The sequence below is a fragment of the Pagrus major genome, chromosome 3 (genome assembly GCF_040436345.1).
Source record: "Pagrus major chromosome 3, Pma_NU_1.0".
Classification (NCBI taxonomy): Eukaryota; Metazoa; Chordata; class Actinopteri; order Spariformes; family Sparidae; genus Pagrus; species Pagrus major.
Window position 1 is genome coordinate 433,619 of NC_133217.1, and position 138,283 is coordinate 571,901.

Below are 138,283 nucleotides of genomic sequence, written 5' to 3' on the forward strand. Positions count from 1 at the left end.
AACAGTCAGCAAGTGTTCACACAGTGAAAACTCGTTGAACTGACACGTCACTGACTTCTTCCCCCAAATGTTAAACACTGCAGACTCGTCATCCTGATCTGTGGGTATTAGACAAATTGCTAACTCAAGATAAGATGTCCACATTCATTTCACACTATGAGAACAACATTTTGACTGAACAGAGTAGCTATGTAAGAAACATCACCATAATAACTCATGAGAGGTTTCTCTTCGGCTGAAAGTTTAGAGCAACATTTTTACAAAAACACCTCAATACTTCCACCTTAAATCTCAGAGCTTGACCTGAAATAAACAACTTTCCAATTCTAGTTAGTTTTTCATGACTCTGCAGAAACACACTCACTCTGAGAGGCTGATCCATGAATCAAACTCTGATAAATTATTTGAAAACGTTACAACTATCAATCTTAATAAGACACATTTAAAGGCAATTTAGTGTCTCAAAAATCAGCAGGAATGTCTAAAACAAAGTGTAAAAGTAGGATTTCTTTTCTCTGTTTTATATAAACTTTATTAGTGTTTAACTTCACGCTGTGTGTTACATTTCCAAGTGCAATTATCCACCTTGGTCACATTTGTATGAGTGTACATTCATTTTTATTAACATTTGTATTCTATACTATATTCCTATTTTTCTATTATGTATTCTATGTCTGCTTTGCTTTTATCTTCTTTCATTTTTATTATCTTTCACTCAATCTGTAAGCCGCTGTGATCAATAAAGTCTTATTTCTCTGTTTGTGAAAATGGTTGAGTGAGACTCTGCTGCCATCCAGTGGACATCAGAGAAAACAATTGTGTTTCTCATACTGTAGAAAATAAATATAGTATAGATAGATTTCTACATGTTTTATAGGTGCATATAAGCTACAATATATTATCAAGAACAAACTCTTCTCAATTATTTCAAGTAAATTACTTTGCTTCAAAGGCAACGTGGTAACTCAACAGATCAGCTGTTAAATCTGTTTCAGACCAAAATTCTATAAACTTGTGATTCGTCCAAAATGTATTTAAAAGTATTTAAAGCAAATAGTTCGAGCAGCTAACAAAGAAATCAACTGATCATGTTTTACACAGAGTAAGATGTGAATTAAAGATCAGGAGAGTCTGTTAAACTAGAAGTACATTTTATTATCAGGCGGTTAGTCGACACATTTTATTTATTAATCACACTTCAAACAATCGATGACCATAATGCTACACGAGTCATTTAAAACATTATCAGTATATTATTTATATTAATATATATCACAGTTTAAATACATTTTAGATTAACAAAATTATTCTAAAAAAGCTCAGTGCCTGGGAGAAAACAAAACCGTGTAGGACACCAATAAAAACTTAATTTAACAATCATGTCGCTTCATCGTTCATGAATTTATTTTGGATCCACGTCACAGTTTTAAACTGATCAGTGCTGAGTAAAGTCTTTCCCTCAGAGCTTCAGACCTGCTGGAAAGAAATGTCTTCAACAAGCCTCTCTGCTGCTCTCACCGACACACTTGTGTTCTTCCATATGAAGACTGCAACTAAACGGTTTCTCCCCCGTGTGGACTATCGAGTGTCGTCTCACAGATCCAAGCTGTGTGAATCTCTTACCACAAACTGAACACCTGAACGGTTTCTCCCCAGTATGGATTCTCATGTGTGTGGTCAAATTGTATCTGTGACTGAAACTTGCTTCACAAACGGAGCAGGTGAAAGGTTTTTCTCCTGTGTGAACTCTCAAGTGAGCCTTCAAAGTTGAGCTTTTGGCGAATCTTGTATCGCAGACAGAACAACTGAAGGGTTTCTCCCCTGTGTGGGTCCTCATGTGGCTCACAACATATCGTCTGCAGTGGAAGGTTTTTTTACAAACCGAGCAGCTGAAGCGTCCTCCTGAATGACTTCTCATGTGAGTATTTAAAGAGTTTTTAATGTGATAACTTTTACCGCAAACTGGGCAAATAAACGGTTTCACTCCTGCTTGGATCCCATCGTGTTCCTGCGGACGTCCCTCGTGTCCAAAGCTCGTAGCACAATCAGAGGAGTTAATTAATGTTTTTCTAGTGTAACATTTCACGTCACTGACAGATACTTCACTGTTGTGCAGACAGTTTAAACCTGGCGGAGGCTCCCTGGTTTCCTCCCAGTCACAACGGTCATTACTCTCAGCTCCAGAGACGTCGTCATCAGTCTCAGGGTCAGAGGACTGTGACATCTCATCATGAGTCGCTGACTGTAAATGAGAATCAGGATTAAAGTTCCAGGCTGGTTCTGGTCCTCCACAGTCCTCTCCATCAGCTTCTGTCTCCATCTGTTCAGTCTGTCTTTGATGAAGCTGTGAGGACTGAGGTTTCTCTTCATCATCTTCTTCACTCTTCACAGGACTGAAGGTGAACTTGGTGATATCAGCCTCCTCCAGCCCTCCAAGCTGCTCTCCCTCCTGACTGGTCCAGAGTTCCTCCTGTTCCTCTTTAATGTGTGGCAGCTCTGGTGGGTCCTCCTGGTCCAGACTGGAGCTCCTCTCCTGCTGCTCAGGAGGATCCTCTTCTTCACTCTCCTGCAGCTGCTGTGTGTCTGTGCAGAAAAGAGAAATATCCTGTTTACATTTAAACAACTGAACTCAACACTGAAATTTGGGAGAAATGCTTCACGTCTTCATTCAAACTAAAGAAGCACGTGATGCATTTTAAATTGTGATCCTCGCTCACGTTATGTGAACATATAAACAAGTTTTACTACTTAAAGTGAAAATGTTCTCATCATTAATATTTGCATTAGATATTCAGTCATAGTTACAGCGCCACCTGTTTGCTACAGGGAAGGTTTTTCTCCACCTTGTATTATCATACGTATCAGTCCATTACTAGATTCTTTAAAACATCATGGTTTTGTACAGGAGGGTTTTTAACTGCCCCATTGAATCCAAGTAACAGATATCAGGGTCAGACAGACCTCCTGAGAAAGTTCAGAAGGTCACTGTCATATTAATTAAACACAAATGGATAAAATTAGGTCCGGCTTGAGCGCAAAACATTTTTTAGGTTATTGTCAGATGACTGCAGTTCCTTGCTCTCTGGTATTAGTAGAAAATCCCTCTCATCCAAAACTGAACCAACCGATCCTGGTTTCCCTGCGCTGGTTACCTGTTGCTTTTAGAGTAAGATTTTACTGATTGAGGCTTCGCTCCAAGTTATTTAACAGATCTCTTATGTTCCCTCTCGCAGCCTGAGATCCTCAGTGAGTCTCTTCTCGTTGGAGGTATACATTAAGTCTTTGCAGGGAGCGGTCCAGCTGCAAACTCAGTGTCATCTTCTGAAAATCCATCTGTTGAAAATTGCCTGTCAGTGATTTTATCTGCTTTATTACTGCGTGTTTTGCTCTTATGTGTTTTGTTTTTATTGCTTTTAGCTTGTTTTATTCGCTTTGTATTTAATCGGTTTGTAAAGCAGTTTGTAACTGTGTTTCGAAAGGTCCTAAATTAGATAAATAAAGTTTATTATTATAATTGTTTATTTTACGCCACAAATAAGTCGAGGTATGTATGTAAAGGTAATACTGCACTTTACTTTAGCTTTATGTTATTTTTACTGCCCGTTTACATCTTTATACATTTACATCAGCAAGCTGTTTAAACATTGTAGTTTAATTTATCCACATCCTGTCAACATTAGCGAGTGACAGCGAAGCGATTCATCCATTTTTATTTTCAATCTTGTTCTGTCTGTTGTTTTAATCCTACACACACCTCATCTTTTCCAGCGTTAGGCGCCGATATTAAATCTTTTTCTGTTAGAGATTATAATGCAGACGAGGCGTGAGGGAGGATTTATAACTATTAAAAACACATCGTGATTTTTTCAGGCAGATCAGCACATGTGGCGAAGCGTCTTGTCTCTATGACAACTATGTGATGGACACTGATCCTCTCTGGTTTAATATCTGCCTGTTTTTTATTTGACATCAGGACGTCAGAGCGAGGAGGATGTGGGTGATGACATCATCCATACGGTGAATATTATCGCCTCGGCCAGGAAAAAGAAAAAGAGCCACGGTGACGTCACCAGAGTTTTCCTGAAGAGCTGACACATTTCTGACCCGATGCGCTCGGAGAAGAGAGAGAAGAGAGAGCTCAGAACAAAGACGCTGAGACTTTTCATTGGGAACAATTAAAAAAGCTTCCGGTGCTCAGAAAAAAAACACCATGTGGACACGAGCCCATATATACCTTCTCTTAAGTATTTCATAAACACATTTAAAGGCTCACGTGTGTGTGTAGATCAGCAGGTGTGTTGATATCAGAAGTTTTCACTCCCAGATGTCAGAACCAGCCCGGTCGCTGGTTCAGCAGCTGAAGCTGATTATTATCAAGTTTGTCTCTTGAGTAACTAACTTATATAATTATGAAGAAAGCCTCTGAGTTTAACAACATCTGGGAGACGAGTCATGAAAATATCAATGTGAGGACTGTGTGCTGTGACTGTTTTATATATTATCTTTCATTTTAAAAATCTTTCATTCATTCATTGTTTTCTCCTGTTTTAGTTTTGTATTCTGTCATATGTTCACTTTGAGGGAAAGTTCTGCGTTTATTTGTATGAACACATGTTGCCAGGTTTCCTCAGAGTCTCGTTAATGTTCAGGACAAATTTCAACCCAGTCCAGTGAAAAATGAGAGATTAGTGAGGTCAGAACACACAGAACCAGAACAATGAGCTTCAGCTCAGAGGGACAAACTTCAAACATTCACAACTTAAGTGAAGCTGTTGGATTTTACAAGATCTCATGAATCTAATAGAAGTTTCTGCATTAATTTCTCTGAGAAAGTCTGTGACATGAACTGGGAGAAGTTCTGAGTTCTGTGAGAGTTGGTACCGAATGACCCGGAAACACGAACTTTCTGCACAAACCTGTTCAGTCATTATGTTTCCACTGTTCACCTTCAGCAGCAGCACAGTTTCCTGGTGCTGTTTACATCAACCTGTCTGTGTCTTTATGGATCTCCTGTCACACAACTGAAGGAGGAGTTTCACTGATGAAGAACGGAACCAACCTGCTCTGTGTAACTGGACCTGAGGCTTGAAAACAGCGTCCAGTAGTTTCCGGTGCCGACCCAGTTCCTCCTCGTACTCTGCTATCGTCCTTTCAAACAGCTCAAATATCTCTTCAGCAGCCGCAGTCAGTCGCTGCTTCACAAACACTCTCAGCGTTTGGACTTTAGACATTTTTACTGACTCACACGAACTTTTCCTCCAGAAACACTCCGTTACTATCAGGAGATACTTCAGATATTCGACATGTTACAAGTAAAGTGAACAACACAGAGTCCAGTCAGACATTTTGGGTCTGTTAGAAACATCCGGAGAGCTAGCAAGCTACGCTAACGTCCTTTAGCTTAGCATTTATAGCTTTTTCTTCACTAAACTGAGGCGAGTCTGAGGAGAAACATCCTCAAAGTTCACTTAAACAAGTTCATCCACCCAGGGTCCAGTGGACCGCCCCGGTTTATCTGATGGAAACGTACAGAACCGCCGGTACAAACCGGAAGAAGCTAAAATGTTTGCCACGGTTAGAACAATCACTTCCGGGACCATTTCTTCGCTGGTTTTCAAAATAAAAGTGCTCTTTACAAGATCATCTTTTTTAAGCATTAAAAAGAAAAGAAACATCCAGATGCTTGAATTAAATAAATATAGAGATGCTACAAGTAAATTAAAACGCAAACAGTACAAAATGTGCTCATGTTATTTCAAACTGTCTGTTGTATCATTGGATTATCACATTTAACATGCAAGCAGCACTTTGATGTTGCATTTGGTCGAGGTGGAAATAAGTTTAACTACTTTATGTGCTGTTGGATTCTTCTGTTACAATAAATCTGTGGTGTAACTGAAGACTAAATGTAAAGTGAGGTGTGTTTTAGTCTTTAGGATGTGAGGAGATAAGAGGCAGGAGGTAGTTTAGAGGATGAAGAGCTGTTCATCAGTATCATCTCTCCTCCCAGTGGTTCTGCTGTCAGACAGCAGAGGAAGTGTCATGACTCAAGATATAAAGGAGGTTTTTACAGTAGTAGTTGAATATTCTGCTAAACAATGTTTCTCATGTTGTAGAGAATAAATAGTTTGTAGACACACAAAATAGAGAAATGAGAAGAGCCTTAAGAAACCGTTTGAGGAGAGAAGAAAACAGGAAATAGACGTCCTTACGTGAAGCGACGTCCGTTTCTGACGCCAGCTTTTGCTAAATTTGAGTCTGCGCACGTTCAACAAACACCTGAACGTGAATAACAAGCACACTTCTGTATTTAGGGGCACAGAAACCATTTTGACTGACAGAACGTGTTCTTGTATGATTTATTCATAAACCAGAAAGTGATTATGATTTTTTTTTCAACACTGGAAATTATGCATCAGGCTAAATGTCTCAGGGAAAATGGAAATTATATAACATATCAAACCTCACATGTGACTACACTGAAACAATGATTCTTGCTGACAGACAGACTCTCTCTCTGACTTCAATCATGTAAATAAAAACCTATCTAATAACAGAAGACACAGATCTTTAACTGAATGGTGAACAAAACAAATGAATTAACTCTGGAGTGATGCACTTGAGTTTGATCTGTTGTTTGTCGTCACTTCACGACTCCAGTGATGTTGTGATGTATCAGATCAGTCCGATCAGCTGCAGCATCCAATCAATAACTGATATCCAACAAGGAGGCGTGCTGGGTATTAAACAGACTTCTGTGAAGGCTGCTCTTATGTGTCCTTGCTCATCGCTCCTCACAGCACAAATAAGAGCTTCGGGACGGCCTGAAAGATGTCGGACCAGAGCAACTTCTGGTTCAAGCCAACATGTTTACGTTGCAATATGATGATTAAAGAGGCAAAACTTTTGTTAACAGATTGTGAACAAAAGCAAAGCAGTCGGGGTTCATGCATGAGTTCTGCAAACCGTTACACCCCTTTAAAACAGCTGATCTGATTACATATAAGTACACAATTACAGTTCTTCAACATGTCAAGTCGTTTCCTGCTCATGGCAGTACATTTGAACTGTATATTTTACTATCATGTTGTCTCTGTCTCTGCACACTTGTGGTTTTTGATCTGTGAATGCCAAGTGAATCTTTTGTCACAAACGCTGCATTTAAAAGGCTTCTCCTCGGTGTGCAGGGCCATATGTGTGGTCAAATTCGCCTTCTTTGAAAACCTTTTACCACAAACAGAGCAGCAAAATGGTTTCTCGCCGGTATGAACTCTCATGTGATTCACCAACGTGCATCGCAGGCTAAAACTTGCGTTACAAACTGAGCAGGTGAACGGCTTCTCCCCCGTATGAACTCTCAGGTGAGTTGTCAAATTTGAGCTTTTTGTAAAGTTTTTACCACAAAATTGGCAAGTAAATTTTTTCTCTTCTGTGCGACAGCTCGTTTGGATCTGCAGACGATCCTTGCTGTCAAATCTTTGACCACATTCAGAGCCGCTGGAATATTTTTTGGCCACATTACATCCTGTATCACTATTAAAACCTAACTGAGGTTCCCTCGTCTGCTTCACGCCATCATTACTGTGTGACGTTTTATCACCAGCTGCTTGTAAATGTCTTTGACCAGAGTTCCTGGCTGGTTCTGATCCTCCACAGTCCTCACCATGTCTCATCTCTACAGTCTGTCTTTGATGAAGCTGTGAGGACTGAGGTTCCTCTTTATCACACTCGTGACTTTTCACAGGGTCAGGAGTGAATGTGAACTTGGTGATATCAGCCTCCTCCGGCCCTCCAAGCTGCTCTCCCTCCTGAAGCTGCTCTCCCTCCTGAAGCTGCTCTCCCTCCTGACTGGTCCAGAGTTCCTCCTGTTCCTGTTTAATGTGTGGCTGCTCTGGTGGTTCCTCCTGGTCCAGACTGGAGCTCCTCTCCTGCTGCTCAGGAGGATCCTCTATATTCACCAGAAACGTCTTGACATTTGCAGGAAACCCTGAAAAACACAAACACATGACATAAATCTAACATTATCACTAATTCGAGGATATTATATATACAGGTGCACGGCAAAACCTGGTTCTGAACTGGAGTTGGTTCTAAATAAAAGGGTCCAGTGTGTAGCATTGAGTGACATCTATCTGTGATGTTGCAAATTGCAACCAACTGAGCACCCCTCGTCTCATACCTGGTTTGGAGTTGAGCCTTCCCTTCTGTAACTAACGTGCGTCACTATGTAACAGCCATTATATAAATATTTATATTCATATATTATAGAATATATACAGCTGTAAGCAGCCATGATTACCAGCTGTAGCGGCGTTATTTTAGATCACACTACCTTGCTCAGCATGACCCGCCCTACTCTGCCTCTGATTGGCTACATTCTGTGCGACTCCCATCAAAGATTGAACAGAGCCCAGGTGTCTCACTCTGTAGCTTAAACAGAGCGCTAAAGACACAGTGCGAAAGGGGGAAGCTGCAGCGATGCACCATATGAGAAAAATAACGTGTTCTTTGAAAAGTAAAGTATTTAAACCTGTTCTACTGGGACCCCCAAAGAAAAGTATGACGCTGAAAATTAGCATAACATGAGCTCTTTAATAAAAAAGCCTCCACACACCTGCTTTGTTGTGGACGTCAGGTATCCCAGCGTCCTGCAGCAGTTTGCTCTGTCGCTCAATCTCCTCCTCGTACTCCGCCATCGTCCGTTCAAACAGCTCGGAAATCTCCTCAGCAGCCGCCGTCAGCCGCTGCTTCACAAACACTCTCAGCGTTTGGACTCGAGACATTTTCACACAATTAAACCACCTTTAGCAGGTGCAACACAAAGTCCTTGTCAGTTTATTTCACGCTACTCTTGTTGCAGGTTAGCAGACTGTCGGGAAATGACTCTGAGGGGTTCTGGTTCTGGTTTCCTGCTGCTGTTTCCGGGATTAACGGCGGTCATGAGCTGCTTCTGTTCGCCGCCATCTTGTACAAAACAGTGAAAAGACGACGTAAAAGTGCTTCCGGGGCCATTTTCTAAACTTCAAAATAAAATAAGAGCTGCTACACATTGAACGTTCATGTCACCACTGTAGCGCTTTTACTTTGGAAATCACCGAAAACGCTGCACCGGAAGGGATTTGCCTCAGTGTGATATGCTAACTGTACACAGCGCCATGTACCGCGGCTTTTTCGTTACAAATTACGTGCGTTTCAACAAAATACAGTCTGATTAAAACACCAGAGTCTGTATTTAAGGACACACTTGTCCAAAAAGTGAAATCCGTGTAAATGTCGGGGTGTTTCAGCGTGTTAGTGCTAAAGGACGTTAGCGTAGCTTGCTAGCAGGAAGCAGACGGAGCTGGGCCACACAGAGCTGCTCAGAGAAGATTCAATAGCTTTAGTTTACAGGCATCGAAATCGTACAAAAGTCCAGATTAGCCTGTGTGAAAAGCCTCTGTGCTGTTACTTTAAAATGTAAAAATATTTGAATAATCTCCCGGTGTCTGTCGATGTGAGGCTAACGGCTGCTAGCTTGAAATATAACATTTAGCATCAGAGCGAGCAGACGGTTTTTAACGGAGTGTTTCTGGAGGAAAAGTTCGTGTGAGTCAATAAAAATGTCTAAAGTCCAAACGCTGAGAGTGTTTGTGAAGCAGCGACTGACTGCGGCTGCTGAAGAGATATTTGAGCTGTTTGAAAGGACGATAGCAGAGTACGAGGAGGAGCTGGGTCGGCACCGGAAACTGCTGGACGCTGGAGGTCGGTCGCACAGAGCAGGTTTGACACTTCACATCCTGACATCAACTTCTTTACTGTCAGATGAGCAACAGTGTTATTACAGGATCCTTGAACACCAACACACAGAGGGAGACATCACCTTCTGTTCTCATGAGGTTCAGGAGATGTGATGATACTAAGGATTCACGATCACTGATAATTACCTGACTGTCATGGCCGATACCGATAAAATAACCGATAATAGAAACCAACACTTTAATGCTTTTTTAATGCACAACTGAGTGTGAGAAAGGCTACAATGTAGTGAGCAAAGATGGTTTATTTGATATAATATATATATGTTTTTCCCTCATGTTGTGTTCTTCGACACAGCTGCAGCAGTTTGACGTTATGAGCTACAACAGCGTGTTTTTTCTTCTGTTTTAATTGACTGCTAACAAAACAACTTTAAAGGTGCGACCCACCACCTGCTGTGTGTAGACGCAGCACTTGCTAAGCCTGCAAAAGCAATTCTTTATCTGCCGATATGGCTCCATATCTGAAAATGTGTCAGGGCCCGAAACTGTGCAAGTGTACAAAGTTTCACGCTTTTATTAAAAAGTGAACGAGTTTTGTGAGTGTGTTTCGTCTCTGCACCTGTTTAACGACTTGGATAGCCTTAGCTACTGGCTATTGGCTCATCACTGTTGGCGATATGACGTTAATAACTGCACAGTGGAGCTGTTGTGTTATTAACAAAAAAGCAGAAAATTTGTTTTCAAAAATAATTTATCAATTAATGCGGTCAACTTTACAAAATAAAATGAATGCGGCTCTTTTATCTCTTCCACCATTTATGTTTCATATCATATTTCAGATGATTAAGGACACCAGGGAATGGTTTGGCACACTGTAAACTGGAGCATATTACTGAAAATAATACCCCCTTTCCTATTCATGTAATTGAAAATCAGTTTTTAACAGGATTAAACAGTGACGTCTGTTGGTTGAACCCACACTGATCAGATAAGACACTTGCCACCAGGCTGAACAACTTTTCTGGAGAAAACCCAGATACGTGTAAAAAGTCTCAACAACTACCGATCTGTACCAGTCACTCGTTCTCCTGCACATAAGACGACATCCAAGCTAGCCTGGACCCCCGACAGTTTGCAGTCAGATCCACAGATGCCATCTCCACTGCCCTCCGCTCAGTCTTCACACACCTTGAAAACACCCATCAGAATGCTGTTTGTTTATTTCAGCTCAGCATTCAACACAATCTCCCCCATGAAACTGATGCACTCTGAGCTTGAGTACCACACTTTGTGATTAGACCTCCCTGCAAACAACTGGTTCACAGTTGAGAGGAGTGACTGCGGACCAGGCTACACAGCCTGTGTGTTCCTACTGTGAGCCTTACCATGCTGCCACTAGGGACAAGCTAGCAGGCCTGATATTATGGGCTAGGGTTAGTGGTTGACATCTTCATATCAGACATCTGGGAAACACTGTCCATCAACTGAGACTGTGTGTGAGCACCACGCATCGATGTTATAAACACAGAGTCCAGTTTACATGTGAACATAACATGAACATGAAATTGCAGCTGCCTTGCTAAAAGCAATGTATGCTAATAGTTTTAGTTTGAAGGACTGTGTAACATGTGCATGTCATTATTCTCCACAGATGTCCAGCAGCTGTCGGTGAGTAAAGATCAGGTTCCCCCTGAGCAGCAGGACCAGGAGAACCCACAACAGCTGCTACACATTAAAGAGGAAGAGGAGGAACTCTGGACCAGTCAGGAGGGAGAGCAGCTTCGAGGGCTGGAGGACGCTGATATCATCAAGTTCACCTTCACTCCTGTCCATGTGAAGAGTGAAGAAGATGATGAAGAGAAACCTCAGTCCTCACAGCTTCATCAAAGACAAACTGAAGAGATCAGAGATGGAGAACATTTGAAGCCAGATAGTCATGACAAGACGTCACACTCTTCTGATCCTGAGACTGATGACAACATCTCTGAACCTGAGACTGACGACAGTTGTGACTGGAGGGAGACCAGGGAACCTCAGCCAGATTTAAACTCTTTGCAAAACAATGACGTACCTGCAGGTAATGTGGAACGCAGTAATGAAAAACACTCAGTCAGCTCCTCTGAATGTTCTACAAGCGTTGGGAACAAGAGTCATCGGCAGAAACCCAATGAAAACCAAGCAGAAGCTTCAACAATTAGTTGCTCAGTTTGTGGTAAAAGTTACGACTCTAAGAACTCTTTGAAGTCTCACATGAGACTTCATTCAAAAGAAAAACGTTTCAGCTGCTCAGTTTGTAAGAAAACTTTCCAGTGGAGAAGAAACCTTGTTGCACACATGAGAATCCACACCGGGGAGAAACCCTTCAGTTGTTCTGTCTGCGGCACCAAATTCACACATCGCTCAAATTTGACTTCGCACTTAAAACTTCATACAGGAGAAAAACCTTTCACCTGCTCAGTTTGTAAGATGAGTTTCAGTCTGAGAAAGACTTTGGACGCACACATGAGCATCCACACTGGAGAGAAACCCTTTAGTTGTGAAGTTTGTGGTAAAACATTTGCACGAAAGGCACATATGAGACAACACTTAGCTCTCCACACAGAGGAGAAATCATTCAGCTGCTCAATCTGTGACAAAACCTTTTCATGGAGAGGAGATTTTGTGAGTCACATGAAAATCCACTCAGGTGAAAAGCACTTCAGTTGTTCCTTCTGTGGTAAAAGATTCGCACAAAACTCAAGTTTGACCTCTCACTTAACTCTCCACACAGGAGAAAAACCTTTCAGCTGCTCAGTTTGTAGCACGAGTTTCAGTCTCAGAAAGAACTTGACGAGACACATGAGAATCCACACTGGGGAGAAACCATTTAGTTGTTCAGTTTGTGGTCAAACGTTCACACAACATGGAACGCTGAAACGACACCTGGCTGTCCACACGGGGGAGAGACCATTTAGTTGTTCAGCTTGTGATCGGAAATTCACTCGGCTCTCACATATCAAAAATCACAAGTGTGTCGGTGAGAGCAGCGGCACCAACGAAGCTGCAGAGACGGAGGGCGACGCGTGACTCGACGCTGATCAGCTGAAAACTGTGACGCATTCTCAAAATAAGTTGTGCTAAAACTCTTCTACGATGAAACAACATGACCATTTGTTTTGTTTGTTTCTGGGAACTGTGCTTTTTTGGTTTTATGTGTATTTGTTCATTTAAAATGTATTAAACTGTCAAACAGTATTTTAGGACACCTATGCAGCACTACGGTCTACATTAGTTTGAAATGTGATTTAAATTACATTTCTTACCTCCCAAGAATGGAAGTTAGTAATTTAATGGACTGTCCTGGTCTTACGTTGATCTTTCATTATGAGTAAAGCATAAACAATTGAATCTTTGACTGCTCATACTGTATTTTTATTATTTTGGTAAAATCACGTCTGTAGACCAACTCACAATACAACAGCTGATGTGTTGGATCAGCACAGCTGCCTTTACAGCAAAGTGCATCAACTCTTGTTCTTGATAATATCATTAATAATGATTTTACTTAATTGAAAGGTTTATTTTGCTGCTTCAGTCAAGAATAAAATCATGATGTAATAGTCAGTGTAAACTGGTACAACCGAGCAAAAACAGGTTCAAACAGCAAATTCTGTATAAAAACATGTTTATTGTCATGGACAGACTGTTTATTGAAAGATGATGACACAGTTAAAGGAAAAGGCTTGTAATATTCATTTTTTAAAGTATTGGCAACGAATCTTATGCAAACCAACGATGTGTTTGTCGTCTCTAAAAACATCCAGATTTGCTCATTAGTTCCTATTGAAGGCGTGAATCTTTAACGCACAGTTACAGATAATTACAAGATAAAAAACAACCCTTCAGATTTCCTAAAACAGCAGCGCACTGTACTTTATATACACATATAATGATTATAGAAATATATACAGTAAATTGTATGTATTCTCTACAGAATGAGAAACATAATTTAGCTTAATAAACGTGACAGGTTTGATGATGCTTGCCTGACGTCCACTGGACGGCAGCAGAGTCTCACTGAGCTACGTTCAGAAACAAATTCAAGTTTTACACTTTTTTAAATGAATATTTCTGCTCATTTTTGTGTCATTTAGTTTCTACTAACCCCTTTAAATGTGCCTAAATGAAATTGATAATTTTTATTTTCTCTGACACATATTGAATTAAGGACTGCAACTTTATCCGTGGGATATTTCAGGGGTTGATTCATAGTTAAAGTTATAAACTTCTGATGATTTAAAAAAAAAAAAGTTTTATGGGTACACGGCCTGTTTCAAGTCTGTTTCTGCCCTCATGTATCTGTAAGGAAGAAAGGCTGTGTGAACTGGGATTTTCTTTTATTCTATTATTATTACCATTTTGATAATGTAGCCTGTGTGAATTCATGCTAAAATAATGTACAGTATCATAGGACAGATGAACAATAAGAAATATCTCCTGCTTCTGTTGACTTTTACTTTGAAATCCCTGCAGGAAGTGTACAGTTTTTTTGCCAGCAGAAGTTCATCATATTGTAAAAGAAGTTACTGTTGGTTTAAATCACTGTTTTCATGTTCATTTGATTGTAAGTTATTGAATTTCTACTTGCTGTATTTAAGGGTTGTTTTTGTCACTGTTGTTATTTTTACTTAGTAAAGAAACTTGTAACTGTTGTCTGAAGTGCTGTTTAAATAAAATATGTGCCAGCTGTAGTACTGAAGTGCTGTTTACTTTAACTTCACTTGTGGTTTTCTATACTGAATTAAATAGATGATGGTGTTTCTACCAGCGTTATTGCCAACTAAAGATCAATCAATTTTATTTTGAAATGCAGCAAAATGACACCGGAAGCGATTGTGCTTACCTGTGGCTTACATGCTAGCTTTTTCTGTTTTGTAGCAGCGGTTCCGTGCGTCACAATAAGTCCAGACCGGAGTGAAACACCAGAACCTGCGTGGATGAACTTGTTTAAGTGGACTCTGTGTGAACTTTTGGGATGTTTCACCTCAAACTCATCGAGCTTTTAAGTCACGAAGGAGCTAAATGCTAAGCTAAGGAGCGTTAGCGTAGCTCGCTAGCAGGAAGTAGAAGGGAGACGGAACTCGGTCAAAGTGCAGTCGGAGTGGATTCAGTGGAGACCGAGCTGTCATCCACGGACCCAAAATGTCCCGATGATTCTGCCTGAGGAGACTCGGAGCTTTAAACGTGTTTAACAGCTGAATTATCTGCTGCTGTCCTTCGGAGCTAATGAAGCTAACTTAGCTCGTTAGCCGGAAATAGACGGAGCCGAACGGACCGTGAACGCAGCGCACATCAGAGCGAGCAGACGGTTTTTAACGGAGTGTTTCTGGAGGAAAAGTTCGTGTGAGTCAGTAAAAATGTCTAAAGTCCAAACGCTGAGAGTGTTTGTGAAGCAGCGGCTGACTGCGGCTGCTGAAGAGATATTTGAGCTGTTTGAAAGGACGATAGCAGAGTACGAGGAGGAACTGGGTCGACACCGGAAACTACTGGACGCTGTTTTCAAGCCTCAGGTCCAGTTACACAGAGCAGGTTGGTTCCGTTCTTCATCAGTGAAACTCCTCCTTCAGTTGTGTGACAGGAGATCCATAAAGACACAGACAGGTTGATGTAAACAGCACCAGGAAACTGTGCTGCTGCTGAAGGTGAACAGTGGAGACATAATGACTGAACAGGTTTGTGCAGAAAGTTCGTGTTTCCGGGTCATTCGGTACCAACTCTCACAGAACTCAGAACTTCTCCCAGTTCATGTCACGGACTTTCTCAGAGAAATTAATGCAGAAACTTCTATTAGATTCATGAGATCTTGTAAAATCCAACAGCTTCACTTAAGTTGTGAATGTTTGAAGTTTGTCCCTCTGAGCTGAAGCTCATTGTTCTGGTTCTGTGTTCTGACCTCACTAATCTCTCATTTTTCACTGGACTGGGATGAAATTTGTTCTGAACATCAACGAGACCCTGAGGAAACTTGGCAACATGTGTTCATACAAATAAATGCTGCTGAATGTTTACAGTCATCAGATGACTAATAAATACATATTTAAATATGTATTTATTGTTTTTATATATTTACAGTCGACACAATGTTCGTACAGAACTTTCCCTCAAAGTGAACATATGACACAATACAAAACTATAACAGAGGAGGAAAAAAAAAAAATAATGAAAAATATAAATGAATGAAAGATAATAGATATATAAAACAATCACAGCACACGGTCCTCACAGCAGATTAATATTTTCATGACTCGTCTCCCAGATGTTGTTAAACTCGGAGGCTTTCTTCATTATTATATAAGTTAGTTACTCAAAAGCCAAACCTGATAATAATCAGCTTTAACCTGAATAATCTTTCATTTTCAAAAACTAGAATCTGCACTAGTTTTCATTTTGTTGCACCTGTATTAGTCGGTGTTCCCGGTGTGACACGGTGTTTAGGCAGAGACCGATTACACAACTTGCGTAGTATAACGGTGCTTATTTGGACGACGGATGCTACGATTACAGGAGGAAATGTTCGTTTTGCATTAGTGCTCTGCAGCACCAGCAGCACTCTCTTCTTGTAAAAAAGCTGATATAACGTGTAACACTGGTGTTGGCCTGAGCTCATAGTCAGTGAAAAATTTCAACACTGCAGCCGTTTAAATATAATTCTGTCACATCTAGAATGAGTTGCTCCTGTATACGTGTCTCTGCAGATGAAGCTTTGGAGCTGAACAACACACTTTTTAAGCTATTTTGACTGTATATTTTTATAGATGACCGTCATCTCTCCTCTGTAGAGAAGCAGCTCAAGCACCGACAGCAGGACGGCCTTTTCTGTTGGGACCACATTCCCTCAACTGTACGACAACCTCATACATACGCAAACGTGCAGCTGTGCCTGCTGCGCACTGCGTTAAGCCACAGATCAGCTGGTTGGGTCGGACTTTCAGCGGCTGTCTGACGTCAATATAAAGTGCCAAAAATGTTCAAAATATAGCATGCACTCAAACAGATATATATATTTAGGTGTGCCTTCTTTTGGGTGGCGAAAAAGCTTCCTGTCGGTGCTACGTGCTGCTTCTCCACATCAAAAGACCTGACCTGTCACTTTAATATTTATTGCAGACAACCTGTATTAACATGTAGTCAATGGGAGTGGAGTCCATGTTCGCTCAAGTGTACGCAGTCATTAAAGAAATGAAGATATTCTGAAATTCACGAACATCTTTCAAAGATTCTACTTTTTACTCAATTCGATACGCTGATATTATCCTTTTTGCTTCCCTGCAAGTATCTTGATAAGTTGTCTTGGACCCTGCTGCATGTAAAGATAAATGTTATTCTGTCCGCGTCCCTTCATGATCTTAAGCAGTAAAACATTTGAGAATCTTCAGCTGAGAGGTTCATTTGAACTCGTGGGTTGACGTGCACATTATATGAGCGTTGAGCTGCAGCTGCCTTGATATCAGTTCTGCTCTGATGAATTACGCAGCGCAGGATTTGCTTGTCGTGTCGGGAAACACTTCCTGTACGAGCAGCGTGGCTCCAGTGGCGTCTCATCTTCAGTGTAACGCGGTCGGTTCTCATTAGAAATAGACGATGAAAAAGATGTTTTGATAATCACGTCTCCATCATGTCAACATTTCACACAGTGAAGCACAAGTTAAATTTAGTTGTTTTTTTATGTTTTGTTACATTTAAAGTTGAAGGAATTCAACAGTTAAAAGACATTTAAAAAAAAAGTTAAATTAATGTTTTGTGTTTTCATAGTCAGTGAGTCGACTGAACTGGAAATATCAATAATTTGTCATAAATGAGCCCCGACGCTTGTAGTTGTTTTTGTTTTGACGTCTGAACATGTGATACAAAATGTGCAACACTTTTCTCCACAGACGTCCAGCAGCTGTTGGGGAATGGAGAAGAGGTTCCTCCTGAGCAGCAGGAGAGGAGCTCCGGTCTGGACCAGGAGGACCCACCAGAGGTGCAGCCGATTAAAGAGGAACAGGAGGAACTCGGGACCAGTCAGGAGGGAGAGCAGCTTCAACTCCCGGTGAAGAGTGAAGAAGATGATAAAGAGAAACCTCAGCCCTCACAGCTTCATCAACACCAAACCGAAGAGATCAGGGATGCAGAAGGTCTGAAAACAGAAGCTGACGGAGAGGACTGTGGAGGACCAGAACCAGCCAAGGACCCAGATCCAGATAGAGAATTAGGACCGGTTAGTCATGACGAGACGTCAGACTCATCTGAACCCGAGACTGATGACAGTTGTGATTGGACGGAGACCAGGGAACCTCAGCCAGATTTAAACCCTCTGCAAAACAATGACGTACCTGCAGGTAATATGGAACGTAGTAATGAAAACCACTCAGTCAGCTCCTCTGAATGTTCTACAAGCGTTGGTAACAACGGTCATCAGCAGAAACCCGATGAAAACCAAGCAGAGGTTTCAACAATTAGTTGCTCAGTTTGTGGTAAAAGTTACGACTCTGAGAACTCTCACATGAGACTTCATTCAAAAGAAAAACAGTTCAGTCACTCACCAGTTGTCTCCTCTGAATGTTCTACAAGCGTTGGTCACAAGGAACATCTGCAGAAACCCGATGAAATCCAAACTGAAGCGAAGACATTTAGTTGCACAATTTGTGATAAAAGTTACGGATTTAAGAGCTCCTTAAAGTCTCACATGAGAGTTCATTCAAAGGAAAAACGTTTCAGCTGCTCAGTTTGTAAAAAAACGTTTCAGTGGAAGAGAAACCTTTCGACACATGTGAGAAAGCATGCCGGGGAGAAACCCTTCAGCTGTTCTGTCTGCAGGAAAAAATTTGCACAGCGCTCAAATTTGACTTCACACTTAAAACTTCACAAGGGAAAAAAATTGTTGTCCTGCTCAGTTTGTAAGATGAGTTTCGATGATAGACGCATTTTGAACAGACACATGGGAACCCACACCCGGCAGAAACCTTTCAGCTGTTCAGTTTGTGGTAAAAGATTTGCACGAAAAACACACATGAAGCAACACTCAGTCGTCCACACAGAGGAGAATCCGTTCGATTGTTCAGTTTGTCAAAAAACTTTTCAGTGGAAATGCGACGTTGTGAGGCACATGAAGATTCACACAGAGGAGAAACCCTTCAGCTGTCCTGAATGTGGTAAAACATTCATACTAAAGTCAAGTTTGACTGCACACTTAACACTTCATACAGGAGAAAAACCTCACAAATGCTCAGTTTGTAAAGCAAGTTTCAGTCTGAGAAAGAATTTGAATGCACACATGAGAATCCACGGTGCAGAGAAACAGTTCAGCTGTTCAGTTTGTGGTAAAAGATTCACACAACATGGAACTCTGACCCGACACCAGGCTGTCCACACGGGCGAGAGGCCGTTTAGTTGCAGTGTTTGTGAAAAAAGATTCACTCAGCAGTGTCATTTTAAAAAGCACAAGTGTGTTCAGAGCAGGAGAAGTAAATGAAGCTGCAGAGATGCTTGCTGGGCCGCCTGTTGGGAAAGACTCGACTCACAACTGATCAGTTAAAAACTCGTGATACAGACGACTGTGATAAAAGGGGGAACGACTAACATGGTTGACGTCCGATATTCACGCTCGTTGTACCTCACGTGTATAAGTTAGCATTTTGTTCTGTCACTTTAAATATGAATGTGTTTGCCTTTAAAGGAACGACGCACCGCTCGGTCTAACTTACCTCTGTTAGTGGTAAGTCATGTTGACAGCACCGCAAACTGTTTAAGGCCCTGTGTCCACAAGTGCTTTTTCCTAAACGCCAGCGTCTTTTTTCAATTGTTCCCAATGTGGTGTGCGCGTCTGCAGCAGCACCCAGCGTCTCTTTTCCCGCGAGCGCTCCGACTTTTTTGTGCAGCCGCCCCGAGCACCAACAGTTGAAACTCTCTAACTTTTCAGAAAGGCTCTGGTGATGTCACCGTGCCTCTCTTGGCGATAATATTCACTGTCATATACACTGTTGTCTCCTATGGATGATGTTATCACCTACATCCTCCTCGCTCTGATGTCCCGATGTCAAATAAAAATCAAACAGATAGTAAACCTCAGAGGATCAGTGTCCATCATACAGCGGCGGCTGTAAAGATATTGTTGTTATCAAGACAAGACGTACAAACGCTTCATCTCAGCGCTCCTGAACGCATCGCCAGCACTTTACTGCCTCAAAATAAACACTGTGGACACAGACTGTAAGAGTGCTTTATTTTTCATAATTTGATTGTTCTTTCAATGCATGCACTATTAACCTTCAGGACTTCAGACACGGGCTGTGTTCCAATTTAGTATTGCATCCTTCGAGGACGCGGCCTTTGTGGCGAGAAGGCTGCAGCCCCTGAATTGGAAAACAGCTAAGGACAAAGACTTGTACATCTGCATATTCATCATATCTGTTCTGTGAACATGTAGGCTATGATGACACAAGTGTTCACTCAAACATCATCGATGCTGAAGATTTACTGTTTGTTCCAGAGGAGTTCAGTGATGCACCGTCTGTAAACCTGTGGCGTCTTTATTTCACACACACAAGATTACACCTGTTGCATAAGAACAAATTCTGACCAGTGAATGTGTAGTTGTGTAACAATAAATGATCTTTTTTATGTGATTGAAAGTAATATTAATAGTTGTTTTCATAAGTTTGTATGATTAAATTTGGACTCTTTCAAAGGTTGTGTAATAAGTTTTAAACTTCAGCATTTGCTCTGAATTTCTGAATCAGTGAATCCCTGAGTGAGTTCCTCTGAGGTGATGGGTTTATTTTGTCTTTTTTTGTGTGTCTGCATTATTTTGTCTGATATTTGTTGTTTGAAAATGTGATTTATAAATTAAAAAACTGAACTGATCTCCCAAATCATTTCATTCTGGGACTTGTGTGTTTATTGCAGTTGTTCTGTAAATGACTTTAACTTCACAAGATCCACACTTGATTTTATTCCAGCTCAGATTAAATTCTTCTGAAGTTCTGAATGCATTTTTTTTAGTACTGTGGATTTTGACTTAATCTCTTTCATTATAGTCACGTCACAAAGGGATTAAATCTATAATTAAATTGATTTTTATCATTTCTAATCAGAGATCTGTGAGGATACTTTGGTGTTTGTGCTGGATATTGTGAGTCGTAAAGTTTTCTGTTTCAATGAAAGCAGCTTTTTTTTCCTGCTTGAGTCGAGTAGAAATACGATGTGGCTGCCAGTGTGAAGACTTAAAGACACATAGCTGAAGGGTGAAGCTTGTAATATTAAAATGTTTGACTGTTGTCAACAAACCTTGGCTGTGTCCCATTTCAGGGGCTGCATTCTTCAAAGGCCGCGTCCTTCAAAGGATGCAGCCCCAGAATTGGGACACAGCCCCTGTGTGTTTTTTAAACCAACAATAAGTTCGTCCGTCTCTTAATACTGTCTGACTTCCTGTCTGTGGCTCTCAGCTCGTTGGTTCCTACAGAAGATGTAAATCTTTATAAACTAAAAGAAAAATATATAGTTTCATGTTTACAAAACGCTTCAACAGCTGCTCACTGCAGTATTTATGTACAAATAATATACGTATTAATCTACACTTTACTAATACTGGAACACCTCTTATATCTGGAGTCATGCTGTTCTCCCTGATGTCCACTGGAGGGCAGCAGAGTCTCACTGAACTACATTCAGGATGGATGTTGGACTTGAGTGTTTTCACCTGATATAAGATTCTTTAGATTTTATAAAAGTAATTAGTTTGCGGTGACTAAGTTGAAGGTCAGTTTTGTTCAGCTCAACAGACATATCAGTCATCACACTTCCTCCTCTGCTGTCTGACAGTAGATCCACTGGGAGAAGAGACGATGCTGGTGAGCAGCTCTTCATCCTCTAAACTACCTCCTGTCTCATCTCCAGTCAGCTGATGTCCCTCCACTCCCACGTCTCCTCACTCACCTAAAGACTAAAACACTACTCACTTTACTGTTTCACATCTAAATGTACCATACTAATGCACACAGATTTTTATTTTGATATGTTATTCAACGAGGTAGCTCCAACCATCATATCACAAAATCAGTTTCTGGTTGAGCAAGATCAGAGAAAAGTTTCCACATGTATGATATGAAATATACAGCTGGTTCAGAAACAAGTAAAAGAGGCAAAAATAAATCAAATTAATAAGTAAAGAATGAAAAAAAGGAAATAATCATAATAAATAAATAAAATAAAGAATAAAAGAAGCAGGGCTCATCTCAGATTTATACAGTACAGAGAATACAGAAGTTATTATTAGCTACCATGGAAGGTAATGTAATAATAAATAATAAATTATTTTACTTGTAGTATTTCTATATTTACTTAAATAGGTAAGTAATATATAATATAATAATATATAACATAGAGACATAACCTGATCACCTTTATTTTGAAAATAAGCAAAGTAGTACAGGTGTTTTTTTACTGTGCAGTCCTGTGGCCCAAGTGAAGTGGCTACGGAAAAAGAACGGTGCAGATAAAAAAAGTAACCTGATGTTTCCATAATGTGGCTGGTTGTCAACAATTGATGGAGGTAGATGCTTTACCTTGCCACTTTTATTGTTGTTGTTGTTGTTGTTGTTATCGTTGTTGCAATGTGATTTTACACCGCTTTGATCTATAAATAAAGTCATAATTCAATATCCCTGTTTCAGTGATTTTATAACGAGCATTGGGAAATCAATGCAGAAAAGGATGCAGGAGCGTTTCCACGTTACATTAGAAAGCGATCATATAACACATGCTGAGAAATGAGTAAGTGCTGTCAGAGGTGGGTAATAACGATTTACATTTACTTCATTACATTTACTTAAGTAACTTTTTGGATAACTTGTACTTTTAAGAGCATAATTATGAATACAATAATGCAGTATATATGAACTGCAGGCGAACTGTAACGGAGCCTTTACATTCTGCATCACATCCTCTGTGTTTGCAGGTGCATGTACAGTGAAAGGGCCTGCCGAAAAGAGACTGCACCCTGTAACTCTGGATTGGGAGGAGTGATATTGAACAAATTCACTGTACATGCACCCGGTTTCCTCTACTATTAATGCTGAAAAGACAGAGAATGTAACCCCTCCTAATCCAGAGTTACAGGGTGCAGACTGCACAGTGACACAGTGATATTGACCAAATTCACTGTACATGCACCTGCAAACACAGAGACTGTGATGCAGAATGTAAAGGCTCCGTTACAGTTCGCCTGCAGTTCTACATATACTGCATTATTGTATTCATAATTATGCTCTTAAAAGTACAAGTTATCCAAAAAGTCACTTAAGTAAATGTAATGAAGTAAATGTAAATCGTTATTACCCACCTCTGACAGCACTTACTCATTTCTCAGTATGTGTTATATGATCGCTTTCTAATGTGACGTGGAAACACTCCTGCACTTTTTTTCTGCCTTTATTTCCTCATCCTCGTTATAAAATCACTGAAACAGGGATATTGAATTATGACTTTATTTATAGATCAAAGCGGTGTAAAATCACATTGCAACAACGATAACAACAACAACAACAACAACAACAACAACAACAACAATAAAAGTGGCAAAGTAAAGCATCTACCTCCATCAATTGTTGACGCGCACTTCCTCTGAACTGATGCGCGTTCCCGTCGGGGGCGGTCTATTCTCGGCACTGCACCGGAAGCGATTGTACTTCCGGTGGCTAACAAGCTAGCTGGTTCCGTTGTGTGTTAGCTGGCTCCGTTGTGTGTCCGCGGTTCCGTGCGTTACTGTGAGACACAGTCAGGGTGAAACAGCAGCGTCTGGACGGATGAAGCTGTTTAAGAGGAGCCCGTGTGAACTTTTGGGATGTTTCACCTCAGACTCATCGACATTTGTAGCCAGGAAGAGAAGCTAAAGGCGAAGCTAAGTGGCGTTAGCGTAGCGTGCTAGCAGGAAATAGACGGAGACGGTGCTGGTCGGAGTCGCTTCGATAGAGAACAAACTGTGATACAGAACCAAAATGTCCAGATGAACCCGTGTGAAGAGACTCTGTGCTGCTCACGTTATTTTTAAATATTTAACATCTGAATCTAATGAAGCTAACTTAGCTGGTTTAGCTGGAAATAGACGGACCCGAACCTGCTCTGATGTAGCATTAGCATTAGCATTAGCATCGCAGGACACGTCAGAGAGCAGCAGCTGGTACCGGAGCGTTTCTGCAGGAAGAGTCTGTGAATCAGGAGAAAATGTCGCTGGACGCTGGTGTGAAGACTGAAGACGGAGCAGGTTTGTTCTCTTCACTTCTGATTCTCACTTTACACTGAAACCAGGTCATTATTGTCTTCATACACAAACACTGCAAGCAAAGAATGAATGAATGCAAATTAATAATCAATTTACTTCCAGTCCTGAACCTTTGTACGCTCCCATATAACATATACAAGGGCCAGTGCCAATGCAATTAATAGTTTTTATGAAAATATATTCACAAAGGCACATAAAGTGTAACATTTAGACTGTAAGAAACATATAAACTATTGTTGTAGGTTTACAGTGATGATAAAATGACTAGAACAGGTGATTGTAAAGTCATCTAATGTGTTTTTGGTCATTCATCATCAACTTTTCCAAGTTCATGTTCTGAAAAATTCAATGTAAAAGCTTCTGTAGCGTTCACAGGACCCTCGGCTGCACTCTGGGTCTTTATTAGTTCAGCTGTCAGAGGTCACACAGCTGCACTGTGTAGTTTTGTAGAAGAAATTCAAACTCAGAATTGTAATATTTACAATATTAATGAGGTAACAATACAAACCTAGAAATATGTATTAAACAAGCTGTTCTCAGAGGAAAATAAGGTCCCAGAACACTGTGAACATCCAGGAAACTTTAAGGATCATTTACAACATGTGTTGATTTAAATAGTTGTTGCAGAATCTTTACAATCGTCACATTAATGTGTATAAACAATAAATAATTTTATACCTGAACAAAGAATCTTTCATCTTCTAAAAATAATATCTCCTTTAGTTTTCACTTTGTTGCAACCACATTTTGATTCCTTGTAGATAAATATGTATATATATATAAATATATATCCACTTGTAAAGAACGTGTTCATCATGTCCGTCTTCAGTTCCAGTGATTTCTACCGCTTCATGTTTCTGTGATGAAATGAGTGCAACACAAAAAACATTCATGAAGTTTGGTTCAGTGATGAATTTATTAAAGGTTTTCTGACAATATGACTGAATCTGCCGGATCAAAAATATACATACAGTAATTCTGATATTTGGTTGAACTTCTCTCGGGCATTTTCACCTCAGTTAGCTGCTTTTGATATCCATCCTCAAGCTTCTGATCGTCCTCTGGATGAATTTTTAACTGCTCCTCTTGACAGAATTGTGACAGAACCTCAGTTCTGGCCTGATTGATCCGTTCCTTCACCACTTCTGATGTGTGTTTGGATCATTGTCCTACCTGCACCCAAGAGCCAATCTGCTGCTGATGATTTTAGGTTTTCGAAAAGAATTTGGAGATAATCCTCCTTCTTCATTATTCCATTTACTTTCTGTAGAGCAGCAGATCCACTGGCAGCAGAACCGCCCCACAGCATAATACTACCAGCACCATGCTTGAGAGTAGGTTTGGTGTTCTCGGGTTAAAGACCTCACCTTCTCACCTCCAAACATATTGCTGCTCATTGTGGCCAAACAACTCAGTTTTAGTGTCATCTGACCACAGAGTTTTCCTCCAGAAGGTTTTTTCTTTGTCCACGTGATCAGCAGCAAACTTCAGTCCAGCTTTAAGGAGCCGTGTCCGGATCAGGAGCTTCTTTCTTGTTCATGTTGGTGTAAAACACACTTGACTGTGGACGCTGACACCTGTCTCCTCCAGCAGCTTCTAATTCATTGCAGACTTGCTTTTTGGTGTTTTTTGTTGACTCTTGACCATCCGGACCAGTTTTCTCTCAGCAGCAGGTGATAGTCTGATGGTGGCAGTGACACAACTGTGACGTGCACTTTATACATAACAGTTGTTTGTACAGTTGATCTTGGGACCTGTAACTGCTTTAAAATGGCTCCAAGTGACTTTCCTATAATAATGGGCCCTTTCAGATCAATGCTGAGCTCCTTAGACTTTCCCATTGTAGTGTTTGTGGCTGAAAAGTCACCAGCTGTTATCAATCAGAACCACTCAGGAGAAGTTAAGAGGCCATGCTACTTTCTATAATCACCAAAATTGAATTAATGACTTCACAGTATGAGAAACAAAATGAGAAACATTTCTTCAAACCTTTAAGAAAGCAGTGATGTCAGCTGTCTAAATATTAACAGGAAACATGCTTTTCTAAAACATGTATGTATTTCTTTGTTCTCCACAGACGTCCAGCAGCTGTTGGTGATTAAAGAAGAGGTGGAGTGGAGCTCCAGTCTGGACCAGGAGGACCCACCAGAGCTGCCACACATTAAAGAGGAACAGGAGGAACTCTGGATCAGTCAGGAGGGAGAGCAGCTTGGAGGGCTGGAGGAGGCTGATATCACCAAGTTCACCTTCACTCCCGTCACTGTGAAGAGTGAAGAAGATGATGAAGAGAAACCTCAGTCCTCACAGCTTCATCAAATCAAAACTGAAGAGATCAGAGATGTAGAACATTTGAAAACAGAAGCTGATGGAGAGGACTGTGGAGGACCAGAACCAGCCTGGAACTTTAATCCAGATACTCATTTACAGCCTGCTGATGATGAAAAGACTTCACACTCCTCTGAACCCGAGTCTGATGACAGTTGGGTTTGGGAGGACACGAGGCAACCTCGGCCAGCTTTAAGGAATAAGGACATGAAATGTATCATTGGAAAAACGCCCAACAGCTCTGAATGTGCTACAAGCTTTGACAACAAGGCACTTCTGAAGAAACAAGATGTAGGACAAACAGAATTGAAACCGTTCAGTTGCTCAGTTTGTGGCAAAAAATACCAACACAAGAAGTCTTTAACAAGTCACATGAGGATTCACTCAAAGGAAAAACGTTTCAGCTGCCCGGTCTGTAAAAAATCATTTCTGTGGAGAGGAAGTGTTGTGGTGCACATGAGGACCCACACAGGGGAGAAACCCTTCAGTTGCTCTTTTTGTGGCACAAAATTCACAGACAGCTCATCTTTGACAAAACACTTGAGAGTCCACACAGGAGAAAAACCTTACAGCTGCTCAGTTTGTAAAAAGAGTACAAGCGACAGCAGTTCTCTGATCAAACACATGAGAATCCACACTGGAGAGAAACCGTTCAGTTGTTCAGTTTGTGGTAAAACATTCGCACTACAAGGAACCCTGAGACAACACCTGACTACCCACACAGGACAGAAACCATTCAGCTGCAGCGTTTGTGATAAAAAATTCACTCGGCCCATTCACCTCCGACAGCACAAGTGTGTGGGTGAGAGCGCCAAAAACAAATGAAGCTGCAGAGATTCTTGTTGAGCCATTTCTTTCCTGCAGGATTAAAGTACTGAGAGCAAAGCTTTGTTCAGCACTGATCAGGGATCAGACTCCAAAATAAGAAGTGAATCAGCCGATATTCACCTTGTTCACTGCTGTCGGTCTGTAAGGAAATAAGATAATACTCGCTGATGACAGCGGCTGATTTTTATCTGTTGTGGCACATACATTTTGCGTCAGGACATTCATGACATCCACACCGTCAATTTGTAATGCTATGGAAGAACTAAACTAGAACTATGCCTCTGCTTCAGAGAAAGTAAAGCTCCTATGAAGCTACGATATGGTACAAGGTCACTTCGAGCCCTCAATATGTAAGGTTGCAGTGACCTTTGACCTCCAAAATCTAATCAGTTCACTCTTGAGGCAAAGTGTAGATTTTTGCTGAATTTGACAAAAATCCCTCTTGAAATATTGTCCTCACAAGATTTGAGGTCACAGTTATCAGTTATTCCTTCCAAGTGGACGTCTGTACCAAATTTTAAGAAATTCCCTCAGGCGTTCTTGAGATGTCGCAGTGACCTTTGACCTCAGACCACCGAAATCTAATCAGTTCATCTTGAGTGTATATAGATAAAAATATAACAGAATTCCCTCACGGCGTTCTTGAGCTATCACGCTCACAAGAAAGGCCCAAACAGACAAATCAAAAACAAATCGCCGTCGGAGGCATAAAAATGTTATGAATGAGCAGGTGGTTGTAAAGCTGCTGAAAAGACTTTTTAAAGCAGTTAAATCTCACAACATGCTTCTATTAAAGGTTTCTTACATTTATATTATTTTTTTTCTCTTTGAAAGATGAGTGTAATGAAGGGTTTAATGACTTTATCTCCCTGGCTGTATTACTGAACAAAATAAAAACAAAATAAACATGTTATCCACTATTTATTTTAAACATCTGTGTCGGCTCAGAATTTCCCGATCGGTGCGTCCATTAAAAACTCCAACGGCACTCAGAAGAAGAGAGTAGACCGATTATCAGGGCTGATATTCAGCATTTTTCTTCCCACAACACTATCTGACCGCTGAGTAATCTGAATCTGCAAAGAAACTAAAGTAATCAAATAAATGTGGTGGCGATGAAGTATGAAGGAGCAGAAAACAAATACTCAAGTAAAGTACCTCAAGATTTTACTTAAGAACAGAACTTGAGTATATTTTTTATTTCATCTCTGGTTGACACTAAGATCTTAATTTTTACTGTAAATGAATATCGCTCGACCCCTACAATAGAGCGCATACCTTCACCAAACTCCGGCAGTCCCGTGTTATATTCGATCTTAGATACCAACCACCTTAAAATGCCTTAAAATCTGTTTTAGTCCCTGAGAAATTAACAAAATTGAAGTGAAACATCCTGCTGCAACATTAAAGAAAGTGAGAACGAAGTGTTGATCTGTAGCAGAAGTCACTGTGGTCTGTTCTGTGTACAAAGTTTAGTGGAAATCTGTTCAGCAGAAACAGACAAACAAATGGACACAAGTGGAAACAACGTACATAGTGATCATTTAAAAACTTGATTTATTTTATGTCACCTAAACAGCTTCATGGTCAACAGCTGCTGGATGTGATTGCAAAATTAAATGGCCTGACTTACCTCCAAACAACGTGATTTATTTCTGATGATTCCTAAACTGCTCATCTTGTTTGTTTGTTTTGTTTTGTTTTTTTTGTCAGGTCACAAGCAGACTTTGTATGACTCTATGTTGAGTGATGTTTTGGCTGTTGTCATTCTTTAAGTGAATATTTTCATCCTGGGAATTATGTGTTTGTTTATTACAGTTTGTAGCAGCAGCAAAACTTCCTGTTAGAAAACAGCCTGTGACAACATGAAGAAGAGTTGTTGTAATATTGGGAAAATCCACACTTGATTAAATTCCTCTGAACTTCTGACTGCACGTTTTTGAGTCCTGTGTTTTCTGACTTCATCTCTTAGATCATAGAGACTATAAATAAAAGATTGATTACTTTTACTTTGAAAATCAGCGAAGAAGCATAAGATATTTATTTTTTGTGTTTTGTTTTTTAATAATTATTATTTATTTTGTTTATTTATTCATTTACTTGCAGAATGTAACCTCAAGTACATGAAGCCCTGAGGCTACAGTGTGTAGTACTGTCACCTACAGACAGTAGGTGGCGGAACGCACCTTCACACGGTGGTTTGCGATCCGCCATTAAACTAGAGAAGAAGAAAAAGAAGTAGCCGCAGAAGAAGAAAAGACAAACGAAGAAGAAGAAGAAGAAGCGGCACTGGAGGCGACATTACTTCCTCGGTTTTGTACAACGTGTCTGGTCGATAGATACAATCAGAGAGAAATATCAGAACCTGTGGATCAACTTGTTGAAGTTGACTTTGTGGGAACGTCTGTTAACTTTATTTTAACAGCTGAATTATCTGCTGCTGTCCTTCGGAGCTAATGAAGCTAACTTAGCTCGTTAGCCGGAAATAGACGGAGCCGAACGGACCGTGAACGCAGCGCACATCAGAGCGAGCAGACGGTTTTTAACGGAGTGTTTCTGGAGGAAAAGTTCGTGTGAGTCAGTAAAAATGTCTAAAGTCCAAACGCTGAGAGTGTTTGTGAAGCAGCGACTGACTGCGGCTGCTGAAGAGATATTTGAGCTGTTTGAAAGGACGATAGCAGAGTACGAGGAGGAACTGGGTCGGCACCGGAAACTACTGGACGCTGTTTTCAAGCCTCAGGTCCAGTTACACAGAGCAGGTTGGTTCCGTTTACTTCTTCTTCTCACTTTACACTGAGACCAGCTGCGACTGAAACACTTGAACGTGTTTATTCTCATATTCACAACAGACACAGTGAAGCTGGAGCTCTCGGTTCCACCAACACTGCTCAGACAACTTGTATGAAAGAAACAGAAGTGGAAATGAGAGTTAATACATAATGTCAGGACATCACTAGTGTAGTATACATAAAAACATGTATAATACTGTGGTAGTAGTATTACATATAATGTATGTGTGTTATTAACATTAACACAGCCTCTGCTCCTGGAGCTCTGTGCAGTGGACACACTGGTAAACCAAACTCCATTCAAAAAACAGCTGTTTTAAGATCAGGCCTTATTTTTCACAGTAAAAACTGTAGTTAGAGAAGTACACATAAATTACACTGTAATATTTAAACTGCTTGCAAACAAGCAGTAACACAAACAGTATTTATACAGCACATGGATGTAAAAGTAGTCTGAAGGTAAAGTGACATCCATGTGTTGGTTCAGTGAGAGGAAAGTATCAAAGTCAGTAAATAAACAGAATAAACAGTCTCATTCTGCATGAACGATGGTAAAATCTTGCATCAGGACGCACTGCACTCAGCTAACGTGTTACACACCGTGCAAACGTCTCCACACATTTTAGAAAGTAGTGGTGCTGCTGGTTGAAATGTTAACAGCAAATCTTTCTTCTCCACAGACGTCCAGCAGCTGTTACAGAGTGAAGAAGAGGATCCTCCTGAGCAGCAGGAGTGGAGCTCCAGTCTGGACCAGGAGGACCCACCAGAGCTGCCACACATTAAGGAGGAACAGGAGGAACTCTGGACCAGTCAGGAGGGAGAGCAGCTTGGAGGGCTGGAGGAGGCTGATAACACCAAGTTCACCTTCAGTCCTGTGAAGAGTGAAGAAGATGAGGAAGAGAAACCTCAGTCCTCACAGCTTCATCAAAGACAAACTGAACAGATGGAGACAGAAGCTGATGGAGAGGACTGTGGAGGACCAGAACCAGACAGGACCTCAGATCCAGATAGATATTTACAATCAGTTACTGATGGCGGGATGTCAGACTCCTCTGAAGCCAAGACTGATGACAACGCCTCTGAACCTGAGACTGATGACAGCAGTGATTGGGAGGAGACCAGGAAGCCTCAGGTCCATTCAGAGGAACGAGGTTCCAGCTGCTCAGTTTGTAAAAAAACTTTTCCAAGCAGATGTCAGGTTGTGATGCACATGAGAACCCACACAGGGGAGAAACCATTCAGTTGCTCAGTCTGTGGTAAAAGATTTTCACAAAAGGTACATCTGAAACAACACTCGGTCGTCCACACAGGGGAGAAACCGTTCAGTTGTTCTGTCTGTGGTAAGAAATTCACACAAAAGTCGTCTTTGACTACACACTTTAGACTTCATACAGGAGAAAAACCATTCAGTTGCTCAGTTTGTAAAAAAACTTTTCCAAGCAGATCTCGTGTTGTGATGCACATGAGAACCCATACCACAGAGAAACCCTTTAGTTGTTCAGTTTGTGGTAAAAGATTTTCACAAAAGGTACATCTGAAACAACACTTGGTCGTCCACACGGGGGAAAAACTGTTCAGTTGTTCTGTCTGTGGTAAGAAATTCACACAAAAGTCGTCTTTGAGCGTACACTTTAGACTTCATGCAGGGGAGAAACCGTTCAGTTGTTCTATCTGTGGTAAGAAATTCACACAAAAGTCGTCTTTGACTACACACTTTAGACTTCATACAGGAGAAAAACCTTACACATGCTCAGTTTGTCAATCAAGTTTCAGTCTCAGACAGAGGTTGATCGTACACATGAGAATCCACAGAGCTCCTGTGCTGACGGCGTAAACACCAGCACTCTTTGGTCACCACATGCCAGCTAACCAAGCTAACTAGCTAACAGCAGCTACAGTTAGCTGTTACTATGATGATAAGCTGCTGCCTGTTTGTTTGAAGTATTCAGCAGCTTCAACGTCTGGACAGTTCTTACATACTGCACCTTTAAAGTTGATGATTATCACACTACGTATGTTTGTTCATCGATGGTGTTGAATTTTAACGTAGTTTAAAGAATATTTCAAGTTTCATGTCTGTCAGGACATTTTGTGAAATTATAATAAAGTGTTTGTTCAACCAAAAAAACCCTGTTCTCATTTTTTTTAGAGTCGTTGTAACTGATAATTATAATTGTGTTTAATATCGTGATTCTGTGAAACTGATATTTTCTGAGACTTTAATCGTACCTTGAAAATCTCCCTGTTGCAACCCGACTATGGATATTGATGAATGTAAAAGCACTCGGCTGATTTTCTATACCAAAGGTCAAAGGTTATCTTCACTGTGACATCATATTTTTCTTGCAACAACATTATTTCGCTCAATTTTCAGCTTTGGACCAGAAGGGAAGTGTGTGAACTGCAAACCTCCAAGGAACCTAAGAAAGAAGGACGGGTCATTACGTCATTACGTTTAAAATGTAAAGCAGTAGACGGACGGAACCAGCAGGAGGCAGTGATGCTACATGAAGGAAGCTAAACGCTGTTAAACACCACAGAAGAAGAAGACGCCAACAGGAAGTAGTCGGAGACGGAACTCGGTCGCACAGAGCTGGTCGGAGAAGTTTGGACAGAACAAACTGTGTTTTACGGACCTTTAATCTCAGAACAGACTCTGAGCTGTTAACTTTATTTTAACAGCTGAATTATCTGCTGCTGTCCTTCGGAGCTAATGAAGCTAACTTAGCTCGTTAGCCGGAAATAGACGGAGCCGAACGGACCGTAAACGCAGCGCACATCAGAGCGAGCAGACGGTTTTTAACGGAGTGTTTCTGGAGGAAAAGTTCGTGTGAGTCAGTAAAAATGTCTAAAGTCCAAACGCTGAGAGTGTTTGTGAAGCAGCGACTGACTGCGGCTGCTGAAGAGATATTTGAGCTGTTTGAAAGGACGATAGCAGAGTACGAGGAGGAACTGGGTCGGCACCGGAAACTACTGGACGCTGTTTTCAAGCCTCAGGTCCAGTTACACAGAGCAGGTTGGTTCCGTTTACTTCTTCTCACTTTACACTGAAACCAGCTGACATCCTCTGCCTCACTGAACCACTTCTTTATTGTCATGTGCAGAAATGTTACTCCCTCCAACAATATTCATGCAATTTATAAAAGTAAAACACAAGTAAAAAAGAGAATATAGAAATAAAGACATACACTGGTGTAATATTGTGTTTGTGTCAGATATTCCCTCATTTGTTGTTAATTAAATGGTGACATCATCTCCTCCAGGAGAAGTTCAGATACTTGATACTGGTAAAAGTAGAAGTGCTGATTCAGCTTCTTTACTCCAGTAAAAGTAATCGAGTACAGGCTCTGACATGTACTCAGAGTATCAGAGTAAAAAGTCTCCCTCTGAAGGACATTTGTGGTCAAAGCTAACTGAAGCTCACGTCATATTAATATAATTCAAAGACTATTAAAGTTAAAGGTAGAGTCAGTAGGATTTGTCCCAGCTGTTCCTGAACGCACCACAAAGATAGTTGATAGTTGAGTCTCATTCAGTGACGCACAAACGTGACAGCATGAATATGACATTAGCATATTACTTTGTGTGTGTTAGTGTGTGTTCGTAATGCATCTCAGAGATGACTCTGCAGTAAAGAGCGCCACGTAAATAAAAATAATTATTTGTCCTTTAATTGAGCCCAAACCTCCGTGTGGCGTTTAAAGGAAAAGAGAAGCCCCTGGCTGCAGCCCGCAGATCGGGGCGTGCCTCAACGTTGAGCCACGCCCACATTGAGCCGCGCCCCCGACGCTTGACTCCCCTCCGGGGGCCATCTGGTGGCGGAGACTATGAACGGCAAGTGGACGCTCTGTTTTATTTTGAAGTTCAGTGTTAGTGTTCAGTGTGTTCAACTACACGTATACGGATATTTTTTTAAGCGGATATTTTCGTCCTCGTTTAAAAAAAAAACTCTGTCCACACCACAGAAATATCTCTGTCCATACGAAGAGGCAAAACTGAAAACGATCGCCTCTGAAGCCTGCAATGCCATGCCCGGCCGATAGGTGGCGATTAGCAAAATGTAAAATACCACAGAAGAAGAACGTTATGAGCATGCGCAGTCAAACGGCGGCAGTTAGGATAAGAAGTTATGGCGAAGAAACGAGTGATGCCCTGGACATGCGAAAGTTTAATTTCCACTCCTCATCAACCACACCCCCTGCCACGAAATCCGACCCGGCCCAAAACCGGCGTTTCTGGCGGATTTTAAACCGTGGACGCTTGGGGCTATCCAGTAATATTGGGCGCAGCGGACGCCTTTGCGTACCGCTGGAGTGCAGTTGATGCAACAACGTTACGTTCATGTGTAGAGCTGAGATGAGACCTAAAAGTGCAAAGCACACAAACGCACACACAGATTGCCCGGTACATGTTGGTCATTGTTGTTGGCAACCGTTTTACTTCAATGCGCATGTGCGAACGGCTTGTTGCTAGGCGCTTGACGTCATCGCGTCAACACCAGCTCCGTTTAACATCGCTACACGGATCCACTCAATCGGATATTTTTTTATTTCTCCACTTTTTTATCCGTTTAAAAATATCTCCGTTTATGTGGGTGAAATCGCCGTGTTCGTGTGGTTGAGAGGCCCCAATTACACAGAGCGTCCACTTGCCGTTCATAGTCTCCGCCACCAGATGGCCCCTGGAAAAGAGTCAAGCGTGGGGGGCGCGGCTCAATGTGGGCGTGGCTCAACGTTGAGGCACGCCCCGATCTGCGGGCTGCAGCCAGGGGTACTTGAAGGAAAATGCAACATGATCAGTGGATTTATTGATGCTGCGATCGTCATGTCACAGTGTTTTTAATGAAGTAGCTCGTCTGATGAGGATGTCCCGTCTGTGCGATCATGTTTGTCATCATGAATTTGCTACGATGAAGACAAGTCATCGCTCTCGAACCCGGAGGAGGCTCGATGCAGACAGACGCGTTACTTTCTCATCATGCTGGCGTTTTGATGCAAAGGCTAAAATGCACCTTCAGATAATCACAATAATTTATAATAGATAATAATAATAATAATAACAATAACAGCTTTTCTTTTTTCTTCTCCTCTTTCTCTTTAAAAGTTTTCCTACATTTAGCTTTAATTGTCTACTTAACAGCCTGCACACTGGGCTGCCTCACCTCTCTGTTTCTCTCTCCTCGTATGTTTCTGCTCTGTTGACTGTCTTCAGCAGTTTTCACAAAGACATTGTTTATTCTCCACAGACGTTCAGCAGCTGTCGGTGAGTAAAGAGGATATTCTCCCTGAGCAGCTTCGACGGCCGGAGGAGGATGATATCACCAAGTTCAAATTCACTCCTGTCCCTGTGAAGAGTGAAGCCGGTGAAGAGAAACCTCAGTCCTCAAAGCTTCATCAGAGACAAACTGTCTTTGGGATCAGAGATGTCGAGCGTTGGACAACAGAAGCTGCTGGAGCGGACTGTGGAGGACTAGAACCAGCCCCGAACTTTAATTTACAAGCAGCTACTTGTGACGAGACTCCACACTTCTCTGAACCTGACACTGATGACAGTAGTGATTGGGAGGAGACCAGAGAACCTCAGCCAGGTTCAAACCCTCGATATTACACTGAAGCACCTGTAAGTGATATGGAGTATAACACTGTAAAAACTCCTGGCTCCTCTGAACGTGTCACAAACTCTGACCATAAGGAACATCTGCAGAAACTCGATAGAGTCCAAACAGGAGTGAAACCACTGAGCTGCTCGGTCTGTGGTAAAAGGTACAGGAGGACGAAATTCCTCATGAAACACATGAGACTTCACGCAGGAAGAAAAACTTTCAGCTGCTCAGTTTGTAAAGAAACCTTTCAAGAGGGGGGACATTTTGTGAGGCACATGAGAACCCACAAAGAGGAGAAACGATTCAGCTGCTCTGTTTGTGGGAGAAGTTTCGGGCAACTTCCGACTCTGACACGACACTCGATGGTCCACACGGGGGAGAAACCGTTCAGCTGCACCGTGTGTGATAAAAGATTCACTCGCCGTTACGTCTTCAGAAAACACAAGTGTAACGGAGGCAGCTGAGATGCTTGCTGAGCCGATGTTTGTCCGGCAGGACTGAGATGACTCAACACTGATCAGTCGCTCTATGATGAAGTGATGTGATTGTTTTAATTCAGTTTTTATTCGTGTCTGTTATGTTTAATAAAGCTTCACATATTTCTTAAAACTGTCCCTCCTGTGTGACCAGTATGATGAAGTTTTCCCTGACAGCAGCAGGTACATTCAGAAACAGAGAAGTTTAAATTTTACACCTTTTATGAACATTTCTGCTGATGTTTGTGTCATTTATTAGTTTCTGTGCAAAGAACAGTTACTAAAAAAATGAAGGCACTACAAGACTAAAATTTAATACTATTATTTTATTAAAGGAAAGTTTCAGGGGTTTATTCACAGTTATAATAACAACAATAATACAACAGAAACATGAAGAAACTTGTTCATAATCACAGAGGTTATAGAGTAGTTCATATTCCGACCAAAAGGGGGCGTGCCTCGGTGAAATCTCGCGAGAACGCTGCGAGATTTCCCACTGTGCAACTCGGCCGGGTGGTGTCCCATTTAGCTGGAATGCAGCTAACATGCTAACAGTGTCCGTCATAGACATGTTTACCGTAAGATACAGCCGGAGTGAAACACCGGAGCCGGTGTGGATGAAGTCGTTGAAGTGAACTTGGTGGATGTTTCAGCTCAGACTCATCGGCCTTCTGTTAGCCGAGAAGAAGCTAAAGGCTAAGCTAAAGGCTAAGCTAAGGGACGTAAGCGCAGAATGCTAGCAGGAAATAGACGGAGCCGGAAGTCGACAACGCAGTGCTGCTCGAAGGAGCTTCATTAGAGACCAAACTGCGTTTTTACGGACATAAAATCTCTGAATAGACTCTGTGCTGTTGTCTTTATTCAACATTTTAACATCTGAATCATCTCCTCGTGTCCTACGAAGCTAATGAAGTTAACTTCAGCGTGCTCGCTGGAAATAGACGGACCCGACTCAGAGTGAGCAGACAGTTTAAAATGGACGTTTACAAGCCTGAAGTCCAGTTTAACAGAGCAGGTTTGTTCACTTTACTCGATTATAAACAGTGTTGGACGAGTTACTATAAAAATGCATTATATGTTATATCACATATATACAGGACTGGTCTTTGGACAGAGTGATGAGCAGACAGATCACAGTCTGATATATTATGAGATAGGAATAAATAAAGATCTGCGTATATATTTCTTTATTCTCCACAGACGTCCAGCAGCTGTTGGTGATTAAAGAAGAGGTGGAGTGGAGCTCCAGTCTGGACCAGGAGGACCCACCAGAGCTGCCCCACATTAAAGAGGAACAGGAGGAACTCTGGACCAGTCAGGAGGGAGAGCAGCTTGGAGGGCTGGAGGAGGCTGATATCACCAAGTTCACCTTCACTCCTGTGAAGAGTGAAGAAGATGATGAAGAGAAACCTCAGTCCTCACAGCTTCACCTAATCAAAACTGAAGAGTTCAGAGATGGAGAGCATTTGAAAAGAGAAGCTGATGGAGAGGACTGTGGAGGACCAGAACCAGACAGGAACTTTAATCCAGATACTCTTTTACAACCAGCTGCTCGTGTGAAGGTTTCACACTCTGAACCCGAGTCTGATGACAGTTGGGATTGGGAGGACACCAGGGAACCTCGGTCAGGTTTAAACCCTCCGCAACACAATAAAGCGCCTGTAAGAGATGTGGAAGGTGATCCTGAAATCCAAACAGCAGTGAGACCATTTGGTTGCTCAGTTTGTGGTCAGAGATACCGCTGGAAGAGCTCTTTAACAGATCATATGAAGCTTCATGAAGAAGTAAAACATTTCAGCTGTTCAGTTTGTAAAAAAACTTTTAATTGGAGAAAAGGCCTTGTGAAACACATGAAAATCCACACAGGGAAGCCGCCGTTCAATTGTTCGGTTTGTAACAAAAAGCTTCAAAGCAGATGTCACCTTGTGAGTCACCTGACGAGCCACACAGGGGAAAAACCATTCAGTTGCTCAGTTTGTGGTAAAACATTCAGATGGAAGAACTCCTTAACAGCTCACATCAGACTCCATTCAGAAGAAAGAGTTTTAAGTTGCCCAGTTTGTAAAGAGATTTTTAAGTGGAGAAGTTGTCTTTTGACACACATGAAGATCCACGCAGGGAGAACACCTTTCAGTTGTTCTGTCTGTGGTTTGAGATTCACACAAAGCGGAAAATTGACCAAACACTTAGAAGTTCATACAGGAAAACAATGTTTCACATGCTCGATTTGTAAAATGAGTTTCGATGACGGTGGCTCTTTGTCCACACACATGAGTCTCCACACCGGGTCGAACCCATTCAGTTGTTCGGTTTGTAAAAAAACCTTTCGGGACAAATATCAACTTGTGAAGCACGTGAGAATCCACACAGGAGAGAAACCGTTTAGTTGTTCAGTTTGTGGTAAAAGATTCGCGCAAAACGATGTGCAACGACACATGAGAGTCCACACGAGGCAGAAATCTTTCAGTTGTAGAGTCTGTCATAAAAGATTCGCTCTGCCTTATTGGTTCAAAAGACATAACTGTGTTGGTGAGAGCAGCAAAAATAAATGAAGCTGCAGAGATGCTTGTCGAGCCTCATTTTTCTCACTTCTATCAGTCTGTAAGCACCTAAAAACATTTGGCAACGTCAGATACATTTTGAGCTGATAGAGACTTCACGTTAACAACAACACTATATTTTAAGACTATGGTGTTTTTAAAGGAATATTTCAGGGCTGATTCATAGTTAGATACATTTTGATGTCCTTTTTTAACATGTTTGCTGGTTGTTGGGGTGTTAATGTGAAAAGTGTATTTATTTGAGCTGCCTGGGATGATCTCTGTTAACACATGGTACCAGGGACACGGGATGTCAGTCATAGTTGGGGGTGCGACATGCATTTTTTTTAATTGATTTAAATTGTCAGTGTACTCTGTATCTAATAGTTAACAATTTGAGAATGTTTCACATGACATGTTAAAGGTCAAAACAGCCACATCAGCTACAGTCAACAGCAACGAGCTGAAGAGGGAATGATGGTCCCCAGACTCCTTTATAAAATCACTAAATTTTATGAGTTGTTGAGTGAAGAGAAACTTTATAAACTTTGTGAAGCGCTTTTTCTGAAGAATTCTTCATAATTTGGGTCTTCTTGTGAATTCAGCATTTGTTAAAGCCTCGTTTTAGTTCCTGCGTCTATGCATGGTACCACACTGAAATAAAAAAAAAGAAGATGATGGTGAAGAGAAAAGCTCAGTTGACTTAACTGTTTCTATTTCACATCTGAATGTAATGTACTGCCGACTGCAGCGAGGTGGAGAAACAGGTGTAGATGTGATTGTGGAGCTGAGGTAGGAGAGGAGCCATCAACACCATCCATCAATGCATTTTATGGGACTGAGCTGGAAAAAGGATCAACACCTTCCAGTTTGTCCACATCGTTGAGGGCTTCACCCGGACAAAACATCACTCAGCTGATCAGAGGGGCTAAAAATGTCATTACATTGATACCTTGTTTATCTCTGCAGTAAACAATAAAGACTTTAACTCTTTGAATCCTACTTGAAACAATTAATACTATTGTTGCACACCCACAGATATACTGTAACAGAGATAGTTACAGATAAAATCATTAATTGCACAGAAAGTAGTTATTATTTCCACATTAGCCGACTACAAACATCACGTGTTGCTTTTATTATCAGTAATAATGTTCCATTAATATAATAAACATTGAAATAACTTTAGTTTGTGGCATTTCTGTATTTACAACAGAGGATCTGGATGTTTCTAACCTTGTTAATTCTCAAATAAATAAAAGCATGTTCACTTTTATTTTGAAAAGTCAACGTGATACCGGAAACAGTTGAACGTACGGTGGCTAACATGCTAACTGTTTTCGTTGTGTTGTAGCTGTTAGCTCCGTTTCTATTAGATCAAACCAGAGTGAAACACCAGAGCCTGAATGGATGAACTTGTTTAAGTGAACTTTTGGACGTTTCACCTCAAACGCATCGACATTTATCAGCCGAGAAGAAGCTGAATGCGGAGGTAACAGATGCTGTAGCTTGGTAGCAGGAAGTAGACGGTGACGGTGCTAGTTGGAGTCGCTTCAATAGAAACCGAACTGTGTTTTTCACAAACACAAAATGTCCAGATAAAGCTGTCTGAAGAGACTCTGAGCTGTTCGCTTTATTTTAACAGCTGAATTATCTGCTGCTGTCCTTCGGAGCTAATGAAGCTAACTTAGCTCGTTAGCCGGAAATAGACGGAGCCGAACGGACCGTGAACGCAGCGCACATCAGAGCGAGCAGACGGTTTTTAACGGAGTGTTTCTGGAGGAAAAGTTCGTGTGAGTCAGTAAAAATGTCTAAAGTCCAAACGCTGAGAGTGTTTGTGAAGCAGCGACTGACTGCGGCTGCTGAAGAGATATTTGAGCTGTTTGAAAGGACGATAGCAGAGTACGAGGAGGAACTGGGTCGACACCGGAAACTACTGGACGCTGTTTTCAAGCCTCAGGTCCAGTTACACAGAGCAGGTTGGTTCCGTTTACTTCTGATTCTCACTTTAAACTGCGACTTCTTTACTGTCACCTTCACAACAGACACAGTGAAGAGGTCAGTGTTCAAGCTGTTTCTTGATGACAGTCTAAGAACTGAAGGCATGAAATGCATTATGTAAAATATATATCACATCGTTGTTTAACAGATATTAGTGCCTTGTAGTTCAGTTCACTGCAATTTTTATTTAAGAAGCTATTTAAGTTATGTTAAATTACTTTTAGTTTTTCAATACAGTCAAATGTTGCTGTACTGATTTAAAAGTTGGTACCAAGGTTGAGTCCTCATCAGCAGCTTTCCAGCCTTTGCTGCTCTGTATTCTCCTCTCTGTCTCTCTAAACCGTTTAATCAAAAATAAGAGCTAAAGTCCCCCAAAGCAATCTAAATCATGATTTAATCTGAAGAAAAGTTAAATAAATGTGTCAGTGGTTGTGTTGAATAATCATGATTTAAGTGCTGGTGGTTGTGGTTGTTGCCATAATCGAACAACATGTTTAGAAACACATTTAGACAGTCTTGGTGTCAGTAGTTAAATGATAGCAGGAAGGTTTTCTGAAACATGTATTCATTTCTCTTTTCTCCACAGACGTCCAGCAGCTGTTGGTGAATATAGAGGATCCTCCTGAGCAGCAGGAGTGGAGCTCCAGTCTGGACCAGGAGGACCCACCAGAGCTGCCGCACATTAAAGAGGAACAGGAGGAACTCTGGACCAGTCAGGAGGGAGAGCAGCTTGGAGGGCTGGAGGAGGCTGATATCACCAAGTTCACCTTCACTCCTGTTCCTGTGAAGAGTGAAGAAGATGATGAAGAGGAACCTCAGTCCTCACAGCTTCATCAAATCAAAACTGAAGAGATCAGAGATGGAGAGCATTTGAAAACAGAAGCTGATGGAGAGGACTGTGGAGGACCAGGACCAGACAGGAACTTTAATCCAGATACTCTTTTACAACCAGCTGCTCGTGTGAAGGTTTCACACTCTGAACCTGAGTCTGATGACAGTTGGGACTGGGAGGACACCAGGAAACATCAGTCGGGTTCGAACGCTCTGCAACACAATAAAGCGCCTGTAAGTGACGTGGAAGGTGGAACAGGAGTGAGACCATTCGGTTGCTCGGTTTGTGGTAAAAGATACCGTTGGAAGAACTCCTTAACAGATCACATGAGACTTCATTCAGAAGAAAAACGTTTCAGCTGCTCAGTTTGTGAAACAAGTTTTCATTGGAGAAGAAACCTTGTGAAACACATGAAGATCCACGCAGGGAAAAAACCCTTCAGATGTTCTGTCTGTGGTATGAAATACGCACGAAGCGTAAATTTGACAAAACACTTAGAAGTTCATACAGGAGAACAACGTTTCACATGCTCGATTTGTAAAATGAGTTTCGATGACGGTGGCTCTTTGTCCACACACATGAGTCTCCACACCGGGTCGAACCCATTCAGTTGTTCAGTTTGTAAAAAAACATTTCAAAGCAGATTTCACGTCGTGAAGCACATGAGAATCCACACAGGGGAGAAACCGTTCAGGTGTTCGCTTTGTGGTCGAAGATTTGCACAAAACACGCATCTGAAACGACACTCGATCGTCCACACGGGGGAGAAATCTTTCAGTTGTTCTGTCTGTGGTAAGAGATTCACACAAAAATCAACGTTGACTGTACATCTCGGACTTCATACAGGAGAAAAACCTCACACATGCTCAATTTGTAAAAAAAGCTTCAGTCTCAGAAAGATTCTGACGGCACACATGAGAGTCCACACGGGGGAGAAACCTTTCAGTTGTAGAGATTGTGGGAAAAGATTTGCACGAAAGGCTCATCTGAGACGACACATGACGATCCACAGGGGAGAAACTGTTTCCCTGCAGCCGTTGTGATTAAATATTCACTCAGCTTGCTTCGGTTACAAAACTCAGTGTGTTGGTGGGAACAGCAGACATAAATGAAGCTGCAGAGATGTTTGTTGAGCCTAGTTTTTGTAGCCAGATTGAAATACTGAGGACAAGACTCGTCCAAACACCGATCTGTTGAAAACTGTGACACAGACTCACTAACGATATTTGCCTTCACTGCTATCAGTCTGTAAGCAAATGCAAACATTTAGCGATGTCAGATACGTTTTGAGTTGGCACATTCATGAACTTCTGGCTGTGGAAGTACTGATTTATAGTCATCGTTGAGTACGAGCTTGTGTTGCAGCATTTAAAGGCTTAAAAATAATATTTTTCATGTGAGAGAAGGTTTCATTAATCGGTATGATGAAGTTTGTACTCGTTCAAAGATAACTGAGTAAATATCAACCAAAACAAATAAACATTGGCATCAGTGATCGGCTAAATTATTCTAAATATCGATACTGGCCTAGAATTTCCTGAACAGTGGCTCCCTAAAAATAAGTCTCCTTGTTTAAAGTGAGGTTTTGGTTTTTAAATAGTCTGAAACTATTTTATGTTCCCCAAACAGCATCGCGGTCAACATGTGTTGTTTGAAAATGTGATTAATAAATGTAATGACTCGATTTGTCTCCCAATTAAACAAGTTATTTCTGTTATAACGGACTCTCCTGGTTACTCAGACTTCTTATTGTTTAAATAAACAGTTCATTGTTAAACTGCTCGTTCAGTGTTTCTGTTATTCTAGTCAGATCATAAGTACACCATATGTACATTGTTGACAGTTGTTGGTTGATGATGGTGTTGTTCAAGTGGATATCTTCACCCTGATCAGTAAGGAAACAATCTTAAACCTGAACCTCAGAATTTATTTATTCACCCGGATGCGTCTGTCATCTAAGTCTGAATCTGGCAGACGCAGGAAAATCATAAAAATATGAATTATCAGCATTTATTTTAAGAATTCTTACTATTATCTGTCATTATTCTGAACAGGATTGAAATTAATCTGATAAATAGACTAACAGACTTTGTGTTAGAGTTTAAATGAGTGCAGGGTCTTTAGTTATACAGGTGCATTGAAAAAAATAGAATATGATGTAGAAGTTCCTTATTTATATTATTATTATTTTATTCATATTATTATTCATTATTTATGTGTAATGGATCTAGAATATATTAAACTTTCACATGATATTATAATCTTTTGAGATGCAGCTGTATTTATTTCCACATTAGCCGACTACAAACATCATGTGTTGCTTTTATTATCAGTAATAATATCCTATTAATATAATAAACATTGAAATAACTTTAGTTTGTGGCATTTCTGTATTTACAACAGAGGATCTGGATGTTTCTAACCTTGTTAATTCTCATTCACCAGAGACGCCTATTAATAAAAGCTTGTTCACTTTTATTTTGAAAAGTCAACGTGATACCGGAAACAGTTGAACGTACGGTGGCTAACATGCTAACTGTTTTCGTTGTGTTGTAGCTGTTAGCTCCGTTACTATTAGATCAAACCAGAGTGAAACACCAGAGCCTGAACGGATGAACTTGTTTAAGTGAACTTTTGGACGTTTCACCTCAAACGCATCGACATTTATCAGCCGAGAAGAAGCTGAATGCGGAGGTAACAGATGCTGTAGCTTGGTAGCAGGAAGTAGACGGTGACGGTGCTGGTTGGAGTCGCTTCAATAGAAACCGAACTGTGTTTAAACAAACACAAAATGTCCAGATAAAGCTGTCTGAAGAGACTCTGAGCTGTTCGCTTTATTTTAATATGTCAAACATCTGAATTATCCGCTGCTGTTCTACGAAGCTAATGAAGCTAACTTAGCTCGTTAGCCGGAAATAGACGGAGCCGAACGGACCGTGAACGCAGCGCACATCAGAGCGAGCAGACGGTTTTTAACGGAGTGTTTCTGGAGGAAAAGTTCGTGTGAGTCAGTAAAAATGTCTAAAGTCCAAACGCTGAGAGTGTTTGTGAAGCAGCGACTGACTGCGGCTGCTGAAGAGATATTTGAGCTGTTTGAAAGGACGATAGCAGAGTACGAGGAGGAACTGGGTCGGCACCGGAAACTACTGGACGCTGTTTTCAAGCCTCAGGTCCAGTTACACAGAGCAGGTTGGTTCCGTTTACTTCTTCTTCTCACTTTACACTGAAACTTCTCTATTGTCACAACAGACACAGTGAAGAGGTCAGTGGCAGTGAAATCCTTGTTTCTGGGCTCATAAAGTTTATTAAATCAGTGACAATGACAATATAAGAATCTTCTTCACAACTTTAACTTATTTGGCAGCAGGTTAAACACATAAAACATGAACATGAAACAAATCCAGAAGTATTGTTGACAATATAACAAAAAATCTGGAGTGTTTGCAGAAAACGGCGTCTTCACATCCTCAAACAGTTTCTGTCTTCAGCTGAGCGTTTTGTCTGAACCCAGGACTCGTGGGTTTACATGTTCACATAACATGAGCACAATTTACAACCATTTTCTTGAACTTCCGCTCTGATGAAACTCAAAGCTCGTGAAATTGTTGTGAAAACCTCTTGCTTTTCCTGTCAGCGCCCATATTAGCAGGTTACAGCAGCAACGCAGCCTGTTTACTGAGCTGTGAAGTCAACTCTGCCCCCAGAGGACCGGCCGCTGTCAGGAACCACAGCTGACGTGAGAAAACTCCTGCTGGGAGTGAATATGACTAAGGCTGCTGGTCCAGATAATTTAACTGGCTGTGTACTAAAAACATGTGCCGGGCAGCTGGTGATGTATTACTGACATTTTTAACATCTCACTCTCACAGGAGAATGTTCCCTCCTGCTTCAAGACAGCGATCATCGTTCCTCTACTTAAAACTTCTTCAGCGTCCAGTCTAAACGACTACCACCCTGTGGCGTTTGGTGATTAACCCACTTTTATTTCCATTTACGATTTCTGCTCTATGATTATGTCAAGATAATCAAGATTAAACGGTTGTTGTTCAACTCTCTGTTTCACAACGAAGCTCTGGCACAGAGCAGACCTCTTTATTTTACAGGCTGGCCACACAGGATGACGGCTGTGTTGCTGCTGCAGCACAGCTCCTGCCTCCTCTATATGTTGACATGAAGTTTGCCCTTGATAATTATCAGTAAATATGATGACGTGATTTTACTTTATCTCCGTTGAAAGAGTGAGAAGGAGGGAGAGAAAGAAAACAAACTGTCCTTCACCTGTTGAGATTTTTCTCTTCATGTCTGTGACATATTCTACAGATACAGACGTTAAAACTGTAGTGAAACGCTGATATGATGTCAATATGACTTTCTACAGGTCTATTTTTGCAGAGAATCGCGTGTCGTGACACAAATAGGTGAGGCTCTGAATCTCTAGATGAAGCGTTGCTGCAGCCTCGCTTGACACACGAGTGAGACTCACACAGACAGTGTAGCTGCTCTAACCTGTTAACATGGACACTGAAATGAAAAGCAAAGACATAACACCACAAACACAAGCTGCTCGCTCAGCAAGTGTGTCCAGCCTGTTACAGCGGTGCACTTTCAACCCTCCCTAAAAGCTTTAAGTCATCGTCAGCGAGGTTGTGCCATGTTTAATTCAACTCGAGCCAGGATGATGGACAGAGAGGCTCGGCAAAATGTTCTCCACACATTTAAGAAAGTCATGCTGTCAGTGGTTAAATTATTGCAAGACAGTTTTCTGAAACATGTATATATTTCTCTTTTCTCCACAGACGTCCAGCAGCTGTTGGGGAGTGAAGAAGAGGTTCCTCCTGAGCAGCAGGACTGGAGCTCCAGTCTGGACCAGGAGGACCCACCAGAGCTCCTAGACATTAAAGAGGAACAGGAGGAACTCTGGATAAACCAGGAGGGAGAGCAGCTTCGAGGGCTGGAGGAGGCTGATATCACCAAGTTCACATTCACCCCCGACCCTGTGAAGAGTGAAGAAGATGATGAAGAGAGACCTCAGTCCTCAAAGCTTCGTCCAAGACAAACTGTCTTTAAAATCAGAGATGCAAAGCGTTGGACAACAGAAGCTGATGGAGAGGACTGTGGAGGACCAGAACCAGCCAGGAACTTCAGTCCAGATAGACGTTTACAACCAGCCGCTCGTGATGCGACATCACACTCATTTGAACCTGACACTGATGACGTCACTGAACCAGAGATTGATCACGACGCCTCTGAAGCTGAGACGGATGACAGTTATGAATGGATGGAGACCAGGGGACCTCAGTCAGGTTTAAGCCCTCTGCAAAAGAATGAAGTACCTGGAAGTGACGATGTGGGAGAAACATCACTCAGCTCCTCTGAATGTGCTCGAAGCTTTGCCTACAAAGGACATCTGCAGAAACACGATGGAGTACAAACAGAAGCGAAACCTTTTAGTTGCTCAGTTTGTGGTAAAAGTTACCACAAGAAGAACTCTTTAAGGGCTCACATGAACCTTCATTCAGGAGCAGAACGTTTCAGCTGCCCACTCTGTGAAAAAACTTTTCAATGGAAGAGAAATGTTGAAACTCACATGACGATCCACACAGGGGAGAAACCCTTCTGTTGTTCTGTCTGCGGCACGACATTCGCTCAGAGCTCGACACTGAGGGCACACTTAAAAGTTCATACAAGAGAAAAACCATACGCCTGTTCGATTTGTAAAGCAAGCTTCGGTCTCAGTAGCAATTACTATAAACACATGAGGATGCATAATGGTGAGAAACCGTTTACTTGCTCAGTTTGCGGTAAAGGATTTGGAGAAGGGGGACATCTGAAGAAACACATGACCGTCCACACGGGGGAGAAAAAGTTCGGTTGTTCAGTTTGCGGCAAAAGTTTCGCACAACACGGAACTCTGAGGCGACACTTAATCACCCACACAGGAGAGAAACCGTTTAGTTGCAGCGTTTGTAATAAAAGATTCACTCGCCGACATATCTTGAATAAACACAAGTGTGTCGGTGAGAGCAGCAGGAATAAGTGAAGCTGTGGAGACGCTTGTTCATCAGATTTCTTGCGGCAGGACTGAAGCACTGAGGGCGATGAGTTTAAAACTGACACGTTCTCCAGAATAAGTCTTTTCATCTAAGATCAAGTCACACGGTTGTTTTAGATTTTTTCGTCTGGGAACTGTGCTTTTTTTGGTACATGTTTTCATTGATTCAAAATTAATCTAAATAGTATAAAAGTATTTTGTCCCCTATAAAGCACTACACTCGAAATGTGATTAATAAGAGCCTGAAGATTCTCTGATATGAAAAGGAAATTTAACATTGAAGATGCAACAACATCTTTTCATGTGATCTTAAAGTTACTCATCGGTTGCTTATTCTGCTCCACGTCTTCAAATCTTGTTTAAGGTCATGAATTAATTGTCATTTGTAAATTAGAAATTACAAAAAGACCTTCGCTACAAACTGATATTATTAATTTAACCATGTAGTAGCCTCAGGAAGTGTTGGACTTTGTTGGACCAGTTGTTGATTAGCGACTGAAAATGAAAATATTATTTTATGTTATTTATTTTGGTATATTTCAGATAACTTGGTGTTTATCTGTTCGTTGAACTCCTAATGTGGTTTAGCATCGAACACAGATCATGTCAGTTGTTAAAACTGTTTTCTAATAGAACGCTTTTAATATATTAATGTTAATGATTAACCAATAATCGATTGTTAAGGCAGCCGACTGTCAATTCAAGAAATGCTTAATATTTGCATCCCTAGTTAAAGGTCAAAGTGAGACTCTTCCTGAAGAGTTACATTACCAAACTATGTCCGTTGCTTGCAAGTGATAAACATTAACAAAACGTACAACAGCGCCATCAAATCTAAAACTTGGAAGACAAATCTTAACAGTCACCTCATGAAGCTGCATGTGAGACGTACGCAGGCAGTGAGCAGCGTGTTGATGTCAGCGCGGCTCGCTCAACAAGAAAAAGCAAAACAAAGACGCTGATCTCAAACACTTTCTCCTGCCACAGCTCAGCGAGGTCTGAGGTGATCAGAAGGTAATAATTAAATTAGTTAAACAACTAATTAAGCAAAGTACAACAACAAAGTAATAATCACAGTGACGTGTTACTCTGAAATGATTCATCCTTCATTTTTCCCCCAGATATAAAGTAACAGCAACAGATGGGCTTTATCTGAAGTTTCAGATAAAATATGAGGGAATCACAAGTATTGGCACTTTTAATAGAAATGGCTTCTATTAATTTTAATGGAAAATGAAGGATTACATTAAACTAATGTTAATATCTGTATCAGATCACATCGGATCGACGTGTATCTGATCGTCTTAGGGTTAGAAAATGCTCATGGCTAGTAATTTGTGAATTAAATGGTTTGACTGACCTCTCAATTTATTTCTAACTGGAAAAATAGAGTTTATGTTAAAAAAGAAATACTGCGACATAACGAGCAGAGAATCACTGAAGTCGAGACGAGACCTTGAGGTTTATAAATAATTACTCATACATGATGTTCTTGTATTCATAATGCAGAATGAGCACTTTCTCAGTGTTACTACATAAATAATACATTCTTAACATTATACTCTTATTTATATACATACAACCATTAAATCAGAGCGTGATTAACCCTCTCAGGGGCCTTTTGGCAAAAACGAGCTGTGGCCACGCAGTGACCCCGCTGCTTCTCTCACTCTGTTGACTGTATGTGATTGTTGGTCATTAATTGGTGGTATTAGCGGCTTACTGTGTTGGAGCCCGTCGGTACAAGGAGAAAATATATCAGGATATTTGTCTGACAGTAAACCTGCTCTTTGGAACGAGCCGCTGAACAGCTCGGTGCTTCCTGTTTCTCCAGCAGCTACTCCAAAGCTGACTTTTACTTTGAAATGACTGCAGGAAGTGTGTTTTTAAATACTGTAAATGTATAATTGTTGGTTTAATTCACTGTGTGTTCACGTCCATTTGATTGTAAGTTATTGCATTTATACCTGCTGTGTTTTACACTTTGTTTGGTGCTGTTGTTATTTTTTCTTTGTAAAATGACTTGTAACGTGTGTTTTAAGTGCTGCACAAATAAAATGTATGTATTATAATAATGTGTTATTATCATCTGTCTGTGATTGCTTTCAGAAAACAGGTCTATATATATATATTATTTTTCAGATGAATGTACATGTATTGGTTGTTAGAAATGAGTGTATTCACCTGATATTAAGTTATTTTGATTTTGTAACTGGCCGTTCTGCTGCCGTACATTATTCTGCATCCTGCTTTTGTAATTTTTTACTTTTACTTTACTTTGAGGCATTTCAGTAAACGATCTGTGTGTTTCTAACATTGTTGATTTCTACTGAAGTCAAGATGGGCCTGGAAATAAAAGATTGCTCACATTTATTTTGAAAATCACCAGCGAAATGCTACCGGAAGCGAGTGTACCCACTGTGGCTAACATGCTAACTTTATCCGTTTTGTACCAGCGGTTGGATGAGTTAGCATCACATAAAAGCGGAGAACCAGCGGATCCTGAACTTGTTTAAGTGAACTTGTTTCACCTCAGACTCATTTCTTGTTAGCAAAGAATGCTAAAGGATGTTAGCGTAGTGTGCTCGCAGGAAATAGACGGAGCCGCAGAGAGCTAGTCGCGGTAGCTACGATGCTGATGGAGTTAGCTTAGCTTGCTCCCAGGAAATAGACGGACCCGACAGCGCACATTAGAGGGACCGACGTTTTTTCTGGAGGAACAACTTGCCGACGAAACATGTCTAAAGTCCAAACGCTGAGAGTGTTTGTGAAGCAGCGGCTGACTGCGGCTGCTGAAGAGATATTTGAGCTGTTTGAAAGGACGATAGCAGAGTACGAGGAGGAACTGGGTCGGCACCGGAAACTACTGGACGCTGCTTTCAAGCCTCAGGTCCAGTTACACAGAGCAGGTTGGTTCCGTTTACTGACATCCTCTTCTTCACTAGACCAAAGTTAATCACAGACATGAAATAATGTTACACATGTACATATCAAAATGTGCCTGGTGTCCACATTTAGGGTGACACATCCTTAGAAGAGCATTAAAGAGCCGAAGACACGCCCCTTCCGGTCTCTCATGGGACCTTATTTTGAAAATCTTTGGTAGTGAATGAAGAGAGACCATTAATTAATTGATCCTGTTTGAATCACACACATGAAGTTTGTCAGTTTGTTGTAATTAAAGTCAAACCTCATGTAGTTTTGTGTTAAAGCGCTCAGTGAACCACATCATCTCATCAACACACGTCACCAACACCAACATGGAGCCACCTGAGCTCAGAAAAGCTCGTAAAAAAGATGAAAGTCACAATAAATCAGCTCATGTTGACAATTTTAAATTTTTAATCTCGAACAGCGGGACACCTGACACGTGTGTGTGTATTTTTTTAGTCTCCACAGACGTCCAGCAGCTGTCAGAGGGTGAAGAAGAGGATCCTCCTGAGCAGCAGGAGAGGAGCTCCAGTCTGGACCAGGAGGACCCACCAGAGCTGCCACACATTAAAGAGGAACAGGAGGAACTCTGGACCAGTCAGGAGGGAGAGCAGCTTGGAGGTCTGGAGGAGGCTGATATCACCACATTCACCCCCGACCCTGTGAAGAGTGAAGAAGATGATGAAGAGAAACCTCAGTCCTCACAGCTTCATCAAAGACAGACTGAGGAGATCAGAGATGAAGAGCTCTGGACCACCGGAGTTGATGGAGAGGACTGTGGAGGACCAGAATCAGCCAGGATCTTTAATCCAGATAGTCATTTACAACCAGCTCATGTGAAGATTTCACAGTATTCTGAACCTGAGACTGATGACAGTTATGACTGGGAGGAAACCAGGGAGCATCAATCAGGTTCAGACGCTCTGCAAAATCATGAAGTATCTGTAAGTGATGTGGAATATATGACTGGAACAACATTAACAAACTCTTATGAATGTGCTACGAGCTTTGGACACGGTGGCCTTCTGCAGAACCAAGTGTCGCCATTTATTTGCTCAATTTGTGGTAAAAGATACCCTCGGAAGAGCTCTTTAGGGGCTCACATGAGGCTTCATGTAGAAGGAAAACGTTTCAGCTGCCCAGTTTGTAAAAAAGGTTTTCAATGGAGAAGAGATGTAGTCACGCACATGAGGAGCCACACAGGAGAGAAACCATTCAGTTGTTTAGTTTGTGGTATAAGATTCGCACGAAAGGAGCATCTGAATCGACACTCGAAAGTCCACACGGGGGAGAAACCATTTAGCTGTTCAGTTTGTGGGAAAAGATTTGCAAGAAACGCACATCTGAGACGACACTCGACCATCCACAAGGGAAAAAGCATTTCCTTGAAGCCTTTGTGATAAAAGATTCACTCAGTTTGCTTTTATTAACCATTCAGTGTGTTGATGAGAGCATTGTATTTATTTATTTTGTCTAAGAGTGGTTTGTCACCTAGACCAGACCAGCTCCGTTAATCTGCGAGGCAGCAGGAGCCAGGGTTCAAGCCATTAGTCAGATAGTTGTAGGCTGTTTTGGATTTTTCTCTATTTATTTAACGGCACAAAGCGAGCCGCCTGTTCACAACAATGCTAACAGAAAAGGCAGTGATGATTCTGAATGTGTTGGAACAACTCGACAGGACACTGAACAGGAGTCCAACATCACACGCTCGGTTCTCAAAACACAGGAATGAATAATGTCTTGGTCGAAATATACGACTATCAAAGTCGCCTGATCAGCAACAGAAGGTCACTCAATCCAAATACTGAACAGCTTGTGTTCATATTCATATAGAAATTATTAACTGTTGCTTCACAAAAACAAGTTCTTGTGGATTTGTTGTACAAAAGTTTACAAATGAACTGACCTCAAACTGGCTCCTCTCCTGCCGCGTCTTTGTCGTCGCTGCAGTCAGAGTCCTGCTCAGAGCCGCTGTAAATCACCTCTGTACTGTATTCAGACGTCAAACAGGCCTCAGACGGTTTTATTATTCAGATTCCAAAGTTAATTTGTCATTATACAAACTAATGAATGAATAAATAAAAGTTGTTTTAGCAATTCGATGTGTCGTTGGACTGTTGATGTAAAGGGATTATTTATATGAACTGGTCATCTTAAACTCACTTTTGTTTCTGATTTCTTTTATCTGTAAGAAGTAATTATATTTCATTTACTTGCAGATTTACCTCAGAATTTATTGCTGATGTATTTTCTACTGTTTGCTTCTTGTTATGTTGGTCCTTTGGTGCTTTGTTGCCTCGATATAAACTTTTTTATGCCCAAATAATTAAAATTTTGCAAGAGAGTAAAACAATGTAAAACATCTACTATAATTTATTAATTAATGTACAGAAACACTGAATTTTATACTTTATATACTTACTTTATTTTTTCCTGTGGTCTCGCAATGACATGAATGAATGAGTGATATTCCAGTGTTACAGGAGCTACAGATCTTTTACTTAAGTTAAAGTGCTATTCTGAGAAATGTTTGAAAAAAACAATCCACAACAATAAACTGTTACATAAATCACCATCCTGACTTTCCTTCATCTTTATCAATATTATTTTATCACCTACGTCACATAACATACCGGAAGCCGTTACATATGGAACTGTACGTGTTTCCCCCCGGACTCATTTCCTGTTACACAAGAATGCAAAACGAAGCGCGGCTTGTTACCAGGAAATAGACGGAGACGGAACCCGGCCACAGGAAGTTCGCCAGAGCAGTTGACTGTAATGAAAACTGTTTTACACGGAGCCGAAGAGTCCAAATGTCCGAACAGACTCTGTGTCGTTCACTTTATCTGAACATGTTAAACAAGTGAATTATCTGCTGGTGTCCGACGAGGCCAAAGGAGAAGTTAAGAAACTAAGTTAGCTAGTTTGCAGCAAATAGACGGACACCTAGGCGATCAAACAGAGCGAGCAGACGGTTTTTAACGGAGTGTTTCTGGAGGAAAAGTTCGTGTGAGTCAGTAAAAATGTCTAAAGTCCAAACGCTGAGAGTGTTTGTGAAGCAGCGACTGACTGCGGCTGCTGAAGAGATATTTGAGCTGTTTGAAAGGACGATAGCAGAGTACGAGGAGGAACTGGGTCGACACCGGAAACTACTGGACGCTGTTTTCAAGCCTCAGGTCCAGTTACACAGAGCAGGTTGGTTCCGTTTACTTCTTCTTCTCACTTTACACTGAAACCAGCTGCGACTGAAACACTTGAACGTGTTTATTCTCATATTCACAACAGACACAGTGAAGCTGGAGCTCTCGGTTCCACCAACACTGCTCAGACAACTTGTATGAAAAGAACAGAAGTGGAAATGAGAGTTAATACATAATGTCAGGACATCAATAGTGTAGTATACATAAAAACATGAATAATACTGTGGTAGTAGTATTACATATAATGTATGTGTGTTATTAACATTAACACAGCCTCTGCTCCTGGAGCTCTGTGCAGTGGACACACTGGTAAACCAAACTCCATTCAAAAAACAGCTGTTTTAAGGTCAGGCCTTATTTTACATTATTTTAATGTAAAATTATTTTATTTACAGTAAAATCTGTAGTTACAACTTTACAAAGGCTCTTTTTTAATTGGGCAGGTGTACAGTGGTGATAAAGTGACTGAAGTGTAAAGAGGGTAAAGTCATCATTCTACTAAATTCATTTGACCTCGTAAAATCCTACAGCTGTACTCCAGATAAAAGTTTCAACATTAATCTTTTTCAAGAAAAGCCCTGACATGAACTGAGAAAAAGTTTTGGATTTTAGGTGAGTTTGCAGGGATAACAGCTTGCAAACAGGCAGTAGCACAAACAACAGCCTGATTCGGCACAATCGATGGTAAAATGCTGCACCAGAGCGCACTGCACTCAGCGGATACAGCGGTCTCTGAGGATTTAAATAAATTAATGCTGTGAATTAATGGTGCTGCTGGTTGAAATGTTAACAGGAAATCTTTCTTCTCCACAGACGTCCAGCAGCTGTTGCAGAGTAAAGAAGAGGATCCTCCCGAGCAGCAGGAGAGGAGCTCCAGTCTGGACCAGGAGGACCCACCAGAGCTGCCACACATTAAAGAGGAACAGGAGGAACTCTGGACCAGTCAGGAGGGAGAGCAGCTTGGAGGGCTGGAGGAGGCTGATATCACCAAGTTCACCTTCACTCCTGTCACTGTGAAGAGTGAAGAAGATGATGAAGAGAAACCTCAGTCCTCACAGCTTCATCAAAGACAGACTGAACAGATGGAGACAGAAGCTGATGGAGAGGACTGTGGAGGACCAGAACCAGACAAGAACTTTAATTCATTTAGTCATTTTCAACCAGTTACTGATGATGAGACGTCACACTGCTCTGAACCTGAGATAGATGACAGCAGTGATTGGGAGGAGACCAGGAAACCTCAGGTTCATTCAGAGGAACGAGGTTTCAGCTGCTCAGTTTGTAACAAAACTCTTTCAAGCAGATCTCAGGTTGTGAGGCACATGAGAACCCACACGAGGGAGAAACCATTCAGTTGCTCAGTTTGTGGTAGAAGATTTTCACAAAAGGTACATCTGACTCGACACTTGATTGTCCACACGGGGGAGAAAGCGTTCAGTTGTTCTCTCTGTGGTGCAAGATTCACACAAAGTGCAACTTTGGCATCACACTTACAAGTTCATGGAGGAGGTAAACCTCACACCTGCTCAGTTTGTAAATCAAGTTTCACTCTCAGAAAGAATCTGAACACACACATGAGAATCCACACTGGAGAGAAACCCTTCAGTTGTTCAGTTTGTGGTAAAAGTTTTGCAGAAAAGGGACACGTCAGAGCACATATGACTGTTCACACAGGCGAGAAACAGTTCAGTTGTTCAGTTTGTGGTAAAAAATTTGCACGACCGGGAACTCTGCGACGACACTCGACTACTCACACACGGGAGAAACGATACAGCTGCAGCGTTTGTAACAAAAGATTCACTCGGCTTTATACTATCAAAATACACAAGTGTGTTGGTGAGAGCAGCCAGAATAACTGAAGAGACAGAGATGCTTGTTGGTCCAATTTCTTCCAGCATGACTGAAGTTCTGAGGGCAAGACTTGGTTCAACACTGATCAGTTAAATCTGTGATACAGACGATAAAAGAAGACGTGCTTCTTCTTTTATCTCAGAGGAAGTTAGGTGTAGGGATGGGTACCGTAACCCGGTGTGAAACATACCCAAGGCTAGATTATTAAATACTGTAGTACTGATGACTTTCAAAGTCATCAGTCTTTTCATCTATACTTTTTAATGTTTAGCTGTGTTTTTATTATCATGTTGTTGCAGCCTCTCCTGTTGCAGAGGGAGGAAGACTGAGACTGACTGATGTCTGTGTTCCTCATTCTTACTAAACCTGATATTTTAAGTCTGTTTCCACAGAGATATTATTGTTTATTGAGTTTATTGTGGTTTTGCTGTTGAGATGTGACTGTTAATCCTCTAGAAATAATATAGTTATATTTAGGTGTTGATCAATGCAGCTTTTTCAGAGCCGATAATAATTATTAGAAATCAAGGAGACTGAAAACTGATATTTGGGGCTGATGTTCATTTGCAGTAAAAATGAAAAATCTTTGTCTCCAAATTTCAACCAACCCGTGATAAAATAAACCAAGTACAATTTACTCAAGTTCTGCTCTTAAATACAAGTTTCAGATACTTAACTTGAGTGTTTCTATTTTCTACTACTTCATACTTCCTCTCCACTACAATTATTTAATAACTTTAGTAACTTTGCAGATTCAGATTATTCAGGGTTACTGATCAGAGTGTGTTGTGGGCGGGACAATGTGTGAGAGGATGTTGCATCAGAGACAAAGTAGCTCATTTTTAAATTAGTTTATTTTGTCAGCAATCTGACTGGAACTGAGAATCGGTCTAACCCTCGTTATATTCAAAACATTAAATTTTTTCCTGTTCTGGAGTTATTCTCTTTTTTTCAAATATGTTTTCTTTAAAGCATTTTTCACATTTAGGGCTGCACATAATTATAATTTTATTATCGACTGATCTGTTGATTATGTTTTGGATTAATCTAACTATTATTTTTTCGTCACTTGATTATTATTTCAACGAATTTACCCAATATAACATTTTAAATGATGAGTACAGACAGTCACTAGCTGCTAACCACTTTCAGTAAAATGATCAGCCGGGGTTCCCAACACGTCACACACACAGACCACGGAGTGACACTCCCACACTGCTGCACCAACCTGCAGCGTTTCAGCGCACCGCCGGATCGAATGTGACTCCAGCCACTGACGGCGTAAACACCAACACTCTTCTGTTGCTATGAGCTCCCAGTCTGGACCACTTCATGCACAATTTACCAAGCTAACTAGCTAATAGCAGCTACAGTTAACAGCAGTTAGCTGTTAATATGGTGATTCACTGGCCCCTGTTTGTTTTGAGTATTCAACAGCTGGACAGTTCTTACATATTGCACCTTTAAAGTTGACGATTATCGCACCGCATGTTTGCTTAGCGATGGTGTTGAATTCGTAGTTTAAAGAATATTTCAAGTTTATATCCAGTTTCACGTCTGTCAGGCCATTTTGTGAAACTATAATAAAGTGTTTGTTCAACAAAAAACGATGTTCTCATTTTTTAAGAGTCGTTGTAACTGATAATTAGAATTGTATAATATCTGATTCTGTGACACTGATATTTTCTGAGACCGTAATCGTACCTTGTAAACCTCATACTGTTGCAACCCGACTATGGATATTGATAAATGTAAGAGCACTCAGCTGATCTAGGTGAAGAATGAAAGTGGTTAGTTTCCTCAGAACACACATTTATTTAGCAGAAACTCGAGGTCGGAGGCATCGTCTCTGATCGCTATTTGAAAAAGCCATGTTGAGATCAGCAGTAAGTTATTCTCTGTTATCACGTTGAAGGATTGTTGATTTCCTCTCGATGTGAACTCTCATCATTGTTTGTAATCTGACCAATGAATGAGGTTCTTCTGAGCCCGGAGGACACCAAACTAAAGATTACTGATTAATTTAAAGGTGACAGCGCTGTGTCTTCATCAGAGCCCGAAAAATAGCTTGTTTCACTGTCAGAATCTGAGCCATCAGGTCCAATAACATTTGGAAAGTCTAGAAGAGCTGCAAGATTTAATTTTCTTATCCCCATTCAAGTTAGCCAGTTGCTAAACTGGAAGTTAGCATGCTCAGTCGGCGAAAGTGTATAAAATATTTTGTGTATTATCATACCTGGGAAGTAGAGATTTTTTGCTTTCAAAACGCCACTGAGCAGCTTTCACAGGAATGAACAGGCTGGTTCCAGAACACAGTCTGTCTCTGTCAGCTTTAACCTATAATAATATTAGATTTGGTTTTATTCTGGAGGACTCAAAATTAGAATTTCTGCTAAACAATCTTATAATACTTGCAAAATATTTTATACACAAGTGTAAATTAATGAATGTTACCCCACACAAGTTTAAAAAAAGAAAAAGAAAAAAAAGAGCAGATTAAATGTAAAGCAGTAGACGGATGGAACCAGCAGGAGGCAGTGATGCTACATGAAGGAACATAAACGCTGTTAAACACCACAGAAGAAGAGGACGGCAACAGGAAGTGGTCGGAGACGGAACTCGGTCGCACAGAGCTGGTCGGAGAAGTTTGGACAGAACAAACTGTGTTTTACGGACCTTTAATCTCAGAACAGACTCTGAGCTGTTAACTTTATTTTAACAGCTGAATTATCTGCTGCTGTCCTTCGGAGCTAATGAAGCTAACTTAGCTCGTTAGCCGGAAATAGACGGAGCCGAACGGACCGTAAACGCAGCGCACATCAGAGCGAGCAGACGGTTTTTAACGGAGTGTTTCTGGAGGAAAAGTTCGTGTGAGTCAGTAAAAATGTCTAAAGTCCAAACGCTGAGAGTGTTTGTGAAGCAGCGACTGACTGCGGCTGCTGAAGAGATATTTGAGCTGTTTGAAAGGACGATAGCAGAGTACGAGGAGGAACTGGGTCGACACCGGAAACTACTGGACGCTGTTTTCAAGCCTCAGGTCCAGTTACACAGAGCAGGTTGGTTCCGTTTACTTCTTCTTCTCACTTTACACTGAAACCAGCTGCGACTGAAACACTTGAACGTGTTTATTCTCATATTCACAACAGATACAGTGAAGCTGGAGCTCTCGGTTCCACCAACACTGCTCAGACAACTTGTATGAAAAGAACAGAAGTGGAAATGAGAGTTAATACATAATGTCAGGACATCAATAGTGTAGTATACATAAAAACACGTATAATACTGTGGTAGTAGTATTACATATAATGTATGTGTGTCATTAACATTAACACAGCCTCTGCTCCTGGAGCTCTGTGCAGTGGACACACTGGTAAACCAAACTCCATTCAAAAAACAGCTGTTTTAAGATCAGGCCTTATTTTTCACAGTAAAAACTGTAGTTACAACTTTACAAAGGCTCTTTTTTAATTGGTGGTTAAAATGTTAACAGGAAATCTTTCTTCTCCACAGACGTCCAGCAGCTGTTGCAGAGTAAAGAAGAGGATCCTCCCGAGCAGCAGGAGAGGAGCTCCAGTCTGGACCAGGAGGACCCACCAGAGCTGCCACACATTAAAGAGGAACAGGAGGAACTCTGGACCAGTCAGGAGGGAGAGCAGCTTGGAGGGCTGGAGGAGGCTGATAACACCAAGTTCACCTTCAGTCCTGTGAAGAGTGAAGAAGATGAGGAAGAGAAACCTCAGTCCTCACAGCTTCATCAGAGACAGACTGAACAGATGGAGACAGAAGCTGATGGAGAGGACTGTGGAGGACCAGAACCAGACAAGAACTTTAATTCATTTAGTCATTTACAACCTGTTACTGATGATGAGACGTCACACTGCTCTGAACCCGAGATTGATGACAGCAGTGATTGGGAGGAGACCAGGAAGCCTCAGGTTCCTTCAGAGGAACGAGGTTTCAGCTGCTCAGTTTGTAAAAAAACATTTTCAAGCAGATCTCAGGTTGTGATGCACATGAGAACCCACACAGGGGAGAAACCATTCAGGTGCTCAGTTTGTGGTAGAAGATTTTCACAAAAGGTACATCTGACTCGACACTTGATTGTCCACACGGGGGAGAAAGCGTTCAGTTGTTCTCTCTGTGGTGCAAGATTCACACAAAGCGCAACTTTGGCATCACACTTACAAGTTCATGGAGGAGGTAAACCTCACACATGCTCAGTTTGTAAATCAAGTTTCACTCTCAGAAAGAATCTGAACACACACATGAGAATCCACACTGGAGAGAAACCCTTCAGGTGCTCAGTTTGTGGTAGAAGATTTTCACAAAAGGTACATCTGGCTCGACACTTGATTGTCCACACAGGGCAGAAACTGTTCAGTTGCTCAGTTTGTGGTAGAAGATTTTCACGAAGGGATTGTCTGAAACAGCACTCGGTCATCCACACAAGAGGAGAAACGTCCACACAAGAGGAGAAAGCGTTCAGTTGTTCTCTTTGTGGTGCAAGATTCACACAAAGCTCAACTTTGGCATCACACTTACAAATTCATGGAGGAGAAAAACCTCACACCTGCTCAGTTTGTAAATCAAGTTTCAGTCGCAGAGACGGTCTGAAGGTACACATGAGAATCCACAGTGGAGAGAAACCCTTCAGTTGTACAGTTTGTGGTAAAGGATTTGCAGAAAAGGGATACGTCAGAGCACATATGAGTAGTCACACAGGGGAGAAACGATACAGTTGTTCAGTCTGTGGTAAAAAATTTGCACGAACTGGAACTCTGAGACGACACTCGACTACTCACACACGGGAGAAACGATACAGCTGCAGTGTTTGTAACAAAAGTTTCACTCGGCCTTATACTATCAAAATACACAAGTGTGTTGGTGAGAGCAGCCAGAATAAGTGATGTGACATCTTCTGTAAAAAACAGAAAGAAGCTGAGCTGCTGAATTCTGGACGAGTTGGAGGCAGGAGAGAGTTTCAGAAGGTTTGATGATGTTTCCCTGGTGTTCACTGGACTGCATGCAGCAACAGAAAGCCAACTTTTCCACTTTATAATGAACATTTCTGCTGATTGTTGTGTTGGTTTTTAGTTTCTGTGCAAGACACGGTTTATAACAATATTTAGGCTGAGATCCTAAACGAGGGAAGTATCCATCTCATACACAGTGTGCCTAACAGCTGTTCTCAATTGTTCAATAAAAAAAAAGCTAAAGGACAACATTTATATTCAGAAATGTTTAAATAAAGTTGATTAATGGACCTTATTTTGGATCTGTGATGTCTTTGCTCCACTTTGTATTTTGATTTAGTTTAAGATATTAGCTTAACCTTTGTGTGTGTGTGTGTGTGTGTGTATGTAAGTGTATATATGTATATATATATATATATATATATATATATATATATATATATATATATATATATATATATATATATATATATATATATAACCTTATCTTCATCGAAGTTGATTATTGTCTAATCTGTTTTGTATTGATTGTACATCCTCCACAAGATATTGTATGTTTTGTATCTTCTTCTTCTGTTGATTTTTTTTTTTATTGATGAAGAAGAAGGAGAACATGTATATTTGGAACTGTTTAAATAAACACAAAAAAGAAGAAAAAGCTAAAGTTAGTTAGCATAGCTTGCTAGCAGGAACAATAATGAGCAGATAAAGTGTAAAGCAGTAGACGGATGGAACCAGCAGGAGGCAGTGATGCTACATGAACGAAGCTAAACGCCATAAAACACCAAAGAAGAAGAAGAAGACGCCAACAGGAAGTAGTCGGAGACGGAACTCGGTCGCACAGAGCTGGTCGGAGAAGTTTGGACTGAACAAACTGTGTTTCACGGACCTTTAATCTCAGAACAGACTCTGAGCTGTTAACTTTATTTTAACAGCTGAATTATCTGCTGCTGTCCTCCGGAGCTAATGAAGCTAACTTAGCTCGTTAGCCGGAAATAGACGGAGCCGAACGGACCGTGAACGCAGCGCACATCAGAGCGAGCAGACGGTTTTTAACGGAGTGTTTCTGGAGGAAAAGTTCGTGTGAGTCAGTAAAAATGTCTAAAGTCCAAACGCTGAGAGTGTTTGTGAAGCAGCGGCTGACTGCGGCTGCTGAAGAGATATTTGAGCTGTTTGAAAGGACGATAGCAGAGTACGAGGAGGAACTGGGTCGGCACCGGAAACTACTGGACGCTGTTTTCAAGCCTCAGGTCCAGTTACACAGAGCAGGTTGGTTCCGTTTACTTCTTCTTCTCACTTTACACTGAAACCAGCTGCGACTGAAACACTTGAACGTGTTTATTCTCATATTCACAACAGATACAGTGAAGCTGGAGCTCTCGGTTCCACCAACACTGCTCAGACAACTTGTATGAAAAGAACAGAAGTGGAAATGAGAGTTAATACATAATGTCAGGACATCAATAGTGTAGTATACATAAAAACATGTATAATACTGTGGTAGTAGTATTACATATAATGTATGTGTGTTATTAACATTAACACAGCCTCTGCTCCTGGAGGTCTGTGCAGTGGACACACTGGTAAACCAAACTCCATTCAAAAAACAGCTGTTTTAAGGTCAGGCCTTATTTTTCACAGTAAAATCTGTAGTTACAACTTTACAAAGACTCTTTTTTAATTGGGCAGGTGTACAGTGGTGATAAAGTGACTGAAGTGTAAAGAGGGTGTTGGAGCCATTTAATGATGACCAGGGTGGCGCTGTGTGGAATCCAGGTAGTCTACTTAAGTGTAGGACTAATTGTACAGGTGTGGCGCACAATGAGAGTCTGTGGTTTTTGACCGTGAGACGGTGAAGTTGGTGTTTATTTTGAGAGATGCTTTTTTGGTATAATGTGAAATACATGGATTGACATATCTGACCATCGTTTTTTGGCAACTTGACCATTTTTTAATCAAAACAGCTGATACAAAGAGCAGGAAGCCCACCACACCAAAACCACGCGTACATTACTGACCAAACAAACGGTGCGTCAACAGACGGTAAAACTCATCACAGTCATCCTGAACTATGATGCAGACAGACTGTAGAAATGAACTCAACTCACCTCCCAGTTCATGTCAGGGATTTACTTGAAACAACTCATGTTGAAACTTATATTAAATTAATTTGACCTTGTAAAATCCTGCAGCTGTACACCAGATACTTTTTTAATTATTATTTTTTCTGGAAATTTGCAAGTTACAGCTTGTAATGCTTTGGTTTGTTGCACATGATGAATGTTGCCAAGTTTCCTCAGTGTCTCGCAGATGTTCAGGACAAACTTCAACACAAACCAGTTAAAAATGAGCTATTGCTGAGGTCAGAATACGCTGAAATTTAGCTCAGAGGTCCAAACTTAAATAATTAATCATTTTAAAAGTATTTGGAGTACAGCTGTAGGACTTTACAAGGTCTCATGAATTTAATAGAAGTTAACATAAATGTTTTTTCAAGAGAAGCCCTGACATGAACTGGAAAAAAATCTGGATTTTAGGTGAGTTTGCAGAGATAACAACTTGCAAACACGCAGTAACACAAACAGTATTCATACAGCACATAGATGTAAAAGTAGTCTGAAGGTAAAGTGACATCCATGTGTCGGTTCAGTGAGAGGAAAGTATCAAAGTGCAGAGAGTTCAACAGTCTTAATCTAATTTGCACATTGTTGTTATTTAATATCTCAGAAATCTGCACGTTGCACATTTATTTTTCACATGTATTATATATTGCACACATCACGTACACACAAGGACAGTTACTGTATATAGTATGCTTATGCTTACCTGTGATTTTCTCCCAAGGGGGATCAATAAAGGAACATCTTATCTTAATCGTCATGAACGCTGGTAAAATGTTGCGTCAAAGCACACTGCACTCTGAGAAAAATGTGGATAAATTCAACATTTTTCTCCTGGTCTTATGTAAAAATACATAATGCAAGATGATTACTGATAATGACTGAGATTAAATATTTTAGTGTGATCCATTTTTCTAGCTGTATTGACCAGCTTACTTTCTAACATGTTACACACCGTGAACATGTCTCCACACATTTTAGAAAGAAGTGGTGCTGCTGGTTGAAATGTTAACAGGAAATCTTTCTTCTCCACAGACGTCCAGCAGCTGTCAGAGGGTGAGGAAGAGGATCCTCCTGAGCAGCAGGAGTGGAGCTCCAGTCTGGACCAGGAGGACCCACCAGAGCTGCCACACATTAAAGAGGAACAGGAGGAACTCTGGACCAGTCAGGAGGGAGAGCAGCTTGGAGGGCTGGAGGAGGCTGATATCACCAAGTTCACCTTCAGTCCTGTGAAGAGTGACGAAGATGATGAAGAGAAACCTCAGTCCTCACAGCTTCATCAAAGACAGACTGAACAGATGGAGACAGAAGCTGATGGAGAGGACTGTGGAGGACCAGAACCAGACAAGAACTTTAATTCATTTAGTCATTTTCAACCAGTTACTGATGATGAGACGTCACACTTCTTTGAACCCGAGATTGATGACAACGCCTCTGAACCTGAACCTGAGACTGATGACAGCAGTGATTGGGAGACCAGGAAACCTCAGGTTCATTCAGAGGAACAAGGTTTCAGCTGCTCAGTTTGTAAAAAAACATTTCCAAGCAGATCTCAGGTTGTGAGGCACATGAGAACCCACACGAGAGAGAAACAATTCAGTTGCTCAGTTTGCGGTAAAATGTTTTCACAAAAGGGACATCTGACTCGACACTTGGTCGTCCACACAGGGGAGAAACCGTTCAGTTGTTCTGTCTGTGGTACGAAATTCACACAAAAGTCGTCTTTGAGCGTACACTTGAGACTTCATACAGGAGAAAAACCTTACACATGCTCAGTTTGTCAGTCAGGTTTCAGTCTGAGAAAGAATCTGAAAACACACATGAGCATCCACACTGGAGAGAACCCATTCAGTTGTTCAGTTTGTGGTAAAGGATTTGCAGAAAAGGGACACGTCAGAGCACATATGAGAAGGCACACTGAGGAGAAACAGTTCAGTTGTTCAGTTTGTGGTAAAAAATTTGCACGACCGGGAACTCTGCGACGACACTTGACTACTCACACGGGAGAAACGATACAGCTGCAGTGTTTGTAACAAAAGATTCACTCGGCTTTATAGTATCAAAATACACAAGTGTGTTGGTGAGAGCAGCCAGAATAACTGAAGAGACAGAGATGCTTGTTGGTCCAATTTCTTCCAGCATGACTGAAGTACTGAGGGCAAGACTTGGTTCAACACTGATCAGTTAAATCTGTGATACAGACGATAAAAGAAGACGTCCTTCTTCTTTTAGGAAGTTAGGTGTAGGGATGGGTACTGAAACGCGGTGTTACACGTACCCGGTCTAAATTATTAAAAATTCTGTAGTATTAATGACCTTCAAAGTCAACAGTCTTTTTATCTATACTTTTTAATGTTTAGCTGTGTTTTATTATCATGTTGTTGCGGCCTCTCCTGTTGCAGACAGTGACAATTTTCATAGTGGTGGCACAGAAACTGATCCTTTTTTTTTTTTATGTGGCAAGTCGCTGTGGATCTAGTACTGTTTTTTAGTCACTCACTCATTTACTTATTAGCTTTTTAATGTATTCCTGAACTGATTTAAAAAAAGATCTGAAACAGTTGTGAAGGTGGTGTCTTTACTTGGTGATAAAGCTCACACGATAATTACAATTTACACCACATAAGAATATTACAGAAGGCACTTTTATCAAACAAACCTACAAAGTTGCATTATATATTATTATTATTATTATATTCCTTTGCAATACTTCGCATATTATCATTTGGCTGCCAACTTGTGTGTACTGAATACGAGACTCATGCTAGCGTGCATGCATGGAAAACAAATTTTAATTCCCTTTCAAGAATATGACACAGACTGACCAACACTATCAAGCTAAATCAGGACTGAAAGTTGACTTTACTTCTAACAGCCTTCTACAACACTGGGGCTTATTAAAACTGAATATTTTCTTTTAAATGACACTGACACAGTGAAACTTTCATACTGCTGAGGCAACAGCCTAAACTAACTTAGCAAACTTTACCATATCTGTTTAATTTATGGTGGCCTTGGCCACCATTGGCCACCCCCTGGCTCCGCCCATGGTTGCAGAGGGAGGAAGACTGAGACTGATGTCTGTGTTCCTCATTCTTACTAAATTTGATATTTTAAGTCTGGTTTTTTAAAATTATTTTAAGTCGACTTGTCGCACCAGCCCTAATTATACTGTAATTAAAAGGAAGAGACAAGAATACAGAACCAAATGCACAAGGAGTATCAATAATAGTAGTACTGAGAAAATCATAATGATACCACTCCCTGGCCCCGTGACTAATTTAAGTCAGTTTTTATGTTATATATACATATATGTATATATACACACATACGTATAAATATGTATAAACACATATATGTATATATACACACATATATATATATACACATATAAATATGTATAAACACACATATATATATATACACATATATGTATATATATACACATATAAATATGTATATACACATATATATATACACATATGTATATGCAGTGTTGGGGAGAGTTGAACTACATAGCTTAACTACAATTTGCTGTAACTTGCTGGAAGTTAAACTACATTCATATTTTGTGCTGCGTCAAGTATTTCAACTACTTTTTGGGTCATTTGTTGTAGTTTAACTATTCAATTTACAAACTACAATTTTGGCCAATAACATGAAATTTTTTTAATTTTTTTTTTCAAAAGACCTATATAATATAAATTTTATTTTATTTTTCTTTGAAAAAAGGCATGAAACAGGTCATGACATGCTAAGCCAGCGCTGCCTCTGATTGGCCCCTGGCAGCACACGAATGCTTCACAGAGTGGGTGTTTGTGCCAAGGAAGGCAGCGCTCATATGGCACAAGCACGTCATGGACAACCCTCCTGCTGCCCCCGATGCTCCCCCGAACACGCCAGCCCAACCATGGCCATATTTGAGCTTGTACATGTTGGATAAAGATGCATCTAAAAACTTTGAGAGGCTGCTCATGTGTCGTGCCAACAAGCGATTCTGCCCTGGCAGCTTGTTCTGGTGCCTCTGAAGTTCCTGTGATGTTGATCAGAAATGTCAGCTTTGGTTCTTTAAAAAATAAAACTTGAGTTGAGAGGCATATTTCTGCTGGCATGTAAATTTTTTGTAGGCTATTATATTTTGTTTCATATACACTATATGTTGATTTATTTAACGCTGAGTTAAAGGAGTATAATGAGTATAAGTAGTTGCTAAAGATACTTTTTTTAGCAGTAGTTTTACAAACTACATGTCTCCAGGGGTGGAAATGTAGTTTGTTCAAACTACTGCCAGGCTGAACTACATGTAGTTTTACAAGCTACGCTTAAATTTCATCTTAGTTGATTATTGTCTAATCTGTTTTGTATTGATTGTATATCCTCCACGAGATATTGTATGTTTTGTGTCTAAATCAGTTGATTTTTTTTTTTTTTTTTTTAGAAGAAGAACGTGTAAATTTGGAACTGTTTCAATGAAGTTTTACAAAAAACGAAGGAAAGCTAAAGTTAGTTAGCAAAGCTTGCTAGCAGGAACAATAATGAGCAGGCTGTATGAAATGTAAAGCAGTAGACGGAACCATAGACGTGTATGTATAAATAGACGGCCCACTGAGCGGGTTGGCCCGTTGCTGCGATACGTCAGCGCGTGGGCAGATCTGCCACATCCAATATGGCGGCGACGTCGACGTACGATTCAGCGCTATGGACGGAACCAGCAGGAGGCAGTGATGCGACATGAAGGAAGCTAAACGCCGTTAAACACCACAGAAGAAGAAGAAGACGCCAACAGGAAGTAGTCGGAGACTGAACTCGGTCGCACAGAGCTGGTCGGAGAAGTTTGGACAGAACAAACTGTGTTTTACGGACCTTTAATCTCAGAACAGACTCTGAGCTGTTAACTTTATTTTAACAGCTGAATTATCTGCTGCTGTCCTTCGGAGCTAATGAAGCTAACTTAGCTCGTTAACCGGAAATAGACGGAGCCGAACGGACCGTGAACGCAGCGCACATCAGAGCGAGCAGACGGTTTTTAACGGAGTGTTTCTGGAGGAAAAGTTCGTGTGAGTCAGTAAAAATGTCTAAAGTCCAAACGCTGAGAGTGTTTGTGAAGCAGCGGCTGACTGCGGCTGCTGAAGAGATATTTGAGCTGTTTGAAAGGACGATAGCAGAGTACGAGGAGGAACTGGGTCGACACCGGAAACTACTGGACGCTGTTTTCAAGCCTCAGGTCCAGTTACACAGAGCAGGTTGGTTCCGTTTACTTCTTCTTCTCACTTTACACTGAAACCAGCTGCGACTGAAACACTTGGACGTGTTTATTCCAGCAGCGAAACGTGGCCGACGGGTTGTTACTTGCTGCTCAGCGGACTTCAGTGAAGTTGGTTTTAAGTTGGATACTCGACAGACATTCACACATTTCAAGTGCGCCCGTATTACAGACTTTACAGTAAACACACGGAGAAGGCGGCTGCAGCGTGTACCGACTTCCTGTTTTCAAAATAAAAATGTGGGATATTTAAAGCAGAGATACTGTGTTTAAAGCTATTGAGAAGCTATTGAGCTAACATGCTAATATTTACATATAGCCTAAAAATTAATAAAAACAAAATGTGTATCTCATGCAGCCAGTGTAGTTACATGATCCCACATTGATTTTGAGTCAATTGATCACATGACCTGGAAGCTATTGAGCTAAAATGCTCATTTTTGGTGGTGATAAAGTGACTGAAGTGTAAAGAGGGTAAAACTCATCACAGTCATCCTGAACTATGATGCAGACAGACTGTAGAAATGAACTCAACTCACCTCCCAGTTCATGTCAGGGATTTACTTGAAATAATTAATGTTGAGACTTCTATTAAATTAAGTTGACCTTGTAAAATCCTGCAGGTGTACACCAGATAGAAGTTTCAACATTAATGTTTTTTCAAGAAAAGCTCTGACATGAAGTGTACAGTGAAGTACAAACAGTATTCATACAGCACATAGATGTAAAAGTAGTCTGAAGGTAAAGTGACATCCATGTGTCGGTTCAGTGAGAGGAAAGTATCAAACTGCTGAGAGTTCAACAGTTTTATTCGGCATGATCAATGGTAAAATGATGTGTCAGGGCAAACTACACTCAGCTGATACAAATTCAACCAGAGAAGTGAAAAATCTTCATCTTAACACAAAAAAAATGTGGATGAGTTCAACCTTTTTGTCCCGGTCTTTATTAAAAAATACATAATTCAAGATTATCAAAAATTACTGATAATGACGGAGATGAAAGATTTTAGTGTAAATAATTTTTCTAGCTGTGTCAACCAGCCCTACTTTCTAACGTGTTACACACCTTTCTTCTCCACAGACGTCCAGCAGCTGTCAGAGGGTGAAGAAGAGGATCCTCCTGAGCAGCAGGAGAGGAGCTCCAGTCTGGACCAGGAGGACCCACCAGAGCTGCCACACATTAAAGAGGAACAGGAGGAACTCTGGACCAGTCAGGAGGGAGAGCAGCTTCATGAAGGAGAGCAGCTTCATGAGGGAGAGCAGCTTCATGAGGGAGAGCAGCTTCATGAAGGAGAGCAGCTTCATGAGGGAGAGCAGCTTCAGGAGGGAGAGCAGCTTCATGAGGGAGAGCAGCTTCAGGAGGGAGAGCAGCTTGGAGGGCTGGAGGAGGCTGATATCACCAAGTTCACATTCAGTCCTGTGAAGAGTGACGAAGATGATGAAGAGAAACCTCAGTCCTCACAGCTTCATCAAAGACAAACTGAACAGATGGAGACAGAAGCTGATGGAGAGGACTGTGGAGGACCAGAACCAGACAGGAACTCAGACCCAGATAGATATTTACAACCTGTTACTGATGATGAGACGTCACACTGCTCTGAATTTGAGACTGATGACAGCAGTAATTGGGAGGAGACCAGGAAACCTCAGGTCCATTCAGAGGAACGAGGTTTCAGCTGCTCAGTTTGTAAAAAAACGTTTCCAAGCAGATCTCATGTTGTGATGCACATGAGAACCCACACGAGGGAGAAACCATTCAGGTGCTCAGTTTGTGGTAAAATATTTTCACGAAGGTCACAGCTGAGTCGACACTTGATTGTCCACACAGGGGAGAAACCGTTCAGTTGCTCAGCTTGCGGTAAATTTTTTTCACAAAAGGGACATCTGAAACAACACTCGGTCGTCCACACGGGGGAGAAACCGTACAGTTGTTCTCTCTGTGGCGCAAGATTCACACAAAGCGGAAACTTGGCATCACACTTACAAGTTCACAGAGGAGGTAAACGTCACACCTGCTCAGTTTGTAAATCAAGTTTCAGTTTCAGAAAGAATCTGAACGTACACATGAGAGGCCACAGGGGAGAGAAGCCCTTCAGTTGCTCAGTTTGCGGTAAAAAATTTGCACGAACTGGAACTCTGAGACGACACTCGACTACTCACACACGGGAGAAACGATACAGCTGCAACGTTTGTAAGAAACGATTCACTCGGCTTTATACTATCAAAACACACAAGTGTGTTGGTGAGAGCAGCCAGCATATATGAAGTGACAGAGATGTTTGTTGATCCAATTTCTTCCAGCATGACTGAAGTACTGAGGGCAAGACTTGGTTCAACACTGATCAGTTAAAACAGTGTTTCAGACTCTCCTCTTCAACATCAAGTTGTATTTGTTTTAGTTCTGTTTGTATTTGTTTCTACGTTACTTTTTAGTGTCACGTGTATTTCACTTAAAATGTATTTAATTGTTCCAAAAGCATTTTTTGTGTCCTATCCAGCAGCTCAACATTTATCGTTGGAAGACGTTTGTGGAAACATAAGGAGGGACTTTGTGTAAAAACAGCTGTGACTTTGGACGATCTTCACCTCATTTGTCAGAGCGCTTGTTTTACTTTGGATTGTGACTTGAAACTGAAGCCAGATTTATTTTTCCTGCTTCAGTCAAGAGCACAAACACGACGTGGTGGACGTGTTTACTGGTGTAACTGATTAAAAACACGCCAGCAACACTTTTTATTTAGAAAAAATCCCCCTCATTCCAGGTTTAACATGATTTAAACCGTTCACTTTAAAATATAATACAGTGCATCCGGAAAGTATTCACAGCGCTTCACTTTTTCCACATTTTGTTATGTCACAGCTTTATTCCAAAATGAATTAAATTCATTATTTTCTCAAAATTCTACACACAATACCCCATAATCACAAAGTGAAAAAGTTTGTTAGAAATTTTTGCAACTTTATTAAAAATAAAGAACAAAAATATAACATGTACAGAGGTATTCACAGCCTTTGCTGAATACTTTGTTTAAGCACCTTTGGCACCAATTACAGCCTCAAGTCTTTTTACAAGCTTGGCACACCTATCTTTGGGCACTTTCTCCCATTCTTCTTTGCAGGAACTGTCAAGCTCCATCTGGTTGGATGGGGAGCGTCGGTGCACAGCCGTTTTCAGATCTCTCCAGAGATGTTCAATCCGGTTCAAGTCTGGACTCTGGCTGGGCCACTCAAGGACAGTCACAGAGTTGTCCGGGAGACATTCCTCTGTTATCTCGGCTGTGTGCTTTGGGTCGTTGTCCTGTTGGAAGATGAACCTTCGTCCCAGTCTGAGGTCCAGAGCGCTCTGGAGCAGGTTTTCATGTACATGTCTCTGTACATTGCAGCATTCATCTTTCCCTCGATCCTGACTAGTCTCCCAGTTCCTGCCGCTGAAAAACACCCCCACAGCACGATGCTGCCACCACCATGCTTCACTGAAGGGATGGTATTAGCCAGATGATGAGCGGCGCCTGGTTTCCTCCAGACATGATGCTTGGCATTCAGGCCAAAGAGTTCAATCTTTGTTTCATCAGACCAGATAATTTTGTTTCTCATGGTCTGAGAGTCCTTCAGGTGCCTTTTGGCAAACTCCAGGTGGGCTGTCATGGCCTTTTACTGAGGAGCGTTAAGCGTTAGTTAGAACTGAAGAAGCCTCTTGGATGAGAGGTGAAACGTCTTCAAGAAACTGAAACATGTCCAGTTGCCTGTGATACAGCACTTAGATATAATATGTAAGATTTCTGCATTAAAATGTCTAGAAAGCACTTGACCTCTGTTCTGTATGTTGTTGAGTTGTAAACTTATTTCATCCCAAATGTTTCCAGCAACGTTCAAACCAAAGAAATCTGTAATTTTAAACAAGGTAACAGTGCATTGCGTTTTGCTGATTGCTGTAACTTGATAAAGGGCACACACAGAAATCTTTGAACTGTATTTATTCTCTACGGTGTGAAAAACATAACGGAATAAAACACAAGTACTGCTGGAATACCTCTTGTATGACCAGTTTATAATAATAAACTTTATTTATATGATGATTACAAGATGAAAAATACAGAATGCGTTTTGTCAGATGATTGTAGGAAAGTCACTTTCAGCACGAGGTCAGTTTGGATAATCCATCATTCATACTCATGCATTTCTGGTTATTTTAAGTTTGGTCACGTCTGTCGAATGAACAGTTTTTAGTCAGAACCCTTCACATCCTGCAAAAAGTGGCAAGGAAGGTTTTTAACAAGTTACTACCATGGACGTACAATGAGACCTGGATACATCTTCAAAGATGGAGCCCTGGTCATTCAATGAAAGCTGCTCGACTTCCCGGGTATGAAAATATCTGGATTTTTCATGTTGTGCACATTAGAGACTGCCGCTGACCCGAGTTGGCAAACTTGAAGAGATAAAGTGATTTAATTGAGTGGCTCTTCTACACTTTTCCAAATTTTATTGGACCATATGGCTCAAATTGTGAAGTCATTCTGTGGGGGGGTTGTGACACTCAAAAAAAATTCATCCAGCATTTTACAGGAGCTTCTTTCACACTGTGAGGGCTGAGGGTCAAATGCATCACATGATGATGTAATTACAGTTTGACCACAATGAAAGTTGGCTTCAAAGGTCGTTCTTCCTGGGGTCTCACATGAAACTTAACAAAGAGGGACGGGTCATTATGTCACTGAATAAATTCACACCTAATTTCTATCCCATGTTTTACAGGACTGATAACATTGTGATCAAACGGGGCAGGTCCGACTACTTTCCGCTGATATGACTACAGTAACACTGAACAGCAGCTTTTCCAACACAAATACAAGTAATGCACAATGTGTGGAAAGAGATCACAGAATCACGATATTAAACACAATTATAATTATCAGTTACAACGACTCTAAAAACATGAGAACAGGGTTTTTTTGGTTTAACAAATACTTTATTATAATTTCACAAAATGTCCTGACAGACATGAAACTTGTTTTAAACTTGAAATATTCTTTAAACTACGTTAAAATTCAACACCATCGATGAACAAACATACGTAGTGTGATAATTGTCAACTTTAAAGATGCAGTATGTAAGAACTGTCCAGATGTTGAAGCTGCTGAATACTTCAAACAAACAGGCAGCGGCTTATCATCATAGTAACAGCTAACTGTAGCTGCTGTTAGCTAGTTAGCTTGGTAAGCAGGCATGTAGTGACCAAAGAGTGCTGGTGTTTACGCCGTCAGCACAGGAGCTCTGTGGATTCTCATGTGTATGATCAACCTCTGTCTGAGACTGAAACTTGATTGACAAACTGAGCATGTGTAAGGTTTTTCTCATGTATGACGTCTCAAGTGTGCAGTCAAAGACAACTTTTGTTTGAATTTCTTACCACAGACAGAACAACTGAACGGTTTCTCCCCTGTGTGGACGACCGAGTGTTGTTTCAGATGTCCCTTTTGTGAAAATCTTTTACCACAAACTGAGCAACTGAATGGTTTCTCCCCTGTGTGGGTTCTCATGTGGATCACAACATGACATCTGCTTGGAAAAGTTTTTTTACAAACTGAACAACTGAATGGTTTTTCTCCTGCATGAAGTCTAAAGTGTACGCTCAAAGACGACTTTTGTGTGAATTTCTTACCACAGACAGAACAACTGAACGGTCTCTCCCCTGTGTGGACGACCAAGTGTTGTTGCAGATGTCCCTTGTGTGAAAATCTTTTACCACAAACTGAGCAACTGAACGGTTTCTCCCCTGTGTGGACGACCAAGTGTTGTTTCAGATGTCCCTTTAGTGAAAATCTTTTACCACAAACTGAACAACTGAAGGGTTTCTCCCCTGTGTGGGTTCTCATGTGCATCACAACCTGAGATCTGCCTGGAAAAGTTTTTTTACAAACTGAGCAGCTGGAACCTCGTTCCTCTGAATGGACCTGAGGCTTCCTGGTCTCCTCCCAATCACTGCTGTCATCAGTCTCAGGTTCAGAGGAGTGTGACATCCCGCCATCAGTAACTGATTGTAAATATGTATCTGGATCTGAGGTCCTGTCTGGTTCTGGTCCTCCACAGTCCTCTCCATCAGCTTCTGTCTCCATCTGTTCAGTTTGTCTTTGATGAAGCTGTGAGGACTGAGGTTTCTCTTCCTCATCTTCTTCACTCTTCACAGGACTGAAGGTGAACTTGGTGTTATCAGCCTCCTCCAGCCCTCCAAGCTGCTCTCCCTCCTGACTGGTCCAGAGTTCCTCCTGTTCCTCGTTAATGTGTGGCAGCTCTGGTGGGTCCTCCTGGTCCAGACTGGAGCTCCTCTCCTGCTGCTCAGGAGGATCCTCTTCTTCACTCACCAACAGCTGCTGGACGTCTGTGGAGAAGAAAGATTTGCTGTTAACATTTCAACCAGCAGCACCGCTTCTTTCTAAAATGTGTGGAGACGTTTGCACGGTGTGTAACACGTTAGCTGAGTGCAGTGCGTCCTGATGCAAGATTTTACCAGCGTTCATGCAGAATAAGACTGTTTATTCTGTTTATTTACTGACTTTGATACTTTCCTCTCACTGAACCGACACATGGATGTCACTTTACCTTCAGACTACTTTTACATCCATGTGCTGTATAAATACTGTTTGTGTTACTGCTTGTTTGCAAGCTGTTTAAATATTACAGTGTAATTTATGTGTACTTCTCTAACTACAGATTTTACTGTGAAAAATAAGGCCTGACGTTAAAACAGCTGTTTTTTGAATGGAGTTTGGTTTACCAGTGTGTCCACTGCACAGAGCTCCAGGAGCAGAGGCTGTGTTAATGTTAATAACACACATACATTATATGTAATACTACTACCACAGTATTATTCATGTTTTTATGTATACTACACTATTGATGTCCTGACATTATGTATTAACTCTCATTTCCACTTCTGTTCTTTTCATACAAGTTGTCTGAGCAGTGTTGGTGGAACCGAGAGCTCCAGCTTCACTGTATCTGTTGTGAATATGAGAATAAACACGTTCAAGTGTTTCAGTCGCAGCTGGTTTCAGTGTAAAGTGAGAAGAAGAAGTAAACGGAACCAACCTGCTCTGTGTAACTGGACCTGAGGCTTGAAAACAGCGTCCAGTAGTTTCCGGTGCCGACCCAGTTCCTCCTCGTACTCTGCTATCGTCCTTTCAAACAGCTCAAATATCTCTTCAGCAGCCGCAGTCAGTCGCTGCTTCACAAACACTCTCAGCGTTTGGACTTTAGACATTTTTACTGACTCACACGAACTTTTCCTCCAGAAACACTCCGTTAAAAACCGTCTGCTCGCTCTGATGTGCGCTGCGTTTACGGTCCGTTCGGCTCCGTCTATTTCCGGCTAACGAGCTAAGTTAGCTTCATTAGCTCCGAAGGACAGCAGCAGATAATTCAGCTGTTAAAATAAAGTTAACAGCTCAGAGTCTGTTCTGAGATTAAAGGTCCGTAAAACACAGTTTGTTCTGTCCAAACTTCTCCGACCAGCTCTGTGCGACCGAGTTCCGTCTCCGACTACTTCCTGTTGGCTTCTTCTTCTTCTTCTTCTTCTTCTTCTTCTTCTTCTTGGTGTTTTATGGCGGTTGACAAACAGCGCTTTGGTGCTTTACCGCCACCTACTGGTTTGGAGTGTGGATCGGGACTTTATACATTCCTGATGACTATTAATAAATAAAATAAAATAAAATAAAATAAAATAAAATAAAATAAAATAAAATAAAATAAAATAAATGATAATAATTATATTCTCTCTATCAGGTTTGTTCTCCTCAGATACTGAAACGAAAAAGGATAACACTTCATACTTCTCTCAGCATCATATTTTGGACAGTAAAGCATCACATTAAAGTTTCTTCTTGATTACAAAACTCACATCTTCCCGAACTGTGTTTTCCTATTTTAAATAATGTACTGTTTAATGTTGTTTGCCCAAAGCGTAACCTGGACATTACTGTGTCCTCTCTCCGGGTCGTCCCCGTGCTTCTCATCACACCTACTTTTCTTTGAATTCTGTGTAACCACCTTCCTGTTCTCTCTTCTTCCCTCTGCTTTTGCCACCTTTCTTTCAATTTATACTTGATTGTAGTTTTCATTTCCGTTTCACTAAAGGGAACTGTGATGTCACTATTATCATAATAGAAAATAACAAAGGACTCACAATGCTCCCTCGAGGCGCTCCATTTTCAAAAACACATTTCCCTGAATAACACTTCCCGATCTTAACTTGAATATCTTCCCAATAAAAACTCCTTGATCCATCTATACATCAGGCCTTTAATCCCTTATTTACTTAGTTTAATTAATAATCCTTCCACATCATATCATAGGACTTCTCTATATCCAAAAAGATGGCTACACTTTCCCTATGAATCTGTGCTTTCCTTACTTCATGTTCTAAACACAGAGCAGGGTCCATGGTTTGTCTACCTCTTCTGAATCCACTCTGATATTTTGATATATAACCTTTGTTTTCTACGTAATATGTTAATCTTTCATTTATCATTCTTTTCATTATTTTGCATACGTGATGGGGAAACCAGTGTTTCCTCATGTTAATCAGGCTGCTGGTTCTTGAACACACCCTGGTGTTCAGGCCAACCCCTCCCAACTCCTCCACCCAACTCAGTCCTGATTAATCTGAGGGCATTTAAGGCACCTGTGGCCTCGCGGCGTCTCTTTGTCTCTCCCTGGTTGTCGTGTGGGCTCCTCTGACTCTGAGCTGCTCTCTTTTGCCCGGTTATAGTGGTGTCTGCGTCTGCCTATGAATGAAGGTATGTGGTAAACTGCTGACACATGATGTGCAAGTGAAGTGGTCTTAACAAACCCAAACCTTTTCTCTTTTATAGTTCACCTCCAATGTTGTGGGGACGCATTGTTAAGCGGGGTTAGCCTGTACACCTTTTTTATTAAGGTGTGTCATTTTAACTGTAAACAGAATATAACTGAAATGCCAATTACATGTTTTTTAATCACTATTAACGCACCCTTTTTGAATTTATAGGTCATTGTCAGCTGCTGTTTTGCTTTGCTCTGGTTTTGCCTTTGTTACGAGTTTCAAAGGATGTAACTGGAGTAACAAATAGTATTTTGGTTGGGGGTTCACTGCTTTCACTCTCCTAGATGAATCCCTGGAAAATAGAATCATGAAATGAATGAATGAATGAAAGAGCAAACCGCCATCTTCTTCTCCAAATCTCCGTCTCTTTATTACAAATTTCCAAAATCGTGGTATAAAACAATAAACCTTCCCCAGTGTAATCATGCTTCAGTTTCAATGTCTATTTGCTAGATTAAATTTAAATACATTAATACAGTTGTCTCTACTTTTCCACACATCAGCGAGCAACATTTCACACACACACATTCACAGAAATAATCATGTCTGTATAAAAATAAACATCACTTTCTTTTAAGTGCAACCATGTCCAAAGAATAGACCATGCTTATAACTTATATAGATATATGCATTTACTTCAACTCAAGAAATCCACCGTATTATCAATGTAATAATGTAACTAATGACCCCTCTTTGGTTTTAAATTAATATCTAGATGACTTTTGAGTCAAAGCGTGAAACACAATACACACAGGGAGAACTGTTCAACTTATGACGCATCTTTAAACACGGACCAGACATATCACACACATAAAAAATTCAACAACCGACTCATTAGTACTACAATACACTACTGCACACTGTAGGAGGAAACAATTTCAGTAAGTTTTACCGAATACCGACCTGGAAAACAGAATCATGAAATGAATGAATGAAAGAGCGAACCGCCATCTTCTTCTCCAAATCTCTGAGAGGAAGAGGAAGGTGTCGCTCGCCTTGGGCACCGCGGTGCAACGATACCTGCACTTTGGTTCCGCTTTACTTTTCTTTCCTCCTACATTACATTGTTTTTTTTTTTTCACAATAAGATTTGAAATTACATTAAACATTGAGCTGGTTATTGCCGGCATTAATAAAGTAATGTATAATGATACACTCAAGTAAATAGCAGATGTGGACCTGGAATAAGCAAAAAGTGAAAGTATCCTCTCATTAGGGTGTATCACACCTTCATTGATTTGATTTTGTTGTACATTTCTTATGACTAGTCTGGACCAACTGGTGCGTTTTTAATTGTTTGTAGTAATATTTCTTTTGCCCCCTTTCCCCCCCCCCCCCCCCTTTTATTTTAGTGGCGTCAGTCGGCTCATAGTGGAGGCTAGGCACGTTAGAGCGGTTCCCCTCACTGTTTGTAGTGTTAAAGTTCACCGGGACACAGTTTGCAGTGATTGCAGTGACGCGTGGTGGGTAAGTTGTTGCACTCCTGGAACACATCCTTAAGTCGGCGGCCTCCCTTTAGCTGCTTCTGTCCACTCTTTTTGTTAATTTTGGAATGAGTGTTTCAAAAAGACACCATTTTACTGTTTTATAAAAGAATACCTCAATAAAATTGTTTATATTTTCATAATTTGATTCATTTTCCCTGAGTTATTAACCCCCTTCTCCAAGGATATTTCCATTTATTCATTATTTCACTTGAAATTAATAAATTTGGCTTTATTTTGGAACCACGTCTCTGTCTTGTCTCAGTTAAACGAACTTGTGTTGTCCACCAAGTAATTGAGTTCTGAGTCAGATTTTCATGAGATATTTCCTGGGGTGAAATTCCCCGGGTGGCGTTGTCAGGCAGTCAGATTCTGGTGGCCTCCGCCCACTCTCCCCGCCACACATATACATTAGATGTTAAAGCAACAGGCCTATGACTCCCTGGGTTTTTACAATCTTTTCCTGGCTTACGTATCGGAACTACAACAGCTTCTTTCCAAATTTGTGGTAATTTTCCCTTCCCCCAAACTTTATTATATAGCTCCAGTAAAATGTCTTTAGATGATTCACTAAGATGATTTAACATAACGTAACATATCTGATCTTTTCCTGGTGATGACATCTTGGCTTTCTTAAGAGCACGACTCAGTTCTGCCTTCGTGAATGACACATTTATTAGATCATTGGCATCTTCTTGTAGTAATAGTTCCTCTTTCTTATCTATTGTAGCTTCCCTTCCTCTTCGCCCCTCTTCACTAATATCACTTGAGCTATGAACTTTAACAAAATTCTGTGCCAACATCTCTGCTTTTTCCTCGTCTGTCACTGCAGCGGTTTCATTTTCAATTAAGACTGGATACCCATATTCTCAATTCCATTCATTCCTTTAATCATTCCCCATATTTTACCTATTTCTGTTTCTCTTCCTATTGAATTACAAAATTTCCTCCAATAATCCTTCTTTGCATTTTTAATTGTTTTCCTCACATTTGCTTGCAACCTTTTTAAATTCAATAAGATTCTGGAAATTGAGTTCTTTTTACCATTTTAAATGCTTTATTCTGCGATTTAATTGCATTGTCACATTCCTTCGTCCACCATGGTACAATTTTCTTTTTACTTCCACCTCCCTTCCTTTGAATTGTTTTGCTGCCCCTTGAACGGCTTCACAAACAGAACGATGTAATTCATGAACATCTTGACTAACATCGACCTTTTCCATTTCCTTATCACTGATCTGCTTAAATTTTCCCCAGTCAGCACTACTGAAAACCATCTATACTCCTCCAGTACTCTTCCAATCTCCCTCCTACTTCTGTTATTATAGGATAATGGTCACTTCCCACTGTTTCTTTTACAATTTCCCAAGTACAAATACCTGCCACTGTTTCTGACACTGAAGTAAGATCCATGGCAGATTCCTTTACCCTTTCGAACATCAGTTCTCGTACCATTTCCATCATTGAGGCATACTAGGTTTTTAATTTCCATTAGCTCTTCAATCAGCTCTCCATTCCCATCACCATAGCTATCCCATAATGTACTATGAGCATTAAAATCTCCACAACAAATAATTTTCCCATCTAAATGTACAGCTAGTTCCTCCAGTAATTCCAATGAAAACTTCTTGCAAGGATTGTAAAAGTTAACTATTTTGATAAAACCATCTCTACGCAGAGAGAGGGTGGAGGAGGATGTATAATATTTGTGAAACAGGAAATGCAATATAGAGTATTAAAGAAAGGAAAAGTGTGGGAAATGATTCATTGAAGTTTGGACAAAAGATGGTTTCATCAAAATGGTTAACTTTTACAATCTTTGCAAGAAGTTTTGATTGGAATTACTGGAGGAACTAGCTGTAAATCTAAACAAATATTATACAGCCTCCTCCACTTCCCTCCACCCTGTCTCTGCGTTTACTATCATATCCCTTAATTACTAAATCTGATGCTGTTTTTAGCCAAGTTTCTTGAATGCATATCATTTCTGGTTTATTTCTAGGACCTTTAATAAATCCTTTACATTCCTGACCATCTGCTATTAAGCTCCAGTGAAGAATAATCATTAGGTCTGTCTTGTCCCCAGGGACCCCTGGTTTCCCGACTTCCTCAAGTCTTCTGTTGATTTGTTCCCAGGATGAATCTTTCATATCCAAGAATTTTTCAGCTCCTTTCACAATTATCTTAATTTTCTGTTTTGTGTTTAACTTGATCTGCAGTCGATTACATATGCAACAAACAAAATCAACTCATCCACCTCCAGTTCTGTAGTCCTATCAGCTTGCCCTCTTTGACCTCCTCCTGATCTTGAACTTTCATTGATTTTGTGTTTTTTCCATTCCCTCTTGTGCTTGCACTGTCTTTACTGCTTATGTTGTTAACCGTTTTCACTTGTTGAATTTCCACTGCTCTCTTCCTGACTTCACAACCCCCATATGTCACATTATGCTGGCCACCACAATTACAACACTTAGCCTGCACATTATCTCCACAGTCCTCAAATCTATGATCCCCTCCACACCCTTTAGCACACCTTTGCTTTCCTTTGCAAGCCATGGCTATATGCCCATACCTCTGGCATTTGTAACACCGACGCGGAGGAGGAACATAAGGCCTGACTGGGAAACTCATACATCCCATCTTTATTTTATCCAGAAGTACCAAGTCCTGGAACTCAAGAAGGACTGACAAACTCTCGACTCTCTCACCATTCATTGTTCTTAACAATCTCTTTAGTCTCCTCACCTCGCCTCCCTGAATACTTCTTTTGATTTTTTCCAAATCCTCATCAATGGGAATGCCAGTCATCACTCCTCGAGAAACCCTGTTCTCACTCAGAACTCTTCTTTCAGTCACTACCTTTATGCATATACTTTCAATATGCAAAGCTTTATTTCTCTGTTCTTCATTTCTGCATTTTACCAACAAGTTCCCATCTCGAAGAATCTTAGCCATTTCTATTTCTCCTAACTTCTTTTTCAGCTCCTTAGTCAAAGCTATTGGACTTAGATGAATCTGCTCATCTTCCTTCCTGAACTTAATTAGTATTTTAAATTCCTCCCTGCCCACCTTCCTGCGAACCATCCGGTTATCCTCCTCTGAACTATTTCCCTCTAAACTTTTTAATATTCTGGCTGGCAGATGCTCTTGCATCCATACCTTGCCTCATATTTGTTTTGCCTCCTCGCCCTCTTCCTCTATCAACTGGAGAGTGCTTTTACATTCATCAATATCCATAGTCGGGTTGCAACAGTGAGATTTTCAAGGTACGATTAAAGTCTCAGAAAATATCAAAAACAGGGTTTTTTGGTTGAACACTTTATTAAAATTTCACAAAATGTCCTGACAGACATGAAACTTGTTTTAAACTTGAAATATTCTTTAAACTACGTTAAAATTCAACACCATCGATGAACAAACATACGTAGTGTGATAATTGTCAACTTTAAAGGTGCAGTATGTAAGAACTGTCCAGACGTTGAAGCTGCTGAATACTTCAAACAGGCAGCTGCTTATCATAGTAACGGCTAACTGTAGCTGCTGTTAGCTAGTTAGCTTGGTAAGCTGGTATGTGGTGACCAAAGAGTGCTGGTGTTTACGCCGTCAGCACAGCAGCTCTGTGGATTCTCATGTGTACGACCAACCTCTGTCTGCGACTGAAACTTGATTGACAAACTGAGCATGTGTAAGGTTTTTCTCCTGTATGAAGTCTCAAGTGTGCAGTCAAAGACGACTTTTGTGTGAATTTCTTACCACAGACAGAACAACTGAACGGTTTCTCCCCTGTGTGGACGACCACGTGTTGTTTCAGATGATTATTTCGTGAAAATCTTTTACCACAAACTGGGCAGCTTATTGGGTTCTCTCCAGTGTGGATTCTCATGTGTTTGTTCAGATTCTCTCTAAGACTGAAACTTGATTGACAAACTGAGCATGTGTAAGGTTTTTCTCCTGTATGAAGTCTCAAGTGTGCAGTCAAAGACGACTTTTGTGTGAATTTCGTACCACAGACAGAACAACTGAACTGTTTCTCCCCTGTGTGGACGACCGAGTGTTGTTGCAGATGATGCCTTCGTGAAAATCTTTTACCACAAACTGAGCAACTGAATGGTTTCTCCCCTGTGTGGGTTCTCATGTGCCTCACAACCTGAGATCTGCTTGGAAAAGTTTTTTTACAAACTGAGCAGCTGGAACCTCGTTCCTCTGAATGGACCTGAGGCTTCCTGGTCTCCTCCCGATCACTGCTGTCATCAGTCTCAGGTTCAGAGGCGTTGTCATCAGTCTTGGCTTCAGAGGAGTGTGACATCCCGCCATCAGTAACTGATTGTAAATATCTGTCTGGATCTGAGGTCCTGTCTGGTTCTGGTCCTCCACAGTCCTCTCCATCAGCTTCTGTCTCCATCTGTTCAGTTTGTCTTTGATGAAGCTGTGAGGACTGAGGTTTCTCTTCATCATCTTCTTCACTCTTCACAGGACTGAAGGTGAACTTGGTGTTATCAGCCTCCTCCAGCCCTCCAAGCTGCTCTCCCTCCTGACTGGTCCAGAGTTCCTCCTGTTCCTCTTTAATGTGTGGCAGCTCTGGTGGGTCCTCCTGGTCCAGACTGGAGCTCCTCTCCTGCTGCTCAGGAGGATCCTCTTCTTCACTCTGTAACAGCTGCTGGACGTCTGTGGAGAAGAAAGACCTTATAAAGTCCTACAGCTGTACTCCAAATACTTTTTAAATGATTAATTATTTAAGTTTGGACCTCTGAGCTAAATTTCAGCGTATTCTGACCTCAGCAATCGCTCATTTTTAACTGGTTTGTGTTGAAGTTTGTCCTGAACATCTGAGAGACACTGAGGAAACTCGGCAACATTCATCACCAATGTGCAACAAACCAAAGCATTACAAACTAACTCGCAAATTTCCAGAAAAGATAATGATTTAAAAAGTATCTGGTGTACAGCTGCAGGATTTTACAAGGTCAAATTAATTCAATATAAGTTTCAACATGAGTTGTTTCAAGTAAATCCCTGACATGAACTGGGAGGTGAGTTGAGTTCATTTCTACAGTCTGTCTGCATCATAGTTCAGGATGACTGTGAAGAGTTTTACCCTCTTTACACTTCAGTCACTTTATCACCACTGTACACCTGCCCAATTAAAAAAGAGCCTTTTTAAAGTTGTAACTACAGTTTTTACTGTGAAAAATAAGGCCTGACCTTAAAACAGCTGTTTTTTGAATGGAGTTTGGTTTACCAGTGTGTCCACTGCACAGACCTCCAGGAGCAGAGGCTGTGTTAATGTTAATAACACACATACATTATATGTAATACTACTACTACCACAGTATTATTCATGTTTTTATGTATACTACACTATTGATGTCCTGACATTATGTATTAACTCTCATTTCCACTTCTGTTCTTTTCATACAAGTTGTCTGAGCAGTGTTGGTGGAACCGAGAGCTCCAGCTTCACTGTGTCTGTTGTGAATATGAGAATAAACACGTTCAAGTGTTTCAGTCGCAGCTGGTTTCAGTGTAAAGTGAGAAGAAGAAGTAAACGGAACCAACCTGCTCTGTGTAACTGGACCTGAGGCTTGAAAACAGCGTCCAGTAGTTTCCGGTGCCGACCCAGTTCCTCCTCGTACTCTGCTATCGTCCTTTCAAACAGCTCAAATATCTCTTCAGCAGCCGCAGTCAGTCGCTGCTTCACAAACACTCTCAGCGTTTGGACTTTAGACATTTTTACTGACTCACACGAACTTTTCCTCCAGAAACACTCCGTTAAAAACCGTCTGCTCGCTCTGATGTGCGCTGCGTTTACGGTCCGTTCGGCTCCGTCTATTTCCGGCTAACGAGCTAAGTTAGCTTCATTAGCTCCGAAGGACAGCAGCAGATAATTCAGCTGTTAAAATAAAGTTAACAGCTCAGAGTCTGTTCTGAGATTAAAGGTCCGTAAAACACAGTTTGTTCTGTCCAAACTTCTCCGACCAGCTCTGTGCGACCGAGTTCCGTCTCCGACTACTTCCTGTTGGCGTCTTCTACTTCTTCTGTGGTGTTTAACAGCGTTTAGCTTCCTTCATGTAGCATCACTGCCTCCTGCTGGTTCCGTCCGTCTACTGCTTTACATTTTAAACGTGATGACGTAATGACCCGTCCTTCTTTCTTAGGTTCCTTGGAGGTTTGCAGTTCACACACTTCCCTTCTGGTCCAAAGCTAAAAATTGAGCGAAATAATGTTGTTGCAGGAAAAATATGATGTCACAGTGAAGATAACCTTTGACCTTTGGTATAGAAAATCAGCCGAGTGCTTTTACATTCATCAATATCCATAGTCGGGTTGCAACAGGGAGATTTTCAAGGTACGATTAAAGTCTCAGAAAATATCAGTTTCACAGAATCACGATATTAAACACAATTATAATTATCAGTTACAACGACTCTAAAAAAATGAGAACAGGGTTTTTTTGGTTGAACAAACACTTTATTATAATTTCACAAAATGTCCTGACAGACATGAAACTTGAAATATTCTTTAAACTACGTTAAAATTCAACACCATCAATGAACAAACATACGTAGTGTGATAATCATCAACTTTAAAGGTGCAGTATGTAAGAACTGTCCAGACGTTGAAGCTGCTGAATACTTCAAACAAACAGGCAGCAGCTTATCATCATAGTAACAGCTAACTGCAGCTGCTGTTAGCTAGTTAGCTTGGTAAGCTTGCATGTAGTGACCAAAGAGCGCTGGTGTTTACGCCGTCAGCACAGCAGCTCTGTGGATTCTCATGTGTACGATCAACCTCTGTCTGAGACTGAAACTTGATTGACAAACTGAGCATGTGTAAGGTTTTTCTCCTGTATGAAGTCTAAAGTGTGTAGTCAAAGACGACTTTTGTGTGAATTTCTTACCACAGACAGAACAACTGAACGGTTTCTCCCCCGTGTGGACGACCGAGTGTTGTTGCAGATGATTATTTCGTGAAAATCTTTTACCACAGACAGAACAACTGAACCGTCTCTCCCCTGTGTGGGTTCTCATGTGCCTCACAACATGAGATCTGCTTGAAAAAGTTTTTTTACAAACTGTGCAGCTGAAACCTCGTTCCTCTGAATGGACCTGAGGCTTCCTGGTCTCCTCCCAGTCACTGCTGTCATCAGTCTCAGGTTCAGAGGCGTTGTCATCAGTCTCGGCTTCAGAGGAGTGTGACATCCCGCCATCAGTAACTGATTGTAAATATCTGTCTGGATCTGAGGTCCTGTCTGGTTCTGGTCCTCCACAGTCCTCTCCATCAGCTTCTGTCTCCATCTGTTCAGTTTGTCTTTGATGAAGCTGTGAGGACTGAGGTTTCTCTTCATCATCTTCGTCACTCTTCACAGGACTGAAGGTGAACTTGGTGTTATCAGCCTCCTCCAGCCCTCCAAGCTGCTCTCCCTCCTGACTGGTCCAGAGTTCCTCCTGTTCCTCCTTAATGTGTGGCAGCTCTGGTGGGTCCTCCTGGTCCAGACTGGAGCTCCTCTCCTGCTGCTCAGGAGGATCCTCTTCTTCACTCTGTAACAGCTGCTGGACGTCTGTGGAGAAGAAAGATTTGCTGTTAACATTTCAACCAGCAGCACCGCTTCTTTCTAAAATGTGTGGAGACATTTGCACGGTGTGTAACACGTTAGCTGAGTGCAGTGTGTTGTTTGCAAGCTGTTTAAATATTACAGTGTAATTTATGTGTACTTCTCTAACTACAGATTTTACTGTGAAAAATCTGGCCTGACCTTAAAACAGCAGTTTTTTGAATGGAGTTTGGTTTACCAGTGTGTCCACTGCACAGAGCTCCAGGAGCAGAGGCTGTGTTAATGTTAATGAGGCGTCTGCTGTTAGATGCAGCATATTTATACAAATGGTTCGTATTAGGAGAATATATTGGACTGTTAGTTGCTGTGTGGGCTTTCCTGACTTGGAGGTTATTTGATTAGGGGTACCAGAATGCTGACATGATGGTGCTGCTGTCAAGTTAATATATACCAGATTTTAGGTCAGCAGAGTCACGGAGGCCCTGGGTCAGAGGTGAAGAGCAGTATGGTGGGGCACCCTAGAAGAGGTGCCTCTCTTCTTATCTGTCCCTCTCTTAATATGAACCATATGTTAACTTATAACTAAGTTTTTGACCAGAAGAAGCTCGGTACATAAGGAGCTGTCTGCATATTTTCGTCAGAGTTTCATTATTCGGCTGGAGGCTCTCCAAGTAACGTTTTACTTGATTACGATACTGAACTTATTGTAACACATTTGTTATACAACTAAGACAGTGTCGGCGGAGTTTTTCTTCAAACATCTTCAACTGCATCGCCACTGGATATATGACATTAATAACACACATACATTATATGTAATACTACTACCACAGTATTATACATGTTTTTATGTATACTACACTATTGATGTCCTGACATTATGTATTAACTCTCATTTCCACTTCTGTTTCTTTCATACAAGTTGTCTGAGCAGTGTTGGTGGAACCGAGAGCTCCAGCTTCACTGTATCCAGTAGGCGATTTGAGGGGGGATGAGGGGGGATAAGGGGGGATGAGGGGGGATGAGGGGGGATGAGGGGGGATGCCGTCCCCCTTGTTAACCTGCCATCACTCTGCATCCCCTGGTAGCAGAAAGTGTGTTACAAACCACAAGCGGCTGCGATCAGCTCCGGCGCACAGTGGAGTCCAGCCGGCAGGAAGTCAGGACACAGGAACAGCATAGAGCATCCGGTCAATTTTCAAAATAAAACAACGTGTGCAGACTCCCGATTGTATAAAAACGAAAAATTACCAGATCAACAAAATCTGAGCAAGTCAACAATATCGGGCAGGCCAAAGGCTCGGTTCTGAAACGTTCCCGCTGGTTTCTCTTTATACATTCACGGTATGACGTCGTGCGGAGGGCGGAACAAAACCTGCAGCAGACGCGACGTCATAGAGCAGCTTCCGGTGGATCCCCAGCGCGTCTCTCTGTAGAGGAGCACAACAAGTTTGCTTGTTCTGAAACTAAAATTTGACTTTCTGTCAGTGTTTTCAGTGTTTCTGTTCAGAACATGGCGGCTTATGTTCTGTTGGTAATTGTCATTTTTGTGCTGGTTTATAGTTCAACCATTAGTGAGGCAGCTGTTACATTTCCTGACACCAGCTGTTTTATCCCCGTTGAAGCGCCCTCTGCTGGACAAACTATGTCATTACACCAATTTTAAATTAGCCCAAGCATGTTTTTCTGCATTATCGTTTTTAAATATAAGGTTTTCATATCAGTGCATATCGGACAATATATACACCAACATCGATGTATCTGTGAGAGGCTGATATCGGCCGATAAAATCGGTCGGGCTCTGCTATTTTGCACAATGTTCATTTTGTGTCCTTCAAGGAATTTAGATGGTAAAAAACTCCAAGGGGTCATGTAACTTAAAATGACCCTGCCTGTAGTGTTTTGTGAGAAACATGAGAAAACCCTGCCTGAATAAACTCAGTCCACTGCAGACAATTTAAAGGTGTATTTACTCATTACTTTAATACAGTTATGAAAAGACAATTGTAGCAGGGAGAGAAGGAAGATAACTGGATAAAATGAAACTGTAGAATTAGAAATGTCACAGTTGTTAAGGCGTCAACAATGTCCTCTGGGAGGTGGAGCTCCCATTGAGCCTCCCCCCTGTTAAAAATTAACAAATCACCTACTGACTGTATCTGTTGTGAATATGAGAATAAACACGTCCAAGTGTTTCAGTCGCAGCTGGTTTCAGTGTAAAGTGAGAAGAAGAAGTAAACGGAACCAACCTGCTCTGTGTAACTGGACCTGAGGCTTGAAAGCAGCGTCCAGTAGTTTCCGGTGCCGACCCAGTTCCTCCTCGTACTCTGCTATCGTCCTTTCAAACAGCTCAAATATCTCTTCAGCAGCCGCAGTCAGTCGCTGCTTCACAAACACTCTCAGCGTTTGGACTTTAGACATTTTTACTGACTCACACGAACTTTTCCTCCAGAAACACTCCGTTAAAAACCGTCTGCTCGCTCTGATGTGCGCTGCGTTTACGGTCCGTTCGGCTCCGTCTATTTCCGGCTAACGAGCTAAGTTAGCTTCATTAGCTCCGAAGGACAGCAGCAGATAATTCAGCTGTTAAAATAAAGTTAACAGCTCAGAGTCTGTTCTGAGATTAAAGGTCCGTAAAACACAGTTTGTTCTGTCCAAACTTCTCCGACCAGCTCTGTGCGACCGAGTTCCGTCTCCGACTACTTCCTGTTGGCGCCTTCTTCTTCTGTGGTGTTTAACAGCGTTTAGCTTCCTTCATGTAGCATCACTGCCTCCTGCTGGTTCCATCCGTCTACTGCTTTACACTTTATCTGCTCATTAGCAAGCTATGCTAATTTTAGCTTTTGTTCTGCTTTTGTACAACTTTATTTAAACTGTTCCAAATATACATGTTCTTCTTCTTCTCAATTGTTCAATAAAAAAATCAACAGAAGAAGAAGAAGAAGATACAAAACATACGATATTTTGTGGAGGATATACAGTCAGTACAAAACTAAATACAATTTTAAAAAATAATATAAAAATAACGTTTTTTAAAAAAAAAAAAAAAACTCAGCCACTTGACAAATCTCATGAATAATTTTAAAATTAGTTCAGTTAATCTTTGAGGAAACGGACCATTTCATACATTTGGAAGATGCTTTTTTTTCCATTATAGACGAGTTAATTCTCAGCAGGAGTTTGGATTAGATGATTTTTTCCCCCTTTTGTTTGATTTGTTTCTCTTTAATTATTATTAATACTTTCCTTTAATTATAACTTTATTTACCTCTGATGTAAAGCCACACTACATCCTCCAGCACAGCAGGTGGCGGTATACATCTAATGAACAGCTGTTACAGCCCGCTATAAAAACAAGAGAAGAAGAAGTGACACCGGAAGCGGTTGTACCTGCCGCGGCTAACATGCTAACATGCTAACCCTTTCTGTTACCATAAAACAGACTGAACCACCAGAGCCCGTGTGAACAGATAAACTTGTTTAGCTGGACTTCATGTGAAACTTCCCCCCAGACGTGTCTCCTGTTAGCTCATAATGCTAAAGGCAGTTAGCGTAGCTTTCTAGCTGGAAATGGACGGATGCAGAACTGGACCACAAAGCGCTGACAGTACCGTTAGCTTCACTGGAGAACAAACTATGTTTTTGTCCGAACAGAAATGTCCAAATGTCCGAATAAACCCGAAGAACAGACGGTTTTAACATCTGGATTATCTGTTGGTGTCCTCCGGAGCTAATGAAGCTAACTTAGCTTGTTAGCTGGAGTCAACTGAGCTGTGTGAAGGAAGATGACGGACAACGAGGAGGAAAACAAACTACAGGACGCAGGTTTGATTGTTTTTAACGTTAAACTCACTTTAATAATCTGAACTTTACGGACATTAAAACTGTTGAACTGGACTGTTTGACGTGACATTTTTATTCTCACCTAACAGCAGTAATAATAGTAATATTAGTGATATTCAGCAAACTTAACTGGAGTCAAATTGCTTGTTTGTGTATCATTACAGTTTGAAGGAGCAGTGCTGTTACTCGAGAAAATGCAATATAACTATTAATATTACTTTATGTATTTACTTCCTTTCAAAGGTAATTAGTTAAACTACTCATTACATTATTATTGAGTTACTGGTTTGTTGTAAAGATCATTACAGAGAACATAAAGTCAGAGCTGATTGCAAAGATTCAGACAACTGATTAAAACTCTGGAGAGAAATAATCTCTCATTCACTGAAGAAATTTAAACCCAGAATTTATTTATATTTAAAATATTAATGAGGTAACAATACAAACTGTTTCCATACGTGAATAAACAAGCTGTTAAAACAATGTCCCAGGACTTAAAATCAGCTGTGTGATCAGTCCTGATGTCGCTGCTCGATGTAAATAGGGGAAACACTGATGTATGTATTTCTTTGTTCTCCACAGACGTCCAGCAGCTGCTGGTGATTAAAGAAGAGGTGGAGTGGAGCTCCAGTCTGGACCAGGAGGACCCACCAGAGCTGCCACACATTAAAGAGGAACAGGAGGAACTCTGGACCAGTCAGGAGGGAGAGCAGCTTGGAGGGCTGGAGGAGGCTGATATCACCAAGTTCACCTTCAGTCCTGTCCCTGTGAAGACTGAAGAAGATGATGAAGAGAAACCTCAGTCCTCACAGCTTCATCAAATCAAAACTGAAGAGATCAAAGATGTAGAGCATTTGAAAACAGAAGCTGATGGAGAGGACTGTGGAGGACCAGAACCAGCCAAAGACTCAGATCCAGATAGTCATTTACAACCAGCTGATGATGACAAGACGTCACACTCCTCTGAACCTGAGACTGATGACAGTTGGGACTGGGAGGACACCAGGGAGCCTCGGTCAGGTTTAAAGGGTCTGCAAAACAATGAAGTACCTGTAAGTGACGTGAAATGTAATGTTGGAGGGAAACCTTTTAGTTGCACGGTTTGTGGTAAAAGATACCCCCGGAGGAACTCCTTAAACGATCACATGAAACTTCATTCTGAAGGAAAACGATTCAGCTGCTCAGTGTGTAAAAAAACTTTTCAATGGAAAGCAGGACTGGAGAGGCACATGAGAATCCACACAGGGGAGAAACCCTTCAGCTGCTATTTCTGCGGGCTAGAATTCGCACAAAACTCCAGTTTGATCTCACACATGAGAGTTCATACAGGAGAAAAACCTTTCAAATGCTCAGTTTGTAAAGCTCGATTCCGTGTCTCATGTAATTTGTCCAAACACATGAGATCGCATTCTGGAGACAAACCGTTCAGCTGTTCAGTTTGTGGTAAGAGATTCGCACAGCGTGAAACTCTGAGACGACATTCGAGCGTCCACACGGGGGAGAAACCGTTCACGTGCTCAGTTTGTGGTAAAACATTCGCACGGCCGGAAAATCTGAGACGACACTCGGCTGTCCACACGGGGGAGAGACCGTTCAGTTGCAGCGTTTGTGATAAAAGATTCACTCAGCTCGCTGTGATGCAAAAACACAAGTGTGTTGGTGAGAGCAGCCAAAACAAATGAAGCTGCTGAGATGATTGTTGAGAAACTTTTTTTTTATCAGTAGGATTGAAGCAATAAGGACCTGAACTGTGACACACTAAACTGTGATACAGCCTCTAAAATAGGTTGTGCTTCATCTTTTCAGCTCAGTTGAAGCCACATGATAATTTTAATTCTGTTTTTATTAACGTCTACATCACTTCATCGTTTTTCACTGCAGCTTTTGAAACTTAAAATGTATTTAAATTGCCTCAGAGTGACAGCTAGAGATGTTCAAATACTGTTATTTTCCTTCCTGATACTGAATCTGATAACTGCACGTGCTCTTCCGCCAATACTGAGTCCTAATCTGATTCCTGTGCTTTTAGGAAAATGTGATGTGATTGCTATCATTGTTGTGTGATCTGGCTCAGGTTAAATCCTTTCATAAAACATGCACTTATAAAAAACCAGAACACAAATAACAAATGTCAGTTTGCTGAAGAGTGCTTGAAGTCTCTTGCTGTTCATGGCTTTGGGCTACTTGTGCAGTAAAAAATTGTTTTGTTAATAAATGACATTTTATCAGATCAGTGCATTAACACAGAACTAACTACCCACCGGTATGGGAGGAACTTGTGATGCTGGTATCAGAGCAGTCCAATCCTTCTGCTCCAGCTCAGGAGGGAAACATGCCGTGAAAACACAACTGTAGCTGAGACAGATCGCTGCTTCATTACTCCCGTCTCTTGTAATGATGTTAGAAAGGGATAAAACGTGTCCTTAAAAAAATCTTAAAGGTTTTTATTGTTTATTTGAAAGCAGGTTTATCTTTCGGCTTCAGTCAAGAGTGAAAAAGAGTGTTAGGCAGTGTGTACGGCGTAAAAACACTCCTGCTGCAGTTTATTTAATAATAGAAACGCTGTAAACATTTCACTTAGACGTAGCACAATCTGTCCACACATTTCTCAACATTGAGCAGAAGATGAGGCATGTAGGTTTCTAACTTTGTGTCTTTGTCAACAAATCTCATGTGCAGATCCAAACCAGCAATGTGTTTGTCCGTCCCTCAGTATTGTCTGACTTCCTGTCTGTGGTTATCAGCTCCAAGCCCGTTGGTTCCTACTGAAGAATAAAGTCTCAAAGTCAAACACGATTGAATTCGCTGCTGTATTCTTTAACTCCACAGTAAGTACAATTACTACCACACTGTACTTAAACTTTAATTCAGTATTGTCATGTTTATTGTACATTTTACTCCACAACATGTATTTCATTATGTAAATACCTGTGTAGCACCTGAATAACTTCCCCAGACATCCAGCAGGTGGCAGCAGAGTCTCACTGAACTTCATTTAGAAACTTTTACCCATTTTTAAACTTTAATCACGGGACTTTTTCTTGTAACGCCGTCACTGAGATCTGATTCCTTCTTCCACCGCTGCCAAAAAGTAAACAGATACAGGCTTATAAAACAGGCGGCTCAGTTTACAACTCACAGTGTGATTATCTACAAAATACAAGAAAGATGCAGAATAATAACGAGTGACAAAATCATATAGTCTGAACTTTCTGCATGTTTCAACATCAACAATGTACAATTAATGCAAAACAGATTAGACACTTATCAACTTCGATGAAGAAAAGGTTAAATAAAATAAAAATAAAATAGGGGGGATTTTTGCAAAAAATATATATACATATAGAATTAAGCTGATATTGTATTAGCTTTAACAACTAAAATACAAAGATGGAGCAACAATATCAAAGATCCAAAAATAAGGACCATAAATCAATTTTATTTAAACTTCTTCTTCTTCTCAATTGTTCAATAAAAAACCAACAGAACAAGAATACGATACACAACATACAATATCACGTGGAGGATATACAGTTAGTACAAAACTGACTAAACAATAATCCACTTGGATGAAGATAAGGTAAAAACAATATAAAATAAAATAGGGATTTATGTGAAAAAAGGTGTACAGAAGGGGTCCACTTCAAATTAGAACCTTTAAAAAATAAAATAAAATGAACTCAACCACTGGATAAATCTCATGAATAATGTTAAAGTTAGTTTATTTAACCTTTGGGGAAACGGACAATTTCATACATTTGTAAGATGCTTTTTTCCATAATAGACGAGTTAATTCTCAGCAGGAGTTTGGATTAGATGATGGTATTTTTTATTTTGTTTGTTTGTTTCTTTTTAATTATTATTAATACTTTCATTTAATCATAACTTTATTTACCTCTGATGTAAAGCCACACTACATCCTCCAGCACAGCAGGTGGCGGTATACATCTCATGAACAGCTGTTACAGCCCGCTATAAAAACAAGAGAAGAAGAAGTGACACCGGAAGCGGTTGTACCTACCGCGGCTAACATGCTAACATGCTAACCCTTTCTGTTACCATAAAACAGACTGAACCACCGGAGCCCGTGTGAACAGATAAACTTGTTTAGCTGGACTTCATGTGAAACTTCCCCCCAGACGTGTCTCCTGTTAGCTCACAATGCTAAAGGCAGTTAGCGTAGCTTTCTAGCTGGAAATGGACGCATGCAGAACTGGACCACAAAGCGCTGACAGCACCGTTAGCTTCACTGGAGAACAAACTATGTTTTTGTCCGAACAGAAATGTCCAAATGTCCAAATAAACCCGAAGAACAGTCGGTTATAAATAACAGCTGTAAACATCTGAATTATCTGTTGTTGTCCTCCGAAGCTAATGAAGCTAACTTAGCCTGTTAGCTGGTAAACAGACGCGACAGTGATCTAATGTAGCAGCTCGTCCACAGTTTGTCTGCAGGAAAAGTGTCTAAATGTGAAAGAAATGTGACAAACTGCGGCTGCTGCGGAGGAAACTGAGCTGTGTGAAGGAAGATGACGGACAACGAGGAGGAAAACAAACTACAGGACGCAGGTTTGTAATGTTTTTTAATGTTAAACTCACTTTAATAATCTGAACATGATACATAATGTGCCACAGTGGTTAATGTTCTGCGACACAGATTTTATATGTAGTGATGTATTATTGTGTTCTCCTAATAAAGAAAACCTGTCAGTAAGTAATAAGTCATCGGTTTCCATCCAACAGTCTTTCAATGGCACAACAGTCTGAAGTGGCAAATACCGTCAAACCTGTTTATTTCCCTTTTTAAATGGTGCCACATGTGTAGCAGAGCTGAGTTTGTGGGTTGCTGCCATTAAAAAAGTGCCAAATCTTCTTTGTTCTCCAGTTTGTTTTAGAGAACAACCGTGAGAAAAAACACAAGCACAATCCATTAACGTCAGACAACCACTGAATGTACAGTTTGTTTGTGAAATCGGTACTTGGCATTATTCGATACGCAAAGTTCAGGTATCAGGAAGGAAAACATAATATCCCAACATCTCTACTTGTTGTTATAATTATTTTGCTGACATTATCAGGTGAGTGCAGAGATTCTTGTTTATGTACTTGACCCAGAAGTGTGTGAATCGACCCGGACATAAAATCAGCAGGGGGTCAGTCCTGATGTCGCTGCTCGATGTAAATAGGGGAAACACTGATGTATGTATTTCTTTGTTCTCCACAGACGTCCAGCAGCTGTTGGTGATTAAAGAAGAGGTGGAGTGGAGCTCCAGTCTGGACCAGGAGGACCCACCAGAGCTGCCACACATTAAAGAGGAACAGGAGGAACTCTGGACCAGTCAGGAGGGAGAGCAGCTTGGAGGGCTGGAGGAGGCTGATATCACCAATTTCACCTTCACTCCTGTGAAGAGTGAAGAAGATGATGAAGAGAAACCTCAGTCCTCACAGCTTCACCAAATCAAGACTGAAGCGTTCAGAGATGTAGAACATTTGAAAACAGAAGCTGATGGAGAGGACTGTGGAGGACCAGAACCAGCCAGGAACTTTAATCTAAATACTCGTTTACAACCAGCTGATGATGACAAGACGTCACACTCCTCTGAACCTGAGACTGATGACAGCTGTGACTGGGAGGACACCAGGGAGCCTCGGTCAGGTTTAAAGCGTCTGCAAAACAATGAAGTACCTGTAAGTGACGTGAAATGTAATGTTGGAGGGAAACCTTTTAGCTGCATGGTTTGTGGTAAAAGATACCCCCGGAGGAACTCCTTAAACGATCACATGAAACTTCATTCTGAAGGAAAACGATTCAGCTGCTCAGTGTGTAAAAACACTTTTCAGTGTTGCTCCTGTGAGCATGGGCCCTGCTACAGCGGTCAGTTGGTGTCTGCTCCAAGAATCGGCACGCTACGTTTGACTGATCTGGACAGGGCACGGGTGATGGAGCAACTACGAGCTGGTGTTATGCAAAACCAAGTTGCGGCATTATTTGGAGTGAGCCCTAGTACCATCTCCAAACTGAAGGCCAAGTTCCATATGACGGGGGATGTCATAGACAGGCCGCGAAGTGGGCGTCCCAAGAAGACGACACCCCAAGAAGACCGTTTCCTCACCCTGTCAGCACGGAGGAACCGGAGGCAGTCTTCTACAGATTTGCAGTCAAGGTTTGCAGGACGATATGGCCGACGGCTTTCTGCCCAGACGATCCGGAACAGACTGCACGCAGCCAATCTCCGGTCTCATAGGGCTGCAAGGAGGCCGACCGTGACTGCCCCTTCACCGTCAGCCTCGTTAAACGATCATGTGAAACTTCATTCTGAAGGAAAACGATTCAGCTGCTCAGTCTGTAAAAACACTTTCCGATGGAAAGCAGGACTGGAGAGGCACATGAGAATCCACACAGGGAAGAAACCCTTCAGCTGCTATTTCTGTGGGCTAGAATTCACACAAAACTCCAGTTTGATCTCACACATGAGAGTTCATACAGGAGAAAAACCTTTCAGATGCTCAGTTTGTAAAGCTCGATTCCGTGTCTCGTGTAATTTGTCCAAACACATGAGATCGCATTCTGGAGACAAACCGTTCGGCTGTTCAGTTTGTGGAAAGAGATTCGCACAGCGTAAAACTCTGAGACGACATTCGAGCGTCCACACGGGGGAGAAACCGTTCACGTGTTCAGTTTGTGATAAAACATTTGCACGGCCGGAAAATCTGAGACGACACTCGGCCGTCCACACGGGGGAGAGACCGTTCAGTTGCAGCGTTTGTGATAAACGATTCATTCGGCGCGCTGTGATGCAAAAACACAAGTGTGTTGGTGAGAGCAGCCAAAACAAATGAAGCTGCTGAGATGATTGTTGAGACACTTTTTTTTACCAGTAGGATTGAAGCAATAAGGACCTGAACACACACGTTTCTCAACATGCCTGTGTTGTGGACAAGTTACTGTGTCGTACTCTTTCTCTTTAAAGGCGCAGCAATTAGCAGTAGAACACCTGGGCCAGCCCGGCTCTGGGCTCTGGGCTCTGGGCTCTGGGCTCTGGGCTCTGGGCTGTGGCTCTCTCTGGACCCAGCCAGCGTCCGGCCGTCTTTGCTTTGTTTAGTTTTGTTTTTGCACTACAACTCCACACACTTCATAATGCTCCCACTTTCACATTTACACTACTGATAATACTGACGTACACACTCCACATTTGCTATCATTCGTCCTGTTTGCTTTATTCGGACCTGTTTAGAAGGAGCGCTACCGCAGATCGTTTATCCCCACAGCCATCAGACTGTTTAACTCGAGCACTACATGAAGAGCCGCTTTCCACTCTCACTTGTTTGCTTTTGTAAATATCTTGTGTTTTTCTATTTATTTTCTATTTAATATTTCTATGCATATTTTTCTGATTCTTACTTGTACTGTTGCATCTCGAGCTGTTGTAACGTGAATTTCCCCGTTGTGGGATAAATAAAGACAATCTTAATCTTAATCTTATAATAAATACTTTAAATTCTCAGTCAACTGTTGTGTCCATCCCGTATTTGTCGTGGCCTCGGAGCCGGGTCATGACAGAGGCGTGTAGGTTTCTAACTTTGTGTCTGTCAACAAATGTCATGTGCAGATCCAAACCAGCAATGTGTTTGTCCGTCCCTCAGTATTGTCTGACTTCCTGTCTGGTTGTCAGCTCCAAGCCCGTTGGTTCCTACTGAAGAATAAAGTCTCAAAGACAAACACGTTTGGATTCGCTGCTGTATTCTTTAACTACACAGTAAGTACAATTACTACCACACTGTACTTAAACTTTAATTCAGTATTGTCATGTTTATTGTACATGTCACTCCACAAGATGTATTTCATTATGTAAATAAATAGTTATTGTGCAGGTAAATATTTAAACAACAAAATATACTTAACAAATAAATGATTATGTTGGCTCAGTTTACAACTCTGTGTGATTATCTACAAAATACAAGAAAGATGCAGAATAAAAACTGGAGTGACAAAAAGTTAAAGTCTGAACTTTCTGCATGTTTCAACATCGACTTTGAAAAACGTTTAAACTTCTCGTCAGATTTCTAAAAACCAAAACAAGATGTAAACTTGAGTCATTTATACTTTAAATCCTTTTAAAGTTCACGAATTTGCTAAAATTAAAAAACACAGTTCAGCACTTGTTTCATTGCAGTAGGAGGTTTTTAATCATTTACCTGTGTAGCACCTGAATAACTTCCCCAGACGTCCAGCAGGTGGCAGCAGACTCTCACTGAACTCCATTTAGAAACTTGAGGATTTTATCTGAAAACATTTCAGCTGATTGTTTTATTTATTCATCAGTTTCTGATCAGAAAACTTTTCCACATAAACACAAGAAATGAAAGAAGTCTTTAAATATCGTTAATGTGTCCAGTGAATCAGGATTATTGAGTCATTAATAATGTCAGAGCCTGATGAAGGAAACTAAACATGTTCTGATGTTCTGAATGGACTTAATGGACACTGAGTGATGTTTCTATACATTATTTATGGACCATTACTGAGTTAATAATGTACAAACACTGATTACAAAGTTAATGACCTCTTACTGGAAAAAGCTTTCTTACTGACTCATACTTATCCTGTACTTTCTTTGAACTTTAGGTTAAAAGTCACATTATAAATTCAGATTATAAAATTAACATAATATAACATAAAAATATAAAATGTGTGTTTCACCTGCAGCTGAACCATTAAAACGTTGATATCTGACATTTCTACACTCATTGTAACACTTTAGGCACATTTAGTTTCGCAGTGGATTTACATTAAATGTTCATTTGTTGAACTTGTGAAAGACAGATTGAGTTAAATATAAACTCCACGAGGATTCAATGAAATCATACGGATGACGTGTGTGTGGGGAGTAGACAGGCAGGGGGAGTGTGTTTAGGGTGTGTGTGTGTGTGTGTGTGTGTGTGTTCACCTTGTCTGGGTGTGTCCCTGTAAAAGCAGCAGGTACCGCCGCATTTTCGTCTCTCGTCCCTGCTGGAAACACTTGAACCGTCCGGGATGGATCTGCTCTCCGTGAAGACGCTTCTGTTTCTGCTTTATTTAACAGGTGAGCAGAATTAAACAGCGAGAAAAGCTCAGTTTGTTGATGATGAAGCTGCAGATTGAACTGGGATTTATATGACTTTTAATTTCTTTAGTGTTTAATGTGCGTTTCCTTCCTCGCTTGACGGGTGGAGACTGTCTGGATGTTAGAAATAGTTTATTTTCTGGGGGAAACTTTTCTTTAGAGGCTGTTTTTCTGATCCCTTCACTGCACCTCCGTCTCACCTGTCCTCCCTGCTCCCCCTCTCCTCAGGATCCTGTGTCGGGCAGGATGAAATCCTGCCGGAGGGTCCGGTGGACGCGATCGTGGGGAGAAATGTGACTTTACAGACTCTGCTGAAGAACCCGGAGTTCATGGTGATGACCTGGAGCTACAGCGACGGGGCCGAGCTGGACCCGATCGTCACCGTGGGTCAGGGGACCTTCAAAGTGAGCGAGCCCTACCAGGGGAGGGTGTGGATCAACCAGACCAAGGGGGACCTGACCGTGGGGCCCCTGAAGCCCACAGACAGCGGGGACTACAGCATCTCCGTCACATTCAGCGACCTCTCGACCAAAGCCGCGGAGATAAAGCTCCGAGTTCTGGGTGAGTCGTTTCTCCCAGTAATGATCGCAAAGTGTGTCTCCTGGAGATTTAAGTTCTGTCTTGAATCGGGTTACACATGTGCCGAATTGAACAGCGCGTCCTAACGATGTAGATTGTAAATTGGTTTAATTAAATATGTTGCTGAATGTAAACTCTATCTGAACTTTAAAAATACAAAGTTTTAACGTGTCTGAGGGCTTAAGCAGTCATTTAAAAACAACATTAGGCCTTTTTTTTAAGTGAGTGTAAACCGCTTCTTGGACTTTATCTGCGCCGAATTGATCAGCAGCTCCTATAAATCCAGAAACAAGCGCTTCAGATGATGTTTCGTGCTCACAGCGTTTCTCTGAGACGCTCACACGTATAATTACGAGATTTTCTAACGCAGTTTGGTGCAGCGCGAAGGCGCGAGCCACACCTGTTACGAGTGCGCACGTATCCCTCCGCCGCCGCTCAACCTGCGGAGGGCAGTTCATGCGTCGCTTAGCAACCGACCAGCGTAGCCCCCCTCTGCAGGACTATATTCTTTGGCGGAGGAAAAGTGATGCGACTTTCCTGAATTTTTTTTTTTTTTTTTTTACACAGTTTAAGCACTTTTCTGTTACTGTGACGTCACTGTACAGTCGAGTGAGTTTTTACTTTTTAATAAAAAGCTTTTTTTAAATTTAAAGTCTGATTCAGAAAAACAGAAGAAACCAGCAGCTTCTGACACTCTGATGTTTATGGATACTGTACTTTACACACACTGAGCGCTCAGTGTGTGTGTGTGTGTGTGTGTGTGTGTGTGTGCTGATGACCTCATCAAAGATTGTCTCCAGCAGAGATGATCCACTAAAATGCACCAGTGGTATGGAGTGGTGTTCACCTCCTTTACTTCCTGGGCGTGCGCCCCTCTGATTGGTGCAGTAGTTTTTTCTCCAGCTGGCCCCGCCCACAGACTTTACATCGTGATGACATCAGAGTTTTGCAAATATAAACCTCCATGGATCAAAAGTTAATAAAAAATAGAGTCACAGTTGAACTTTTTGCAGACGTGTCTTTTATAACGGTGTCGTAATGAGTCCTAAAACACAGAAATCAGTTAGCATGTTAGCATGTTAGCACATCTGGTTCCCTCGTCTCAAAGTCTTACTGCTACACATTTAATTTACACTTCAAACATCACAGAGTGGAGTTCATCTGTGGAGATTATCTGGATGAACAGAACCTGGAAGGATCAGAAATAGAGATTATTTTGTGCTAAAATCCGAAACCCAATTTTAAAAATCCCCTAGGTTTATGGTGGAGGGAACCAGGGCGATGCTAACTTCAGGGATAGCTGCAAAATGACATCATCGCTGCAGCTCTCTGTTGGGAAAATATATTGGGAGACTATTCGAGAGTGACCACTGGGAAAAAGTCTGTCTAACATTGTTGATTTCGGTCTGGTATCTACTTTGGTGACAATGAGGCGAATGAATCGGTCGTGATCTGATGATCTCAGGCACTGCTGGTCTCCTGTAGGGGCGAGGCACAGATACTGTAAGTGACTCGTCAGCGAGCTGCTCGTTAACGGTGTCACACTGTAAAGCTGTTGATCAAAGATTTAAAACACACACACACACACCCTGTGTTTACAAAGGCCTGTTGACTTTTGCAAAACCGAGGACTCTTGTTTGAACCCGCAGAGAACAATGACTAAGTCTGCAGCTCCAGAATCTGTCTCAGTTTAAATGACCTGAAACACAACAGTACCACACTGGACCTTCCCACCCTGAGTGTGTGATGTCAGAGGAAAATGGCTGCTGTGTGAATGTGGTTCATGTGACTATTAGAGCCCGACCGATACTTGGTTTTTGGGGCAGGTGCCAATACGAGGGAGTAAAAAATTCAATTTTTTGTGCACTGAAACAGAAAAACTTCCCTGTTACTTTTACTGGAGTAAAGAAGTTCAGTCAGTACTTCTAGTTTTACCAGAGTCTGTTTTTACACACGTATCTGAACTTGTTCTGGAGGAGAGGACGGGTGGACCTCTGATTTTTCCAAAGACTCAGAGCGTCCATGTTTGTTTTGATTCCCTCGTCTCTTCCTGTCGAGTGGATCCTTCCCGTCCCTGCAGGCAGTTCAGTTCAGACAGTGAACAAAGTTTATCTGAGGAAAATGATCTTTAAAGGAGATTGTGTTGAAGTTACTGGCTGAGCTCCTGTCTGTTGCTCTGCTGTAGGAACGGGTTACCACTCCTTCACATTGTTCACACACACCTACAGTTGCCCAATCATCAATAAACAGACGGCACATTTAGAAACGGAGCTGCAGGATTACTGAGAACGAGTCCAGCAGGTCGAGTCGCTGCGATTTCTCTGCCATCTTCATTCACTCCATTCACATGTTGATTTTAGAGTAAGGTCGGGCCCGAGGCGAGCTGCTCGGTGAATTGTCCACCCCCACGTTTTTAATCATGATAACCTTAACGGCTCATTTCTTGGAGGATTTCTTTAACAAAAGTGTTTATACCTTTAATCCTGATGGAAGAATCCGCCCTGAAATACCTGAAGAGTCATTCAGATTTGACTTTTTGCCTGTTCAGTCTTTGTTGTTTTCTTATTTCTGCTGGATAACTGAACTAATGTAGGATGATTGAATGATTAAGCTCAGTTTGATTTAAAAAAAACAAAAAACTGAAAAATAAAAATCAGATTTTGTTTTCAGGTCCTAAGAAGCAAATAGTGTTTTTATACTTCACGTACGAGTTTGTGAAAGGAGTTGTGTTTTCTTGTGTTTCTTCACAGATGAGGATGAGGAATAATAATGACCTCATTTCTTCCTCCCACATTCAAATCATTCAACAGTTCATTCATTTGTTCCTCGTGTAAAAACTTCCTCCCTCGTTCTCCCCGCAGAGCCGGTGTCCGATGTGGCCATCAAGTCCAGCCTGGCCGAGGCGATCGAGCACAACAGCACCGTGGTTCTGACCTGCTCTGCTAAAGGCTCCTTCCTCAAGTTCACCTGGACCAACGGCACCGCGCCCATCGTGGCCGACGGCAAGCGGCTCACGCTCAAAGAGGTCGGTTCAGACGGAGGGAGATTCATTTGTCTTTATTTTAAATCCTGAATTTATGCATTTAAATGGATTTAATCAAGAGATAATTAAATGATTCATAATGCAGATTTTCATTGATTGATGGATTCATTCATTCATTTATTCCAGTTAGAGACAGTTGTCCGGTTTTACTTTTGCATGAACATTATGAAAATAGTTTTGCTCTCACGACGCAGATATGCAAGTTAGCGTGTGATATAATCTTTCCATTAAAAAAAACCAGGAACACACGACACACAAAGTGTTTTGATGAGAAATACTGAAAATAAACTTTTAAGTATTCATTTAAAAAAAAAAAAAGTATTAATTCTGTTAATTAATGTAAATCTTCTGTATTTTGTGCTTTGGATTGAATCACAGGAGGAAAGTTCCAGTACGTTGACCATCACAGGTGTCCTCAGGACGGACCTGGTCGGTCCGATCTACTGCACAGCTGCCAACAAACTGGAGACGGAGAAGAGCGCCCCCTTCAACCTCACCGTCTACTGTGAGTACTGCAGAAACCACCCAAACGATCTCACAAGGCAGAGTATCTGTTTCCATTCACATAGATGTGGTCAAACACTCAGATGCTCTGCTACGTCCTGAAAAACACCCACCTGTCCTGGTGAGAATACCGAGTAAATACCAGACGGACTCTTTCTGTTTATATACCTTTCACAATAAAAGCCCGAGACACACTAGAACACAGTGCGCTGACTGGCCGCTCAATAAAAAAGCTCACAATGTCAACATTTATGCATGTAATATGTTTTCAGCAGTGAGGCTAACACAAGTCAGGACATATCCTCATTATTTCTGTTTAATAGTTACTAAAACACCTTTATTTATTTTTATTTTCAGATAATTAATTCTTTGATCGGAGGACGTTATTTGTGGTGAAAGTAATTTATTGTTGTGGCTCAGAGGCTGAAGTTGATACCTTTTTAATTACATTTTTGATTTGTTCTCGAGCTGCTGTGTGTAAAAGTGGATGCCGTGTCTGTCGTGGATGCGTCTCAGCATGAGCAGCGACAGAGGAGAACACAACCTGCACAAAAACACAACACACAAATACTTTTTTTCAGCCAGTAGCTTAGTTACTAATTAATTTAATGATTAGTTCCTGACCCTGGGCGGTTCCTGTTAAATGTCATAGTTCATCTTATTACTGTCACACTGAGACGACCTTTCAGCAGAGTCTTCCACCTTCGTGACAGTTTTCTTTTCGCTCTGACTCGTACATTGTTTGAAAGGCTGTTTTATTTAATGAGCTCCACACCTGTTGGACAACAAAAGGTCACACATGAGTCAGTCGCTGTCGCCTCCCCAGCAGCTCGTCTGTCAGAGATGGTTTCACTGGGCTTCTTTCTCTAAATCACGTCGTCTCCTGACTCACTTTGACTTTTCTGTAAAGACTTTAAGTCAGATTCCTGAAACGTTCAGGTGGAGCTGAGCAGCCTGTGGTCATGTGACTCCTGCAGTGTGTGTTTACACTCAAACCGCACTGTGTACACTGCAGCCCACACTTCCACTCCTTCCCCCATGACTCACCTGAGGCAGTGAAACCAAACCGACCGCTGCTCAACCCGGTTATCAATTAATCCAGACTCACAGCTGCAGCTCTGGGCGGCTTCATGTCGGGAGAATCTGCTCATCATTAAATACACTGAGCGACAACAAGTGTTGTGGAAAGTATCCAGAGGTCAAACTCAAGTAAAAGTAAAGATAGTATGTTAAAATATTACTTTGGTAGTGGAGTAAAAAGTACAATATTTGTCTCTGAGTACCTCAAAACTGCTCAAACGTTTGAGTAAAATGTTTGTTTGAAATTGTCCAAAAAAAACTAAACAACAGAAGAAGAAACAAGAGTTTCAAGTTTACGTCAAAGATGTTACTGAAGTTAGCATGCTAACACGCTAGCCCTGGCATGTGTTTTTGTTGTAATATTATAGGACTGCTAGCTGCACGGCTAACTGTGCTAACTAGCTAACAGCAGCTAAATTTAGCAGCAGTTAGCCTTCACTCTGGTGATACGTCGCACCTTTAAGTACAGTTACTTGAGTACTTGAGTAGATATGGATGATGATGTTTTACAACATTTTGCCTCTTTGGAAGGATTCTAAAAAAGTGAAAAAATGGAGTTTATTTGTTAAATGTAAGAGAAAGACTAAAACAATTTTGACAATTAAGTAGAAACTCAATGTTCAGGTAACTTTAAGTCTCCAATCGGACTCGTTATCAGCAGATACTCGGGGTGTTTTCACATGAAGTCCTTTTTAAACGAATCAAACTCAGTCCTCTTAACGTAAAGAGACAGCTGCTGACATGTATTTCTTCCTCCACAGATGGACCAGGACAAGTCAGCATCACTCCTCCGAACCCTCCCCCGTTCGTCCAAACTGGCTCCAACTTCAGCCTGTCCTGCGCAGCCGTCTCCAGCCCGCCCGCCACCTTCGCCTGGTACCACAACAACACGATGATGGAGGCCGGAGGTCCCGTCCTGACTCTGGAAACGATTGAAAAACACAGACTTGGGAAGACAACGGGAGAATACACGTGCAGGGCCACGAACGCCAAAACTCTAATGACCATCTCCTCTCCTGTCGTTTCCTTCTCCGTGATGGGTGAGTGACCAGACGCTGCGGTTTGAGTGTTAACGAGCACATTTTCTTGCTTCTTTTTGTTTTTTAGACTTTTGACTCCTTCACTGCTTTGGAGTCGCTTCTCGTTTTAAAAAAAAAAAACTTGTCCTGAAAAGAAAATAAAGTGCCATCATCAGGTCAACGTTTTTTAAAGGAACAGTTCAACCAAAAATATGAACCCAGTCATCATCTCCTCCCTCCATGTTGATATAAAGTCAGGTGAAGTCTCGTCGTCCACAAAACATTTCTGGAGCTTCACAGTAAAACAGAGTTGCAGCATTCTGCTGAACACCTGAAGCAGCTGGAGATGATTTAAACATCAGATGTCTCCATACAGCTCGTCTGCTGTGATCACAGTCTGCAGAAGCCCCGAGATCACAAACTGATCCGAAAAGACGTTATTTAAACCCTTTTTTAAGCAGGAATCTTCATTGTAGCCGTAAGCTATAAGCTGGAGGGTGTGAATAACGTCTGTTCAAATCAATTTGGGATCTTGGAGTCAGGAGGCCGTTACATGTTCGTATTCAGAGTTTAACCTGTGAGGTGTAGAAATGTTGTGTAACACAGAGAACATGAAACCGTGCTGCTTCTAACAGCACAGGAATTTTCTACTTGTTGGGAGGATGTGGGTTACAAGTCTGTGTGTGTGTGTGTGTGTGTGTGTGTGTGTGTGTGTGTGTGTGTGTGTGTGTGAAAGCGAAACCTGCTGGGTGGGAGGATGGTCTTACATTTTGCCCTGAAGAGTTTCAGCGTTTCTTCTCTCTGGGTGATAACAGAGAGCAGCAGCAGGAGGAGCTGACGTGAACATTTTATTTTGGTGAATCACAACATTTGTTTGATTTCAGTCCTTCGTTTGGTTTTAAAGTAGATTCTTGATTCAATAAGCAGAAAGTGAGCTTTCATTTTTTTTATTTCAGTTTCCTTTCTTGCTATCAGAGTCAGCGAGTCTGTTTTTATTTGTTGTGTGGTTTGACTTTAAGTTTTATTTATTCAAACGTCGGAGTGTTTTTCAAAATCAAAAGCTCAATGCTCTTTGAATCGGTGGCATAAAATGGTCTGAAAATGATTAAAAGAAAATCATTTATCGCAATTTTTTCTGGGATTTCTGGTCCCCCGGTGATGTCATGGGGCCTCTAATTAAAGACACTACCCAGTTGCATGATGGGAGATGTGTCCTGTGTTTCAGGAGATTGACCTGCAGTAGGACATCCTCAGCCTGCCATTGGGCGCTAATTTCCACTTCCTGTTCGCGTTTTTATAAAATCCCTGTTGCTACAGTAAAACCACGACAACAATCAACATCAGCGTACTGATGTTACGCAGATGACGTCGGCTACAGCTAATTCAAACAGTAATGTTTAAATTTACATACAAGTTGTTTTAATATTAAAACAACACATCTATTCTTCTCAGGACAGTTTGAGAAACACTTGATATTTCCTCCTAAACCACAGTAATAATGACCTTCTCCTCCGTGCTCGGTCTGATCAGGCAGGACTCGTCTGCTTCAAGTTTTAGCATTCTGTGTTATTAATGTGACTCTTGTGACTGACTTTTACATCATCAACAAATACAAAACCTCTCTCTCTCTTTCTCCCCTGAATGTTTACAGACCCGATCACCGGCATTAAAGTCACCGGCCCGACGGCGGTCCTCATCGCCGGCAACAGCTCCGCAAACATCAGCTGCATGGCGGCGGCCGGCAACGTGATGACCACGACCTGGCTGAAGGACGGCAAGCCCCTGGCTGCCAGCCCGCGCCTGGTGTTCGCCGCCGACCTGAGCTCCCTGATGATCAGCATGCTGCAGAAGGAGGACAACGGAGTGTACATGTGTCAGCTCAGCAACCCGGTCAACAAACAACAGGCCTCCTACAAGATGGTGGTCAACTGTGAGTGTTTGTCACAGTGGTTTTATGGTTTTACATCGCCAGGCTTTTACGAGGGTGTATTTGTCCTGGCGCTGATTCATTTTTATAACCAGAACTCATTCAGAAGACCATAAAATGTCTTTAACCTCAAATAAAACATGTATGACAAGATAATTATTGGGTAAACAGACGTTAACTGACGCTGCATGTTTGATTGTTTATTGTCAAACAGAGGAGAGACTTCCTTCTAGTTTCTCTTCATCCTTGACCAGAATGATAAACTATCTCTCTCTGTTTTTATCTCCAGACGGTCCAGAACCGGTGGATGTGAAGGGCGACAGCGCCGTAGAAGTGAACGACAAGGTGACGCTCACGTGCGCCGCTGCCTCCGTCCCGCCCGCCAACTTCACCTGGAAGTTTAACGGAACATTGACGGACGTCAAGACGGCCGAGTACGTCATCGAGGAGGCGAAATACAAAAACTCTGGAACGTACACGTGCGAGGCGAACAACGCCGTCACTGGCAAGAAGTCCGTTTCTTCCCACTTCCTGTCTGTCAAAGGTAAGATCCACGTCTGTGGCCTGGAGTGTACTGTCCCGTGTCGGCTGTAGGTGTGGGCAGTACAACGACCCATCAGTGTAAGAATCTTGTTGCTTCTGCTTCTTGATTAGAAAAATAAGTTAATTTTCAGTTTCTGTGATCCAGTTTTATTGTCAGTCTAACGAGCAGCGGCAGCGTTGGTGTTTTTTCTTCTCGTGATTAGATCGTGGAGGAATGTGGCTCTTCAGTACTGTGAAATCTTTACAATCAAACGTATGTGCTGTGTGTGTGGGCGTTTACAGTATCAGAGTCACTTCCACAGAAGTTACTCACCAAACTATGTTTACAGTCAGACTGAGTCATGTACTGACATGAAGGTGCAAGTAAATATATGAGCAATAATTAAATAACATAAATATTCAGAATATGTCTGCAGTTCCCCAGATGAGTCATGACTTGAATTATTACAACTCTTGTTGTTGTTGTTGTTGACAGAGGAAGGAGCTCTGGATGGTCTCTCAGACGGAGCCATCGCTGGAATCGTCATCGCCGTCCTCATCGCTCTCGGTGCCGCCATCGGTTTAATCATCTGGTGCCGACAGAAAGTACCGTAAGTACTCAGAGCTCAGAGTCTTCATGTGCATTGATCTGGTGGATCCCAGAACAGAACGAGAACCGTTGGAGCGGTTGTGTTGTGCAGGTGTTGTGATATATATTGCGGAAAACAAGATATTGCGATGGCAGGTTTTTCCAATATTGTGCAGCCCTACTACATGGCCAAATGTATGTGGACACTCAAACATTCTGGGGCGGCCTTTCTCCACATTTATGGGATAAAACTGTTTCTATTTTGAGCTGCTTGGTCACGTTTGAACGGGAAGAGAGACAAACACAAACTTTGTTCAGAGTTGGAAGAACGTGATTGTGTAAAAATCGCAGGGACATCTCAGATATAGGACCCTGCAGTGTCCACATACTTTTGTCCAAGGAGAGAGTTGTGTTATAAGTCTTCTGGTTTGTTCTTCCATCACCAAAACACACAAAATATTTCTCTGTGTGTGTGTGTTTGTGTGTGTGTGTGTGTGTGTTTGAGTGTGTGTGTGTGTGTGTGTGTGTGTGTGTGTGTGGCATACAGTATCTGTCCTCTTTTGTGTCTGTATGTATCACGTCTGCCATTTCACGACCTTCGAGGAAATTCTTTTCATTCCTCTCACGCCTTGACGTCTTGCAACATGTTAGGCTAACGTACACACACACACATTAAACACACACACACACACACACACACACACACACTCTGTAGAGCTGCCACGCCCTTCAGCAGCATTGCAACGGTAACTGTCACACTGGTGCAATTGTTTTCAACATGTCCACCTTCAGAAAAGCTTTTTTTTTTTTTTTTTTTTTTGAGTATTTCTGACTTTTAGAAGTGAATCCACATCGTTCAGATTCAGACTGACAGGCCTGAGCAGAGAGAGAGTCTCAGTGGAAAATCTTCTTTTTCCGACAGCGTAATTGAGGGTTGGAAAGTGTGTTTGACATCAAATCTGACAGTCAACACCAACTTTTCCACTCACTTAGTAGGAACACTCTCGACTTAAAGATTTAATATATTAGATTTCTGCATTAAAATGTCTAAAAACAACTAGATTTCGTTCTATATGTGTTGTGCGTTTCATCTGGTCACCTGTCGCTGTAACTTCAGGAGAGAGACAGAGAGAGAGAGACGAAAGATAACATGAAGAAAACTTTCAAACGTAACCTTGTCACGTCAGATTTTTATTCATTAGCAGTAAACTAGCGAGCAACAGCACCCACTGAGGGTGTGTCGGTGTCTCTTCTTCTTCCCCTCTCCTCTCTGTAACGTTACGTTCATGAAGTAAAGTACATTTCACTGCTCCGGATCACTGCTGCAGTCAGGTTGATAAACAGGAGTGAAGATAAATCCACTTTTTAATACCAGAAGTTAAGATGTAATCTCTGAGCTCTCCTCTCGTCTGTGGTTCAGGATCTGCACCTGAGCAGCAGCTGACGAAACAACCTCACTTCGTCCTTTTGTATTTGTTCTGCAGCTTTTGATCATCATGATGATCTTCATCAGAAGATGGATCAGTTGTCATGAAAGTGTAGATTCACGTTGTCTTCAGTATTCCCCATTTTTTCTCCATGATGAGGTTTTATTTTGTTAAACAGACTTTAGACTTGAGACCAAAACCCTTCGTGTCACAATAAGCTGTAACAAGAAGATCCTACACACCCACATAGATTGAGTATCTCATATTTCAGCCTTGGCATTGAAATAATTTGGCTCTGTTGTATAAAACTTTAACTCTCATGAAGGTAAATGATGAAACATAATTCCTGATGAAGACATTACACAGAAACAGAGTGAGACGAGCTGCAGCAGATCACGTCTCTTCACACCTGAACGACACGTTCTTCCCAATCAGCCGCAGTGATGCAACCCTGCGCCACATCCTGTCGGTTTCAACACGCTGAGGATCACAGCAGGAAGCCGCGTCCAGAAACAAAGAACAAACACATGAGTCAGTGACAGGCGAAGCTCCGACAGGCCGACACATTCCTGACTTTGGCAATTTGAGAGTTTGCAGCTTTGACAGTCGCAGACAGTAAAGCAATCCAGAGATGTTTGTCTTTAGGGTGACTGATTTCCCTTCTCCATCATCATTGTCCTCTCACTTCCCGTTTTCATTTAATTCGCGCTCAGCAGCGGTTGGATCTCCTTCCTCTAATTCAGCAGCTTCACTGAATCCATATCCTCTTTATATATTTCAAACAGTTGAAACTCGGCTTCTTTTTTCTGGTCCGATGATGTTTAGGAAACATCCTTTAGTAAAGCGGGTTGTCTTTAGAGGGACCAAACATCCCTCCCCTCCCCCTCTGACTTCTCCTTTGACAGTCAGTCATGCAGAGCTGTCGCAGCCGGATGATCACCTGATGCTTCAGGTAGAGGTGGTGTTCAGGTGTAGAGCCCCTCTCGGGCCCCCGGGGGCCTCAGCATGACTGACTCGTCTGCCCCTCTGTCATTTTAACTTCATCACTGTTGTAGGTGTCAACAGTGATGACAGCAGGTTTTTGTCCTGCTGTCAGACTCAATGTTTGTGTTATCGATGGAGGTGAAGGAGTCTCAGACTGCGATCTGTTTCTTTGACAGTCGAAGGTGACAGTTCGGGATTAATTTTAGATATTTAGAGAAGATTAAATGCCGAGAGGACGACAGAGGAGTGTGGATGTTTACAGAAACAGAAACAGAAACAGAGCAGCGTCTTGAGACTGGAAGATAAAATCAAAGAAGTCAGTCAAGAGATGGAAAGATAAAGAAGGTAGACTGTATTTCTGACCTGCAGCCTTCTCCAGACATTAAGATGTTTATGTGCAACAACCTGCACACACACACAAACACACACACAAACACACAAACACACACAAACACACACTCGGATGTCCGGACGTCAGAGGAGTGGAGAGAGAGGCCATTAATGGTGCTGATAGCAGATGGATGACTCTCCGGTATCTGTTGTGTGTTTCCTCCCCTCTTCACTCAGTCAGCAGTAAGTGTCCTACATCATCATGTTCAGGAGAACCTGAAGTTTCAGTCCGACCCATTTGAAGTCCAAATTTTACATTTGCTTTGTCTGAGAATGGATGAATTTAACAGATTTAAAAAAACAAAAACAAAACCACCGTTCAAGTCTTTCTTTACTGTGAATTCAGACAGAACCACAGCAGGTTTTTTTTTTTTTTTATTTAAAAAAGATGAACTTTCATGTTTTAGACTTGCATATGAATTTTTGCATACATCTGATTTCTACAGCCGTTATTATAATATCATCCTCTGCGGTTTTTCAGTTAAAATCAGGTGTAATTGAATAAATGCTGCAGAACATGACGGTGTAATGACGGTGCAACGACATGTGATACCACTGAAAGACTGAGAAACTTCTCTTTACGTGAGTTTTTAAAGCCTGTGAACAGGATTTGCGGTTCAGAAGTTATTAAACATTTTGGAACAATAGTTATTTTCAGCTGCCGGAGGCTCGGTCGAAAGGTAGAAGGTCAATTTTGCTTGCTTTTTTCCAAAAGCCACCTGCACAGGTCGGCAGCTATCAGCGTCTTGAACCACCGAAGATGAATGAATGGATTATTTTCATAACTGTCAGAAGGCGGCACATAAAGCTGTTTACTTCACGCCCGCTGGAGTCGATCTTGTTCATTAATTTTTTGAGGGTTTGAGTGAGTGAGTGTGTGGGAACAAAATGAATCCTGAAGCACGTCGGTGAAACTGATCTGAAACACATCTTTAAAAGGGAAAATGACCTCACTGCACAACAATGTCCTTGTCCTGAAGGTCTCACACTAGAACCGGTTCTCTGCAGGTAACATAACACACCTGCTATGTGGGAGCATGAGAGAGAGACACAGACGTGTGTTCAGGGATCAAAATAAAGATTCAGTCCTCTGATAATCAACAGGAGCCTGTATGAACTTTAAATAAGAGAGGAATCAGCAGATTGAGCTGCAGGTGCAGACAGAAACACAGTAAAACCACCTGCAGCAAACATGACGAGGAAACCTCGAGGGGTTCATGACAGGAATTACCTGATAGCATCAGTAAACAGCCGGCAAGTTGTTGTGAAGTGCGGGAGAAACTTTAAGGAACAGTTCACTCAATAAGTAAAATCAAGTCAAGCAAAGTTTTGTAGTGAACAAAACATTTCTGGAGCTTCACAGCAAAACAGAGTTGCAGCATTCTGCTAAACAACTGAAGCAGCTGGAGATTTAAAATGTAATAAACAGCTCGTCTGCTGTGATCCAAGTCTCAAATAGACTATTTTCGTGATCATAATATCTGAGTCTATATGTTTTCAGTCCCACACACACACATGCACACACACACACACACACACACACACACACACACACACACACACACACACGCTCGTTGGTCTCGGCCTTGAGTTTCGGTATTTCTGAAAACAGTCCGGCTTCATTCCTTCTCTCTGCTGTCAGTCACAGGCAGGCAGACCCCGCCTCCTCCTCCTCCTCTCTGATTGGGTGTTGCGGTGTTTAGTTGACAGGAAGTGTGGAGCAGCTGGTAAACTGATCCCTCATTAATATTTATGTGACAGAACGATCTGAGCTCAAATGTCCAGGCACTCGCAGAGGAAACGGTGGTTGAGTAGCCGTCCCGGAGTCTCGCCTGCTGCTGCTTTCAGTCGGATCTCTTGGTCTTCTGTCAGTAAATGACTCAGGTGTTATTGTGTCATCCAGGTGTGGATTTTAGGTCACATGATAACAGGTTGTTTGTGGGTGTGGATGCGAACTCTCTGGTGTCGTCCTCGATCTTTTCTCCTGGTCGATGACCTTTGACCTCATCCCAGTGGATGCTGAGTGGCTCTCAGCTGTTTCCTGTGTTCATTCAGCGTCTTGTCCAGCGAGAACTGAACTTTATACATACGTTTTATTTAGTTTTTGTTTTTAAATGAACAAAGTCTGTATTTTAATCTTAAAGCAGACTTGATTAGATATTTTTTTTGGTCAAACTATGAATTTCAGGGTCAAGGATTTAACATCAAAGGCTGTAATTTCCACTGAGTTTGTCGCCGTCACTTTTTCTGAGATGGCAGAGTAATACTTTTAGTGATGAGCTCGCTTAGTTGGAACTATTTGTTGTATAGAAAAGAAACTAAACAATGAATTTATCTGTTAACCACAAGAAATAATAAACAGTACTTTTAAAAATCCCTACATTAACATAGCATGGGATGATAACTAAAGCTTGACTCATGCAGCGACTCTGATTGGTCCGTTGGTAACATCGCATTTTCCGGCGTCTCCTCTGGTGCTTCGCTGCGTTGCTACTAACGGTTTCCCCAGTAAACACACCGCCCTCTTCGGCGGTTGCGGTCCCTCCTGACCGGCCAGCTGCCGCTCTACTGTTCAACCTTTTTAGTTCATCTCCTCTTAAAACGAAGCTTCTTGCAGAACCTCGTCACGTTGCAGTTGTCGACTGGACCAGCGATTTTATTTGCTTCACCTTGATATCGCTTTTGTACTTTTTGAAGTAAATCTGATAAATCTATCCTATAACAGCGGTGTGCAGCAGAGGTGTATGTCTTCAGCTCTCTCTTGTTAATCTTGGCACTGAGCTCACCGTTTCTCAATCACAAAACCAGTATGTACATACAAATACTGTGTCTGTGTCTCGTTCACTGTATGCAAACTGTAGGTTTGACATGCAGCGAATCTGAGCAGGAACAAAATGTCCCTCAGGGGGAAAAATGAAATATTGTATCAGATTGCACAACTTCTCAAATTTAGTTTGATGTAAAAAGTTGCCTGTTTGTTAGCAGCTGGAGGGGAGTCAGTCCTGGATCACATTACTCTATACGTTAAGCACAAACTTAACGAGCCTTCAGTCTGTAATTAACTTGCTGCTGTGTAATCTGATGAACTGACTCTGGAGATAAAAGCTTTATTTTTACATAATTAGAGGGAGCTGCTGTATATGAACATGGCTGCTGAGATACATCTGTATTGTGTCAAGTGTGTGGGTATTTTCATATATTTTAATTTTATTATTTATCTGTTTAAAACCAGTTAGATGAGCTGAGAAAGATTTGGAGACAAAACTAGAATACACACATTTCTTTCAGTAGCAGAACATTTGATGTAAAACCAGTCAGATCGATCGATTCAAAATCCTTCGTCTTTAAAAAAACAAGCTGCCAACGGGGAAAAACCCGTTCACGTCACACCCCTCAGTCATAATTACACGTTGGATATTCAGGAATTTATTTTTTTGCCGGCTCCACATCTACCACGAGCTTTATTAGCTGCAGGAGTGCAGCAGCAGATGGTTTTCATCCACAGCAGTGCAGACGGATCTACTCGTGACATGCTGCCGTTGTTTGTGGTTCATTTTAGATTCAGAAATTAAAATATTTCCTTTCCTCTGAGAACAGCTTGTTTATTCACTTATGGAGAAAAGTTTGTATTATTACCTCATTAATAATACAAAAAATTCTGAGTTTGAATTTCTTCTCCAAAACTACGCAGTGCCCCTTTAATCCCAACTTAAAGGGTGACTCAAGTGTGTTGACAGGTCTTGGGGAGTAGTACTGCACATGATAAATTGTCTCCAAGTTGCATTGTGGGTAACGTAAACCCATGTTTGACTTATTATAGACAGAGCAGAACCAGAGATATCACCTTTTTATTCCACTCACTCTTCAACACCTGGAGCCTACATTACCCACAGTGCAACAGTGACATCACTTGACAGTGACAGCTTGCTCTGGAGCCACAAACAGCTTTATACTACTTTCTTTTCATTCACGCAGCAGTACCTGAGTACCTGAGACCTGTGAGGTGGAGCTGCCCTTTAAAGTCATTGGCCGAGTGGGAACATGTGGGCGGGGCCAGTGGGGGAAACACTAATGAGCATGTGCAGTGGGTTATGTAACAGGGTTATAAACTTGGAAGGTAGAAAATTTGTTTTTGTCTGATGCACTCAGAGCAAATCTCTATTAACATCAGTTTTCCCTGACGTGTTTCATAGAACCATAGTTACGTATGTAACCCTCGTATTAAGGTGTGCGCCCGCTGTTAATGGCTTTCTCATTGGCTGAAATGTAAAGCAGTGACGGTGACCTCAGTCCCAGAGTCTCCACCTTCACTGGCGGCAGAAACTGTAGCTCAGCTGTTTGAACTGTTAGCGTAGCGTTAGCTTAGAGAGGCTTCAGCAGAGGCAGTACAGAGGGAACAGTGCACGATATTTTGGGGTCCGGAGGACAAAATTACTGGATTTTCTCTGGAAAAACTGGAAAATATCTTTTTGTATTAAAAACAACAGAATGAGACCAGGATGAATAGATGATAAAGTGACTGTACGTGTGATTAAGTGACTAAAAAAGATGTTTCAGTTGCTCAGAAACAGGTGAAAGCTGCTCAGTCTGTCTGTATGAGACACAAAGGCGAACCCCTCCGATGACCTTTGACCTCTGAAGCATCTTTTCATAAGCACCTGGTCGTGTTCCTCACAATGAGCCGACCTTTGTTTCCTAATGGGAGATTTCTTTTGTTGGTCTAACGAGGGCGAGGCCGGCGCTCGGAGAATGGCAGGAATGTCACTGTCATGTCTGCACTCGTCTTCCTCTGCTCACGTTTGTGTCGCTGCGTCTTCGTCTCTCTTTAACCTCCACGTTATCTGATTTCTCACCTCTCTGTGCGTCTGACCTTTGACTTCTCGCAGCGACGCTGACCGTTGAACTTTAATATTTAATATCCGCTGAACTCTTCGTCTTCTCCTCGTTGTGAATGTTCGAGCCCTGATGTTTTCTCTCTTATCAGTTTCTGTGTGACTCAACAGAAATGTATTTTACAGGCTGATGTTTACTCTGTCGCCGCTCCCCGACTCCCTCGGTGAGGCCACGACACAGAAATGACCCGACAGCTCAAACAGTTTAATCAGTCAGTGATGGAATGTAACTAAGTACACACTCACATTACTCAAGTACAGTGAAGTACAATTCTGAGTTACTTGAGTTGAGTATCCACTACATTTGGAAGGTTAATACTTTATTTTATTCTGGATTACATTTACTTGATGAGTTTAGTTACTAGTTACTTTGCAGATTACATGCTGCATCAGAGTAACACATTTTTAAATGTTGGTCCTGTTTATTGTATTGGCAATCAGTAAATACACACATGTAAATATGTATAATTTACTTTTACTAGTACTTTTGATACTTAAGTACATTTATTATCAGATACTTTAAGACTTTGACGAAAGCATTATTCATATTCAGTGACGTTTGCTTTAATCAAGTCATTGAAGTTAAAACCAAAGCAATAAGTTTGTTGGGTTTCCAGGAGCTGAATTTCTGTTTTATAAAACCCGACCAGAAAACTGACAGATGAACGTTTTAGTTTCAAACCTGCAGCAGCTTCTTTGTCCCTCTGAGCAGCTTTCAGCTCCGTCTTCATACTTCAGAGTCGAGACCTTTCACCTTCTTCTTCTGTGGTTTCAACCCCCGACACTGAGAATCCGCACCAACACGTGTGTGTGTGTTTGTGTGTGTGTGTGTGTGTGTTTGTGTGTGTGATGAGATGAGATGACATCATCCTGAAAGTGTGTCAAGGATATAGAGATGCTGTCAGATAAACATGTCGGAGCAGCCTCAGACACGGTGCCGCTCGGTGCCGCTGAACTTAAAGCTCCGTCCGTCCTTCAACGAAAACACGTCAGAACATTTTATATCTTCTTTTTTCTTTTGCGTTTATCTCAGTTTATATATTTAATCTTGTTTATTCTGAGTGTTCGTACCATCTGAACCCTAAACATGTACCTCTGGCTGATATCACAGACTGCATGAAGGTCATCTGTTTTCACAAAGAGGCGTCGATGGTGATGTTTCAGAGCGAGCTCGTCACTCTGCTGCTCTAATCACTGTTTTCTGTTTTCTGTTTCAGGGTCGAGTCACCGTACTAAAGACGCTCCTGAACACTGCTGGTAAGAAACTGACCGACACACACACAGGAACAGAATGATGTTAGAATAAACTTACGGACCGAGCTTTAAGTCTGACTGGATCCAAATTTGATGTATCGATCCATCACCGCTGGTCTTCATCTGCATAAAAATACAAATGTTGTGTCAGCTGAGGCTTTAAGAGGCACTGAGCTCAGTAGATTTGGAAGTTATTAGTAGATCTTTTAAACATATTAATTAGATAATATATTATTTAAGATATTAATACAAGAAAGATCAGAAACACGTTTATTAATCTGGTCTGGATGTCCCTGAATGATCTGGTGTGTGTGTTTGTGTGTGTGTGTGTGTGTGTGTTGAAACAGTAGCTACCAAGGCTGTCTCCACTTGGTCGAGCAAACAAAGCCTTGCGGGTGTGTGCGTTCATGTGTAGAAGCAGGGTCATAGCGCTGTGTGTGTGTGTGTGTTTAAGTATCTTTATGTGTTTAACGTGTGTGTGTGTCTGTGTGTATGAGTGTGTGAGGCTTTGAGATAAGACTGTTGATTTAAAGTGGAGCTGCACAGAGCCGGTCTGTGTGTGTGTGTGTGTGTGTGTGTGTGTGTGTGTGTGTCTGTGCGTGTGTGTGTGTGTGTGTGTCTGTGCGTGTGTGTGTGTGTGTGTGTGTGTGTCTGAGCCCTGCAGCAGCTTGAAGCTTCACCTGCAGCCTTTCAGGTGTTTTTAAGGAAATGTGTGTGTTTGTGGTTCTTTGATGTTTCGACACGAGACGACAGACGAGACTGAAAAATAAAGAAAACAGAACGAGCGAAGCCTCGAACAGGTTTCTGAAAACTACAGCTTTATTTATCCTGAGTGTGGCTGAGAGGTCACACTGTCATAACATAACATAATATAATATAATATAACATAATATAACATAATATAATATAATATAATATAATATAACATAATATAACATAATATAATATAATATAATATAATATAATATAACATAATATAATATAATATAATATAATATAATAAAGAAATGAGAGGAGAGACACTGACAGAGAGGGAGCAGGTGTGAATGAAACATTTCCTTCTTTCTCTCTGTAGGAGACGTCGGCCCAAACATCCGACCATTTTGTTTCCCATGATCCATCTGTGCAGCTGGAAGGAGCGGCCATTTGGATCCCGCTGGTTTCCTGTGAAGCCCTCGCCCCAAACCAGCTTTCCCATCATCCCTCTCTCTCTCTCTCTCTCTCTCTCTCTCTCTCTCTCTCTCTCTCTCTCTCTGTCTCTCTCTCTCTCTCTCTCTCTCTCTCTCTCTCTGGCTGATGAGGACGATGGAAACTTGATTTGGACGTCAGAGTTTGGATTTTATCGCTGGATATCTCCCCGTTATTCTGATTTTAACTTCCTTTTTTTTTAAAACATTTTTTTTCACTCGTCCACCGTCACTGGATCGTCTCCTCCTCTCTCAGCTTGTCAACAAACGTCTTCCTTCACCTTTTGTCCGGCTCGCTGCTTCCTGCAGGAAACTGAAAACACCAAGAAACACTGCGATCAGAGACGTTTCCTGGACTGCAGCTGATGGACGGACGGTTACGATGAGTGACTCTCTTTATCCTGCTGGAAACCTGAGGAGGACACACACACACACACACACACACACACACACATGAATACTGGATGAGTGTGATGGCTGGGTGATCACAGAGGCCACACACGTCGACATTCACGACTCTGGCTACAATAATATCTGAAAAACGTTCCTGTGGTTTGATTTATCTCCCGGTCTGTGCCAGGTGGGTGGAGTTAGTCTAGTCAAGTGCAGCGAAGGGTTTCAAAATCAACTTTCAGATGCTTCTCTGTACTTGACAGTGTTATTGATCCAAAATACCTCAGTTTCTCTGGTGCTCACCGCTGTGAGAAGTCCTTCCAGCGCACCTGTCGAGCCCACTGTTAGATTCTCTTTTATTACAAAACCTCGTTAGAGATTCTCTCTTTTCTTTCCGCTCCTGCTGCTTTCCTTCATGTTTCTTTTGTCTTTTTACAATAAGCAACACAAACGTTTGAATCCTCTGAGCTTCAAGCTCGAAACATCAAAACAAGATTAATTAGGTCGTTTTTAATTAATATGATACCGTTTTGTTTTGGGATCAGATCAGGATCATGGCGTCATTAAGTAAACAATGATGCAAAACAATAAGTCTCAATATAACAATAAAAATAAACTGTAGGTTAATAACAACTTTATTTATATGGGCCAAAACAAAGTGAGAAAAAAAACCCTTTTTAATGCTAATATGCTAATAAATAATGCTAATAATAATAATAATGATATAAATACATTTTATTTGAGCTTTTTTGACGCTTTTTAATGATCAATTAGTTTGAAACTGATTTTAAAACTGAAGCACAACACGAGCACATCGTTCCACTGTTTTCATTGATCTGACAGGACACTGCTCCGTCTATGTAGTGACATCATCGTTGCATCATTGGCATAGAAGTCGCACTGAGCCAATCAGCAGCACCGAGCGAAAAGAGCCGCAGCGTCTGAACAACACCTTTGATATATCTATGATACCTTACACTATCTGATGTTTTACTGATGGTAGCGTGACGCTAATCCTCTTTTTTTTTTTTTTTAAAGTTACTCGTTGGCGTGTCATTTATTCATTTATTAAGATTACTAGTTAGCTGAACTGGCTAATGATGTGGGAACACAGCCACTACTAAAACACTTCTACTGACACTATTATTATTGTTTAGCCCTCTAAGCTAACGCTTCTAAAGCCTTGAAAGTGTGAACGTCAGATATTATTATTATGATACTTTGATAACAGGACTAGATCGTAAACCCAAAGATGCTCGCCTGGCGCATACGTAAAAATGTATCTAGCTTCGTGGTTTACTTCCTGGTCAGTGTTTTTTAAATGTCTGTTCTTGGCTCAAGAAATGTTTTAAAATAATATAAAACTGTGTGAATCAAAAATTCAGAATAGAGAGAGTGATAATTGAAACTGTTTGCAGTTCGAGGTGTCGCATCAACAGTTTTAAAGACGTCTCTTTTATAAAGGCGATCTATAGGGAAACAGATCCGCTGCGATACCAGAAGTGACCACTGGCTGCGCGGCATATTAGCTTCATGCTAAAGTCTCCTTCTCCTATCTAAGTGCTACACGGAGGCAACCGGACTTTCTTAAGGTTTTAAGAAACTCAAGAAAGTCCAGATATTGAACAACCTGGATGACTGAGAACGTTCATAAACATGACTGCAAGTCTTGTCCTGATCCTTAGCTTAGCTTAGCTAAAGTGCACAGCTAACGTCAGTTTGCGGGCTAGTTAGCACATCTGTTGAGCCCATTAAACAGCATGTAGACGTCTGCAGATGTCCCTTCGGTCCAGTTAGATTAAAACATTTTTAATAGTTTGTCCGCCACTGACAAGTTTATTTTCCAGCTGTAAAGTGTCAGGCTGTAATATCTGCGCACATAAATCCAAAAGAAAAAGATACACAAAGCCGTTCTCCTTCTATCTTCATCCTCCCCTTCTTTATGCTCCATAATGTTTGTTTAAATCATTCTACGCTGACGTCTGTGGAAATGCATGAGAGTAGAAAAGAGGAGGAGGTCTGGACGAGATTCAACACGCAGGGACGAGTCAGCGAGGTGAAGGTGAGGAAGACAGAAAACAAGACGGGAAGAAAAGTGCGGGAAGGAGTTTGTTTGTTCTGCAGGTTTTGGAGGGAAAGTCTGGTGAGCTGCAGGGCGGTGCTAACCGTTTCTACCACAATTGGATTGAAGTTGATCTAAATTATAGTTGTTGCAGGTTAATAATACACCTGGATGTTATCTTCATAACTATCAAAGAAAACAAACCACTTTTTGTATTATTTGAAGTTCAGCTTTCACCGGATCACACATGTTTTTTGGGGGTATTTTGTCATCGAGCCACAGATAATTTATCCTGCGCTTTGAGCTAGTTGATGATTTGTTTTTGTTTTGTTCGTGTGGTTCGTGGTTGTGTGTGATCTCAGACTTCAACATGCACTGATCTCCAGTGAGAAAAGTATTTATTTTGTTTAGAATATAAACCTTGATAACTGGAGCTGAAGATCATAGCTGGTCTGCAGATCACACATTCAAAATCTCATTAGCTTTTTAGTGTTTTTTCAGTTTGTGCATTTCCACCCTGAGTTGAGTCGTGGACGATGCTAAAAACAACGTGTCGTTTTCAACATATATGTGCGTCTCCAGTTCAGGACGACTCGCAGCACAGAATGTTTTAATAAGACTTCTTCATCTTTGTCGTCCTGAACGAGACACGATTATCTGTTAGAAAACGAGACGAGCAGCCTTAAAGAGAAACTGCCCTCATTGTAAATAACCGATCGATACACTGTAAACCGTTTTGAGAGGGTTTGTGGGGTTTTTATTTCTTTTCATGATTTATTTGTTTTTAAAAAAAATGCTTGTTTGTTTTGTTGTTTACGAAATTCCTGTAAAAAAAATCTTAAAAGATGAAATAAATGTCCCCTCGGTGAAACTCATGTCCAATTTAACATCCTTGTAAAGCCATAAAAGTTGTGGAAATATTTTCCTAATTTTTGCTTCGTCTGGTGTGTTTTTATTGATTTATTGATTTGCAACGGTGACGCTTCCGTTTCATTTGTTCAGAGAAAAGTAAACAACCAATCAGAGTCCGTGTATCTTCAAACCATCCAATCACAGACAAAAGTGTTCTTTGAAATCGTTTGTCGACTGTGTGTGTGTGTGTGTGTGTGTGTTCCTTACAGAGAGGAGGGTGTGGCAGGTGAGGAAAGACAGAAAACCCCCGCGGCTGTAGATGACGGACACACACACACACACACACACACACACACACACACACACACACTCCACTCTCAGTATGTGATTAAATCGAACTTCTCTGAATCTGTGACGACCTGAATACGAAGCTGATCGAGCAAAAAAAAACCTAAAAACAAATCGTATATTTCTAAAGTGAAGACGTCTCAAGGGCTTAAAAAACGTGAACTGGTCTTCACAAAGACAGAAGTACAAAGCACAGCAAACGCCGCGTGTGGTTGGGACGTTCTGTTCCTCCGGGTCGGGTCGACCTCCTGATAATCCTTCAAAACACACTCGAGGTAAACACACGCTAACATGACTTCATCTCAAAAACACAGAAGAAAACATGCGAGATAAAGCCGCTCGAGAAAACAAGAAATCATTTATAATGCAGTAAATGAGTCACTGAAGGTGCTCTAGCCACTTTGTATGTCGACAGAGGAAAGTCTGATAGTAAACAACAACAACAACAACAACAACACTTCCTCCCTGTGCTCCCAGTCTGAATATGATGTTTGTTAGTTTAAAAGATATTTTTTCAAGTCAATAAAGTCTCAGTTTGTTGTATTAAAGTCAAACCTCGTGTAGTTTTGTGTTAAAGCGCTCAGTGAACTACATCGAATCAGCACCAGAACCAGCACCAACATGGAGCCGACTGGGCTCAGAAAAGCTCGTAAACAAGATGAACATCACCATAAATCTGCTCATATTGACAACTACAGTTCTGGTTCTGGTTCAGTTCTGTGAGCTGCTGATATACAGGAGCAGCTCTACAATGCTTCAGTCAGGAGACGACGTCACTGACGACTGTGACGTCTTAATAATGACGTCACAGTCTGATGACAAACTGACAAACATCATCTGTGAGATTCAAACAGGATCAATACATCATCTGTCTCTCTGCATCACTACAGCTCTGACCAATAAGGTCCATGAGGGGAACAGGAAGAGGGCGTCAGTTTCAGTTGTTTAAAGTTCACCTCAGTGGAAGAAACGTCTGGTAAAAATGAGTTTTGCATGCGAGAGAACAACATCAGTGGTTTCTTAGACACACAGAGCAGCCACACACACACACACACACACCAACATCCAGGTAAACACACAGAAAAACATCTTTCTTTTTATTAAATTTGAAGCTTCTTGCATTTTCTACTCTGAAACTGAACCAAACCTAACTCACTTTTTTATATATTTTACGTCGTTTCATCTCGCCTCCATCTCTAAACACTTGTTGTTGTGCTTTGGCAACACAAACTGTGAACACAAACATCCAAACACGCGAAACACGACCTTTGACCTGCTGCCATTTGACAATGAATTCAGCGATTTGTAATCTTTGCACCAGGTAATCCACCTGATAACAGTTAATCTGTGGATAAACGGAGTCTACCGGCTCCTTTCTGCTGACATCTGTCCGTTCAGACTCAGTCAGATGAAACGCAACAGTTTCTCTCCACCTGCACACACATGCAGACTGTGTCTAAAGCTCTTGTGTGACTCTGAATCTCACAGAAGTGGATTATGTAACCGGTGTGAGTCTATAGAAGATGTTTTTGTAGCATCGAGGTGAACTTTTCAGAGCGGCTCTTTTGCCTCGAGGCGGCGAGGTGTGTCGTTAAAGATCAATCAAACAAACAAACATCCGAGCTGTGAATCTGGTCCTCTGTCAGCCAATGAGTGTGGATCAAAAAGCTCATTCATGACAAACAAAGTCAGCCAAAGATGAGAGCAGCACATCAGGATGCTTTGCCCCTTAGTCATGCCCCGCCCCTTTTTGGTCTTTGCCAAATTAATAGCATTAATGGGAATATGGTATCGCTTTTGAGTGAATAGGAGCCCAAATTCTGTCGCTTGGCAGGTTATTGTGGATCTCCAATCAGCGTCATTCTGTCCGATGTTACGTTAAACACTTAGATATCTACTTAGATATCTTCGTGCAAGTTTTTTTAGCCTCAAACTGGTTTAATTTCACCCAAAAGGGAGCGACAGGAAAGTGACGTATGGCTGCTCTCATCTATAGCAACAGAGTTAAAGGAAAAGTTTGACATCTTTTAGATTCAGACGTCTTCCCCTTCTTGCCTCAAGTTAGATGTTCATCTTATCTTAGCGTAAAGACCACAAACAGGAAACGGCTTTGAAAACCTTTAAAGCTCACTGACAAACAAATCATATATTTATTTTAAGTTGCCAGGAAACCGGTTGAGACAACAGGAAGTTTCAGGTCCAGCCACATAATTCTCCACGAAGTAGCAACGTGTTATTTGTAGACTTTGTTTTTTGTTTGAATTAAACAAACGAGATATTTTGTGTTAATCTGCGAGCTGTAGAGGTGCTCTTCAGTGGGTTTTGTTACCGATATTTCCGGTCTTTATGCTAAGCTAGGCTAGCTCCCCAAAGTTTTAAACTATTCCTTTAAACTTTTACTTTGACAACAGTTAACTTTTAGCAGCTTCGTGAAGTCTTCCAGAAGCTCTGAGGGCGTGTTCGTGCAGATTTAAACATTCAGAGGCGGGACAACAGTACACATCATGTTTTCAAATTCAAAAATCAAAAGTAGCGACCAGTGAGAGCCCAGTGAGAGGTGTGTTCATCCAATCAGGTGTAAGAGGAGGGTTCATGATGTGTGAATGAGTCATGTGTTGTTAAAACCTACTCTGTAGTTTGAATGTCTGTTCCTCAGGCTGTGTTTTAAAACTGACACACTGATGATTCAGAGAGACGAGGAGACTCTTAGCGTTAAAATCACAGACTGGCCCGGACTCAGAAAAGTCACCTCAGTTCAAAAACCTCCTCCTGATACCTCAAATAAACCGTGAATAAATGTGAAGAGAGAAACCTGAGGCCCGACCCTCCTCTGCTGCGCTGCACACACACCTTCATGTTCCTGTGTGTGTGTGTGTGTGTGTGTGTGTGTGTGTGTGTGTGATGCAGGTGGAGCTGACAGGACTGAACACGCCTGCAGCATTTAGTCAGGAATGTGTCTGTGTTACCTCTTTTTAAGTCCACACCAAATCATGCAGGGACGCAGGGGGCGGGGCTAAACGGGAAAACGTAGCCATAAAACTGAACAGCAGCCGGACGCGTTCAGCTCCTCATCCACAACCACAAGATCCGACTCAGTGGAGTATCTACACAACTCTGATGGATTCATGTTCCCCTCACCTGAACTGCTTTAATCCTCTGACTTTTCATCCAGCGCCATCATCAGGTCAACATGTTAATGTGTTCAATACTTCAGCTGGACTCATTGATTATCAGTAAACACAAAGTGTGAGCCAACACACGCAACTTTTCATGTGTGAAACTGAGTGAAAATAAAACATTCTGGACAAAATGTTTCGGTTTTTCATGTGTGAAACTGGGTGGAAGAAAATTCTTCAGAAGATTTTTTTTTTATATAAGGAAAGAAAATTCAAGAGATCATGACAAACATTTTTGGGAGATTTATTTTCCCATGTGTGAAGCTGAGTGAAAAAAAAAATCAGAATACATCAAAATCTTTGGTTTTTCATGTGCGAAACAGTCAAAGAAAGTTTTTCAGGGGAGGGGAAAAATTGTTTATCATGAGTGACTTTTTTTTTTAATTCATGAGGATTTTATTTTGGTGTTAGGGTAAAAAAACAGTGAAACCAAGTGGAAAAAATTCTTCAGTAAAAATATATTTTTTGGTAAAAAAACAAACGAGATATATTTTTCTTTGAAAGGAAAAAATAATTCTATTTTTCCACGTGTGCAACTGAATGAAAAAAGTGAAAATATTTTTTTCCTGAAACTAAGTGAAAACATTTTTACAGGAGAATTTTTTTAGTGTGAAATCGAGTGAAAAACAACCCGGAGAAAAATGTATGTGTATTTTTTCCCAAGTGAAAAAAAAGTTTTTTCAGGAGGAAAATAAAAGTGGGAATTTTTTTTCTTCCCAGGCAAATTGTTCATGTGTGAAACCAAGTTTTTATTGTTTTAATGTGTGAAACTGAGTGAAAAATAGTTTTGGTATGTGAAATTGACAAGTGATGAGAGTGACAAAAGTAAGGTTTCGGCATGAACAAAACAAGTGAAAAAAGAAAAATTCAGGAGAAAAATATATGTGTATTTTTTCCATAGGAGAAAAAAAAGTTTTTTTGGGAGGAAAAAAAGAAGTGGGATTTTTTTTTCTTTCATGGTAAATTTTTTATTTTTCAGATAAACGTGTGAAACCAAGTTTTTATTGTTTTAACGTGTGAAAAAAAGTCTGCTAAAATCTTATTCTCCTGGAAAAAAAGGCTGAAAAAAGAAAAAAACATTTTTTAGTATTCTTCCCAAATGGAAAAAAAAAATTCAGGAGGGGAAAAAAAAGTGTTTTTTGTTTGTTTTAGGGTACATTTTTTTCATGTGTGAAACCAAGTTTTTATTGTTTTAATGTGTAAAACAGAGTAAAACTTTTTTTGTCATGGGTGAAATCGGCTGAAAAAAGTTGTTTCAGGAGAATTTTTTTCCAGAATCTTTTGTACGTGAAACCAAGTTTTTATTGTTTTTATATGTGAAAACGCTTGAAAAAAACTTTTTCTTTTGTTTGAAATCGAGTGAACATTTTTTTTCAGGATACATTTTTCTCGTGTGAAACCAAGGTTTTGTGGTTTTAACGTGTGAAACTGAGTGGAAAAAATTCTGCTAAAAATGTTTTTCGCTCCTTAAAAAAGAGAGAAAAAAAATTTCGTCAAGCATTTTTCTCAAGTAAAAAAAAAATTTTCTTCAGGTGAGTGAAAAAAAAGTCTGCTGAATCTTTTTTCTCTCCTGATCAAACAGGGTGAAAAAAAAAATTCAGGAGAAAAACTTGAATATTTTTCTCGAGTGGAAAAAAAAAAGTTTCTTCAGGACAAAAAAAAGTTGTTTTTTTTTCTGTTTTTTTTCTTCAGGGTCATTTTTTCATGTTTGAAACCAAGTTTTTAGTGAAAAAAATTTTTTTTACACGAGATTTTTGTTTTTCATGGGTAAAACCGTTTTTTCCAGGAGAAAAAAAAATTTCAGGAGAAAAAAAAGTTTTTTTCAGGAGGAAAAAAAAGGGTTTTTTGGGAGATTTTTTGTGTGAAACCAAGACCATAAAAAAAACAATAAAAAGTTTTTATGTGTGAAACTGTGTAAAAAAACAGTCTTGGCAGGAGAAATTTGCAAAACACTTCTTTTTTTCCAGGAGAAAAAAAAAGATTTTTGGTGGAAAACATTTTCAGGAGAAAAAAACTGTTTTTTTTCAGGAGAAAAAAAAACTGTTTTTTTTCAGGAGAAAAAAAAAGGTTTTTTTTCAGGAGAAAAAAAAAGGTTTTTTTTCAGGAGAAAAAAAAAGTTTTTTTTTGGGAGATTTTTGGTGTGAAACCAAGACCATAAAAAAAACATAAAAACAATAAAAAGCTTTTATGTGTTAAACTGAGTAAAAAAACAGTCTTGGCAGGAGAAATTTGCAAAACACTTATTTTTTTTCCAGGAGAAAAAAGAAAGTGATTTTTGGTGGAAAAAAAGTGGATTTTTTTTTTCAGGATACATTTTTTTCATGTTTGAAACCGAGTTTTTAGTGTTTATATGTGTGAAACTGAGTGAAATTTTTTTTTACATGAGATTTTTGTTTTTCATGGGTAAAAACATTTTTTCCAGGAGAAAAAAAAAGTTTTTTTCAGGAGAAAAAAAAAGTTTTTTTTGGGGAGATTTTTGGTGTGAAACCAAGACCATAAAAAAACATAAAAACAATAAAAAGTTTTTATGTGTGAAACTGAGTTTTTCCAGGAGAAAAAAAAGGGATTTTTGGTGGAAAAAAGGTAGAATTTTTTTTTTCAGGATACATTTTTTTCATGTGTGAACAAAACAAAAAAAAGTTTTTTCCAGGAGGAAAAACAAGTTTTTTCCAGGAGAAAAAAAAAATTTCCAGGAGGAAAAATGAGTTTTTGGAGAATTGTTTGTGCAAAACCAAGTTTTTATTGTTTTGGGAGATTTTTGGTGTGAAACCAAGACCATAAAAAAAACATAAAAACAATAAAAAGCTTTTATGTGTTAAACTGAGTAAAAAAACAGTCTTGGCAGGAGAAATTTGCAAAACACTTATTTTTTTTCCAGGAGAAAAAAGAAAGTGATTTTTGGTGGAAAAAAAGTGGATTTTTTTTTTCAGGATACATTTTTTTCATGTTTGAAACCGAGTTTTTAGTGTTTATATGTGTGAAACTGAGTGAAATTTTTTTTTACATGAGATTTTTGTTTTTCATGGGTAAAAACATTTTTTCCAGGAGAAAAAAAAAGTTTTTTTCAGGAGAAAAAAAAAGTTTTTTTTGGGGAGATTTTTGGTGTGAAACCAAGACCATAAAAAAACATAAAAACAATAAAAAGTTTTTATGTGTGAAACTGAGTTTTTCCAGGAGAAAAAAAAGGGATTTTTGGTGGAAAAAAGGTAGAATTTTTTTTTTCAGGATACATTTTTTTCATGTGTGAACAAAACAAAAAAAAGTTTTTTCCAGGAGGAAAAACAAGTTTTTTCCAGGAGAAAAAAAAAATTTCCAGGAGGAAAAATGAGTTTTTGGAGAATTGTTTGTGCAAAACCAAGTTTTTATTGTTTTAATGTGTGAAACTGAGTGAAAACATTTTTACAGGATTTTTTTTTCATGGGTGAAACTGGCTGAAAAAAAAACGTCTCAGGAGAAAAAATAGTGGGAATATTTTTTCCAGAATTTTTGTTATATGAAACCAAGTTTTTATTGTTTTTATGTGTGAAACCAAGTGAAAAAACGAAATCAGGGGGAAAATGTGTATATGTGCATTTTTTCCTCAAGTGAAAAATAAAGTTTTTTCAGGAAAAAAAAGTGCAAATTATTTTTTCAGGAGAATTCTTTGTATGTGAAACCATGTATTTTTTTGTTTTTGTTTTTATGTGTGAAACTGAGTGGAGGAAAAAAAAAGTCTTGGCAGAAGAAATTTTGCAATAATCTTTTTTTTTCATGGGTGAAACCGGGTAAAAAAAAATTTAATGTTAATAAAGGAGAAAAATAAACTGGGAATTTTTTGTGTGTGAAATCAAGTGAAAATATTTTTCCAGGAGAATTTTTGGAAGGTGAAACCAAGTTTTTATTGTTTTTATGAGTGAAACTGAGTGAATTAACTCTGCTAAAATCTTTGACTCTCCTGAGAAAAACAGGGCGAAAAAGGAAAAATTCAGGAGAAAAATTTGAGTATTTTTCCAGAGTGAAAAAAAAAAGTTTTTTCAGGAGGAAAAAAAATGGGATTTTTTTTCTTCTTTCAGGGTAAATTTTTTTTCATGTGTGAAACCAAGTTTTTATTGTTTTTGTGTGTGAAACCAAGTGAAAAAAAGAAATCGGGAAAAATGTATATGTGGTTTTTTTTCCCAAGTGAAAAAAAAAGTGTAAATTATATTTTTTCAGGAGAAGTCTTTGTATGTGAAACTAAGTTTATAAGTGTGAAACTTTGTGTGAAAAAATATCAGGAGAAAATTGTATAGGTGTATATTTTTCCCAAGTGAAGCAGGAGAAAAAAAAGTGGGAATGTTTTTTGAGAAGAATTTTTTGTGTGAAAGCAAGTTTTTATTGTTGTTATGTGTGAATCCGAGTGAAAAATAATCTGCTAGAATTTTTTTTTCTCCTGCAAAAAATTAGTGAAAAAGGAAAAATTCATGAGTATTTTTTCCCAAGTGAATAAAAGTTTTTTCAGGAGGAGAAAAAACAACTTTTTTTTTTTGGTCTTTTGAAACAGAGTGGAAAAAATTCTGAAAAAAACTGAGGGAAAACATTTTCTTCCAGAAGACTTTCTTCTTTCTTTTTAGTGTGAAACTGAGTAAAAAAAAAAAATCAGGTGAAAAAAAATTTTCATAAAAAGTAAAAGAAAAAAATCTGATGCTCGTTTCTTCTTAATGTGTGAAACCAGGTGAAAAAAAAATTGGCGCAGGAAAAAAGTGTTTTGTCCTCTAAGAACGTGGGGCGGTGCAAACTTTTTTCACTGTTTCACACATTAAAAAAATTCTCCCAGATTTGTTTACAACAAAAAAAATCCAGATTTTTTTCCCTCCTCTGTTTTAATAAGGCAGAAAGTACGTTTCGACCTTCAGTAACCATTCTGTTTTTGTCTCTCTTGTCGTGAAACCCTGAATAAATAAACTCAGATCGCTGAATGAAGCTGTTTCTGTGTGTTTCCTCCGTCAGCTGCAGACTGTTAACGTATAAACGAGTCACATCAGCGTTCAGACTGGATGTAAACACTCGTCAGTGTAAACTAATGAGTGTGATCCTTTAAACTGCAGGAGGAGATCAGTGTGTGACGGAGCGCCGCTGTGGGCCTGTACCAACACGTTACACTACCTCTGTGTGTGTGTGTGTGTGAGTGTGTGTGTGTGTGTGTGTGTGTATGTGTGATTACAGGGTAGTGTAATGACGGCCTTGTTGGTGGGATGACAGAATAATAACTCACAGCTAAAACACAGAGCATCTTCTTTCTGTTTCACATGTATGGAAGCTCAGTGGGCACAAAACACACTTCTTTAAACACAGACCTGCTGACATCATCGACAGGCAGAGTTCAGAGGAGCAGCATGAGCCTCTGCATGTCTGTCGATATCTGATACCTGATGTCAACAGGATTAAACGAGGTTTTCTTACTTCTGGATTGTTCACTTTAGTTTCTACGTGAGCAGAAATCTGTCAGTCAGTTAGTCATAACTCCAGTTATGTCTCCAAAGGTCAGCCAGGACATATATAAATATCTTTGGGAAGTCCAGAAGAGTTTAAACAAACACTCTGCAGGTTTCAACTCAACAACATGTAATTAAACAAATAAAGCTCAGAAATAAAGAAATTCCAGGAATGTATCTAATGTCAGCAGGCACAGCGGGAGCGAACGATGTGTCCTGACATGACATCCTTAAACTGACAGCAGCGGAACAACAACAACGGAGTTACTAATGGAGGTTAATCTGCATGTATGTATTCACCTCCAGTGAGAAGTCACAGTCACGGAGGAGGAGATGAAACAGACTGACGGAGTCGGGCGCCTCCTCGAGGAGCTGACGGTGAGATCGGAAGGAAAGAGCTGCTGCTGCCAGGCTCGGTCTAATTAATGGAAATATTTGCATGATGATTCATTCTGTTTTAAATGTCACTTTCTGTGTGGAAGGGGAGAGGCGTGCTGGATGGGTTTCATGGTTTGACTTCTTTAATGCCAGCAGAGTGATTAGAGCAGAATAAACAGAGGAGGGTGAATTTAATGCAGCACGACATGAGAAACACGTTTTATCCATGAAAATGTCTTTAATCTCTCCATTCAATCAAGATTTCATGAAGCGGCGCTGTCGCTGAGAGAATTAAACATCTTTTGGTGATAGACATGCGACATATACAAGCAGTGACATGTGCCTACAGGGCATTAAAGTTAATGACAAACTTTCAGTCTTAAATTTTACACTCACGTCGCCACATCACTCACAGTTGAGAGTTTAAGCATTTCTGTATGTGCACAAAAACCAGGCTGAAAATATAAATCTCTCCTCGTTTAGAGGATGTAGTTTGTTCTTCTGTTATTATCCTGTTATTAATTGTGTTGCATCGTAAGCCGTGACTGTATCTAACTGTTAAACAAATCTGAAGTGAACTTTTGAAATGCACTTTCGCATTACCTGGTTCAGAGTGAACACATTAGTCTTTGTAAAGGTCAGAGATCATGAACCAGAAGCAAAACCATTTGTTTGCCACCTGCTGATAAACCTCAAAGAAGAAGAAACAGAACCAGTCGCCTCAGACATGTGTTGAGGATGAGTCTTTTCCGAATAGGACAAGTTATAATTATCTTTATCTTCTGCAGAAACAACTGCGAGGGCCTGAGGGGCGATTGAAAAAAAATCAGGAGATCTTTTTTTGTTGGGCGAAACCAACTGGAGAAAAAAACTTGGGGGGGCTTTTTTATGTGGAAGTGAAAAAGAATTTTGAGAGGGGGACAAATGTATTTCATGTGTGATGCTGAGCTGAAAGTTCAGGATAATTTTTGTTTCATTTTTTGGTGAAACTGTTTTTTTTAATGTGTCAAACCGAGTGAAAGAAAATAATCATGAGAAAAATATATATATGTATTTTTTCCCAAGTGAAAACATACACATTTTCTCCTGAATTATTCTGGTATTCCATTATGATGGTTGAAATTGAGTGAAAACAAATCTTTTCTTTCCTCCTGAAAAAAGAAAAAATTCAGGAGATTTTTTTTTTCCCAGGTGAAAAAAAAGGTGGAAAATTTTGTCAGGAGAATTTTAGGTATGTGAAACCAAGTTTATATTGTTTTTATGTGTGAAACTGAGTGAAAAAAGACTTGGCAGGAGAAATTTGCAAATTTTTTTTCCAGGAGAAAATAAGAGATTTTTCTTTGGAGAATTTTTTGTCGGAAACCAAGTTTTTATTGTTTTTAAGTTGAAACTGAGTGAAAAAACAGTCTTGGTATGAGAAATTTGTAAAACACTAAAACAAAAAAAGTTTTTTCCAGGAGGAAAACATTTTTTTTTTTCAGGAGAAAAATCAAGTTTTTTTTCCAGGAGAATAAAAAAAAAAAAATTCCAGGAGAAAAAAAAAAAAAAATCCAGGAGAAAAAAAAAAAATCCAGGAGAAAAAAAATTATTTTTTTCCAGGAGAAAAAAAAGTTTTTATCAGGAGGAAAAAAAATAAAAAAAAATTCCAGGAGAAAAAAAGAGATTTTTCTTTTGAGAATTTTTTGTGTGAGACCAAGTTTTTATTGTTTCTAAGTTGAAACTGAGTGAAAAAACAGTCTTGGCAGGAGAAATTTGCAAAACCTTTTTTTTTCATGAGAAACAGTGGGGAAAAAGAAGTTTTTTCCAGGAGAAAAAAAGTCTTTTCCAGGAGGGAAAAATAAGTTTTTTCCAGGAGGGAAAAAAAAGTTTTTTCCAGGAGGAAAAAAAAAGTTTTTTTTCAGGACATTTTTATTGTTTCTAAGTTGAAACTGAGTGAAAAAACAGTGTTGGCAGGAGAAATTTGTAAAAATCTTTTCCTTTTTTCGCATGAAACAGTGGGGAAAAAAAGTTTTTTTCCAGGAGGAAAAATAAGTTTTTATCCAGGAGAAAAAAAGAAGTTTTTTCCAGGAGAAAAAAAGTTTTTATCAGGAAAAAAAAGACGTTTTTCCAGGAGAAAATAAGAGATTTTTCTTTGGAGAATTTGTTGTGCAAGACCAAGTTTTTATTGTTCCTAAGTTGAAACTGAGTGAAAAAACAGTCTTGGCATGAGAAATTTGTAAAACACTGAAAAAAAGAGTTTTTTCCACGAGAGAAAAACATGATTTTTCCAGGAAAAAAAGGTTATTTTATTGTTCAAAACCAAGTTTGTATTGTTTTTATGTGTGAAACTGAGTGAAAAAACAGTCTTGGTATAAGAAATTTGTAAAACACTAAAACAAAAAAAGTTTTTTCCAGGAGGAAAACATTTTTTTTTTCCAGGAGAAAAATCAAGTTTTTTTTCCAGGAGAAAAAAAAATAAAAAATTTCCAGGAGAAAAAAAAAAAAAATCCAGGAGAAATTTTTTTATTTTTTTCCAGGAGAAAAAAAAGTTTTTATCAGGAGGAAAAAAAAAAGTTTTTTTCCAGGAGAAAAAAAGAGATTTTTCTTTGGAGAATTTTTTGTGTGAGACCAAGTTTTTATTGTTTCTAAGTTGAAACTGAGTGAAAAAACAGTCTTGGCAGGAGAAATTTGCAAAAACCTTTTTTTTTCATGAGAAACAGTGGGGAAAAAGAAGTTTTTTCCAGGAGAAAAAAAGTCTTTTCCAGGAGGAAAAAAAAAGTTTTTTCCAGGAGGAAAAAAAAAGATTTTTCCAGGAGGAAAAAAAAAGATTTTTTTCAGGACATTTTTATTGTTTTTAAGTTGAAACTGAGTGAAAAAACAGTGTTGGCAGGAGAAATTTGTAAAAATCTTTTCCTTTTTTCGCATGAAACAGTGGGGAAAAAAAGTTTTTTTCCAGGAGGAAAAATAAGTTTTTTCACAATGGGAAAAAAAATTTTTCCAGGAGGAGAAAAAAATTTTTTTCCAGGAGGAATTTTTTGTGCAAAACCAAGTTTTTATTGTTTCTAAGTTGAAACTGAGTGAAAAAACAGTCTTGGCAGGAGAAATTTGCAAAACCCTTTTTTTTTCATGAGAAACAGTGGGGAAAAAAAGAGTTTTTTCCAGGAGAAAAACAAAAGGTTTTTCGGAGAAAAACCATGATTTTTCCAGGAGGAAAAAAGAGATTTTTTTGAGGACATTTTTATTATTTTTAAGTTGAAACTGAGTGAAAAAACAGTGTTGGCAGGAGAAATTTGTAAAACACTAAAACAAAAAAAGTTTTTTTCTAGGAGGAAAAAAAGTTTTTATCAGGAGAAAAAAAGAGATTTTTCTTTAGAGAATTTTTTGTGCGAGTTATTGTTTCTAAGTTGAAACTGAGTGAAAAAACAGTCTTGGCAGGAGAAATTTGCAAAACCCTTTTTTTTTCATGAGAAACAGTGGGGAAAAAAAGAGTTTTTTCCAGGAGAAAAACAAAAGGTTTTTCGGAGAAAAACCATGATTTTTCCAGGAGGAAAAAAGAGATTTTTTTGAGGACATTTTTATTGTTTTTAAGTTGAAACTGAGTGAAAAAACAGTGTTGGCAGGAGAAATTTGTAAAACACTAAAACAAAAAAAGTTTTTTTCTAGGAGGAAAAAAAGTTTTTGTCAGGAGAAAAAAAGAGATTTTTCTTTAGAGAATTTTTTGTGCGAGTTATTGTTTCTAAGTTGAAACTGAGTGAAAAACAGTCTTGGCATGAGAAAACACTAAAACAAAAAAAAAGTTTTTTCCAGGAGAAAAATCCAGTTTTTTTTTGGGAGAATTGTTTGTGCAAAACCAAGTTTTTATTGTTTTTATGTGAGAAACTAAGTGAAAAAAGAGTCTTGGCAGGAGAAATTTGCAAAACCCTTTTTTTTTTCGTGAGAAAAAAATGTTTTTCAAGGAGGGAACAAAAGGACAAAAAAAGTTTTTTCCAGGAGGAAAAAACAAGTTTTTTCCAGGAGAAAAAAAGGTGTTTTTTTGTTGGAAACCAAGTTTTTATTGTTTTTAAGTTGAAACTGAGTGAAAAAACATTCTTGGCATGAGAAATTTGTAAAACACTAAAACAAAAAAAAGCTTTTCCAGGAGGAAAAACAAGTTTTTTCCAGGAGAAAAAAAAAAAATTCCAGGAGGAAAATGATCTTTTGGGAGAATTGTTTGTGCAAAACCAAGTTTTTATTGTTTTTATGTGTGAAACTGAGTGAAAAAACAGTCTTAGCAGGAGAAAGTTGTAAAAATGGCTAAAAAAAAGTTTTTTTCCAGGAGAAAAAAAAGTTTTTTCCAGGAGAAAAAAAAGTTTTTTTCCAGGAGAAAAAAACAATTTCCAGGAGGGAAAAAAAGTTTTTTCAAGGAGGGAATAAAAATGTTTTCCAGGAGGACAAAAAAGGTGTTATTTTGTTGGAAACCAAGTTTTTATTGTTTTTAAGTTGAAACTGAGTGAAAAAACAGTCTTGGCATGAGAAATTTGTAAAACACTAAAACAAAAAAAAGTTTTTTCAGGAGGAAAAACAAGTTTTTTTCCAGGAGGAAAAATTATTCTTTTGGAGAATTGTTTGTGTAAAACCAAGTTTTTATTGTTTTTATGTGTGAAACTGAGTGAAAAAACAGTCTTGGCAGGAGAAATTTGTAAAAATGGCTGAAAAAAAGTTATTTTTCCAGGAGAAAAAAAGAAGTTTTTATCCAGGAGAAAAAAAGAAGTTTTTTCCAGGAGAAAAAAAAGGTGTTTTTTTGTTGGAAACCAAGTTTTTATTGTTTTTAAGTTAAATCAGGAAAAAAAAAGACATTTTATTCCAGGAGAAAATAAGAGATTTTTCTTTGGAGAATTTTTTGTGCAAGACCAAGTTTTTATTGTTCCTAAGTTGAAACTGAGTGAAAAAACAGTCTTGGCATGAGAAATTTGTAAAACACTAAAACAAAAAAAGTTTTTTCCAGGAGGAAAACATTTTTTTTTCCAGGAGAAAAATCAAGTTTTTTTTCCAGGAGAAAAAAAAAAAAATTTCCAGGAGGAAAAAAAAAAAATCCAGGAGAATTTTTTAAATTTTTTTCCAGGAGAAAAAAAAAATTTTATCCAGGAGAAAAAAAGAGATTTTTCTTTGGAGAATTTTTTGTGTGAGACCAAGTTTTTGTTGTTTCTAAGTTGAAACTGAGTGAAAAAACAGTCTTGGCATGAGAAATTTGCAAAAACCTTTTTTTTCATGAGAAACAGTGGGGAGGGAGGGAGGAGGGAAAAAAAAGATTTTTTTCAGGACATTTTTATTGTTTTTAAGTTGAAACTGAGTGAAAAAACAATGTTGGCAGGAGAAATTTGTAAAACACTAAAAAAAAAAAAAAAAAATTTCCAGGAGAAAAAAAAAAAATCCAGGAGGAAAAAAAATAAATATTTTTTTGATTTTTTTGTGCAAAACCAAGTTTTTATTGTTTTTATGTGTGAAACTGAGTGAAGTGTCTTGGCAGGAGAAATTTGCAAAAACTTTTTTTTTTCATGAGAAATGGGGTAAAAAAATTAAATTATAAAAAAAAGTTGGAATTTTTTTTTTTTCAGCAGAATTTCTTGTATGTGAAACCAAGTTTTTGGTTTGAAAGTGTACAGTTGTGTTATTAGCGCACAGACTAATGAGATCAGGTTGTGTTGCTGTCAGACTTTATCGTCACCTACCTGTTCAGACACTTATTAGAACGTTTGAAATCTTTTTCACGTTCTCACGAGCAGAAGTCGAATAAAGAGGAACTGAAAACACCTGTTCGTGGTTTGTGTGTGTGTGTGTGTGTGTGTGCGTGTGTATGTGTGTGTGTGTGTGTGTGTGTGTGTGTCTGCAGCAGGGCAGATGAGCCTGCAGATATCCAGATTACATCTCGATTTTATCTCATTTCCTTCTCCGGCTCTTTGAACCCTGTTTATTCTGACTGTGCCTCCCTCTGCACGTTAGCCACAGTCTCTCCTGTCCACTGAGAACAGTTTGTGATGTGTTGTTGAGACAGTCTGTGGTCCTGACGACAGGACAGACCGCTGACGTTCTTGTGTCTGCAGCTTCAGTCGGAGAGGAGCCGTGGAGTATTTGCATCAGTGTGTTATTTACATACAGAAGAAGGACAGGACGGACGAGATCTGTAGACTGTAGGACGACTGTGACAAACAATAACTGTCACATGATGATGTCACCTGTGTTTCACTTGTTTTCTTTATCAGTTTAAGTATTAGTTGAGCTAAAACCAAAATGTAACTATATCTAGAACTATATCTGTTGATGGTGGAGTGACAGCGCCCTCTAGCAGCTGGAGGAGTTATGACTCTTGTCTGTTGGGAGCAAAGAAGGAAGTCAGCTAATGTTAAAGACGATCAATAAAATGTGGGACTAACACCAGAGCCAGCGCTTCATTTCCTGTTTCCCTGACAGTTTGGACTTGTTTATTTTCTGGTGAACCGGTTTTTAAATAGTTTTCTCTCCTGTGTTTACGACTTCTGAACTGGTGGAAAAAAGGATCAGCCAGGACATTTTTCAGAGTTCATTCCAGTTTTCTCCATCTGTGTAAACACATGAAAAAAAAAATGACGTGTGAAACCAAAACCGATTTTTTTACAGACTTTTTTTTCATATGTGAAAATGAGAGAAGAAAAAAATCAGCAGAATTGTTTTTTTAAAAAAATGTCCCCACTCTTTAGGCTTTTTTTTCATTCACAGATGGAAAACTCAGAACACAGAGACTCATTTTTGAAGTGTTTAAAAAAAAATCCTCTCTGTTTTACACAACAAACCTCTCCTGGAAAAACACACATTGTTGCACACATGAATTTTGAGTGAAAATAAAGTTTTGAGTGAAAATAAAGTTTTGGCAGGAAAGACATTTTTGTTTGGAAGGCTCATTTTTGTTTGTTTTTGTAATACTTACTCTGACCACAAGAGGCTGAAGTGCACGACTCCCTCTCGTTCTGAATAGGACTGAAAGCATTCATGTTTTCTTCATGGGGAGCTTTAATTTCTCATTGCACACTAAACACAAGATGCATCTAAAATGTTTTTTTTTCTCTTAAGTTTTTTTCCACACAAACATTTTTTGTTCGTTTTAATTTGTGGATATGACTGAATAAAAAGGTTTTTAAAATTTAGATTTTTTTTAAATTTGATTTTTAAATGTATGAAACAAACTGGAACAATTTGGGGGAGAATTTTTTTTTATAAATGTTTTCTATCTCTGTCACTCAGAAAAAATGGCCTTACAAAAAAATTTCCTGCCATATGAAAAAAAAAAAAAAAAAAAAAAAAAAAAATATATATATATATATATATATATCACATGAAGTGAGTATTACAACAAAAACACTGCCAAAACTGTTTCTAAAATCGGTTTAACACATGGAAAAAAAAATTCAGGAGTATCATCATCATTCAAATAATCACCAGTGTAACAAAGTGAAAACATTTTTCCAGGAGAATTTTTTTTCATGTGTGAAACTGAGTGGTGAATATATTCTAGGAGAAAATGTTAATAAAATTTAATAAATAATAAAATAAATTCACTCAGTCACACAT

At 40.4% G+C, this 138,283-nt stretch overlaps 17 protein-coding genes across 17 annotated transcripts; 13 read left to right on the plus strand and 4 right to left on the minus strand.

The window, feature by feature from the left end:
• Positions 1 to 1,134: 1,134 nt before the first annotated feature.
• On the minus strand, positions 1,135 to 5,489 carry LOC140993564 (uncharacterized). The gene is made up of 2 exons (XM_073463052.1): positions 5,060 to 5,489; positions 1,135 to 2,583 (listed from the first exon to the last, which is right to left on the minus strand). The coding sequence occupies exons 1-2, from the start codon at positions 5,229 to 5,231 to the stop codon at positions 1,493 to 1,495; spliced, it is 1,263 nt and encodes a 420-aa protein (XP_073319153.1). The 5' UTR covers positions 5,232 to 5,489; the 3' UTR covers positions 1,135 to 1,492.
• Positions 5,490 to 6,345: 856 nt separating this feature from the next.
• LOC140993575 (uncharacterized) lies at positions 6,346 to 8,938 on the minus strand. Its single transcript, XM_073463067.1, has 2 exons — positions 8,615 to 8,938; positions 6,346 to 7,987 (listed from the first exon to the last, which is right to left on the minus strand). Exons 1-2 carry the CDS (start codon positions 8,781 to 8,783, stop codon positions 7,083 to 7,085), a joined length of 1,074 nt encoding a protein of 357 aa, XP_073319168.1. The 5' UTR covers positions 8,784 to 8,938; the 3' UTR covers positions 6,346 to 7,082.
• A 173-nt stretch (positions 8,939 to 9,111) lies between these two features.
• On the plus strand, positions 9,112 to 14,466 carry LOC140993555 (uncharacterized). The gene is made up of 2 exons (XM_073463043.1): positions 9,112 to 9,759; positions 11,389 to 14,466. The coding sequence occupies exons 1-2, from the start codon at positions 9,600 to 9,602 to the stop codon at positions 12,801 to 12,803; spliced, it is 1,575 nt and encodes a 524-aa protein (XP_073319144.1). The 5' UTR covers positions 9,112 to 9,599; the 3' UTR covers positions 12,804 to 14,466.
• Positions 14,467 to 14,677: 211 nt separating this feature from the next.
• LOC140993554 (uncharacterized) lies at positions 14,678 to 20,632 on the plus strand. The gene is made up of 2 exons (XM_073463042.1): positions 14,678 to 15,305; positions 17,651 to 20,632. Exons 1-2 carry the CDS (start codon positions 15,134 to 15,136, stop codon positions 19,228 to 19,230), a joined length of 1,752 nt encoding a protein of 583 aa, XP_073319143.1. The 5' UTR covers positions 14,678 to 15,133; the 3' UTR covers positions 19,231 to 20,632.
• A 2,847-nt stretch (positions 20,633 to 23,479) lies between these two features.
• Positions 23,480 to 29,123, plus strand: LOC140993574 (uncharacterized). The gene is made up of 2 exons (XM_073463066.1): positions 23,480 to 24,018; positions 26,114 to 29,123. Exons 1-2 carry the CDS (start codon positions 23,979 to 23,981, stop codon positions 27,184 to 27,186), a joined length of 1,113 nt encoding a protein of 370 aa, XP_073319167.1. The 5' UTR covers positions 23,480 to 23,978; the 3' UTR covers positions 27,187 to 29,123.
• Positions 29,124 to 29,489: 366 nt separating this feature from the next.
• LOC140993563 (uncharacterized) lies at positions 29,490 to 32,106 on the plus strand. The gene is made up of 2 exons (XM_073463051.1): positions 29,490 to 29,948; positions 30,659 to 32,106. The coding sequence occupies exons 1-2, from the start codon at positions 29,777 to 29,779 to the stop codon at positions 31,810 to 31,812; spliced, it is 1,326 nt and encodes a 441-aa protein (XP_073319152.1). The 5' UTR covers positions 29,490 to 29,776; the 3' UTR covers positions 31,813 to 32,106.
• Positions 32,107 to 32,538: 432 nt separating this feature from the next.
• LOC140993578 (uncharacterized) lies at positions 32,539 to 36,164 on the plus strand. The gene is made up of 2 exons (XM_073463071.1): positions 32,539 to 32,994; positions 35,224 to 36,164. Exons 1-2 carry the CDS (start codon positions 32,823 to 32,825, stop codon positions 36,042 to 36,044), a joined length of 993 nt encoding a protein of 330 aa, XP_073319172.1. The 5' UTR covers positions 32,539 to 32,822; the 3' UTR covers positions 36,045 to 36,164.
• Positions 36,165 to 36,580: 416 nt separating this feature from the next.
• LOC140993560 (uncharacterized) lies at positions 36,581 to 39,593 on the plus strand. Its single transcript, XM_073463047.1, has 2 exons — positions 36,581 to 37,071; positions 37,257 to 39,593. The coding sequence occupies exons 1-2, from the start codon at positions 37,032 to 37,034 to the stop codon at positions 38,606 to 38,608; spliced, it is 1,392 nt and encodes a 463-aa protein (XP_073319148.1). The 5' UTR covers positions 36,581 to 37,031; the 3' UTR covers positions 38,609 to 39,593.
• Positions 39,594 to 39,938: 345 nt separating this feature from the next.
• Positions 39,939 to 52,058, plus strand: LOC140994086 (uncharacterized). The gene is made up of 5 exons (XM_073463661.1): positions 39,939 to 40,575; positions 41,184 to 42,468; positions 48,603 to 48,609; positions 50,153 to 50,390; positions 50,872 to 52,058. The coding sequence occupies exons 1-5, from the start codon at positions 40,404 to 40,406 to the stop codon at positions 51,810 to 51,812; spliced, it is 2,643 nt and encodes an 880-aa protein (XP_073319762.1). The 5' UTR covers positions 39,939 to 40,403; the 3' UTR covers positions 51,813 to 52,058.
• LOC140993559 (uncharacterized) lies at positions 43,975 to 47,936 on the plus strand. Its single transcript, XM_073463046.1, has 2 exons — positions 43,975 to 44,618; positions 46,226 to 47,936. The coding sequence occupies exons 1-2, from the start codon at positions 44,447 to 44,449 to the stop codon at positions 47,467 to 47,469; spliced, it is 1,416 nt and encodes a 471-aa protein (XP_073319147.1). The 5' UTR covers positions 43,975 to 44,446; the 3' UTR covers positions 47,470 to 47,936.
• A 1,311-nt stretch (positions 52,059 to 53,369) lies between the features above and the next one.
• LOC140993565 (uncharacterized) lies at positions 53,370 to 57,038 on the plus strand. The gene is made up of 2 exons (XM_073463053.1): positions 53,370 to 53,610; positions 54,429 to 57,038. The coding sequence occupies exons 1-2, from the start codon at positions 53,439 to 53,441 to the stop codon at positions 55,472 to 55,474; spliced, it is 1,218 nt and encodes a 405-aa protein (XP_073319154.1). The 5' UTR covers positions 53,370 to 53,438; the 3' UTR covers positions 55,475 to 57,038.
• Positions 57,039 to 58,083: 1,045 nt separating this feature from the next.
• On the plus strand, positions 58,084 to 60,680 carry LOC140993556 (uncharacterized). The gene is made up of 2 exons (XM_073463044.1): positions 58,084 to 58,522; positions 58,977 to 60,680. Exons 1-2 carry the CDS (start codon positions 58,351 to 58,353, stop codon positions 60,371 to 60,373), a joined length of 1,569 nt encoding a protein of 522 aa, XP_073319145.1. The 5' UTR covers positions 58,084 to 58,350; the 3' UTR covers positions 60,374 to 60,680.
• Positions 60,681 to 61,284: 604 nt separating this feature from the next.
• LOC140994087 (uncharacterized) lies at positions 61,285 to 70,091 on the plus strand. Its single transcript, XM_073463662.1, has 4 exons — positions 61,285 to 61,708; positions 63,595 to 64,588; positions 67,528 to 67,802; positions 68,906 to 70,091. The coding sequence occupies exons 1-4, from the start codon at positions 61,537 to 61,539 to the stop codon at positions 70,087 to 70,089; spliced, it is 2,625 nt and encodes an 874-aa protein (XP_073319763.1). The 5' UTR covers positions 61,285 to 61,536; the 3' UTR covers positions 70,090 to 70,091.
• Positions 70,092 to 72,814: 2,723 nt separating this feature from the next.
• Positions 72,815 to 75,354, minus strand: LOC140993570 (uncharacterized). Its single transcript, XM_073463060.1, has 2 exons — positions 74,914 to 75,354; positions 72,815 to 74,203 (listed from the first exon to the last, which is right to left on the minus strand). The coding sequence occupies exons 1-2, from the start codon at positions 75,083 to 75,085 to the stop codon at positions 73,179 to 73,181; spliced, it is 1,197 nt and encodes a 398-aa protein (XP_073319161.1). The 5' UTR covers positions 75,086 to 75,354; the 3' UTR covers positions 72,815 to 73,178.
• A 6,121-nt stretch (positions 75,355 to 81,475) lies between these two features.
• Positions 81,476 to 88,410, minus strand: LOC140994089 (uncharacterized). The gene is made up of 4 exons (XM_073463664.1): positions 87,970 to 88,410; positions 84,924 to 85,726; positions 83,725 to 84,004; positions 81,476 to 82,833 (listed from the first exon to the last, which is right to left on the minus strand). The coding sequence occupies exons 1-4, from the start codon at positions 88,139 to 88,141 to the stop codon at positions 81,764 to 81,766; spliced, it is 2,325 nt and encodes a 774-aa protein (XP_073319765.1). The 5' UTR covers positions 88,142 to 88,410; the 3' UTR covers positions 81,476 to 81,763.
• A 695-nt stretch (positions 88,411 to 89,105) lies between these two features.
• LOC140994090 (uncharacterized) lies at positions 89,106 to 97,073 on the plus strand. The gene is made up of 3 exons (XM_073463665.1): positions 89,106 to 89,545; positions 90,146 to 91,243; positions 94,788 to 97,073. The coding sequence occupies exons 1-3, from the start codon at positions 89,506 to 89,508 to the stop codon at positions 96,401 to 96,403; spliced, it is 2,754 nt and encodes a 917-aa protein (XP_073319766.1). The 5' UTR covers positions 89,106 to 89,505; the 3' UTR covers positions 96,404 to 97,073.
• Positions 97,074 to 98,581: 1,508 nt separating this feature from the next.
• On the plus strand, positions 98,582 to 121,448 carry LOC140993971 (cell adhesion molecule CEACAM5). The gene is made up of 10 exons (XM_073463529.1): positions 98,582 to 98,646; positions 98,896 to 99,228; positions 102,108 to 102,271; positions 102,668 to 102,794; positions 104,635 to 104,913; positions 106,544 to 106,822; positions 107,109 to 107,363; positions 107,838 to 107,952; positions 116,841 to 116,880; positions 117,953 to 121,448. Exons 1-9 carry the CDS (start codon positions 98,598 to 98,600, stop codon positions 116,857 to 116,859), a joined length of 1,620 nt encoding a protein of 539 aa, XP_073319630.1. The 5' UTR covers positions 98,582 to 98,597; the 3' UTR covers positions 116,860 to 116,880; positions 117,953 to 121,448.
• Positions 121,449 to 138,283: the final 16,835 nt, after the last annotated feature.

What these genes read in the sequence shown, in the direction of transcription:
- LOC140993564 (XM_073463052.1), bottom strand. Translation starts at nt 5,231, where the DNA reads ATGTCTAAAGTCCAAACGCTGAGAGTGTTTGTGAAGCAGCGACTGACT. An exon ending in GGTCCAGTTACACAGAGCAG is followed by an intron (nt 2,584 to 5,059) that starts GTTGGTTCCGTT and finishes TTTTCTGCACAG; the next exon opens with ACACACAGCAGCTGCAGGAG.
- LOC140993575 (XM_073463067.1), bottom strand. Translation starts at nt 8,783, where the DNA reads ATGTCTCGAGTCCAAACGCTGAGAGTGTTTGTGAAGCAGCGGCTGACG. An exon ending in TGACGTCCACAACAAAGCAG is followed by an intron (nt 7,988 to 8,614) that starts GTGTGTGGAGGC and finishes TGTGTTTTTCAG; the next exon opens with GGTTTCCTGCAAATGTCAAG.
- LOC140993555 (XM_073463043.1), top strand. Translation starts at nt 9,600, where the DNA reads ATGTCTAAAGTCCAAACGCTGAGAGTGTTTGTGAAGCAGCGACTGACT. An exon ending in AGGTCGGTCGCACAGAGCAG is followed by an intron (nt 9,760 to 11,388) that starts GTTTGACACTTC and finishes TATTCTCCACAG; the next exon opens with ATGTCCAGCAGCTGTCGGTG.
- LOC140993554 (XM_073463042.1), top strand. Translation starts at nt 15,134, where the DNA reads ATGTCTAAAGTCCAAACGCTGAGAGTGTTTGTGAAGCAGCGGCTGACT. An exon ending in GGTCCAGTTACACAGAGCAG is followed by an intron (nt 15,306 to 17,650) that starts GTTGGTTCCGTT and finishes TTTTCTCCACAG; the next exon opens with ACGTCCAGCAGCTGTTGGGG.
- LOC140993574 (XM_073463066.1), top strand. Translation starts at nt 23,979, where the DNA reads ATGTCGCTGGACGCTGGTGTGAAGACTGAAGACGGAGCAG. An exon ending in GAAGACTGAAGACGGAGCAG is followed by an intron (nt 24,019 to 26,113) that starts GTTTGTTCTCTT and finishes TGTTCTCCACAG; the next exon opens with ACGTCCAGCAGCTGTTGGTG.
- LOC140993563 (XM_073463051.1), top strand. Translation starts at nt 29,777, where the DNA reads ATGTCTAAAGTCCAAACGCTGAGAGTGTTTGTGAAGCAGCGACTGACT. An exon ending in GGTCCAGTTACACAGAGCAG is followed by an intron (nt 29,949 to 30,658) that starts GTTGGTTCCGTT and finishes TCTTCTCCACAG; the next exon opens with ACGTCCAGCAGCTGTTACAG.
- LOC140993578 (XM_073463071.1), top strand. Translation starts at nt 32,823, where the DNA reads ATGTCTAAAGTCCAAACGCTGAGAGTGTTTGTGAAGCAGCGACTGACT. An exon ending in GGTCCAGTTACACAGAGCAG is followed by an intron (nt 32,995 to 35,223) that starts GTTGGTTCCGTT and finishes TATTCTCCACAG; the next exon opens with ACGTTCAGCAGCTGTCGGTG.
- LOC140993560 (XM_073463047.1), top strand. Translation starts at nt 37,032, where the DNA reads ATGGACGTTTACAAGCCTGAAGTCCAGTTTAACAGAGCAG. An exon ending in AGTCCAGTTTAACAGAGCAG is followed by an intron (nt 37,072 to 37,256) that starts GTTTGTTCACTT and finishes TATTCTCCACAG; the next exon opens with ACGTCCAGCAGCTGTTGGTG.
- LOC140994086 (XM_073463661.1), top strand. Translation starts at nt 40,404, where the DNA reads ATGTCTAAAGTCCAAACGCTGAGAGTGTTTGTGAAGCAGCGACTGACT. An exon ending in GGTCCAGTTACACAGAGCAG is followed by an intron (nt 40,576 to 41,183) that starts GTTGGTTCCGTT and finishes TTTTCTCCACAG; the next exon opens with ACGTCCAGCAGCTGTTGGTG. An exon ending in GGTCCAGTTACACAGAGCAG is followed by an intron (nt 50,391 to 50,871) that starts GTTGGTTCCGTT and finishes GTATTTTTTTAG; the next exon opens with TCTCCACAGACGTCCAGCAG.
- LOC140993559 (XM_073463046.1), top strand. Translation starts at nt 44,447, where the DNA reads ATGTCTAAAGTCCAAACGCTGAGAGTGTTTGTGAAGCAGCGACTGACT. An exon ending in GGTCCAGTTACACAGAGCAG is followed by an intron (nt 44,619 to 46,225) that starts GTTGGTTCCGTT and finishes TTTTCTCCACAG; the next exon opens with ACGTCCAGCAGCTGTTGGGG.
- LOC140993565 (XM_073463053.1), top strand. Translation starts at nt 53,439, where the DNA reads ATGTCTAAAGTCCAAACGCTGAGAGTGTTTGTGAAGCAGCGACTGACT. An exon ending in GGTCCAGTTACACAGAGCAG is followed by an intron (nt 53,611 to 54,428) that starts GTTGGTTCCGTT and finishes TCTTCTCCACAG; the next exon opens with ACGTCCAGCAGCTGTTGCAG.
- LOC140993556 (XM_073463044.1), top strand. Translation starts at nt 58,351, where the DNA reads ATGTCTAAAGTCCAAACGCTGAGAGTGTTTGTGAAGCAGCGACTGACT. An exon ending in GGTCCAGTTACACAGAGCAG is followed by an intron (nt 58,523 to 58,976) that starts GTTGGTTCCGTT and finishes TCTTCTCCACAG; the next exon opens with ACGTCCAGCAGCTGTTGCAG.
- LOC140994087 (XM_073463662.1), top strand. Translation starts at nt 61,537, where the DNA reads ATGTCTAAAGTCCAAACGCTGAGAGTGTTTGTGAAGCAGCGGCTGACT. An exon ending in GGTCCAGTTACACAGAGCAG is followed by an intron (nt 61,709 to 63,594) that starts GTTGGTTCCGTT and finishes TCTTCTCCACAG; the next exon opens with ACGTCCAGCAGCTGTCAGAG. An exon ending in ACGATACAGCTGCAGTGTTT is followed by an intron (nt 64,589 to 67,527) that starts GTAACAAAAGAT and finishes TCGTTAACCGGA; the next exon opens with AATAGACGGAGCCGAACGGA.
- LOC140993570 (XM_073463060.1), bottom strand. Translation starts at nt 75,085, where the DNA reads ATGTCTAAAGTCCAAACGCTGAGAGTGTTTGTGAAGCAGCGACTGACT. An exon ending in GGTCCAGTTACACAGAGCAG is followed by an intron (nt 74,204 to 74,913) that starts GTTGGTTCCGTT and finishes TCTTCTCCACAG; the next exon opens with ACGTCCAGCAGCTGTTGGTG.
- LOC140994089 (XM_073463664.1), bottom strand. Translation starts at nt 88,141, where the DNA reads ATGTCTAAAGTCCAAACGCTGAGAGTGTTTGTGAAGCAGCGACTGACT. An exon ending in TGAGAATCCACAGAGCTGCT is followed by an intron (nt 84,005 to 84,923) that starts GTGCTGACGGCG and finishes TTAGCTCGTTAG; the next exon opens with CCGGAAATAGACGGAGCCGA. An exon ending in GGTCCAGTTACACAGAGCAG is followed by an intron (nt 82,834 to 83,724) that starts GTTGGTTCCGTT and finishes TCTTCTCCACAG; the next exon opens with ACGTCCAGCAGCTGTTACAG.
- LOC140994090 (XM_073463665.1), top strand. Translation starts at nt 89,506, where the DNA reads ATGACGGACAACGAGGAGGAAAACAAACTACAGGACGCAG. An exon ending in AAACAAACTACAGGACGCAG is followed by an intron (nt 89,546 to 90,145) that starts GTTTGATTGTTT and finishes TGTTCTCCACAG; the next exon opens with ACGTCCAGCAGCTGCTGGTG. An exon ending in TGAGAGCAGCCAAAACAAAT is followed by an intron (nt 91,244 to 94,787) that starts GAAGCTGCTGAG and finishes TGTTCTCCACAG; the next exon opens with ACGTCCAGCAGCTGTTGGTG.
- LOC140993971 (XM_073463529.1), top strand. Translation starts at nt 98,598, where the DNA reads ATGGATCTGCTCTCCGTGAAGACGCTTCTGTTTCTGCTTTATTTAACA. An exon ending in GATAAAGCTCCGAGTTCTGG is followed by an intron (nt 99,229 to 102,107) that starts GTGAGTCGTTTC and finishes TTCTCCCCGCAG; the next exon opens with AGCCGGTGTCCGATGTGGCC. An exon ending in CTACAAGATGGTGGTCAACT is followed by an intron (nt 106,823 to 107,108) that starts GTGAGTGTTTGT and finishes TTTTATCTCCAG; the next exon opens with ACGGTCCAGAACCGGTGGAT.